Source organism: Acanthopagrus latus, chromosome 11, assembly GCF_904848185.1.
Source record: "Acanthopagrus latus isolate v.2019 chromosome 11, fAcaLat1.1, whole genome shotgun sequence".
Taxonomy (NCBI): domain Eukaryota; kingdom Metazoa; phylum Chordata; class Actinopteri; order Spariformes; family Sparidae; genus Acanthopagrus; species Acanthopagrus latus.
Genome location: NC_051049.1, coordinates 23,309,675 through 23,453,853, shown reverse-complemented (window position 1 = coordinate 23,453,853; position 144,179 = coordinate 23,309,675). Strand labels below are relative to the sequence as shown.

General features: G+C 41.1%; 5 protein-coding genes across 31 annotated transcripts in view; 3 read left to right on the top strand and 2 right to left on the bottom strand.

The window, feature by feature from the left end:
* Positions 1 to 52,146, bottom strand: part of kank4 (KN motif and ankyrin repeat domains 4) — an 81,908-nt gene extending 29,762 nt beyond the window's left edge. For 2 of the 11 annotated variants that reach the window (XM_037115722.1, XM_037115732.1), the window contains exon 1: positions 48,011 to 48,285. The gene's annotated coding sequence lies outside the window, so the exon portion shown is untranslated. Of the gene's footprint in view, positions 1 to 4,605; positions 4,647 to 12,747; positions 12,769 to 16,322; positions 16,447 to 18,165; positions 18,289 to 34,427; positions 34,583 to 35,714; positions 35,912 to 48,010; positions 48,286 to 52,067 lie in introns of those variants that run through there. The other 9 variants (XM_037115728.1, XM_037115726.1, XM_037115725.1 and 6 more) reach the window with 9 other exon arrangements.
* Positions 52,147 to 53,246: 1,100 nt separating this feature from the next.
* usp1 (ubiquitin specific peptidase 1) lies at positions 53,247 to 63,222 on the top strand. The gene is made up of 9 exons (XM_037113513.1): positions 53,247 to 53,512; positions 53,998 to 54,223; positions 54,763 to 54,907; positions 56,081 to 56,182; positions 56,319 to 56,488; positions 57,609 to 58,324; positions 59,345 to 59,509; positions 59,660 to 59,861; positions 60,507 to 63,222. The coding sequence occupies exons 2-9, from the start codon at positions 54,054 to 54,056 to the stop codon at positions 61,297 to 61,299; spliced, it is 2,463 nt and encodes an 820-aa protein (XP_036969408.1). The 5' UTR covers positions 53,247 to 53,512; positions 53,998 to 54,053; the 3' UTR covers positions 61,300 to 63,222.
* dock7 (dedicator of cytokinesis 7) lies at positions 61,643 to 110,645 on the bottom strand. Of its 17 annotated transcripts, XM_037113502.1 has the most exons (52): positions 110,451 to 110,488; positions 107,584 to 107,683; positions 105,944 to 106,119; positions 105,340 to 105,408; positions 105,063 to 105,192; positions 104,660 to 104,872; positions 104,274 to 104,359; positions 104,109 to 104,175; positions 103,468 to 103,617; positions 102,867 to 102,947; positions 102,409 to 102,571; positions 101,687 to 101,829; positions 101,455 to 101,548; positions 101,118 to 101,280; positions 91,037 to 91,154; positions 90,770 to 90,840; positions 88,957 to 89,095; positions 88,537 to 88,638; positions 87,425 to 87,511; positions 86,413 to 86,644; positions 85,438 to 85,602; positions 85,205 to 85,225; positions 84,631 to 84,800; positions 83,301 to 83,393; positions 81,680 to 81,769; positions 80,201 to 80,296; positions 79,942 to 80,082; positions 79,256 to 79,369; positions 78,627 to 78,794; positions 78,298 to 78,437; positions 77,712 to 77,881; positions 75,994 to 76,172; positions 75,646 to 75,828; positions 75,067 to 75,226; positions 74,648 to 74,744; positions 72,793 to 72,889; positions 72,490 to 72,624; positions 72,223 to 72,375; positions 71,433 to 71,591; positions 71,176 to 71,276; positions 70,873 to 71,065; positions 70,621 to 70,764; positions 70,177 to 70,308; positions 69,169 to 69,183; positions 66,604 to 66,729; positions 66,419 to 66,508; positions 66,005 to 66,241; positions 65,769 to 65,912; positions 65,524 to 65,630; positions 65,111 to 65,278; positions 64,951 to 64,970; positions 61,643 to 64,139 (listed from the first exon to the last, which is right to left on the bottom strand). In XM_037113502.1, the coding sequence occupies exons 1-51, from the start codon at positions 110,486 to 110,488 to the stop codon at positions 64,955 to 64,957; spliced, it is 6,426 nt and encodes a 2,141-aa protein (XP_036969397.1). In that variant the 3' UTR covers positions 61,643 to 64,139; positions 64,951 to 64,954. The 17 variants fall into 17 exon arrangements, 15 of the variants coding, with proteins under 15 accessions (XP_036969397.1, XP_036969392.1, XP_036969396.1 ...); XM_037113497.1 differs by lacking the exon at positions 64,951 to 64,970 and having other exon boundaries at positions 110,451 to 110,617; XM_037113501.1 differs by lacking the exon at positions 64,951 to 64,970 and having other exon boundaries at positions 75,067 to 75,202; positions 110,451 to 110,617.
* angptl3 (angiopoietin-like 3) lies at positions 95,979 to 100,519 on the top strand. Its single transcript, XM_037113514.1, has 7 exons — positions 95,979 to 96,798; positions 97,273 to 97,383; positions 97,578 to 97,689; positions 97,822 to 97,935; positions 98,213 to 98,308; positions 98,896 to 99,168; positions 99,269 to 100,519. The coding sequence occupies exons 1-7, from the start codon at positions 96,271 to 96,273 to the stop codon at positions 99,451 to 99,453; spliced, it is 1,419 nt and encodes a 472-aa protein (XP_036969409.1). The 5' UTR covers positions 95,979 to 96,270; the 3' UTR covers positions 99,454 to 100,519.
* A 913-nt stretch (positions 110,646 to 111,558) lies between the features above and the next one.
* atg4c (autophagy related 4C, cysteine peptidase) lies at positions 111,559 to 121,174 on the top strand. The gene is made up of 11 exons (XM_037115780.1): positions 111,559 to 111,821; positions 111,915 to 112,036; positions 112,938 to 113,021; positions 113,455 to 113,685; positions 115,125 to 115,464; positions 115,881 to 115,951; positions 116,931 to 117,115; positions 117,517 to 117,595; positions 118,373 to 118,449; positions 118,941 to 119,060; positions 119,476 to 121,174. The coding sequence occupies exons 2-11, from the start codon at positions 111,961 to 111,963 to the stop codon at positions 119,641 to 119,643; spliced, it is 1,431 nt and encodes a 476-aa protein (XP_036971675.1). The 5' UTR covers positions 111,559 to 111,821; positions 111,915 to 111,960; the 3' UTR covers positions 119,644 to 121,174.
* The last annotated feature ends 23,005 nt before the right edge of the window (positions 121,175 to 144,179 follow it).

Sequence of the window (144,179 nt, the reverse complement as noted above, 5' to 3'; positions counted from 1 at the left end):
CAAACTGAGAAAACCAGAGAAATTCACTGACAAGACCACTGGGAACTGGAAAGTGTCTGATTGTTGAGCCAGATTGAATGAAGGACACTGCTCGCATGCAGATCATGAAGTCAAAACTAGCAGACGTCTATCTGATACCTCAGTGATGCGTCTGTGTGTGCTCTGCAGGAACAGATCAATCCCTCTGCTCTCTAGGAGAGCTATTTGAGCACAGTCTGGTCCATCTCGCTCATTATCTCTGTCTATGCATTGTACATTACAACAGTACTGTGCCACAAATACATCTTCTGGGCCAATTCGCCTTTAATCTTCTTCACTCCAGTTCTGTCAGGTCCATTCTGGTTCATCATCCAGAACTCTTGTTTTCAGTCCTAATCCAGTGTGATCTAGTCTTGTCCAGTCTGATAGCCTGTATTCAGAAGGGGCCAGATTGTTCCGTTTGTGCTACACAACATCTGGCTCTAAACCCCAGAGAGAAAATGACAGAGGGAACTTCTGTCTATGGGCTTCATTAAACAGTGGCAAAATCCCCCCGCAGGGCTGTAGTGAGAAGGCTACAGTTTTATTATAGGTCAATCTTTTCAGACAGCTTTTTCTGTGAGGAACTGCAAATTAATATTGTGAGCTGCAGAATAATAGATAGAATAATAAAGACTCATTAAAAAAATATGTTGTACAAAAGAAAATGGTGAAGCTAAAAAAGCTTTTTACCTCCAGTCATTTGCTAGCTATTAGCTATTTGTAAAGGCCATAAGAGGGAAAAAAACGGGTCAGGGAAAACATCTGTCAGTTTGTTCTGTTTCCGACTGCTAAATGGAAACTATGTTCTATCGAAGCTCAGGGCAAACAATAGAAATCATGCTCATACAAAGAAAATGAAAGGAACAAACTGATGGCTTTAAAGTCTTTACTATCTATTATTCAGTTGTTCCAAGTCTCATTTGCCTTGGTGGAACGAAATTGCTTGTAAGAATATCAAACACTACGGAGCTCAAGGATTCCAATTACATTCAAAACATGACTAATAATGTGCAGGATACATGTGAAGGATGACCTCCAATATGTGTTTCTGTTCAACTTAGAAAGATCGGTTAATGCTGCTGCCAAATACTAGAGGTCTGCTGCTTTGCAGCTTGTAATGGGTACGTTTAAAGAAATGAAAACCTGAAGGACGTTGCCTGATTTCTAAGAAAAAAGGTCAGCAACACCTACTACTGAGTTCACTGAGCACAAGAGCAACAGTCAGAGTTTTAGAGTAGAGAGAAGATCAGCATGGATTCTGCCTGGTTCTTCAGTTTCCCAAAAGCTGTATTATTTTATATTCCACCAACAAGAATGAAGGACGTTATATGCAGATTTTACACAGACAAACACGTCAACACGTCCGTCTACTAACAGAACTGTGTCTGTATCCATTTCAAATCCAATCCAGCCCTTTATTTGGACCAGAAGCAGGAGCTTAAATACTTGGGGCCAGGCTAACAATAGGGCTTCACACGTCAACAGCATATTTACTTTAAACCTTAAGCCATGGTTCTACTATGGGGAGAAACAACCTTTCAACAAGGCTCTGCTGGGCACTGAAAATTGCCCGGATTTACATCACACTGCTGCTCCAAAAGTACAGAGGAGCTTAAAAGGAAGACTCTTCAAAACTTTTCCACTGAATGAGAAGGAATTACAAGTCGCGTTAGCAATCAGAAAATACTACACGGCTTTTGTTTGTTATACTGCAGTAAATGAGTAACATTTCTATTCCAGCATGCAACATTTAAGCGACAATAAAAATCCCTTCATCCTTCTTCTTTGTGGTTTAACTAGGGCAGCGCCAGTTCAAAATCCTCCTCAGAGTGGCCAGTTTGCTGGGGCTCTGGGCTGCTCGTGGCTCACCTCACTGAAAAATAAGACTAATATTGTTTTTCTGCTTCTTTGTGAAATTACACTTAATGAACTGAAGGCACGCTAAAGACACTCTGCACACATGGCGTCAATTAGTTTTTTTAATATTATAAATGTCACAGTACCCAATAAAAATTGTGATTCAGCAATGCAGAAGATGCCAAAAGGAAAGCTGAAGGACATCTAAATATGCATGTTTTTCATCCCGATGTGACAATAAATGAGTGAAATCTTTGCAGCAATATCATCGCTATTGATACACCAGCCTATACTTACAAAGGATAGGCTGGCATTATTTAATGATGGTAGCTAGATGACTTTAACTTAATAGCATTGTCTGTCTGGAACTGTCGTCTGCTTGCAGCTTGAAAACCACTTACCTAAACTACTTCATTGTCAGCACTGCACTTCCTTGGGCTCTTAGCAACGCAACTGCCAAGTGTGCAATCGATCTCGTGAATGGTTGTCGAAAAAACTGAAGGGCAGACATACATACAGACAAAGATTCCTTCCATTGTAGTTAAATGAATGTTAAGTGAATAGATACTCTGCAAAGTCTCAGTCGAGTACAGCTACGTTCTGCGGCCTCTGACCCTCTGTGTGATAATATATCCTGCATTTCAATGTGCTGTAGCTGATGACACTGCAGGTGCTCCTACTGAGACACTGTTTCCATGTCTTCTCCAGCATAAAACACTGATTTAACTGAGGTACATAAGTAGTGCCTGCCGCTCTTGTATGAGACTATTTAAAATGTGAGGAGAGTGTGTTCAAAAAGCTGTTTGTGGTTGTGAAGAGAAAAAAAAAAAGGGGGTTCAACTTTATCTGCGTTAGTGGATATGACCTTAGGGCCACCAACCCTGTCCTGCCTCTGCCTCGTCTGTCAAAGGACAGATAACCCTCACGCCAAGCCCTCCCTGCAACTGTTTCTCTTATCAGTCTATCGCTCGATCTCTTTCATCCCTCCATACACAAAAGCATCTTCCCTCTTCAGTAGGCTCTCCTCATGCCTTCGTGGTATTCCAGCACAAGGAGCTGCTGCCCACTCTCATTAGCGATAACGGAAGTGTCACACCATCTATTATTCATTGGAGCACACAACCAATCCCTTCTAGCTGCACCTCCGTTAGCATCGTGGCTACTTCCACTCATGTGGGTTAATGAGGGTGGTGAAGTAACTGCTACCACTAATTAGCATGTGGGCTAATTGACGCCCGCTACATCAACATTAGCAGATGTTAAAAAGGGCTGAAAAAGGATGGTGACATGAGATAAAAATGAGCAGGGACAGCTGGGCACGGGTGGCCGGGCGGGAGATGGCAGGAGGATCAGCAGAGAAGAAAAGAAAAGAGGGGTATGTTGTTTAAGGAAAGAGGTGTCAAAAAGTGAGAAAATGACAGGAAGTGGCAAAGAGGGAGATCTGCAAGACAGGGATGGCAAGAATGAAGGGGAAAACATAAGGAAGGAGAGATATGACAAAGAGCAGGGGAGCGAGAAGGTGTGCTGTAAGTTGCCGTAGAGGAGTAGATCTCTTACAGCGCTATCATGTCACGGTACATCCTCTTCCACTCACTGTGACAGGTAAATACAACACACACACAAACACTTACACCAAACATACATTAATATTCAAATGTACAATATAAGTAAGTTTAAGCTGATGTGTTAACAAACTCCCAAGGAAACATGGGTTATAAATAAATCTGCCCCCCCACCCGCGCTCATTAATTACTACTTTCCACTGACACAGCCCAAATAGAGGAGACACACACTCACATCCAGTCAGGAAATCCAAGCACGGTTGGGCAAACAAGAAATAAAACATTTCTGTGCTCGCATACTAACACAGACGAGCATGCGGACACACAGTTTATTCCCCCCCCCCCGCACACAGTCACACACCTCCTGGTGATAAAGAGCCTGCCTGACACCAACTGAGTGTGAAGCCAGGCGGGCGAAAGGCAATGGTGGAGCTGCACAGTCTGCAGAGCGGGCAGGACGGCTCTGGGAAGAAAATCAGCACTCATGAATTCACACTCTATTGATTTTAGCGTGATGACAGCCTTCCAGGCTCGGCTTTCACTTGCACACACACACAGTAAAACTGACACACATGTTCCATAGGGGAAATCGGACATGTGACACGCACACTGGAACATGGCGTAGGAAAATAAGAGTTGGCTGATTGCCACATTGAGTGGCTCAATACTCATTTCACTGAGTTGCGTGTGTGTTGCTTGATTGTCGGCGTGCCCACAGCTGCCAAAGCTGTGTGTGAGGAGCGCTAACATTCTGTGAACAGAAATACACCGCACTGTCCCTCTCTCTCGCACACACATGTACACGCACGCACACACACACATACACACACGTTTTTTCCGCTCTTTCACACTCTTTCTCACACATCCCAGGCAAAAAAAACATGTGACCTGTGTTCTACCCTGCAGAAATAGACTCGGAGAGCGGGAGTGAGAAAAGAGAGAGGTGAGGTGTAGCAGATCAAAGAAAAAGAAGATGAGCAATGTGAGGTAAACAAAATGGAATAACAGCAGATGAAAACAGAGAAATGGGGAGAGCAAATTGCTCGTCAGAGAAAAGAGTGGAGGAAAAAAGCAAATAATTAGAGGAGACGAGCAACCGGGACAAAAAAGGGAAGATGAGACAGAAAAATGGGAGTGAATTCTCGTGGGGTTGTTTGCCTCTCACCTGCCATCCGCCTCCTTTCACCTCCTGTCCTTCCTGTTTCTGTTTCTGTGAGTGCAAGTGACCCTGTCTCTCTTATAACCTCGGCAGAGAAAGGAGGGAAAAAAACACAGAAAAAAAAACGGAGGGAGGAAGGGTGGGAGAGGGGTGGAGGTGTTGGCAGAGATGGTGCTGAGGGGTGGAGAAGAGAAGAGAAGAAAAGAAAATAGAAGAGAAGAGAAGAGAAGTCAAGTATGTATGTATCACCAGCCAACCTACTGCAAACAACTGGCCCTATAACGTAATGTGGCTCAATGGAGAACACACACACACACACACACACACACACACACACACTATATACAACAACAACAAAATCATACACAAACACGTTCATCATCCACCACATCCTCTCTGAAAGTGACAATAGTGCAGCAACTTTAAGTTTGTGTAGATAGTGTGTAGATAGTGTGTGTGTGTGTGTGTGTGTGTTTTAAGTGCAAAGAACCACAGCAGAAGCAGAGAGGTCTTGTGTGTGTTTGCGTGTATGTAAACTTTTTTTGTCCCTGTTCATTAATGCATCTGGTTTGAGCACTCGTGTGTTTCCATAATATGTGCACTTGAATGTGAGTGTGTTTACCCCGCAGCACAAGGCCTGCCCCACAGTGAACTCCCACCATGCACCAGCCTAATTATTACTGGAGGACTTAGAGTCAAATGGCGAAAGGGCCACATGAGGCTTTGACCAGGTCATGCTGGATCAAAAGTGCCTTTTAGAAACATCAGCCTGTCCTTGCTGACATATCATCTCAGTGAAATTCATTGAGTAAACCCCCTAGTTAGCTCCGTCCGCCTCAATAACAGAGAGCGGTCTAATGAGTAAACCCTGGCTAGCCCAGCTGGCTCTGTAGTGTAAATTAGGTAAATAATTAACAGCCTTTAAATAGGCTATCTGCCCGGGCTAATGGTTTCTATCTCTTATCTCGCTCCTGCACCGATCCCTCAGACCACCAGTGCTAATTCCCTTCTTTGTGAGTGTGTGGAACACATTTTAAAAGCAAACACTGACCCTAAGACAGCTCAGCAGCAGGCATGCAGCATCTGTAAAATATAGCCTCCACACTTCGGCTTGACACGCCATGCGAGTGCACAGATATATGGAGCACATGAAATATTCATATGGATGTGTGGCATAGCTGCAGCAGTGCCAGCCTCTAAATCTAACCAGTCTGCACCTTTGTTGGCTGATGCCAAAGGGTTCATTTTATTCAAGACTGGAACGGAGAGAAGTTGTCACTCAATCTGCTGATAGTCTAACAGCTAATTTGTGCTTTGACTGTGTCATAAATCACTTTGTTTACTTTGATGATGCTGTTTGTAATGACTAAATAAGTAAGATGACTTAAAGAGGTCTGTGAGTGTTTGGGACAGACAAAGTAATACTGATGAGGTCACTGCAAGAACCCGGACATAGAAAACATACAGTACAGCCAGCTCCTCCTCAGGAAAATGACCATAGGCTTCCTCTAGCTGCTGCATTAGTTATTATGGCTGTAGAGGAGAACGTGAGGGACAGCACAAAGTAGCCACAGGGTCGGGGATGGTGGATGGATTAAACAAGCACCTCGTTGTCCATCAGGACTGCTGTTCAGTGTGAAACCAAAAGTCAACCGTGCCTCACCTTAATTAAGTATTTTTCTGCTAACCAAGTAGTTGTGTTTCCAAAACATAACCAAATGTCATCATCCTGTTGTTTTGGGAACAGTGAAATGTGTCTTTTTGAGAGACACAGACAATCAACCTACTCAGTCATTTAGGTGAGGATGTGTTCGGATAAACAGATCGAGTCCACATTAAACATGCAGTATATGACCTGACTGACACGCGCAGAAATGAAACATTCTGTTGGACCATCAGCACTGGACTGGAAGCGCCGCTCATTACGCCTGCTGCTCATGTTCAGTCTAGCACCAGATATATGTTATACAAGAAGTGCATGCCTTGTATTTCAAAATAACACTAGACAATATAATTTGATTTCTTTAGAAGGATGACTTCTTGGTCAAACATAAACTCAAACAATGTCAGCATCTTCTGTTGCTTAATCCTGTCCTCTCCCTATATGTCCAACACTCTGCGTGAAATCAGCTCGCATCCTTTCATCTAAAGCAGCGGACTGAAAGAGGGTGTAATGCGGCCTAGAGGGTTAAGCTTCCCTCTTGCCGATCACATGAACCGTCTCCTGTCAGGAGGGATCAGATCCCACCTCAGACCCCTAGGACTTGTATAGTCTCACTCCTCTCTTGTCTCTTCTCTGCGCGTTGAGGTTAGACTCTGTCTGTCCGTCTTGCTTGCTCTTGTTTTCAAAGAAATGAAAATACAATGTCAAAATGGTGTGCACTGAAAGAAACAATAGTTGGGAGCGAGTTGCTGCCTCAAGTATCTCGCTGTCTTTTTCGTAAGAGAGGGTCAGAAGGGTATTCCCACGCCCACACGTGACCCTGAGACCCATGGGGATTTAGCTCCTTGAAGGATCTCTTAAGGCAAGGTAAACGAGCCTTAACGCTGGGTGATGCTCAAATCAAGCCAGTTTGTGTGTTGGTTCATGCAACTTCTGATAGAAGTTAACAGTTAACACGGTTTGGTTGAGTTGAGTTTCAGTGGAAAAAAATATTTGGTGAGGTTAAAGGTTTGGGGTGAAAAAAAGACTTAGTTAAAGTGAGGGGACCGTTGCTGTCAATTACAATGATAACTACGTGGTTAATGTAACGGAACTATCGCTGCACTCCCTAAAAAAAAAACAAAAAAAACCACTGACTCTCAGTTTCAAACAACAAATGAACAGCTGTCTTCGTGTTCAAGTCCATTGTTTTCTTGACCATTCCTTCAGCTTCAGTTTCCCCTGTATGTTGACTTTGTTGCTCTGTACTATCGCCTCTGTCTTTATTACTACTGCAGCTAGACATCTTTGTCACTTGAATATTAACATGTTTTTTGGTCACTTTCAAAAGATTGATTCTGTTTTTCTTGAGAGAACAGTCCAACCTGTTTTCATTCCAACGTCCCTGAAGGTCCCTCTTGGACGGAAGAAGCCTCTTGGATGAGAGTTCTTCAAGAAACTGAAACAAGTCCAGTTGCCTACGATGCAGCACTTAGAACTTACTAACATATACTGAATATTGTGAAATGGTCACAGTTTGGTTAGATTTAAGCAGCATCCATCTATCCTAACCTCTACCCTACACTGACTTTTTCTTTCTTTATACTACAATAATATTGCTGTGAGTGAGTTTAGATTGCAGTTAGTTAAAAGCCTGGTGCATCTAATACACTAAAGTTCACCTTGTGCATCCTGGTGGTGCGACAGTCACAAGAACCTTGGAGGACTGATCCCTGGCTTCAGAGATCTTTTCTCTCCGTGTCTGAGACAGACCTTTAATTCTAGACGAGTCCAACATTCCTGCCTGGTACGTAAAGTAAATGTGACAAAGAGTATTGTTGTATATCAGCAGCCTCCCTGCTCCAGCATGGGCAAAAGCACATAGTTAAAATGTTAAAATAACAACAGGCAGCGTTATGCAAAGTCTGGCACCCCAGGATGTATGTGTTTGAATGTGTGTGGCTCTGTGCGAGTGTGAAAACCTAAAAATGTTTTAACTGCTGCACTCTACAGCTCATAAACATATAGTTCAGCCGAACAGCTTGGAGCCAAATGCAGAGTGTTTTTCTAAGTGTGGGCGTTAGAAAGAAATTATTTGTAATATGCAGCATGTAATCATAATAAATTGTTAGAGGCCACCGCCAGGCACGGCTGTCATCACTCAACATCAGCCCACCTTAAGTAAGTTTAGCTCGTATTAATTCATCATCTCACCTGAAATCAGGTTTCACTGTCAAATACTTTGACTGTGCATGCTTATAAATGATCTCAGTTTTGGGAATATCTAATTTTTCACAATACCGTCAGGAATACACCTCTGGTAATCATTTTAAATGTCTGCAATGTCCTGTAACTTCATTTTGTGTATGTTGTTACAGTTTGGGAACACTGGCAGCTTGAGATTCATGCCAAGTCTTGCAACACACAATTATCTGTGCAAGTGCAGTCTGACTCTGCAGTATGTGCGTGCATGTGTCTAAGTGGGTGCAAGTGTGAAAAAATACAAAACTGTTTTTGCTGGCAAAGCTCAAAGTCCTCAAATAACTTCAGATCCAACAGCTTGAAACCTTCTGGAAAAAGTTTTTTTTTTTCTGAAAATGAACTATACCCCTGATTCCAAAAGAAGCTGGAATGCTTTGTAAAACAAAAGTACAGCAGAATGTTGCTAATTGTTTGACATATACCTAATTAAAAACAGTAAAGACAACATGCTTTAGGTGTTTAGGTTTTTTGGACATACATGCTTTTTCTGAATTTGATGCCAGCAACATTTCAGTTGGGACGGGAGCAACAAAAGATTCGCCTGGAACACCTGGAACACTCGACAGGTTAACAGGTTAATTAGTAACACAAGTTGGTATAATAGGGGCATCCTCGAAAGTCACAAGCACGGATGGTGTGAGGTTCAACACATTGTGAAACACATGATTGATTTTACTACATGGGCAGAGAAGTGTTTTTATTCCTTAAACACAGCATCCCAACATTTTGGGAATCGGGGTTATAAATACGCAAGATGGAAAAATGGTAGAAAATGTTATTTACTCACAAATTTGAGAAAAAGGGATGGATGCCTTCTGTTTTGTCTGTGAGACATGAAAAAAGAAAAAGTGTGCCTCCATTTGCCAGATGCAGCTACTTGTGTTTGGAAATTCAGCAGAGTTCAGAGTTGGGTTTGAAACATGAAAGGTGAACTATACAAAACTGAATAAGAGTAATGCTGATTTAATGTTTATCATACCGTGTGTCTCCAGAGATTTCTTTTGAAAAAGTCTACTTTATAAATGAGATCATGTTTTGCTCAGGGGTATGTGATTTAAAAGAAAAAAATAAATCCAATTTGCCAGAATATCAATGCTCAGGCTTGGCATCTTTTCAGCTTCCAGTGTGCCTCATTTATCAAGCAAAGGTACTGTATACATTTTGTAATTCTCTAGATCTACAATATTTTGCAAATATGTTGGCTCACCACATCTTTCAAGCTGATTTTAATTTATACTGCTATCATTTTTTCACTGTTTGAAATGTAAGCTGTGTGAATGTATAATCGAAGCCATTCATCATCGCTTGGATACACACACAGTATCAACTATCTCTTCTTGGAAGTGCAGAATTCCAGCTTAATACCATATATAGACTAACCTTGCACCACCGACCTACAACATCGTTGGTCATCACCCCTGACTAAAAGAATGTGCGCTACATTTTTTCTTTGTTTTCACTGCTGTGTTTTCTCATTCCTTCATGGAAGATGCATACGCAGACATAGAGATGAGGATAACGCACAAGCCTGCACAGTCTCCTCTCATTAATTTTTATCCTGTGCAAGCCCCCCAAAAAAACATCCTCTCATCTCAAATGTTCAGTAATGTGTGCAGGTGAGTCTGTGTGCAGTGAAGTAACATTACCACTAAACACTTTCTGTCTAATCAGAAGTGAAAAGAAGAACAGACTGTCCAGCTATCAGAAATCTACCGAGAATTGAATTCTGGTTGTATGGTTGTACCCCAGCTCTTAAGAAATACTTGAAGCACTGAGTATGTTGAAGTGTAACAACAAATATCCTTTAGGAAGATGATCTCAAGATGGAAAAAAAACAATAAATGATGAGGATTTTCCACTAAGAGAGCGAGAGAGAGAGAGAGAGAGAGAGAGAGAGAGAGAGTGTGTGTGTATGTGTGTGTGTGTGTGTGTGTGTGTGTGTGTGTGTGTGTGTGTGTCTATATGTGGCTGTGCCAGGGCTGGCAGACATCCTGAGGAAGGCCAGTCGCTGATAAGGCCTCCAGGCAAAAGACTGTTTATACATTGAAACAGACGCCCACCGAACTGAACACGGTGCACACCTCATTGCTCAAGTGGAAATGACCTGAACTTTGGTGAGCGCTGTGTGTGCATGAGAAACGAAGAACAAAGGAGAAAAAGAGAGTCTGAGAGACAGTCTCAAAGACAGAAGTCTGTTGATTTAAATCCACAACCTTCAGCCTTTTCTTGCATGTTTTCTGTCTTGTTTCTTTCTCATGTAAGTGGGTGAAATGTATTTGTGTAGCACCTTTTACACAAAGTACTTTACAGGTGCATTATAAAAGATGCAAAAAGAAACAAAAATGACCACCCAAGCCATGTATACAATAAATACCAAAAATTGCAGACCTAGTGTGTACAGGCTATCTAAATAGATATATCTCCAACTGCCTTTTGAATCAATCCACAGAATGAGCAAACCCATGCAGCATGCATTCTGCAAAGTAACTACTGACCAAAGCAAAGTCCTTTCAGGCAAGTCTTGCCACTCGGCAGCCATCTTTACAATACCCTATGTCAGTTATTTCAATTAGCAAGACCAGGTCGTCCTCTAAAAGACACGTAGAGAGTGATTCTTTCACAGTAAATGGTCATGGGGACCTAAAAACTGCATGTACAGAATTGCCAATCCAATTGGATAACAGCAATTAAAACCTCAGGGATTTTGCCCCAAAATAAGGTTTAAAACACCTGTTTCCTACAGGTTATATGTTCTACTACACATGTGCACACTTTGAAATCAGCTTCTTTTACTGCTCATTACAGGGTGCCATGATGTGATGCTGTCAACTCAAGTTTAACGTCTAATGTTTGGATAACCTGACCTTTGTTGGTCATCTATTAGTGTAATATCTTCCACTTCTGTGCCTATAAGATGTCGATTAGCAGCAATCAAATCAGTGGAAACTGTCGTGAATCACTCAACTGTGCACTGGCATCAGCGCAGCAGTCAGCAAATTTGTACAGTGAGTAAAATGTACAATACTGGCCTTCAAAATGGTAGAGAATACTCAAATAGAGTACAAGTATACCTCAAAACTCCACATAGTACTACCTCCAAATAGTACCTCCAAAACCTCAGGAATATTGCCCATCTTACTCCAGTCAGTTCTCAGTCTTCATCTCCTCCTTGACTCTACACGTAGGTGTACTCATTATGTGTAAGCTAACAGAGAGGCAATAAATTGAATGCAGCGAGAAAAGGTCTTCTTGTCAGCGAGGAATAAAAGCAGCTAGGGTGAGCAACAGGGAAACAGAAGACACAATTCTAGTTGTGGACACATTCCTCCTCTGTGTGCCTCTCCTGCTTCTTGTGCATTTTGACTCGCCCAGATGATTTCTTTTGTCATATTTCCCTGGTTTGTCCTGTCAGTTCAAACTTATACCGGAGCCCCAGAAGAGTCACTTCAGCCCACAAATTCTACTCGACATGACAATGTGTCATTCTCGCTGCCGCACAGCAGCTTGTTTTGAGGAGCAGAGGGGAAATGCATCTGTACTATAGTTAGCTGTGCGCATAACAACCGCTTTGGTGCTTTTCCACTGTGTGCAAAAAGTAAACAAGGGCTGAGCTCAAGGAGTCTGCAATACAGCCGCGAACAGCAACCAGCCAGTAAAAGTGATTTGATTTTTGGATAAGATTTGTCACTCTGGAAGCACTGCAGGCCTGTCTTTAAGTGAGCATGATATCTTGTGTGGAATTCCATTCACTTTTGGACTGTTTTATTTGAGTCAATAAGCCATAAAACAACTAAATCCATTTTATTCCTTGTCGCTTCAGTGCGCCGGACAGAGATGACAATGTGCCTCAGCTGTCAGGAATTTAATCTGGGCAATTTCTGAGCTTGCACGTTTCCATCAGGTGTGAAACAGTGCATCCGAAGCGTGACACGCAATATGATCAGCTGTCATTGATTTTGGAGGTAGCACATTACCAACGGCTGATGGCAGGAGTGGAACTTGAGCATTAGCCTCTTATTGACTGTCTCCCTTCTTAAATATGATCTGTTTTTATTCATCACCCAGTGTCAATCAATCTTAGCATGATTTTAATTCTGCCAAGGTGGTGATCTGGGCAACAAACAAAACTGAGAAAAAGAGAACACATGGGCCTCAGAGAAAGAGACAAGAAGAAAGATACAGAAAAGAAGTGGAGTGAGACAGTTTTATCATTTCGTGTGGGTGAAGCATGGCTAAGCAATAACCCGATTGTGGCTTTGGTCTGCTCTCTCCCACAGACAGCTTCTTCCTGTAGGGCTGATCTCTGCTGACCTGTGGGGGCGAGAGACTACACAGACTACAGCCCAGCCTGTAGTCTAATATCACTAATAATCACCGCAGCGAAGAAAACGCAGTTAGAAAGCACTGAGGCAGGGGATGAAGATAGTGCTCATGGGTCTGTTATTGCATCTATGTTTTACTGCCTTTGCACTAAATTCTCATAATTTTCTGCGTTCATTCCTGACCATGAATCAACCCCTAAAGGCGCTGAAGCCCAAACAATGACCAGACCAGGCAGCCAGTGTGTCTCGCCCTGCAGTCTGTATGGACAGTGTTCTGAGACATGCATGTAAACAAATGCAATGATATACAGGCAACAATAGGAAGCCGTGGCCCTGCAGCAGAGTGTACGTTAGCACATGATGATAGTTTTGCTTAAAAATAATAGAAGACCTTGCATTGACTGTGACAAATTAACTGACGCAGGTTTAAAATCTTTCCATGCTGCTTTTCATGACATAATGAGATGCATAGAAAACATCAGCTCTCCGGAAGTTAGGGAATCATATCTATAAATATATGTTCTGGAAAATGATTGGCACTCCAAATAACAGGTTTCCCTCAGTAAACACATTGATTTAAGCAGTGTCTTAATTTGCTTGTTTGTATCCACAGTGACAGGATTTAAGTTGAGTCAATGTTTTTAATAATGCTACAAGAGAAGAGGGACGAGCGACTTTTAAATCTGATAATATATACCATCAAACAATACAAATGCATCAACCATCAGAGCTTTTTCTATCTTCATCCCCATCGGTGTCACAATTTTGGTTATTGATTATTTATTGTCAGTTCTATTTTGTAGTCATATGCTTGTGTGTTGTTGTGTTGTCACTTCCCACTTCCTGCTCACCTCAAGGAACCTGAAAAAGAAGGAAGGGTCATCACAGTGCGTCACCGAATCATGCTCTGGCGCCAGACCATAGTGACAGCTGTACAGTAGTCAATGGGAGATGCGCGGAGAAAGACACTAAAAGCTAACATATCTACCTCATATGACTTCTGGTGAAGAAATGTCTCTGAAGCACATTTACAAATCATTTTTATTCTGGCCCCAAGGCAAGATTCAATGACGTAACGACCCTTCCTTCTTCTTTAGGGTTCCTTCCTGTGATTCCAGTGGTCTGTTTTCTTCCTCTGTTCCTGTGCTCCTCCCCAGTCTGATGTTTCCCCCCACACCTGTCTCTGTTAGTCCTGTTTTCCTTCACACGTCTCATTTTCCTATTCCCCGTGTTCCTGGTTTAACATTAGTTTTTTTATTACTTTGGTATTTTTCATTATCATTTTAACTGGGATAGACCTTGGCCATTACTATACTACTTGAGCAAGGTCTTACATATACAAACACGGCTCAATGTTTTCCTTTTCAGCGAAATGCAAAAAGGATTATGGATATCACATGGTTTGACAGTTTTAGGGAATCCTGAATGAATAAGCTGCTGTATGTGATTATGGACACACCTCCAACATAGCTGCGGGCTATCGTGCAATTATGGGATATATCTAAGCACTGAGTCGCTTTGTCAAAGTTGACAAGTGTCCGCAGGAATTTTCTTTTTTTACTTTGGCACGTACTGATTGATGGCAATACTGGATTTTTTTTATATGATTTTAAGATTTTCAGTTTGCCAATTGATTTTCCAGAAAATATACCACATCACAATTCACTTTGGTTTCAGAATACAAAATTACATAGACAATAATAGGGGTTTTTATCTTTCATAATGTTATCATGGATAATAGTAATGATGGACAAAAACATGAGACTTGCACCCAAGAAATTCATTTTCAGGGCATGAAAAATGGCAACAAACACAAAGATGCTAGATTAAGTACAAATGGGAGGGGGAAGGACTTCAGTAAATCAAATGACATCAGGTTTGCCTCTGATTTCCTTTGCTTTTGTCCAGCTATCTCTGGGCACATGTGAGCTCACTCTGTGCCGCACTGTACAAGTGGGAAACAGTGGTGTTAACCAGGAGGCTGCATCAGCTCTCTCAGCACAGGCACTTTGTTGAGTCTGACGGGAAGCTACAAGGGGTCGCAACCTTGTCTGAACATTTCCCAGGAATCTCTCCTTACATAAGTGAAAATGGGAGGGGGGAGTGGTGCATTGTGGGTCAGAGGTGTGTTAATGCCAAAAGGGTTAAATCCATTTAGTTAGTCTTTTGTGCTGTAAGAGTAATGTATTAAATGTGACAAAATGTGACCGATGCAACCACAACATGTTGTGCTTACCAAGAAAATGCCTCACAGAAATAAGATGTGAGCCTTAATCACGCAGTTAAGATGCTACAGAGCGAGACATCCCTTTATATAATATATATAGTCATCTCACAGCCTGAGATACTCCTACTCCAGACCACTAAGTAGTGCTCACACAAAGCAGAGCCATCTGTATCTGCCCTAAGGGAGTCCTTTGTGTGAGTGTAATGTTTTGCTTTTGAGTTAAAAAGGGAAAATCGCAAGATAGCATGTACGTAAATGTTTATAATTCAAACAAAATGCTTGAATTCTTAAAATCCGAGGCCACATGTTGGGAATGGCTCAAGGGATTTGCATAATTGCTGATAACAACGGAATAATTTCTTTGGGTAAATACACATTTTTTTGTTTTGTTTTTTTTTTGTTTTTTGTGGGAAAGTGTTCCTGGTCTGGATCCAGTTACATGCAAACAAAAAGAATGTGGACTCAGGATTTTTTACTCCTCTGATGTTTTTTAAGAGAGAAAAGAAGACAGGAGAGGAGAGGAGAGGAGAGGAGAGGAGAGGAGAGGAGAGGAGAGGAGAGGAGAGGAGAGAAATACTTAGGAAAGCCAAAGAACATCCAGAGAAAAGAAGGGGGAAGGAGGCAGCTCTCATGAAATCAAGGGTTCAGGTTTGGCTCACAGCCCTTTCCATGTGTCATGCACACCCTGTTATCTTTCCTGACACTCTCCATGGTTGTCTACCTTAAAAAGCCGGAGTGTCAAACTAATCTTGAAGGTGAAGTACAACCAAAGGGGAGAGGTTTATTCATTGGCATTGTAGAGCAACAGCTGCCTGCGGCCATTGAGGGGAGGGTCAGGGCCGAACCCTTTCATTTTAGCAGCCTCCTCTGTCCACCTGTATTTCTTTCTGTGCTTTTCTTTTCTCTTGTTCCATTATCTGTCTCTCCACGCTGGGAAGCACACTAAATTCAGATGAGTGCTGCAGGCAGAGGGACGGCACAAAGAGCAGCAGAGGGTTATTAGACAGGCGAACCAAGCCCGACGGGTTCACCGCGATAGATGTGGTGACGGGGACGCTGATTGGCTGCTCTTTATGTATGCTGATATTCCAGTGGTGCAAACAGAAAAAGAGGTGAGACCGAAAGGGCATCAGACAGAAGAAAGTGTTGGATAAAGAGAGTAAGAGGGCCACGGTGGGAGGGAAGAGCAGCTAGGAATGGGTGAAAAAAGATAAAAGAATTCAGGAAATGTCAAACAGCTGCGAAACAGAGAGAAAAAGGACATATTTACACAGCGGCCATTTTCCTCAGGGTGGGGTGGGGGATAATGTTATTCTGCTGTGCGCCAGGTTGCAAGTCGTACACAGGGAATCTGACAGGCCGTTATCATTAACCACCTCCTGATTGATCCACACCTGAAAAGACAACGAATAGGGAAAATCGGCGGGGACATCAGGCCGCATTTCAAGGTTAAACAGCATATTTGATAAACAGCTACCTTACATTAACATTCAACCGCTTCCCATCAATTCAACTGATATGCTAATATTTCATAATATACTCTTTACCCAATCAAGCACTAATGTCAGGGAAGGTTAGGTTGCTCAAATATGTTGCGTTGTCTTAAAAGATGGCCCAGTGTCCCTCCAGTCTTTCACTGTGCATTGTCTTTTCAGTTGCTGATCCATCGGGAAGCAGTGAAATTTCTATGGTTACGTACATCTGTGACCTGCAACCTGGAACAAGGCAGGACAATTTGAGCTACCCGTCCCTATCAGGACGTCAGTGGAAAAATGTTGTGTGAATCTGGTCGATAAAAGGAGATCTAAGGCGTCAACTGCCAACTTCTGTCTAATCATCTTTTGCCTACACTGCTCCAGAAAATAAGAAGAGTTAAACACACAATCTATTAAATAGAGGTTAGCAACTGGGATAACACGCTTGCTTTGAGTTGGTTTACGATCAACAGACAACGAAGAAAAAGATGGAGAAAAAGACAATGAGAAAGACAACAAATAAGAAGACAAACATCAAGAGGACCAAGGAGATGGGGAAGAATAGAGAGAACTTCACAATAAATCTTTCACAAGAGTTCAGAGAGGAGGGAAAAATGTCTGAAACGCATCAGGGATGTTGCATACCCTCAGGGTCATGTAACTACAGGATATGAACTTCTTAAAACTGGTAAATGTGAAATTATCAGTTATCTCATCGGTTGAAAACATCTGGTGCATCCCTATTAACATAGCAAGTAGTTACTATGTCATCAGGCCTCTTTCAGAGAGACAGGTGGGTGAACTTCACTTTTTCATGCGACGGTACCTTCGTAGTGAGAGAGGGGGATGATGGGAATCATGAGCAAGCAAGCAATTCGGACATTTTTGAGAGAAGAGAATCGAGGGTCACCAGTCAGATAAAAGAAAGAAAGACAACAGGAAACACCAAGAGCTTGAAGAGATGTGAAATGAATCAAATAATGTAATGAACTGGAGTGCCAGCATGGTATATTTAGTGATTTCCAGAGGATTTCAACAGGCTTCTGAACTTCCATTCATGTCTGTGAGGTACGGCGCTACCTCCCTGCACATTTTGTCTTTCAGATCACGTCCATGCAATCCTTTTAATTAACCAAAGTTTTTTTTTTTAAGTGCTTTTGATCTTGCGCTGTAAGCATTTTCGGCGGGTCCCTGCACCACCCTGCCTCAGCCCTGCTGCAAAATGTAGCTACTTGATTTTCATATTGACAGCGCTGTAGTTTGTTTGCCCCAGAGGTGCTGAAGAGATGCTGCGACTGCTGCGCACCCATCTGTCTGTCTGTCTGTCTGTCAGCTGCAGAGTATCAGTGGGTGGATACGGTTTCTCCAAACACAAACAGGGAAACATGCAAATAGCACATGTAACCCACATTCACTGCAGCTTGAGCGCATGCAGTAGGTGCACAAATTAGAGGAACACACACAAACACACACACGCACTAGCAGATGCTGAGGATCTGGGACATGCTTCTTTCGACCTTCCCATCCCCCTTTTCACTGTAGCTGAATCCCAAAATCTCATCGACCCCAAATCCATCAAAACAATACGTCTTATGGGGGGGTAAAGCTTCTGCGTAGCTAAACCCCCATTCGACTCACCTCATTCTGTCTCTCAGTGTCTAATGGAAGCCATCTATCACTGCAGTAACCATGGGGTGAGCTGGGAATAGGTAGGTAACTCGAAATTCCTACTAGAGAACAGACCGAAAGGCTTTATCGCTTCTTAAAGGCACACAGAGTGACTGGACAATGTGAAAGACCCCTGCATGTTCATGTGGAAAGACTCCCAGCATTCCTATCTTTGCTGATGCCAAAGTAAATCACAGGAGAGACAAGCGTCTGAGACAATGGCTTGCTGTATGTGTGGCCATGATCACGTCAGCGTATCTTTGCCAAGCATGCGTGATATGCATATATCCTGTTGGATAAAGACTGGGGGCTTGGGGCATGCTGACCACTGCCAGACGTGTGTTAAAGCCAGTGGAATGCAGTTGATGTGCCTCCTTGATAGAACTCCACTCTTTTATATCATTATACATATATTTATTATAGATGATAATTATTGCTGTGGGGTAATTAGGTCATGGCAGCAGACTGAAAAAGCAAACAAGCGTTAACGAGTTGTGAACTGGGAGGAGCTGCTGGTTGCCAACGATTTTTTTCATCACTGCAAATTCCAGTTTTTACCATATGCTTTTGTTTCTGAGAAGAGTCCTGATCCTCTCAGGATTAGAGTAATTAAAACAGGGCCGGTTATATGCACAAAAATGATGATGGTACTTCCTCGTCACATAGGGGGCAGTATATCATCAAAATAATAATACTTAAGGCTTCACTTTAGCTTAGTGTTGCAAATCTTCTCGATATATTTAGCGAGTTTTCATACCCCCCTAGCGACTCTTTATCAAAAATGCAACTAGCGACAAATCTAGCGAATGTAAAAGCATGTATTGTTCCTGCTCTTCTCAGCGAGCAGCGGGTGTTGCCGTGGCTCCTCTCCCGTCTCAAAGCACTCACAGGTGACCCAGTCCTCACCCAGCAGTCCCTCCCAGCTGTATTCAGAGCTGGAGGAGATGTTCACCTCTCCGCATCCATAATGCAAACTGCGCATCCACGAAGCCACCGCTGGCTCATCTGATGAAAATGCAAAAATGTTTCTGTCTAAAATAAGTTCCTGCACTAATAAGTTTATTTGTAGTTCTAAGCATAATAAGGGTGTTCTTTTCCCTATTTTTCCCCTCCCACAACATTATTCCTCTTTCCTACAGACATTAAATGTACATGGCCAGATAGGCAAATTGGGCGATGACATCATTTAGTGACATCTAGCAACTTTTAGGTCAGCCAATACTGAGGACTTTCCATACTGTGGAGTTGGCAACAATGCTTTAGCTGTCATTAGCTGTAATGACCAGGTGCTGTTAGCTAGTTAGCTCAGTTGGCCGTACATCTACTGGTCCTATTAGCTGACTGTTCTAGCCATCTCCCACCCAGTGAACATGGTCCAATCAGGGTGAACACAGTCTCCAACAGAAGCCAGTTTGACAACAGAGAACACAGTGCTAAAGTAAATTAGCTGCACGGACCAGGACTCTAAATCCGGGGATGAGAAGACACGGCAGGTTGGGACAGGAGAGACGTGAAGTGGGAGAAGAGTGAGAGGAAAGTCAGCCATCACCAGAGCAGAAAAGCAGCCAGAATGTTTTGTCTTCTAACTCTGTGAATTAAGGATTTATTTTGATCAAACTAGATCATGGAATGACAAAGGAACAGGTTTAAAAAGATACAATGTTGTGTTACGAGACAGGACAAGCTGCAGCTAACTGGTTAGCATGCTAACCTCAGTCGAATTGCTTGCCATATCTCACACATAGCAACTTTAAATGAAATAGAAGTGTATCCAGTGCAATAAGCAAAGCAGACATCTGGTGCCCAAAAAAGATTTCATGTCATTAAAAGTAAATTTTCCATCTTTAATGCACTGCTGACACTGCTGCGGTTACCTTAATCTACTGAAGAAGACTTGTAGACTTAAATGTATCTTAAAAGACTGAAAGTTAAGTTTTCAGATTCACACATGAATTACTGGCACAAAACATTTGTATTATAAAAAATAAACTTTACCTCGCCTGTAAAACAGGAGATTATATTCATCACCTGTTAAGCAGCCTTGGAAAAAAACAAGGTTATTTGTGGATTTTGGCATATATCCCTTCCAGCTCCACAGGGACACTCAGCTAATTTGTATTCTCATTCTCGGCCAATTTATTTTTTGTTACTGACTCATTTTCGCAGTCTGTCTCTGACATTTTGTAATGCTGGTTTGTTTTGCTAATTGCTCCTTTTCAACATGTTCTTATACTGACTGGATGGGGACCTTGCAAGGTTCTCATTTTCCTATGAATTGAGCTAATTTAGGAGATTGTTAGTATTATTATTATTATTTGTGTCTCTCCACACAGAGATATTTGATACATTTTTAAGCAAAATGTAAAACAGATTTCAGACCCCTTTTAATTAAGGATCCAGGTAGAAAACTCTGTGTACAGTAAGTATTAATATGTTTTTCTCCTTTTCCCTCTCTCTTTCTCGAGCAAAAAAAAAAGGCTGTATGAGTACAAACTCTTTCCCAGATCTGTCCTGAAGGGCTGTGGCTTTGTAGTGCTACTTTTCCTCACCTTGTTAACCAACTCCCACTATTTTAATCATCAGCCCGTTTCTGCTTTGCCGTGAGCGAAATCGAGAATCTGAAAATAAAACATCTCAGTCTGTGGCATGTAGTGAAAATATGATAATGTACGTAAGAGAAATGTTAGCTCGGGGGGAAAATTGATTTTCCACTCGGTCGCGACTGTGGCATAATCCATCATTCTTACATCTTACAGGACTGAGATGAAGAAAGTGTTGGTCAGAGGGTTGTAGCTGCATTAGCTGCACCTTGTATTTACAATTTTTTCTAATCATATCTCCTTTATATTGGAACCTGTGGCGCATGCTGGGGACACTAACACTTGTTTACTCTGTAATTAATAGAACAGAAAGGAGGTGCATTCATTCATTTGTTAAAGCAATAGCTTCTGTAATATGGGCACATTGGTTTGGGACAAAAGGTGATGATGGATGCAGAGCAGATATGTCACTACACTCCTTCATTACCTGAGGGACAGGTGTGAGCGAGTGCCTGAGAAAACAACCATTAAACACTGTGTCAGCACCTGAGTGATTTACATATTACATATAAGAACAGAGACTGGATTCAACCCATGATGACTGATGACTCAAACTATCAAATAAGGAGTTAAAAAGCTGCCTAAACAATGATACAAAGTTGTTTGTTTTTGTGTTCCTGTGCATCTATGTGAGACAGAGTCAACGCAAGGTTGCTGTCACAAAACACATGAGGTGAGTCTGACATTTCAGTGGTTTCACTGGGATCGGCCTGTGTTTTCATTTTATATTAACTCCTTTATCCCGCAGAACGTCCCACATGAATCTGAGGTCATTTTTTCAACCAGTCAAAAGACAGAAAAAACTGTGTAATGATCCATTTTAATAAGCAGCAGATGGAACCGCAGTAAAATCTGAAATCATTTCACATTTCAGCGTTCCCCTCGCTACCACTAGGCACAGGCACTTTCTGTAAATCACAAATCAGATTAGGTTTGACTTGTGCTTTTGAATTTTTAAACTCCAACTTTAAATGTAAGGATTTCAATGGACAAATTGCATTAAGTATGGAAGCTAAAATACAACATTGGTCAGCCCATCAAAGTTATGGTAGCTTTAAAAATCCATTATCTCTTAAATCTCAATTTACTCCAGAGCTACATAAAACACTCTCTTAAAACTCCTAAATAGTGTCAGTATGACAGTTTGATACTAAACAGTGCAACGCTGCAGGTGTTTTCACTTATGTTGCCTGATTGACTCTCCTGTGTGGACTTCATGGGCGTGTACAAGCTGTGCTAGATTGACATTTTCATCCAACTGTTTGTCTTGCTGCACCTGTCGGGCGGGACAAATTACACCTTTGTCATTTTTTATTGCAGTGTGCTCAGACCAAAATTACCTTGCACAGTGTGGCTAATAGCAGACGGGAGAGCAAACAGCGTGGGTAGGTTTTTTTAAATATGTACTGTGGGAGTGACTAATGTTAGCAGGCTAACAACAGCGTTCTATAATTTATTAATGGTACAGCATCTGTACCTTCATTAATCTATCATTGTCCTTGCACACGTTACAGCCAAGTAGCATCAGTCTGTGATGTAAATAACAATTGCAAACAAAACTGTCAAACTGACTGGACACTGGGGAGCCTCAGATGACCAATTGTAGACAGACGCAAACTCAACCATCCCCAATCCTCTGCATTCACCTGAATGCCTCCTCAAGCCTGAACAACAACCCAGAAGCTCTGCAAAGATTTTGATACGGGACTTTCCAACAAAACATGACAGATGAGAGTCAATGTTTGGTTGATGGATAGAAAAGTTTTGTTAGTTCTCACTGCATATCAGTGTTTTACTAATTTATAGCATGGTATCAGGCTGGAGCTGTTAGCTGCTGTCCATTAAGAGTGACTTAGATTACTTATTTGTTAGCATTAAACCTAATAAAGAGAAAGAGTACATGAACTCACAAAAGTTGGAAGAAGCCCAACAAGGGAAATGGGACCATCAGAGGAGCACCCTGCTGGAAAACAAGAATAGACCAGCACCAAAACACAACATAGCTGGTCTTGCTGGTGACCAGTCACTAGTGCTGGTACTGTGCTGGTCTATGCTGTTTTTTCCAGCAGGGCAAGTGAATGCAGGGTTAAATCCCCTGATTATATATAGATTGTAATAATAATCCTATCCAATCCCGTCTCCGTGAAATAACACATCACAACCATCATTCCCCGGATCCTTGACCTGTATTTCATAATGCTTTTAAACTCCAGTCCACTCTGCGTCACCTACCTCGTGACACCTTCGCTGAGTTATTTTTACTACAGCTAATACTGACCATTTTTAGCCTTGCTGTACAGGTACATTACAAGATTTCTGTATTCTGTAATCATCTCTCCCTTTATTGAGTCCCTGTCTCTGTCTGGATTGCACCTTTACGCCCTCGTTCCTTTTTATTAAACAATTGAGTTTGGTGACCTTACATAACAGCCTTGCACTTCCAAGTCTCAACCTGGGCAGGGGGCCAATGAGCCAGAATAAATGAAAACACCTGAGTGGGTCTGCAGCGGGGCCTTTAAATGGGTCACACTTGGCGGCACGGATGATGCTTGTTGGGCTAATTGCTAACAATGCACAAATCAAGAGAGGAGCAAACAGCAAAATACTTAAAAATTCTTAAAAAGTAAAAAAAAACAAAAACACTTTGCAATCTGTCAACAGACAAATACAAGACAATACATATCTGGTCTGATCCACCACTTGCAGGCTCTGTCAACTCACTTACACTGCAGTCCGATACTATTGTCTTCTCTCTGTCTGACTCCCCTGTGACCCGGCTCTCTCCGCTCTCTCATCTTTTTGTTTTTATCATGACTCCTCATCTCTTCCTTTTTCCTGTTCATGGCCCAGCGCAGAGTAACTTTCTTTCTATACTTCCACAGGCTGCTGCTTAATCTTATAATTATTGTTTGGGTGTTTCTGACTCATTTGATAGTACAGACGCTCGGGGCTTTACTGTACGAGCACACGCTGCAGTTATACCACACAGGGGCCCAATTTATTTGTGTTCAAGCTGGCTTAGCTTGCAGCCAATTTATCTCCTGGTCACAGCTACAAGAAGGGGGAAAGTATTGATCAGGGCCTTCTTAACAGCAACGAATGAGACAGCTGGGGGAAGTTCAGTCGAACGAAACTGGGGTATTAGCATCCAGAAATTTTGGAGAGAGTCTCCTTGAAATAGTTGTACTGTTTATTTCCTGTTAACAAGGAGACTACACAAGTGGAGAGCAGCTATTAAAAGGCTGTACAACACATTAGGGTCTGTACACTCTCATATGTGTCATAATTTAGCGCACTATTCTGAGCTGTATTCTAATTCAAGGTTTTGTAGAGGTCTGCTGTAAGTCCCGTAAAATCCATCCATGACCCCCGAGCAGATCATGTGTGAATTCTATGTTAATGGAGACGAAGACCCGAGTCATTAATTCCAAGGGCAGCTTTAGTCTGCTGTAAACCAAAGAGAAAGACAAACAGATAGCCGGACTGAGAGAGGAGAGAGGGTGTATTCCCTGAGCAGGGGGGAGATATCAAATGAAATCCGTCTCCCACTCCTCCTTACCGCCTCCTTCTCTTTCCTTCAAGGAGAAGTAAGACGGTGGGAAGGAGAGGGCTGCCAAGGTCACTTTGGTCCTCTCTTTCTTTCCCCCTGTCACTCGCTAACAGACACAATCAACTCATTTATGTATGTTCTCAGAGGACGGGGGATAGACATCATTTCTGCTGCTTAATTATTCACTGCAGTGGTCATCTGAGTGTGTGCTCCCTTGATTTATACAGAGCGACATAAAGGATTTTTGACATCAATCATGTCAGTGTCAAATTAAAAGTGACTGAATCATGATTTATCTGAGGTGATGTGGTTGACATCATTAACAATCCAAATGAGGAAAATTGCCTATGGTAGCCTACGTATCGTGACCAAACTGTCCATATGTCCATAGACTGAATCACCATGACGACAACAGTCACTTACAAGTAGATAACTGGTGGTTGATTTGCATTGCAGAGATGTATGAAACTGTCAGTTTCAGGTCTAACTGTATTGTTTAAAGATTTATCAAAGCCCCCCTCCAGTGTACTTTGATATTTTTATGATAAATATGAGCCCTTCCCTGGCAGAGTTGATGGATCACACTGTTCGACAAATCCACTTAATTTTTTTGGCTCAGAGTTATGAAATATAAGATGGATTAGCTGTTTTGTGATCTAGACTTTCACAGTTTCCCTGTAATCAGTTAACCAAGCTAGCCATTATACTAGCTTACTGAAGCTAATGTGTTGCTAATTCAGTTTTCAAAGTAACTGTGCACTGCATGTTTTCACCGTGTCCCCATTAATTATTATGGACACAGTCATATTAATAGTTTGAAAATGGCTTTCACTGCAACCGTGGCGCTGGCGACTTTAATAAATCTCCCAGTGTTCCTCATACCCCAATTCTTTCTCTATCGGAGGGAAAACAAAGAAGCCCACATCCTCCAATTCCTCCTCCCTCACCTCCACTGCACAGATATTCATATCAGCCTGTCTGAACCACAGAGAGAGAGAGAGAGAGAGAGAGCAGACTGCGAGACTGCTCCTCCAGCATCATTTTGTTTCCAAAGCTTCCCAAATTACCAGCTTCTTGAAATAGGTTTGAACAGCTCTCTGCTGAGATGAAACGGGTGTGTTTAGGTTCACTGTGGGACAATGGGTGGGAGATTCAAAAGTGACACAGAAACAGTCATTCTTTGTGTCTCTTGTCTCCGTCACACACAGACACACAAACACGCACTCACATTGTTACACTTGGCAAGACAAAGATGCGCAGGCGACAAGCCTCTGATTTGCTTTGTGAGATTATTATGGACTGCCATCTGAAACAAAATAAGGGGTTTTGTTTTAATTGCAGCTAAAAATAAACAAGTTTGGAGACATTTTTGCTCCTGAGGAGATCTAACGGCAGAGGGAGCACAGTCGACTTGAGACTCCTCATTAAAACTGTGGGTCGATACGAAGATTTAACCCCTTCGTACACGGTTGCGACGCTGCAGCAAACCCAAGAGAGAATGAGACCGCCTCGTACCTGTTTAAGGTCACCTCTGTAAATTGTCATGGATGCGTTGTACACAAACCTGCTATAGCCAACAGTTTGGAAGCCTGGGGTAGACATGCATGCCCAACAGAAAAGCCTACATTTCTGGTCAGGAGGAGAAGCACACCTTCTTTTAAACATTGTGAAAGAGTTAAACAAGTGAAAAAAGGGGAGGCTATAAGAGCACGGTCAAACAAGTTAGACATCATCATGATGGATACCATATCTGGGCAGGGCTACATGTACATGACAATAGCAAAATATCCACTTACATTAAGCATGTACACAGCTGTCTGTTTGAAATAGGGGCATAAACCGTCATGTTTGATGCATGTAGACATAGTCACCAACAGAAACATTGCTGTAGGCCCCCTTAATGTCCCTCGTAAATTCCTAAAGTGTTGTTTGATTTCTTGCCAGACATCATTTTATCAGTTGTTTGGAGTGCAACGGACTAAGGCATCCGTAAATCAGGCGAGTGTACCTCCACTTCTTGTAGACAAATTTATTGCTTTGGTGTTTTTCAAGAGAAGACGGAGGTTTCCCGTTCACTTCAAGTACAGGAAGCCAATGTCTAGAGGCCATTAGGAGAACTGCAGCTCAAGGCACTTCTGCTAAAGCACATCGAGCCAACTTAATATACTTAGTATATAAAAGAGACCGCGAAAATGGGTTTCGTAAGGCCCTGTTGTAGGCCACAGTCAGACCAGGGCACTGGGTCACTCGACTGCACATTCACACACAATGAAGTTATAAAATCCAAACAGAGAGAACACGATATGGTTTGGCCTGAAGGGAGCTGATTTTAAAACAGACTTTGTTCAGAGAGCAGAGAGGCCTGTAAAACAAAAGGCTGGTTGGCTGACTAGAGGCAGATGCACCGCTTTGAGGCTGTTCAGATGCGTATAAAAGATGTAGATAAAAGATGTGGGAAACTGGATGTGAAGAAGAACATTTCATAACGTGATATCATTGAGTTGAAGGAAACGTACAGCTAATAAAAGACGTGTAAAGGTGGATGCACAACACCTTTTGCGAATCCCTGGCGTAATCGCTAATGCCAACATAGAGAGCTTGAGATATTATGTACCTGCTTTAACTTTGCAGGTAACCCGAACTTAAAACATGGCTTTTATGTGGAATTAAACAGTAGTTTTTACATTTAAATTATAGTCCTGGCAGCCGAGGAGGAAACTGATGAAGTCACTTCCAAAAAGAGGCAGTTGCAGAAGGCGCTCGATGGGTAAAGAACAGGCCATGGTCTGTGAGGACTTGGCTGTGTTTTAGGCAACCCTCTGTGCTGGCTCTGAGCGCCCGCTCATGCACGTGCCGCCTGATTTTTAATGTCATTTGCTCTGAGACATTTTGTTTTTCCAAATATCAAGATTATTCAGGCGAACAAAAACCCCTTCATATCTCACTGATGGTCATTTTGATGGCATAAGTTCAATGTAATTTAAAGTTTCAAAGAGAGACAAAATACGGAAGTCGATGTACATTCATAACACAAGAAAGAGTTTTGCTAAATATATATGATTTGTTTCCCACACTGGACAGTACCCCCTGTGCAACCACATCTTCGGTCCCATGGAGCAGCTTTAACGGTGCTGCTGGGATTTAAGTTCCCAGCTCAAGGGCAACGTAGTGGCATTTGTTCAGGGAGGACAGAGCTTTACTTATTTCCTCAAACAGCTCTTCTCTCCTGCTGAGACATAACCACAGAACCGTGCATCCTGAATGGTTTTGTGTTTGTGCGAGCTGTAAGGTCACAATCTTAGGATTCGGGGAGGACAAACAGGAAACAGGATGATTTCTGGGAGCTGGTCACCTCACTGGGATTTCCCTTGTCTTCAAAGGACCACAACTGCATCTCTCTCTTCAGTGGATGGAATAAAGCCATACTTGTTTCCTGCCTCTCTTATTTTAGCTCCTGGACTGGAGTGCACACTTGGCCTTTTCTCGAACCTGTCTCTGCTTCATGCCTCAGCTCTCTTTCCCCTGCTGCTCCTTTTACCACTGTGGCCATAACTCCATGACAGCTTCATGCTGTTGCTCTCTGTTTCCCCTTTGGCACCAGACCACTAACCTGGGAAATACATGGATTGGCTGTCAACCTGCCGGAGTTGTAAAAGTCACTTTCAAATTACTGCTTTGCAACCAAGTGAAAAATAAGGTTGCTTCCTACAGCTGGGAGGGATGGACACTGGGCTGAGGGCCTTTTCTGAACCTTCACACTTGTCTGGATGAAGAGAATAAGTGCTGGGAACAATGAAGACAAGGGATACTGAATCTCAAGACAAGACGGAGAGCAATTTAAAAAAAAAAACATTTCAATACAAGAATAAAGAGTTTAAATATCCTCCTCCTCTTATAGACAAAAATAGCAACTAGTTAATACCATCTCAGAGTGAGACTCCACTAATGCATTTTAATCAAGCTGCACAGCAAGTAATTAATTGATTAATCATTTAGCCTGTGAAAATGTCAAACACTGATACATGCCCATCACAGTTCCTCGTAGCCTGGAGGGACATCTTCCAATAACTGCCCGCAACCATGAAAAAGAACCCGTAGGTATTTAATTCGCAATGATGCGAAATAAACAATTGGAAGCAAGCATACTTTCTTATTAATTATTCAGCATTTCTAATTAAACAGACAACTCTGTCCCAGCCCCCTGGTGTTTCCGAGTGGCATTAGTGTTGGCACCACTGTCATGAAGACAACAGGCTAACTTTTGTTTCCTCAGGGTAACAACTACCAGGACAAACGTAGGCACCAGGCTCTGAAAAGGAGGAAGAATGGAATAAAAAGGTGATATCTCTGGTTCTGCTGTATCAGTTTTGATTATTTGATTAAGTGTTCTGGTTATGCAGTTTCCAAATCCTGCTCCCTAGTACCAACGATGCAACCTCGTGACATCACAGGAGGTAATTTATCAGATTACACGCAGCTTCCTTCTGAGCCACAAATGGATTCAAAGTACTTTTTCACATGCTAATACTTTTACATATAGGCAGTAGCACCACCCCAAAACCTGAAACTGGTGGAGCTGAACGTGACTAACAACATGTCAACTGCCTGTAATGATGCAGAACTGAAAATAGGTTTGCTTGATGGAGAAAATGGGGCAGATGAGAATCCATTCATATCCATCGAAATCTAGCGTTTTAAAAACGGTCTGATCTTGACTAGTGGAGGGCACAGGCACATCCACCGATCCATCCATCCAGCTATCCATCTGCACCCCCCCATGCTGTTTAAAGTCTTGAGGTGATTATAGCACGGAATGCAATGGATTAGCATACCTATAAAAACCCTGCGCTGTATGTTTATTTGAAAATCACCTTGTGGTAAGTGCCCTTCAAATCAGACTATCCTCCACTTTTCATGATGCTGATGTGAGGAAGCCATCTGTTCCTTTATAGCCTCTTACCACTGCGTGCTGTGAGTGGAGCGGGGGGAAAAAACAAAGTCCAAAAGTTTAATCCGCTCACCTCTCCATCGACGACACTGAGTAACGTTTAGACCACTGTCAAGAGGTTGAGCAAGCAGATGGCCAGAGGCGTGCAGTGCAGATGGCTTAAGATGAGCTCTGTCTACAGTACGTGTGAGGCTGGTGTGTCTGACAGAGGGAGAAAGGGAATCTGCCAGAGGACGAGACAAGAGAATAACCTGAAAGACGCTCACGTTAAAAAGTCCTGAACAAATATGATGAAAGGGAATTTCATCAAATTCAAAAAGAAGGAAAAAGAGAGGAGACGGACGGCTAAAGTCTCACAAGCCTTATTCATTTATCTGTATTCAACAAGACAATAACATATGGGTACATAATGTCACCAGAACACATGCTGTCAACCCTCCATATGCCACCATGTGTATTATGGCCCGAATAGGGCTTTTTTCTGCTGGATGAGCAGAGAATAGCGGCACAATCAGGACAAACTACATCCCTGTCGCTTCATCTCGACACTAACCAGCATGCATCAGCTCCTATCTTGGCTCTAATATTCTCGCGAAATTGATTTCCTTTCCTGTCCCCCGCTTTGTCTGCCAGGATAAGATGTCACCACTTGAGTTGCTATCATGAAATCTTTCAGCAAAAAGAATGAGGGGAGAGAAGTATATAGCTGGAGCAGGTGAGATGGAGCTAAATACAGGGAGAAATTATGAAGGTTAACTATGAAATCTCCCAATGTGCACACTTTGTTCTTTGTTATTATCTATTTTATATTCTCTCTCTCTCTTTTTTTTTTTACACAACCCACAGTGGAAATGCCAGAATAAACAGTTCAGAGTATAAATACAAGAGCGGGACATTATGTTAAAGTCTGCTCACTGTGTTCCCATACCCAAAGCTAAACCACAGACTCACCACAAAACTCACCATAATCACATTCTAATCTCTCTCAGAACATGACGAATGCATTACAGCTAAGTTCATCCAGACCATGGAAGTGTTATATGGATCTAAAATAAATAGCCTTCTTCCTCTTTTGGGCTGCAGGCCAGTTCCCATACTCGGGGCTATCACACCAGAGACTCTACGGAGCTTTTTCCCCATCACGATAATGCCTGAACAACTACTGATAGTTGACCTCAGTTTCATACTGTCAGTGCCCCTCATGCCCAGTGTTCCCATGAGTCATCCATCTGGGAAGGAAGCATGGAAAACCGGAGGCAATTCGGTGTGTCCATGGACGTTAATGTGTAACACATTTCAGTGACCAAAATCTGCTTGACAAACACAATAGCATGAACTTGTTTTATCGCCTCGCAGTTGTAATCTTAGACACACCAGTCAAGTTGCTGTTGCTAAGCTTTTCTTTTGCAGGACACAATGGTCACACGATGGTCACAACTTCATCATTTTATCCTATTAGATATTTACGTAAAATACTGTCATAATCATCAAATGAACCGTTGACTACTAACCAAAACTGTTTTTTGTGAGGTCACAGTGACCTTGACCTTTGAGCCCCAATATCTTATCAGTTCATCCTTGAGTCCAACTGGATGTGTGAGCCAAAATTGAAAAAAATTTGATCAAGGCATTCTTGAGAAGAGGCCTTAACTAGATGGATGTCCAACCTGAAAACATAGTGCCTCGTAAGTGTGAGGTCTTCATAAGATGTGTACTACTATATGCAAGTATGTAAATTTGAGTTATGCACAAAATGATGATGATCACGACTGTGAAAAATGAAAAACTCCAGACTTTGCAGTAAACTCTTGCGAGTTCATTACGTGGTGATGAGCGAACAAGGGAGTGATTCTTGGCGTAGCGTCTCCCTGTGTGACTCGCCGACTGTCCTTTCCAATCTTCGCCATCTCTTCTTCATCCCACTTGACCTTTTCCCACGAAGCATAGTCAGAGAAGGACTTAATAAGAAATGGGAAAGTAAGAGTGAGACGGAGAGAGCATGCATTAGGCCGAGCATGGTGTTTGTGTGTTTGTGTGCGTAAGACGGCGATGGGGGTGTGCTGGATAGGGGCGCTGGCCACACATGTCACATCAGGAGGCATGATTATCCACCAGGATTACACTTTAATCAATCTAAAGTACTAGTCCCTGTCTGCCACTGTGTTAATCCCATCAAAGGGGGGCTCTTTCTGCCTGTCAGCTTATCCTCTTCCCATTCACCACCATGTTAAACACCCCCACAAAGCTGTATGTCAAGAGTCAACTGGGCTGCGGCGTGGAGACGTCGGGCCCCCACTCAGCAGCGCCGCACTCGATCCGCCGACAATTCATTCAATTTCAAGACACCGCTGAGAGGATTTTCTCATTGACAAGGCAAATTAATTGCAGCAATGCATTTACATTTACACAGTAGAAAAGTAGCATTACGGTCTTTTTTGTCATTTTTGTCATTGTGTGGTGATTTGCTGATTTGCAATTTATAGTACTTTTAACGCCATTAGTCAACTTATCAATTAGTCTAGTAACAAACATACCAAACTTTCTGTGGTCCCAGGCTGCTACTTTTTCTCTGTTATATATCATCACAGACTGAATATCTTGGGATTTTGGACAGCTGGCTGGACATAACAAACCATGGGCTCTGGGAAATTGAGTGATGAGAGTTTTTCACACATTTTGTGCAGTTTACAGACTTAACAAATTAGCTAAATGAATCAGAAAAATAAAAGGAAGATGTATCAATACTGAAAATATCTGTTAGCAGCCCTGATGCACAGGCCTTAACTAGCAAGCATAGTCTTTGTTCCAATCCCAAAATACCTCTTGCACCTATGATTTACACCTTTGTTTTGTGCATTTATGCCAAGGGGTAGGGTGTCGCAGTTCTTGTTGGTATTGCTCAGGCTACATGGCTCTCACATTTTTATGTATTTCGATGTTTTATTCCACCTCATTTGATGGCATATGACACCCGAAATTTGACAAAAGTCCAGTAGCAAAGATTCTGCACTTGGTACCACTTGTCTCATATCAGTAGAGACTGGTAGGCTAGTAGCAAAGACTGCTTCTGTTAGCCTATAAAGCAGCACTGGTGGCCAGGTTTTTATATCTGATGGCTTGATTGATGGCGTGAAGCTGTGAATGAATTGCGAGCATCCATGTTTATCTTTCTTGATCAGATAAATGGTAAACAGTATGATGATGATACAAGGACCGCAACAGTTACGCAGGATAAATCACCACATCCGAGGACAGCATCGTCTAAATGTCCAGTCGTGTCTGCTTACATAAATGCCACCACTGACAACTGATGACATATGAGGTCTTGAAAGGTTGCCCCTCTTAGATTTTATCCATTACTCCTAGTAACTCCGAGGAGCAAAGAGGCACTAGGAAATGATGGGTACGCTTCAAAATTGGAAATGAGATTGAGCCTTCATGTGTTTTGTGCTTGTCAGAGAAAGAAAGAGGGTGAGTGAGTGAACAAAGACTTGCAAAATGTGTTAAGGCTCTTACATCCAGTAATATTCATGGACAACCTAACCACCCATATACACAGAAGCATGCACACTCACACACACACATACTCTAAAATGCACTGTCATGGTTTCTTAGTAACAGACTTATCCTGGTTATCTTTAAGGCACGCACACTTGTACACACACAAACACAAACACATAATTGGCTCTAAATCTGATGAATGACGCATGTTACACATTTAGAAATTCTTGAACCCAAAGCACGTTAATCCTTTCAATTTCAGAGTTTCATCAGTCGGAACATGCAAAACACCGTCAGAATGCAAGAAAAACCCATAAATTAATTTAGGTGCATTCAGTTATATATACACACACACTACATTAGGAGAATTGTGTGTGTGTGTCTATAATGAAAACCCCATTCTGGCATCTTTCATCTCTTCCCTCCTAGCTTCACTCTCACACAGCCACGATGAATGGATGGCTATAAAGAGGGAGGGAGCACAGAGAGAGAGAGAGGAGAGAAAGAGCTGAAAGGAAGAGAGGTGAAAAGAGAAGTCACTGAGGGACAGAGGTACATACTGTAAAAAGGAAGATACATAGCTTACAAGCATTCAGGATAAAAATAACCTAAGAGCCCGGAAGAGAAAGAAAATCTTTTTTTATTCTGCATCCATCTGTGCATGCACGTGTGTGTGTGCGCACACATGTGTGTGTAGATTTTAAATCTCAGAAGGAGGATGAGGGAGAGAACCGTGTTTTCAGCATCACTAAAGAAGAGAGATGAAACACACACATGCAGTACACGCACGCCTCATTCAGACAACACACAAATCTACTGCAGGATAAAAGACACAGGAGTGCAGGCTGTCTAGAAAGCCTGCATCTTTGCACAATAAACAAACAGATGGCCACCTACGATCAAACGCCAGATAAGTGTGTGCAAAACAGTGAGACAATCTGATAAAGACACAACAGGACTGGACCAAATGGACATACTAAACACCACCCATCTGCTCGATCCTGCGTTGACAAATTGGGTTTGTTAGTCAGGCTATAATTTCCCTCCACATCAAACCACAGTTGGCATGACCATCCTAACTGAAATGGTTTAGGACAAATCTGGGGCTCTGGGTCGTGGCCAAATTGCAGCATTGCATAGAGAGGTCTGAAGCGGCTTAGTCAGCTGCATACAATGCACAGCGGTGGCATCCTGACACAGAAAAACAAAGCGTCAGTGGGTCACCGGTGGTTGGTGTTTGTGCCATGATGTGGCCTGGCAAAGCACGCGTTGGGTTTAGCACTCTACTGGGAGGAGGCATGACCACACAGCAGGAACAAAGCGTGATGTGCTCAGGCCTAACGGTGCAGATATTTGTATTGTTTTATTACAGTTATTCATTTGACAGGTTCAACAAATAGTGCCGGCTGTCTTTCACTCATTTTGGCTCTACTATCAGCTTGTTCAAAAGGAATGATGGCTGATCTCGGTCTTGATGGAGGTTTAAAGAGAAGGCCTCGTAGACATTTTTATCCACACTCCTCCAATTTCTGGACAGTACAGCAACATGCACCCAAACAAGAACGTTAACACAAGAGCAACGGGAACCATACAGTGACTATACAGTACATGACCAGTAAAAATCAATTTTTACTTTCATCCGGCGTCACATGACGTTGTCTTTCAAGGCTCTGTGACTTCAGAGGGAATTTTCCCACTCTTTTTCCGATAATTCCAACAGCACGCGAACACATCTTCAGTCTGGATCATGATGAACAAACCATCCCTGGGGACACGCAACGAGTGTGGCTACAAACATAAAGAAAGAAATGGGGGGGGGGGGGGAGTGGAGAGAGACTGTTTTTGTCTTATGTATCCATACACACTACGAAATTGCAACATGTCAGCAACTGTAATTCTGCAACACTTTTAAAATACTGGTTAAAATAATACACACTGACAGCTGACCAAGCAGGCTAACTTGAACAGGAGAGCTGCCTCTGTCTACTGTGAACATGTTGTACAATCAGAGAACGTAGCGGCGAGGAAAGGTACTTGCTCTGAGGCTCCGATGAGTTTCATGATGACACTGATGTTGTGAAGGAAATATGTCTGCAGTGCATAGAAATATACTCCAAATAGTGAGTGTGTCAGTGCTACCGAAAGCCTCATTTAAGATGCCAAATATATCAGGGGTGCAGATTCTGCTCTCTCACTCGCTCCCTCCTCACCCGTCGCTGCTGCCTCGTCTCATCTTCCTTACCCTCTTGGTTTTTTTCTGCCCTCAAATGTTTCCTTCTCCCTCCCTCCCATCCTCCGCCTCTCTGCATCTGATTTGCCGATGCAAAAAGAGATGCCTCAGTGTTTCAGGAACCCACTGCTGACTGATAGAAATATCTGATTGGGAGGCAGACATGCAGGCGGAAAGAAAGATAGTGGGGGAAACGTGGCCTCTGGAATGCTTCGCTGACATTCTCTCTCCCTGTCCTTCTCACAGTTATTCATTCTTTGATTCCTTCTACGTCTCTCAACCAGGGCTCCCTATGGCTGACATGAGAGAGGTGAGCTGAAAGAGCGTTCGTCTCCGCTCTCATAATCCCTCCCCCCTCCAGTCATACTCAATCCTTGGTTTTAATTTATCTCCAGTCTGCCTGCTTACGTCTATTCCTCTCCCGACCTCACACCTTTCCTCCTCCCTTCATTCATTTCGTCATCCACAAGACCATCCCTCTTTTTTTTTTCTTTCCATGTCCTCTTTCTCATTATGCCCATTCCTGAGATACTGTCTACACTACTACAGTAAACACTTCCCCAGGATCCTGTCTGTCTAGCAAAATGCTTTCTAGCAGCAGGATGAAAAGCATGCAGCATTGACTCGAAATCAGGGGCTATCTGTTATCTGATTGGCTGACATGGGGAGCTGTCTGTGGATTTTAGTTACCGGGGAGAACAGGGAGATAATGGCACCGTGTCAGCAACTTCTGGAGCTGCAGGGGCCAGGCGAAGATAGAAGTAGATAGGATGGCCAGTACTGTAGAAGTCTGGTTTGGCACAGTTTTTTCGTAAATTGTCAGGAAATATTATGAACTGTAGTCCACTGGTCAGAATTTCCAGGCTCTACATGTGAGGCACATCAAGAAAAAGTCATGAAAGAAAGAAGAATGAACATGTTTACAATTCCCTCCAACATGCAACAAAGGGAAACTCTAAGAAAAGACTTTTTTTATAATCTGATGAAATCAAGTTTTTCTCACGATTCACCAAAACAGTTTACCATCTCCTCCAGCCGTCAATCAGTATGTGTCATACTGCCACTGACCAACTCTCACTTGAAAAATCCAAGAAAAAGCTCCAAAAATGGATTTTAAAATCTGTGCTAAATGTACTGTGGCAGCTTCAACCCAAGAGATTGAGGACAAAGCTATAATGATATGGTGCCAGTGTTGGTTAGGATAAAAAAAAAACATAACTTGTACAGTACCAAGTTACAAAAGGAAGCATTGCAATAAGATAATCACTAGTGGCACAGCCAGCTTTGGGGCCAGGAGAACCAGGTATTTCAGCGAAAACATGATCTTTTCCTGATTTTAGGCAAGTATTTGTGTGCCTAATCCTAACCCGACTTTAAAAATGTTAAAAATATAAGCAAGGCACCGCCCCAGTAGCTCAGTTGGTGGAGCGCCAGCACATGAACAGAGGCCCTGTCCTCACTGCAGAGCCCCGGGGCTCGAGTCCAACCTGCGGCCTCTCTTCGTATTTCCTGTCATCTCTCCAAGCTGTCCTATGAATAAAAAAAATGTAATCACGAAATAAAAATTAAATGTAAAGAACCCTTAAGTTTCCACCTTCTTGTGGTTTGCAGCACAGGACAGAAATGAATATAAATGAGAGTGAATCATCTCAAAGTAAATTAAATAATATGGACCAAGTCACACACAGTAACACTGATATGTCTCAATATCCAGCATGAACTATTTCTGTTACATAACTGCATGTCTTAAAATAGTGCTTCACACTCACTAATCCATAATCTCATTCACCATCATCTCTAAATATACAATTCATCCCTCTTGTTATTGATTTGTTGTACTGTAGAAGGGAACAAAAAAATCTAAAGAGAGTTTTGTGACATGAATATGTCAGCTGAGGCGCTGGATTACAAGAAGAAGAATTGATTCGAACAGTGGGCCTTGATTGACGGTCGGAAGAGACCTCCCTGATGATAGGATCCTGCTGATTGGAGTCATTCATGGTGGGTGTGCCAGTTCAAGTGCTGCAATCTAGTGTGATTGTGTCGCGGTGACACCTGCGCCTCCTCTCTCTCCCTCCTCTTATATCTCTGACTCTCTTTTCAGAGTCTCTGTAGCTGAGCACCAAGTAGTGATAGTGAGGGGGTCGCCTCCTTCAAAGGACTCACAGTGGATTCGGGGATACTGAAGTCTACAAGGAATGCATCAGAGGCCACTCAAATTGGCATGGTAGCACACAGCCTTGTAAATCTGATCTAACGTATCAATTCTTGAAATGCACACTTCAACGGAAGCAGCTCTTGAATTAGGGCACAGTTACTTTATGGTTTTTGCTTGTCAGGTATTGCCAGTCTAATTTGCCTAATGTGATTTCGAGCGATTTCTGTTTCTTTGCCAGCCTTTTACCTACCTGATACCTGCCAGCTGTGTCTGTTCTGCCTGCCAACTCTGCTGTGGTTGTTTGCCTGATCCTGCCCGCCTGTCACCAAATAAAAGTGTTACCCTTCATAAAACTGCCTTTTTACTTACATTTGGATCCTATTAGCAGTTCCCAGCAAAACCCAGTTTTGAGCTAATGTCACACTGCCTTTATGTCTGAAAACACACAAAATGAATCAGTCATTAATTGTGTCCACAGAGAGACATTTATGCCTCAAAGTTTATTCAACACACCTTTATATTGATGCACCTGGAATATGGAAATTTTCTAATGGTCTTACTTTTTTTTGCCAGTTTTTGCTTGTTAAAGTTCACCCAAAGATAATTAGTCATTATTTCCTCATCCTTATGATGATGGAAAGTCAGGTGGAGTTCACGGGTTTGACTTAAAATACCTGTTTTGGTAACCACACTTCCAGATGCAGGTGGTCCAACTTCCCACACAGCATGCATAACATCAGACACATCATCAGTATCAGCCGATAAAGGCATTAAAATGAAATATCACATTGGCCTGAAGTGAACAGACTGATGGGGTGAGGGTGAAATTACGTGTGTTCACCTGAACTGCTGACTTAGTAGTGGTCTGATTTTCACCAGTGAAAGTGTACACTGAAATGCATTGTGTGTATGCATCTGCCAGTGGGCCATCACCATAAAAGAAGGCATAATGATTTGTTAACTCCATCAGAAGAGAAAGTTGATGTTCTCTGCAATCACGTGAAAAACATATGTGCATGTATCACAATCAGCATCTGGAACCACACAAAAAGTTTGAGTAAGAAGCATCGAAGTATCAGATGTCAGCTAAATCCAGTATTACACAATCCTACTTCTTAGGCATATTTTTGTTGCTACATAATATTACCAAAACTCAACCAAGTACGGTAGTCTTGCATTTGTTGGCTCCCACATTCGCTCACTAAACAGTCAGCACCAGGAAGAGTCCTGACCACGACTGTGTATGTCCATAGCAATAGAAAACACTGGCAAACACTCTGAAACACAGAAGCGTTCGCCTGGTCCCTGTTGAGAAACGAGTGTTTTAGCAGCTCCAGCAAGAAGCTGCGAGAAACTGAAATGCGCAAACACACACTCGCAGGTGAAGGAGCAGACAGGGTTCAGGCCTCATTAAATCCCAGTCAGCCAGCAGCTCCACTGAGGCCAAACACTTTCCAGCTAACACGAGAAACACACACCTTGGTGCACCTTGGACCGCTCATAACCTGCTAGGTTACAAGCAAGTGTGCCGCGCCTAAGACTGCATACTCCTGCAGTGTGGTTACTCACGCTCGCACCACAAGCACACGGGCAGTCATATGCAGCAGCGAGGCATTCATCTGTTGATCTACATTCCTGAGCTTCATGCAACCCATTAGTGCAAGCAATCTCACCACAGTTAGTTTGAAAGATGGGAAGAACATCAAACGGGCGCCGTGCACACACACACACACTTGCACGCAGAAATGCACTTTCCTATGGTGAAAAAATCTCCTCGCTCTTCCCCCTTTTTTATCCTTGTTTCATCTCTCCTTCTCTTGTGCGCAACTTTACCTCCATCACCTCAAGCGCGTGTACTTTAACCTCTGGGAGAGCAACGACTGCCTTACAAACAACAGAGTTATGTGTGTGAGTGTTTGTGAGAAAGAGAGAGGATGGAGAAGAGAGAGCACGCCGTGAAGCAGGTTTTCTCTTTGGCTTACAGATGGGAGACATAAAACTTTCATTAGAAAGAATGCGTTGACGGAGAGAGAAAGCATGTGTTCAGGTTGTCCTGGGAATGAGGTTGTGGGCTTTTGGAGTAAGAGAGAAAAACCATGGCTCAGCACTCACAGGTGTGCAGAGGCCCACAAACAAGCACACCAGAATGGAGCAACACTTAAATATAATTTGGATTCATAAACTGTTTAAAATCAGTACACACTGGAGGAATGCACATAGACTCTACAACACCAGCAGCTCACACTGTCACACTATTGCAAATTACTTTGAGATAATAGCATGAGAGCCTAAATATATTCTGAGAGGATGAAACATATTTTTTTAGAAGAGAAGCAGCTCACAAGTCATTATAAGTTCCGGGGTATAACATTTTAAATATGAAACTCACACGCACACATACTGCACACACACACACACACACACACACACACACACACACACACACACACACACACACACACACACACTATGCAAAAAGACACACATGCGCCGATATGTCTACATCTGCAGTTCTACACTTTTTCTGCTGCTTCTCTTCTTGCCGATAGGAAACACAAGTCTGCTGGCACTGCAGCTCTGCCACCGGATGATTTTGGTTGCAGGTTTGGAGTGCTGACAGAGACGATTCTGTTACTCTGTTCAGTGTGTGTGTGTGTGTGTGTGTGTGTGTGTGTGTGTGTGTGTGTGTGTGTGTGTGTGTGTGTGTGTGTGTGTGTGTGTGTGTGTGTGTGTGTGTGTGTGTGTGTGTGTGTGTTGTGTTGTGTTCACAGCTGGCTGCCAATGTTGTTAAAGGTTGACATTTGGTTGACTGTAGTCAGAATTCAAGTTTGTACAACGTCTGATGCCAGCCTCATCACCCTAAGTGCCCAGAGTTTAGTGTCTAAAGGTTTTTGTCCATCCAACAATCCAAAACCCAAAGATATACACGATACACCGAATTAAAAAGAGAAAAAGCAGCAAATCTTTGAGGTCTTTGAGATACTTTCACTATCAAACTGGCATTTTGCTTGAAAAATAACTTAAATGATGAATTATCAAAATAGTTCCTTGATTGATCATGATTAATTTTGTCTTGATCAACTAATCTATTGAAAGACTAATCTGTTCAAACTTAATATCTCCTCCTGTTCTTTTACTTTTGGTCAGTCTCAACCTCTGAAGTTTTAGAAATACAGCTCTAACATTGTAAGTAGTCTAAAGGAAAGACAGCATTCTATATGTGAGGAGCCACAAAGAAACCTGTGATCTACTTTCAACACCAAACCACTGCCTTGGTTTGATATAACCGTTAGAGCCCTAAGATGTCAGACTGTTGGCCAGCAGCCACTATGACAATACTCAGTAATCTCACATAGTTGTGGTTTACCCACAATCTCTACTTGTCACTCACACTGTAGCATAGGCAGTAGGAGGCAATGTAAATAGTAGACCACTGTCACAGAATATGTGTGTAGGTGTGTATGAGTTTTTGTCAAATCTAGTCAGCAAGTTCACATGGAACAGGCTTCTAATTGATTGGGTTGATAACAGACGTCTTGGCTCCGGTCCTGTCAGCCCTTGTAAGAATACAGTGCAACAGGTTGGAAAACATGAGTGTTGATAATAAACTTCTTGGGAAAACTTGAAATCAGTGCCTGCAGGTGGATGCTGAGGTCACAGTAAGACTGGTAATGCTGACCGGCAGATGAAGTGCCAGCAGTGTTTGCAGACGACTGGTGAAAGGACCGATCTCTGACACTGAAAAGTTAATGGTTATTTACGTCCTTTTTCCAAGTCAGAAACTCAGGCGGGATCCATCGAGCGAATGTTTTCCAACATAACCACACCTGACATCATAGTACTCATGGTTGCAAACCTCCCCCCAGTACTTCCAATACAGCCTACAAGACAAGGCACAGCTCTAAATAGAGTGGTAGGGTTCTCTTCTCATTAACTAGTGTTTTAGTTGACTGCTAAGAAGCACCCATACAAGTGGAGTTCACAGACTTGCAATCGGTTCACTTTGGGTGTGTTGTACATTGGAACTCATTCAGATTGTAAGTTGGCAATATCAGTTCTGAACTATTGACTTCTGACATGCAATGGATTGGAGCATAAGCGGACCGGAAGGGATAACATCACAGCTGAGAGAGTGAGCATTAATAGACTTCCTTATTTGCAGACTGTGTGATGAAGTGAAAGTGAATCAGATATACAATATGTTTAAGGCTGTAAAGTATGTTGTATCTGAGTTTAGAAGTGCAACCCAAGTAGTCTGCATAGAAGCCAACACTCCCACAACCTTCAGAAGAAGAACATACCACTGTGTGCACGTTCAATATATTTTCACACCCACATACATCTTTAATATTCAAATAGAAACTCAGAAAGCCAAAGGTTGTTTCAGGCTCAGAACACATACTTTTCTTACAAATGTTCACACATGCATGCACACACTCAGCAAGTCTTCGACTTGTCGCAGGGAGTGGTTCCACTTCCAACAACACTGAGGCAGGAAGTTCCTGCCTCCTGCAGCCAGCCAATTACAGCACAGAAGCTGACGATGAAGGTTCCATTAAGGAAGTCACATGTTGGCCTCTACGCTCTTGACTCCTCTCACGACAGTCTCTGTTTTTTCCTGCCTGTCAATGCCAGGAACCCATTAAAGGAGCAGTGGTGGGGATATAACGGAGGGAAACAATGCAAGGATGGACCCAGCCATTGTTCTTTAGCGTTGCTCCTCAAGAAATGTCCGGTTGTAGAACTGTATTCCTGAGCTGCAGTGCAACATCTCGTTTTAAATGTTACCTGTAAACCTGGCTGCATAAATGATTGTCACCTGGAAATGGCATCCTGTCCCTTATCCTTTAAGGGTTCTGCCAGGGTTCAACATGTGTTAGCTCACTGACTATAAACCAATATGGTCTTACGTCATTAGAGGTCATTAGAAATAAAAAGAGCATTACGTAGAGAATCTCTTCACGTGAATAGTTGGTCACGCTACCATGGTGAGGCATTTTTGGAAATGTTTTGAAATGTTCTTTTTTTAGCTCGTTTCGAAAAACTTTCTGAAGTCTCAGAGTTTGCTGTCAACAGTAAGTGCTTTAATGATTTCAATATTCATTTTTCCTTTCTGTTAACCTTTTCACAAGGACATGTTCACAACAGTTGCTAGTGGTAACAGCATTATGATGCAATTACAAGGCAATGATCAAGATGAATAATTGCTCCATTAAAACACTTGCTTTGGAAAATGCTCGGCAGTACTGTGAAATATACACAGTTAATAGTTAATGGCGTAAACATGCAAAAGCACTGGTTAAGTCTTTAATAAATGTAAGGGTTTGCTAGAAAGCAAACACCAGGCTGGTGTACCCGGCCTCACCAGAAGCCAGAGAACAAGGGAAAGTCTTACAGCTTGTATTGTTCCTCTGATCTCCGCAGTTCCCCTCAGCTATGGCCTGCAGCCCACCTCAGTGACCCTTGTTCAACCAGACCCACCCACTCAAGCATCCACCATGGAAATTCCACAGAAACACTCACACATTATTGTTGGGCTCAATAACAATGTAAAACTATGCACATCCTAACCAACTGTTTTCAAAGACCAAAGGTACAGAATATCTCGCAAGGAAGTGTTCCATGCTGTTAATCTTCCAGGTGGTCAGTGTACGACGTCGCTCGTCAAATTGAATTAAAAAGTTGGAAACACTGTCTGATCTCACTGGGACACAAGAGCATGCTCTTCCAACTAAAACACAGAGACCGGTATTACCCACATCATGTCCTCCATCACTACAGGAAAACAGAACAAATGTTTTGAAGAATCCGTAGCTGATGGACTTTTCTGGATGGTTTTGATTAGGAAAATCTCTCTGTTTCTTCCTCATTAATGTTGAATAAATCAAATTGGGCACAATGAAATCACATTTTGTGTGTCATTAGTTGCAATAACAATAATTAATATGGGGTCTCATTCACTGATAGCCTCTGCCTGCAGAAAGTCCTAACTAGCACAAATTAACTCACTTGCAGAGCTCCACTGTGGCTTTTCAAGAGATACAACACACTCCGTTTGGTTTAGAGGTGGGCGCTCTTGCATCATATCATATCACAACATATCTAATCACAATCTCAAGCCACAATATAAATTGCCAGGTCAAGAAATTCATCTAATTGGCCACATAAGTCTATTGGTTTGTTCACATAGTGCAGATCTGATAGTCAATAAAGTACAAAGGGAATTACATATTGCGACCGATATGATTTGCATGAAAATTAGATTGTAGACACCTTCAAAATGCCATCATCACTAGTCAGCTGCTTTTGTTAAGCTCTTCTGTTAGCAATAGGAATGTACAGTATACAGGAATGAACCCACAAATGAGCAGTTTATCTGTCTAGAATGACAAAAAGTCAATCCTAACCTGTACACTAATAGTTAGTAGACAGATAAGGTGGGTCCTTCAGCTGTGGCGAGAAGGCAGCCAAGCTAGCGACCAAAGTTCTGTTTCATCTACCACCAGATATCATTATGGAGGCCTCGGGACAACTTCCAGACACGTTTGTGGAGACCAAAACAGGTATTTTAAGACAAAGAGAGACCAGAGAATTGAACCTAAAGAAATGCAAAGTTTCCACATCTCTGTGGTTTGCACAAATGTACATTGCCAACATTCATTCTGGTGACTGGGTTCTTGAATAACACAAATAACCAAACTGATAAAGTTCATATTTGCTCAGTCTGTTCTAAGACTATTCCGTATGCTGACATTCCTTTTAACTGAAAAAAAAAGTGCTTTCAGGGCAGAGAAAGAAATCCGCCTGCTTTGGCAGTGACTTCAATGCAGTCTGGCTGCTGTCCGAAAGAAAAATGGGCTGGTTCTACCTCAGCCACAACAAGCTCATGAGCTGTCGGCAGCCAAAATGATGATGTCTACAAACTTTCCATTTTGTCAGAGGTAAATAACAGCTATCACCATTTCTATAAATTGTAGCAGGATTTAAATGAATGAGTTAGAATACTATTAGATAATCCAATGAATTGAGTTACTTTACGTAACCATCTGAGGACCTCGGAGCCACTTTATCTGAACTTCTGCAAAGTCCCGCTGTTTTTGGACGAATGTGTTGAGTCGTGCAGTCTGTGGGAAATGTGGTTTGCAGAACAGATGTGCTGTGGGCACCGGGTACACACAAACACACCTCTGGCCGGCTGTGAACTCACCCCTCTGCTGACACTGATAGGGAGGAATACACCTCTTGCTTTAGGATACCAACATGGTGAGTGAGAGATAGAGAGAGAGAGAGAGAGAGAGAGCGAGAGAGAGAGAGAACTGTGAAAGCATGGCACATTTGAGGAATAGTGTGTCAACAGAGAATGAGATTAGTAGTGCCATCCCTAGGCGTTGCTCAGCTGGTGTGTGTGAGTGTGAGCATGCTGACTCCCGGCTCTCATGTATCCGTGTGTGTTCTCAGCGAGGGGTTTTTGGCTTTTTTGACTGACACAGAGAGCGGGTTTAGGGAGTCCCTCTTCCTCCCACAGCACAGCTTAGAAGCCCTAAAGCTCCTTAGCACAGGCTCCTTCACTTGTTCGATGAAAGAACATCTATCCGTGCAGATAAAACAATAAAAAAAAAAAAAATCCTGCATCGGCCCGCATGGAACATGGAAGAGAATTTGAAAGCTCTCACACGTTCTATCTTTTTCTAGCTTTGTTTTGTCTTTGAAGTGGATTTATTTGGTTTGGTAAGAAACTGAACACCTGTATCTCTTTAAGAGATCAACTTAGCACACACATTTGTGCATAAACACACTCACACTGTGTGGGCCAACAAAGGCATTTACAGGTTCAGAGGAGCCTCGGGAGGAGTCAGTGGATGTGAAAGTCTGAGGAATATGAACCACATGAGCACCGGGCGTTCGGCCAGTCAAGATAGAGCACAGACTGGCATCGACTGGCACTGGCCAATTTCACACAAACACACACACACACACACAGCCCATCTCAACTCTCAGTGAGAAAACACACTGCTCCAGACACGCCAGACTCACACGACTACAATGTTTGTGTGAAGTGCCATGTGGTTGGTGCCGAGTTGTTTCTTTGCTTACAGCTATTTTTAGAATAACAGATTAGAATAATTTCAATCGTGACCGCCGTCACACAAACTCTGAAAACATGACAGGAGCAGTGTGCTTATTCAGTGTGTAGCATGCATTGCATGTTTAGCTGTTCAGTGTGAAGTTTGTGCTCAGCTCTGTGTAAGAGCAGCCATCCCACAAGATGCTCACTGGAGTGGCTACAGATTCTGGGTGGGCCGAGTGCATGCATGTGTGTGTGTGTGTGTGTGTGTGTGTGTGTGTATGTTTCTGTGCTTCAATACACTTTCCATCAGATTAAGCTGCTAAGGCTTTCCCTTACAGCTCTACCTAAGGCTTGGTCCTTAATGGGCTGCTTCACTATTCATTACATTTAGTTTAAGCCTACTTTGCAAGAATTTTGCTTTTTTTAAAGATTTTTTTCAGGCAGAGACACCTTTAATTGATAGTGAATAGAGAGGAATTGGGAGAGAGAGGGGGATGTGACATGCAGCAAAGGTCCTCCTGCCAGGATTCAAACCGGGGTCCACTGCATATGTGGCATGCACTCTTAACCACTCAACTACCTGCGAGCCGGAGTTTTCATTTAACATGAAATGAACGTGCACTACATTCATGCCATTACCAAACAAGTTCACACAATAAGCTTATCACGGCCAGATATGTCTCTCTGTATTTCCAGTGTTTTAAATCTGGAGTGAGTGGCGACTTCCCTGTGCTGGCACACTTGAGTTTTAAGTTGAGTGTGGCAGAGCCTGTGGACCCAGACACACCAAACCGACATTGAACAGCAGAAGCTAAGAAGGCTGACTGTGGGACTGCCTGTTTCTCAGCCAAAATGCTGCACTTGAACACACCACAAAGACTACAGCCATCAACCAACTAGCTAAAGATACAAAATACCAAAGATGTGGATAAATACAAATATACAAATTTTCGAGGAAAATTCATCCTGAGAGGACATGAATATATCCACCACATTTAATGGCAATCCATCCAATAGTAACATGTCACATACAACCACAAAAGTCAACCTGGGCAAAAGGTAAAAGGATCACCAAAGCCAGCATGATTCATCCTATGGGGACCATGAATATCTGTTCAAAATGTTATGACAATCCATCCAGTAGCTGTTGCAATCTGTCAGTCCGGACCAAAGCGGTGGGTGGACTTACTCAACAACATTCATCATCAGTGGATCCTCTTTTCACTTCAAAACGCATTAATCATTTCAATCTTGTCAATGCAAAATGCAAAACCTTGTAACTCTGCTCTGGCTTATTTCAATATTTTACCACAAATGAATGGGTTACAAGCTCTTATTTGGGATCTGGGCTTACAAGACGTTCTCAGATCTCACTGGATAACCTTAGAAATTAATGGGTGATGACCTAAAATAAAAGGTGCTTTTTCTTGTTTTCATTTCCTGAAAAGTTGACATTTCAGAGACAAACAGCTCCATCAGGCAGTTTCTATTTGCAAAACCACACATCATGGCATCGTTACAGTGAACGCCTCCAACAGCCGCCAGCATGCGAGCCGGTATGACTCACCTCTCTCTGCACCTCCAAGGAAATCACACACACACACGTACAAAACATTACATACACACACACAGAGCAAGGGACACTAATGCGGGTCAGATGAATTTGTGAGGATGGAGCATGTTTGTGTGTGTGCGAATAACAATGTGGCCTTTAACCTGAGCGTGGACGGAGGGTTCTTAACGTCGGTGAATTCAGCGCAACACGGACACATGCACACTGTGACACCCTGTAAACACGGCCCATGTAACACAAACGCTTTGCTTTCTTAATGTTGTGCTGCTGCGGTTAGCCAACCAACCATAGCCAATGCTCTGTGGCAGGAGAGCCGAGCGGCGACCAGGACTAACTGTGAATACATGCAGACCGTAGAAGAGCGAAGAAAGAGAGAGACGGGGAGGTTTGACATTAGAGAGGGGCAAGGATGCGGAGGGAATGGACGCAGATCGCAAAAGAAGCGGCCATGCAAAAGTTGCACGTATGCGCGCTCTAAACAACAGCCATTGCTCGGTTAAGAGCATTTCCAACAGTTTGTGTGTGTGTTGTTATCATACCCATATGTGCACATGACAGACTCCAGCTGAAAGACATTAGTCAGGCCAGAAGGGAATTTTACTGAGTCTGGCCCGGCCAATGAAACGCTCAGGAGAAAGGATCAACTGGTATACAGAGATGTAAAAGACAAACAGACAGGCAGGGGAGAGGAAATGTTAAGATAAGAATAAAAAAGAGAGATTCCCCATTCCAGTGTGTTTGCACAAAGGTGCTCAAATATGTACGTACACGCCTCGCCTTCAGCATCTGATTACCACAGAGATTCAGATGATCCCACAGCTCAGGAGCAACAGAAGATAAACATCAGCATAAAGAAAGAGGAAGATGATAATAACTAGAGCCATCACAGCATGGCTGGAATGTATATACATGTGTCTGAATGCAGTTCTAAAAATGCCATTTAAATGAACAGAGAGAGAGGGAAATGGAAATATGCATCAGCAGACAGGAGTGGATTAATAGTTAAAAGGATAAGCGTGATGAACGAGACAGCAAAAGGAATGAACGAATATGATAACTGACAGAGGATACTTGAAGAAAGCAGAGTAGGAGAGGAGAGGATGAAAAAGATAAAAAGATGAGAAAGAACGATTGAGAGAAAAACAGTAAAATAAAAAAATCTCAGATCACATCTCTCCTCCTCTTACCTCTGCAGCTGTGTGTGAGTGTGTTATCCTTCGGGACAAAATACGTAGTAAAGTGAGAACTTCAGCTTCAACAGCACTGCCACAGATCCCCACTCTCAAGCTCTTTCCAAATAACGCACATCTATCTTCATTTATCGGCCAACACACTTCAGTCCAGCGGACAGTCTTCGGTCTACCTGCGTGGGTTTGTGCAAATGTATCCTGGATGGTGATGAATAGCGGTGAGAGAGAGGAGAGTACTATGACGGAGGGCAGACGGTGTGAGTGAAACGGGAGAGCACAGCAGACTGAGTAGGATGGAGGAGTTACAGCTTCCTAACATCAGAGCGGCTGGGCTGGATACACCCACCTCCTCAGCACACATCAGCCGGGACTCACTCAGATGCTCTGAAGTATGCAGAGAGGGAGGGAGAGAGAGAGAGAGAGAGAGAGAGAGAGGGTGCCGCCTGAGATGTGATCTGATATATGCACATATGCATGCGAGGCTGCGAACACATGCATACCCTCATAAAGGATCTCATTAACCCCCTTCTACACACACACACACACACACACACACACATACACAGCTTCTGTGTGAGATGTCTGCCAGGGCTTTCAGCAAAAATAAATAAAGCAGCTGATGGCAGAGCAAAGCAATGACAGAGTTCATGGCGAAAACAGCTCGTAAAGAGATGAATTTAATGCTCAGTGAGCTTTTTTAAAGTTGAAGAGCTGGGGAAATTAGCTGATGAATCCAGTGGTTCCCCACCTGTGGGTTTGGACCCCCAAAGGATCTCAGGGTAAATCTAGAGGGGATCATACAATGGTGAAGAAGAAGAAGAAGAAGAAGAAGAAGAAGAAGAAGAAGAAGAAGAAGAAGAAGAAGAAGAAGAAAAAGAAGAAGAAGAAGAAGTTTAGTTTGTGCCACTTATTAAGTGGTGAAAGTGCAACTCTGCTTTTAACCCAGGAGCAGCAGAGGGCCGATGCACAGCGCTCTAGGAACCAACTCCAGATCGAAGCCAGGACCTTGGTCAAGGCCTCTGACTGGAGATTTAACCTAATGTACGTGTTTTCATGGTGGAGGAAACAAGAGAAAAGCCATGCAGACCTGCCCCAGCTGGGATACATACGTATATCTACACATATTAATTATTAAAAGAGAGCGAGAGAGCAGAGAAAACATTACCGTTCCATTTTTACTTATTCCTATCTTGCCTTTAAAATCCTTCAGATGGAACAATCAGAGAAGGAGGAATCCCTCCCATGTTCACTCAGGGTGTAACCTGGGACGACAGCTCACATTTAGACATCATCTGATTTTAACTAATGAGGGATTCACAAAAAATGTCTCAACAATTTTAATAATCATTTGATCACTGCAGTTTTTTTTAATAAGAAAAAAATTCTCAAAAAACTGTCTAATGCTTAAGACTCACTGGAATGAAATACCATTCTGCTTTGGGCTGTGGAAGGTAAAATGATTAAAGAAAAAATATTTTCTGAGAGTGGGATGAGGAGTCTGATCCCACTCTCATATCTGTGTGTGGAGCTACCACTGCCATCAGCCAGCTAACTTAGCTTAGCACAAGGAATGGAAACAGGGGGAAACTGCTAGCTAAAGTTCATTAACTAACACAGCATGCCTCCTTGTTTAATCTGGACAAAAAAATGGAGAATAAAAACAGCAGTTTGTTATTTTTTACAGGACTTGATGGTACATCACATAATGTCATGGTCCAAAACAGTTGTCGGAGAAACCAGTGAAGATTCTGGGAAGTTACTGGTCCAAACCAAAAAGTAGTCCAGCACGTTCTGTTAAAATGATGAAAATCTTTCCATCTAACAACTTCAATCAAGAAATCACAACATATTAACTGATAACGCAAACAATTGCAGAAGTTGCAGCCTTGGTGGACCACTGCACATGGGAGTGACTGATTGGAGGAATTAGAGTGATTAAATGGTAAATAGTGTTGTCCTGAAGATATAGGTAAAAAAAAAAAAAAAAAAAAGAATGGAAAAAACGTTGCTTGCATGTGTGTACAGAGGAGCTTGTTGTTGGGGGGTAAACTGAAGTAGACCTCAGGACATGCTTCTCATTCTTGGAGTGCACCGTTGCCTGTCGCTCAACATGCTTTCATTTTCCCTCCAGTGTTCCCCTCCTGGTGAGGTGGGTGGAGGCCAAAGGTGGGGGTTTTTTCATGTCATGGGCCAGGGATCTGAGCTGCCACACCACCAAACTCTGCTGCCCCGGCCATGAGAGCTCCCTGCCTCCTGGGACAAAGCCTGCCTTGATAAAGGCCAATTCCACTGCTCAGTGCGTGGAGAATGGTCCTCATTACTACCACGGGCTGGAGGTTAAATTCTTGTGGGGTCGCCCAGTAGATGGCAATATCACTGTATTGGCAGTTGTTTTTTCTTTTAAAGGACAAATTCACACAAAAATGAAAAATCTGTCATTATCTTGTAAATGTCAATGCCAGCTGTGAGTCAGATGAAGTTTTGTAGTCTGCAGAACAGCTTTACAGCATTCTCCTGAACGACTGAAGCGGATGGGGACAAAAACAACCAAAAAAAAAATAAATAAAATGGCTCCATACAGCTCGTCCAGTGTAATCCAATTCTCCGGAAGCCCTGAGCCCAGTGATTTGGAAAGGCGCTATTCAAACCCTCGACAGGCGGTAAAGATTATTAGATATGCTAACCATTGTAGCTTAACGGCTACAGTGAGTATTTGGCTTAAAAGAAGCATGTAAACAATTCCAATTTTGGATCTTATGTATGGAAACACTTCATACTTTTTTTCTGTCCACATCAGTTGTTGAGGAGCATGCTGCAATGCTGTTTTGCTGGGAAGCTCCAGAAATGTTTTGCAGACTACGAAACAGACTTACAGTCAGCACTGAGGGTGAGAACACAATGACTGAATTTTCATTTTGGGTGGACTTGTCCTTTAATCAGTGCTTTCACATCTTCTGAAAGTGAAGACATCCATAAGCAAAAGAACATATTTCCAGGGGGAATAAATGTCCACCGTCATTGAATTGCACCAGTGACCTTCTTCAGTGTCTGTGTGACAATCCTGTTGCATCCCGTGTGTTAACAAGGCCCTGTGTTGATTTCACTGTGTAGTATATAGCTTAGGACATGGGTTTCAGGATCTGATGGCAATAATTCTCCCCTTGAGAGAGCGATATTATCAGAAGGTGACGAGGGAAGAGAGACACAATAATCCCTCTTCATAATGCATCTCCTGGTTAGGCTTTAGCAGGCATGTGAGGGAACATAGCATCTCCCCACCAGCCCTCCTCATTAAATCTGGATAAATCACCTGCTGGTTATTACATCTATAATGAAATCTACTTCATCAGGCACTGATTAAACATCATATGTGGGGTTTAAAGATAACATCAGCCCAATCTAAATGAGCTATGGCATTCTGGTAAATTCATTTGTTGAAGAAATGTAGCCTATTGGTGGGGAAAATCCAGAACGGGAGATTGCAAAGATAACATATTCTGAGGACGGTGGTGGTGCATGCTGCAGCTCCATCACTACCACAGCTGGGAGGGCTACAGCCCCACAGGAAGTACAGTGCCTCCAAACTACTCCCATCTACTACTGTATCAGCATCCTTACTGCAACAACACCTGGTCACCAAGCCAGAAAATAAATAGAGTGGATTCTGGAAGCTGGGTCTCAGTAGCTGATGTCCATCGATATATCTTTGCTGCTGACCAAGCAGCTACTCTGCAGCAGCAGCAGCAGCAGCAGCAGCAGCAGCAGCAGCGGTTCGTCCCGCATACGTACCATTGCACTGAATGCTTGTACTTGTTTACTATGTGCAACGAGACGACACACCTGTCATTTCCTATTTTTGCGCTGGATTCAGATGCTGCGATCCTCTCCTCGATCGGTTAAAAACGTACGCCAGCAACAACACTATGCAGCCCTGTTATCAACACACTACAACTGATACAAATGTGCCGAAACACAGGCTAAATAGGCTGCTCACGCGCAGAATTCGCTTTATCTATTCCGGCAGAAACGTGACAAATCGTAAACAGTATCTTACCGTGAAACTGGTGGAAGGATAGCCTCTGCTGACAGTCAGATGAGGAGATGCTCCAGTGGAAGTGAGAATGATGCTGGACACCTCTGCCTCTATTTACATGAACAATGTCTTCCCCTACCGGCTGCAGGTAGACACTGCAGGTAACTTCCACTCGAACGGCAAACGATGAAGAGCCGTTTTGTATGTAGTATTTATGTTTATGAACTGTCTTTTTAAAGTTTACTGACCATCAAACTCTCGAACACGAATCTCCTTAACGTAATATTTTCACATTATATTCATGCACACACATAAATATATATATATGTATGCATATATACCAACTTTCAAAATAAAAGCTGAGAAGCCCAGTGGAGGAACGAATATGGTATGGTTTAATTTATAGCCAACAGGCAAGACATAAATAGACGCATAAAAGACATATAGGTCTATTTCCATAGCAAATGTATAAGAAATAAAAAAAAGTAAAAAAAAATAAAAGTACAATTCAAACCTTCATTCAAAAAATCAATACCAGCTGTATCTAACTCTTTATATATTAGATGTGAGAAGCTGCTACAGGAAATATGCCATATGCCTTTTTTTTTTAAAGAAGGGGGCAGAGCCAACATGCCACAGAGGGGAGAGGTAATGGGTCAGGTGATGCTATAAAGGGGTAAGAAGTTCAAAGATATATGCAGGGATAAAACCATGTAGAGATTTGTGAATTATTACCAGTGATCAAGGAGCCATTAGCTGTAGGGATGTGAGTGACTTGTTTGTTATTTGTGAATAACATCCCAAATAGAAAACACACACCACTCTTAATGAAGGTTATAATTGCCCAAATGACTGGTTCCCAGATGTCTTATATTGACAGTGAAATCATTTTACATGTAAAAATGAATGAAAATCTTGTCTGCTGTGAAAGTGACTGCCCTGCTGGAAAAACCAGCATAGACCAGCACCAAAACTAGCACCAAAACACAACATATGCTGGACCAAAAAGTTCTGAGCAAAACGTCAGTTTGCAGTTTCTACAAAGGTTTCCACTTTTATTTTGAAAGAAGAATCCAAACATCCACTGTCGGTGTCGGAGACTACAGAAATGGCTTCTGAAACTGAGAAGAGGGGCCTAAACTAAATAGGTGACTTAACATAAGCCTGATGTCTGGAATGTAAGTCGTTTTGGAAATATGATTTTACAAAAATCTACACGCGGTCACGCTTTATGTATGCGTCTGAAACACGTTTAATATCAAGGGGGCGGTTATTCGGAGATTCTGGCCGGAAGTTTAGACGTCGTGCCGATGTTTTTCCGGCGGTGGAGCAGCCAGTGGGTCTTCGAGCAGGAAAAAGCGCCAACTTCTGCCGCACCGTCTGAATCGTCATATACTCTGTAAATGGCTCTCAGAGTGGATATTCTGTGAAATAAATTAAACTTCGACTTGGAATGACTCTCTCAGGTAAGGGCAACAACAGTATTGTGGATTAGTTTATTGCGTTTTCTGTGAGTGAACTGTTAGAAACGGCGTGCTGCCTGTTATCTCCTCCCACTTCTTCACCGCACCGTTTTGACCCAGTTTTGCCGTTGTGTTGTCTGCAAAGTGCTCAATAGTTTGCTGACCCGCAGCTGCATGCCAACGCTAAAACAAGTTAACCGTCGCTAACGTAAACGGTGCTTCTTCAGAAGTCGAGGGGAGGAATGAAAACAAGAGAAGCACCACTGGCTTGAATTAGCTATAGCCAGCTAACGTGTTACATAATACGTCGTTCAGTCGGTTACTGGGCTGGATTGAGTAAACCAGAGCCGTCTACATTAACTTAATCTAGCTACTTTTGCTACCCTTCCATAGCAACGCTGTGTTGACTTGGTGCGTAGTTTCTTTCGGTCACGTTAAACTCTTGATGGCGCCCGCTGAAATTTAATTCCATTTCCATGTCTTTCCAGCGAGGTGCGCTGTTGCATCTCAGTAGAAAAAGTCGCCCTCCGGGTAACAGAAAAAGATGCCAGGCCTGCAGGGTGAAAATGTTGTGGCGGCGCTTGGTAGCCCCATCAAGAAGAGTAAACTCTCTCTGAAGTTCCTCCAGAAGAAGGAGACAAAAAGGGCTTTGGATTTCTCTGAACCACAGGCGGATGAACCCAAAACTGTTGAACCAGTGGAGCCTGAGGCAAGGTGGGTCGGTGCTGTCAGTGTGTGATTCATTTGAGGTCATACAAAGTTCAAAACACTGCTCTAACTTACCTTGTCAAGTAATGTGGTGCCTGGCTGGCATGTTTTAGGGAGTTCTCGTCCATTAACAACATTTTATTCATACAATGAATACAATTTTTTTTATTTGTGTGAGGTCAGAGTAATTTGTGTAGGTGGAAATGCCTTATATTGAGGTATTTTGTTTGAAAATGATCAGTATTTTGCTTGGATAATTGTCTAAGCTACCGAAAGCAGAATATCAAAGAATCTTCTAATTAATATGGACATTTTTGACAACTCTCAAGTCACTGGGAAAAGCTCAGGTTTATTCAGCATTCAAAGTTTATGATTCTGACCACTCTGTAAACACAAACTAGACAAACAGTCATGTTTGGTTTTCTACATGTTTTTTTTTTTTTTTCAGGATTTCCCAGCATGACTTAAACTGCAAGAATCAAACCTGACTGATGTTGAGATTTTTATTTTTATTTGAAACTCTGCTTTCCTCCTTCACTGTTCAGCGGCTGTGATCAGGAGGTCCCTGGTCCTTCTCCATGTCCAGCCTCACCTGGCCTCCTCCTGTCATGTGAGAAGAGAGAGAGCTTGGTGCCATTTGTGGGCCTCAACAACTTGGGCAACACCTGCTACTTGAACAGTGTCTTACAGGTTGGTCATTATCATAGACAGAATGGGTGCACATCTTTAACAACTGTTTGTTAATTAAAAGAAAATAAACAAATGTGTTTATTTCTTCATCCATCTCTGCTGATCTTTTTTCATAACATAAATATTATTATAGATTTTTTACACTGATAAATTATGACCCACAGACCTTCTTAACAGATGTAACTTTATTTTCCAGTGTGTCATATATTATATAACAAGTCATTACATACAAAGCCATGATACAGGCCTTTTCTTGCATGAAAAATTATAAAGAAACCTGAGGGAAATCATTCTGTTGGAAACAAAATAACTCTCCCTTTCACTAAGAATAGTGTTGAATACTCACTCTAGACAAAAACACTGTTTGGCCCAATTTACAGAACAGTGTCTTCTGTGGCTGATGTTGAACAGATAAAATCTGTAACTAAGAGGCTTCTCCACAGCATTCTGTGTCCTCTGGACAGTTCAGATCAAATCATTTCACTGGTTTAGCTGTATTGACTGTGTTTTGATATAAAGAGAAAGAGACAGACTGGCACTTGTTGTTTATTGGCCTCAAGGCACTTGAATGATTGTCTCTGTAACAGCTATTCAAATAGTCAGTAGCCATGGGGTCATATTTTATTTAGTTTGTAATAAGGACATAAAATATGTTTTGGGAAATCCTGAGCACTACTATATCAGATCATTGACCTTACGTAACATTTATATTTGGATTAGTTGGATATAGGTATTTTTAAGTCCATCCATTTTTGACTGCCTATGCAGATGCTGTACCATCATGTTTAATGATAAATGAATGACATTACCTATGATTTATTGTTATATATTACTGGGAAGTATGGACAAAAATGTGATGTAAATATCAGTATAATTACTCAAGGCCTTAATACCCCGACTGGCTTCCTTTTTATATCTTACATACTGTAAAACAGATATTTTTAATTGTATTTTGTGTATCAAAATGTTTTTAAAAGTATCGCTCGCCATCAACATTTTTTAAAGTGGCTGTTTGGTTCTTTGTAAGTGGGTCACTTGTGTGTTTTTTTGAGACCAAAAGAAATGACATCCTGCCATAAAGCTTTCATTTGAAATTCTTGAGTTTTCTGTGCAGACAGATTCCTTCTGAAAAAGTCAGTGATAACTAATGTTGATACCTGTCTGCTACATCAGGTGCTGTACTACTGCCCAGGACTCAGAGAAGGCATAAAGAAACTGTACAACTTCTCTAAAAGAAAAGACAAACCAAAGGATGAAGCTGATAAAAGCGAAGAGGTTGGTGCAAATTTTCTTTCAATTTACATTTTATTTTTAGGGCTACTGTACAGTATAGTGTATGGCAACTGTGTTCTTGTTATTTGACCTTATTTCTTACTTATACTTTATTTTATTTCTGCTTCCACATTCTCAGCAGTCAGAAGTTGTATCTGAGGATGCACCGCCTCAAATCGAGCTCCTTGGGAGCTTCAACAGTTTGATAACATCAGTGGAGCAGCTGCAGTCTGACTTCCTGCTGAGCCCCGACAGCTTCAGTGAAGGAGAACTCGCCACACCGCCTCGTAAATTACTCCACACACTCAGGTAATGATGTGCTTACTTTGAAATGTCTGTGACCAAATTAATGAGGGATGTAGGAAAAAGTATTATGTTTTCTGTTAAAGAGGTCATATTATGCACATTTTTAGGTTCATACTTTTATTTTGGGTTCCTCATAGAATATGGTTGCATACTTAAATTTCAAATAAATAAATAACTCTGATATAGTGCATTGCTGCAGTACCCCTCTTAACACTGTGTCTTGAATGCTCCATTTTAGCTCAGAGTGAGACATTTCACCTGTGTTCAATCTTTGATGAGAGTTCCACATGCGCATTTCTAAACAGGCAGGATGTAGCTAATCAGAGGCAGAGTAGGGCAGGTCACGCCGAGCAAGGTAGTGTGAGTGACACACGTAAGTTGCAGAAGTAAGTCTTGGCTCTAAACCAGGCGTTTCAGGCAGCAGTGTTTCCTGTGGGAGAGTGAAATACTGTTTGGTGTGGGCTTGGGGCTTGAATGCTACATTCTAAAAAAAGAATACATAACATGACCTCTTCAAAGAAAAGTGAAAATCTGTTTGTGTTAGTGCATGAAGCATAATGCCACGAGTAGACATTTTCTGGAACCACCTTGTGTTTTTTTTAAATAATTGGATTTGATTAACTTAATTAAATGTTGTCTATAGAAAAACTATTTTAAGATCCATCATCTGTACATATTCTATGTACGCCGCTTAATCCTCTGCAGGGTCGCGGGGGGGCTGGAGCCTATCCCAGCTGACTTAGGGCGAAGGCAGGGGACACCCTGGACAGGTCGCCAGTCCATCGCAGGGCCACACATAGAGACGAACACTCTCATTCACACCTACGGACAATTTTTAGTTTTTGGACTGTGGGAGGAAGCCGGAGTACCCGGTGAAAACCCACGCTTGCACAGGGAGAACATACAAACTCCACACAGAAAGATCCCAGGCGTCCCAACCGGGACGCGAACCGGCGATCTTCTAGCTGTGAGGCAGCAGTGCTAGCCACTGGGCCACTGTGCAGCCCCTATTTTAAGATGTAAAACCCAAATGGTTGAAAACTGAAAACTGAAATTTTCCAAAAATTTCAAGCTGATGCATCACCATCTTTAAATATTTTGGTTACTTCTTTGTGTGTTGCAGGCAGCTGAACCCCATGTATGAAGGTTATCTTCAGCATGATGCGCAGGAGGTGCTGCAGTGCATCCTGGGATATATCCAAGAGGCTTGTGACACCATCAAGAAGGAGCAGAAGTTGAAGAGTGAGGACAACCATGTCATGGAAGTTAAAATGGAAAATGGAGTCCATGTGGGTTCCAGCAGCTCTATAGCAGAATCCAAAACTCCCAACGAGGAGGACGGCCAAGTGGGTGGCAAGAGGAAGAGCGACACTGAAGTGGGAAATGCCAAAAAGAAGCCAAAATCTGTGAAGTCCAAGAAATCTAATGCAGAGGAAGAAACGAGAAATAAACCCCTGACTCGCTCCAAACGGAGGTCCTCCAGTGAAATCACAGTAGATGACACCCAAAATAAAGAGGAGGAGGCAGAGGATGAAGGGATGATGAAACAACACAAGGAGGATGATGGAGAGAGTGACTGTGAGGGGAAAGGTGAGAAGGCATCTAAAGCAGATGGGAAAAGAAAGAAGAAGGCTAAACTGAGCTGGCTGAGGCCTTCTGGGAAACAACCAAGCATTTTCTCCAAGTTCCGCAGCGTGGGGAAGATCAGCTGTATGACTGTGAAGAACCAAAACAAACCGGAGCAGGAGAACGAGCTGACTGATGGTCAGAATGAGAAGACCAATGAGGAGAGAGCACCACAAAACACGACTGACAACAAGAAGGCAATGAAACCTCAAGGTAGGAGAATCTTACAGGGTTCATACAAAAGTTTTATAAATGCTTAATTTCTGTTTATCGGGGTTAAGAAGATACTTGAATTTTTAAAAAAAATGTGATTTGAAACATTATCTGGTGTTTCATCTCAATAATCACTTAAACCACAAATCATATTTTATTGTATTTTATCAAATTTATAATGACACAATCCAGTCATCATAAGTGTTTGTTGTACCCTAGTGTTTAAATTTGCAACAATTAAATGATCTTCAAAACGCAGATTCAAAGTTGATATTAACAGTCAATAATGAACAAGGGACTACATACATTGCTTGCTGCTGCTATAAAGTAATTCCATTAAACTTTATTATTTTGTAATTGTATTTGTCATTAACATTTAGATGTGATCGTACAGGCTGTGGAAAAAATGTTTGGTTTACATTCCTTGAAAGTGTTGGAAAAGTGCTTGAATTTTACACTCCAAAAGCTGCACAGGGGGCGCCGCATGGCTCGGTTGGTGGCGCGCGCGGCCCGTGGGCCGGGGCTCTGCAGCGGACCCGGGTTCAACTCCCGGCCCGGGTCCCTTTGCTGCGTGTCACTCCCCGTCTCTTGCCCTGTTTCCTGTCAAACTCTTCATCTGCACTATCAATAGAGCCAGAAAAAGGCCAAAAAAATACTTTAAAAAAAAAAAAAGCTGCACAGATCCTAGTATAACACAGAGGAAAGTAACGAGGGATGTGCATCAAAGCAAAATAACCTCTGTTACGACTTGTGAACTGAGTTGAGAAACTGAACTTTCATTATCTATGGGTCCTCCTTGTCTTTCAAATGTGTCTGTTAATGGGTTATTTTATTTTAAAGGCAGCTTTCAAACTTTGTATATAATAAAAACAGTAGGACATAAAGTCTGGAAAGATGACAGATTCCCGGTTGCTGAGTTTAACCTTTGCCAGGGGAAATCTGATGGCATCGGTACTTTATACTTGACTGCTGACATAAACTGACAGATCACTCAGCCCTGTCTCTCTGTGTTTCTGTTAGATTCACTGGGCCTAGACCTGATGGAGCGCTTGTTCCAGGGCCAACTGGTTCTGAGGACTCGCTGCCTGGAGTGTGAGAGCTTCACAGAGAGGAGAGAAGACTTCCAGGACATCAGTGTCCCGGTGCTCGATGACCAACCCAGCAGCCCAGACGACCTCTCTGAGGGTGAGGATTTTTACTACTCTTTGTATCCAGTTCACAAAGAAGTCGTCATGTTGTGAATATGTACACCTTTACTCTTTCTTCCGGACCACAATGCAGATTAAAAAAAAACCAACTTATTCATTTCATAACTTGTATCTTCTGTCTTTCCAGTCTCTCCGGATCCTAAACCAGAGCTGAAGACGCTGACATGGGCCATCGGCCAGTTTGCTTCAGTGGAGCGCATCGTCGGGGAGGACAAATATTTCTGTGAGACCTGTCATCATTACACAGAGGCTGAGAGAAGCCTGCTGTTTGACAAAACTCCTGAAGTGATCACCATCCACCTGAAGCGCTTCTCTGCCAACAGTTTAGAGTGAGTCGATGAATTTGCTACACATTTACTGCTGAGCTGTTCAGTCCATTTCAGTCAGTTTTCTGTTCTGTCTGTCAAATACTGTAGATTCAGTTCTGTCCTGCAGTACTTATGTAGATGACAAAGTATGGAAGTATTTGTCAGTTTATTTGAATGTAAAATCAGCTCAATGATTCTGTAGTTTATCTGCGTTCCCTTATTTCTTGAAAGGATACAGCAGATGCATCATTTTTTTGACCAGTTTACACAGAAATAGGGATTTTATTATTTAAGATACAGATATAAAGTTGATTCCCAAGTCTGTACCCAACAAGTGTTTTCTTACATCTGGAGATTTGTAAGCCAGGCTTCTCTACAGCACTACAGTTCTTAACTATAATGTTGTTTTGTCTGATATATTTTACCTTTATTAAAGTAATTGCAGCTTCTACGATTTTAAGTTGCAGTTTGAAGTTGTCATCTCTAAGGTCTTTATGTGTTGCTGTAAGAAACGAGGTTAATTTTGTTAACAAGAAAATAATTGTCATACTGTAAACTGTAATGAAGTCTGGTATTACACAGGAACTAATTTCTGAATTGTCCTCCTAAATGCAGGACATGCTTGTGAGGCACACTGCTAGTAACTCTGTTTGTGTTCCCTCTTAGATTGGACCCATATGCAGGCCTGTCTAAAGTGAACACCCCTCTGCAGACACCTTTGACCTTGTCTCTGGAGGAGTGGTGCACCCAGCCCTCGTCTGTGAAGGGTCAACACTATCAGCTGTTCGCCGTGGTCATGCACAGCGGCGTCACCATCAGCAGTGGCCACTACACCGCCTACGTCCGCATGTCAGATCTGAAAGAAACAAAGCTCTGGCTGCGGGACAGAAAAGAAACAGAGGAGGAGGAGCAGCAAGAGGAGAAGGAAAGTAAAGAGGGCACACGGGTGAAAGACGAAGCACTGGACTATGATGACGGAGAGGTATCGTTCAGCTTGAATGCAAGGAGAGGTGCAAGTTTGATTAGTAGCAAAACAGGAGGTAAGAAGCTGTCAGAGGGTGGGGTCGGACTCTTGGGGGGCCAGAGGAGTTTGTCTAGTTATGACCTTGGCAACAGCAGCGGCACACATGCAGAGAAAACAGCCAACAATGGATCAACAGAGGGATCCAAACGGAGAAAGACCGTCAGCAGCCTGGGCCACAATAATGAAGCGGGACTTAAAAAGGAGCCTGGAGTAGGAGAGGAGGCGTTGATGACTCCCTGTGGGGAGGTGGAGGCCACAGAGCAGCAGGCTTTGAACAGCCTCCTTGAATATGAGGGCAAATGGCTGTTGTTTGATGACTCAGAGGTGCGTTTGTTTGAGGAAGAGGATTTCCTGCGAGCCTGCTCTCCTGAGACGTGCTCCTCATCGACACCTTACCTGCTGTTCTACAGGAGGATGCCTGAACCTGGACACTAACATGAACACGAGGGCCGCTGTTGACTCAGGGTTGTGCTGGTTAGGCGTTTGGCAGCTGAGTGCTCAGAGAGGGGAAAGTTTTGTTTTGCAAGATGGCAAGCAGTGCCAAAAATACTGTGGCTGCCATGAGTTGAACTGAGGATCGTTTTTAGTCCAGAAACTTGTACTACAACAGTCTCGTCACACTGAGGGACCAAAACTGTTTGAACCGTCTCATGGACTCCTATGCCGGGGCAGACAGTAGATAATAGGGATTTGTCTACGTGGCAGGGATGACATAAGCCTTTATGTGGTTTATTTTAATGTGACTGTCACCTCTGTAAACTGTGTACAGTGGCCTGTCTTTTTTTTTTTTTTTTGACGCTGGCTTTGATACTTTTTCTGTCATTGTCTGTAACATGTCCTGTTTTTGATGTTTTCTGTTTTGATTTTTTTTTTTTGTTCCTTTTTATAAATTGGAAAAGCACTTTTGAACTAAAATGAGAGAAAATGCAAAATGTCTTTCCTACTAGCTGATTATTTTTCTATAATCCAATGTCCATTTAAAGGATAGTGTTGGTGCTCTGTGTATTTGGATTAGATTCATCATCCAAAAGCCAACATTAGAGCCAAATAAAGAAGAAAAAAAACAAATCCTTCCCTGCAGTATGTAGAATATGCTTATGAGGTTAGAGAATATGCTGCATTTTTCTTTCTGCCGTATTCTCTGTAGTTTTGAAGAAAAGCATCTGCCCACCTCCCATATCTTCTCCGATCTTTGCACTGGTTCCCTCTTCTCATACATACAAATATTTTCTGTGGTTTTGTGATTCTGAAGTCTGAAATTGATGCAGTTGATGCTGGAAACCCATCCACCATCCCACTGGACTGTTTTTTGTTGTTGTTTTTGTTTTGTTTTTTTTTAAACATAAAACAGACTAAAATGTTCAGCATCTACATGTATACATATAAGCTGGTCCATATTTTTGGTTTTGTTAAGACTAGGTGTTAGACCAGATATCAGAAACATTTACAATTTATATTTCTTCAGTAAAGTATCAGGTTTTTATAAGATGTTGCACTGTTCATAATATGTTTTAAAGATTTTAATGTAAAAATCTAAATCTGTTTTTAAAGGGTTCGTTCCTTCATTCAGTGAGGAGGATTCAGGAGGATTTATAACAGAGCAAATCCCTTCTCAGTGAAACCTACCTCTGCATTTTCTGAAGAATTGGTTCGAAAGTTTAATAGTCACAAGTGCAGCCAATCTCAGCCTTATGAGCTGACTGCTTGTTCTTCATAGCTACATAATTCAAGGGTTGGCAGTTTGTAATTATGTGTGATCTGTAGCACAGAGCATCGCAAAACGAAATGCTTTGACTTCAATTGTATCAACATCCTACTGTGCTTACTTTTTACAAATGTCAGTCCAGGTAGGGTCATTTTTCTGGACAACTGAAATAAATTTGATCCCATCAACTATATTTCAAGGTTAACACAAAATCAAGGACCTGTTCTGTGCTTGTCAGTATGTTCCCGTCATCCCTCAGATAATTTCCTTCTGATGAAAGTGCATGTTCAGAGGTTTTTTTTATCTTCACCTTTGCAGGTGAAAAATATGTTCATCAGGTATCAAGTGTTTGTAGTTGAAATAATTCATTAAGAGTGACACTGTTCATCTCAGCGTGCTTACGGTCCAATCATGGATTCAGGGCTTCGATTCAGTTATTCAGCAGTGCTTCTGAGTTATCCAGAATGGGTCATCTTCAGTTATTTCACTATAAATCGTATACACCAGGGCAAGGTTTCCAAAGTGCTCACAGATCTGGTTTAATCTAAGAACAGCCCAAATAAGTGTGTTGTCTTCTTTAAACTGTACCTCATTCCAGTTGAAAATATATTAATGTTGAGTTCATACTTTAAGCAATAAAGTTTGTACCTTTACATTCTCACCGCTGATCCTTTTCATACTCTCTTACTCACATCTTACTAATCTGTTGTCGCTTACATAACATTTATCCTAAATAAAAACAAAAGATTACCTGCACACTCAGTGAACATTAAAATATTTATTTAGTAAAATATTTAAAATAAACAAAACAAAACTACATAAAATTATACAAGGATGTTCAAAGTACCTTAACTTAAACATTCTTCCAACTAAAAATGATAATAAAGCATCATGATAAATAATGGTACCATTTTTTGCATGTTTTCATTGTTCCCCCCCGGTTTGAATTACATAAACTTTCAAGTTGTAAAATGCATTGCTACACTGTAATAAAAAAGTGCACACATGAAATTGAATACAGATTTTTGACACAGTACATAATTAAATAGACACCTTGACTTTTAAAATTGTACCTTTTCTGCTGGAAAACTTTTGGCACTATGAGTAGCTGATAAAGGGATCTCAGAGCATTCTTCATTTTCAGTGGCTTTTTTCTTTTCTTTTTTACATCCAGCAGATTCTGTGAAGACTAACATTATTAGCTTTTTAAATGGTTGCATAAGAAAGAAGACTTGTTCCCTTGTGTAACATATGGCCAGCAAAGAAAAATCCTAAATGCCAAGGTATCTTTTAATATTTAAGATCCACTTGTTCGTCTCTCTGATTGTGTAACAGTTTGTCTGTAAACAACTTAAGACACTGGAATGACGTACCAAGCTGCAACATGTTTAGCCTTTCTTTTAGCACACCTTCCCAAACACTGACCAACTTTGAAGACACTCCTATTTACACTCAATAAATTAATATTGCAATATATGTTATGTGTGTGCGGGTGTGTGTGTGTGTGTGCCTGTGTTCTCTTCATCTTCAAATGTCAAGCTTGCGAAGACTCATCCTGCTGAAGGAATCTCTGGAAAACAGAAAGACAAAAACATACATGAATTGATTTCCACAGACTGAAAGATCATGTGATCTGTGGCTATTATTCTCTTCACTTTTTAAAAAAAGAAATCTTGCTTGTGGGAATAGCCAGACTGTTACGATGAAGTGTCCAATAACTATGTGTATTTCTTTAATCTAGATCTGTAGAAGATTAAATTCCCCTGAGGCTTGATGACTGATGTAAACGGCAATTGTTAGTGTTCCCATTGTGATCCTGATAAAAACTGTCACATGACATGCTATGAAAGGTTGTACACACATCGGCTAAATAGTATTCATTCTTGATATTCTCAGGTTGTTTTTTAAGCGTATGAACAATATGAGACTTGTCATCGATTCATAAATGGACTGTACATGCAATAAAATCTCAGAATAATTCTATAATCAAGTTGCCAAAAGTAGCGATACTTAGATGTATTTTCTAAGTTGGATCTAAATTACCAGGATAACTTATATTGCCTGTATAATAAGTTCCTTAATATTTTTTCTTAATATAATTTTCTGAACGTTTGTTTTTGTAATGCTAATTTTGACAACACTTGGTTTCCACACATACAAAACAAAACAATAACATGTCATAAAGATTGTGTTGAATGTTTTGCCGAAATCTGAAATTCTGTTAGTGGCGAATGTTCCCTGAATAGTTTTTCCAGCTTTTCTGGAATGCAACTCTAAAACCTTCCTCGTACTGCAAAAATTGAGTGACCAGTGGAAACCGGCCATGATACAAACAGAAGACACAGAGACTCACAAAATGTAGTCTGAAAGTCCCAAACTACCTTGTCAAGCTGTCCGTTTGCTGCATGATTTTTACAGAAGCAAAAAAAAAAAAGAATTTAACATTCATAACACATCATCTACTCTCACACTTGCTCTCCCCCACCACACACACACACACACACACACACTCTCTGATAAAGTGGACCTGTTCGGTCCTACCTGTGTGAGTTGACCTGCAGTACAGGTTTATAAAGCTGAGGGATCTTTCTGTTGATGAGGGGCTGCAGCGCCTCCTTCAGCCGGTGATAATTCCTCTCCAGCTCCCTCTGGTACTCCTTCTGGTCCGGTCCGATGAGGCTCTTGTTCTTACGTAGGGCATCTTCACACCTTTGGCAGAGAAGTCCATCAAATACTGGCATGAAGATTCTGTAGTGCACTTTTTGACTTATCACATAACTTTGATAAACACAATGTTGGAATTATCCTCCTGAAATTACAACATCATTTTCTCCTTATTTCAAGATGCAGATCATGCCATATAGTGTCTCATAATCATAAAATCCATGTTAAATCTTGTGTCCAACAGCCTTCCAGCATGTTGTACCATGACATGCAACGCCCACAGTCCATACCTCTTTGTGAAGTCTTTAAAGCAGAGCCGTAGCTTATTGTGGTGTCTGTACAGCTTTGGGTCGCTGGGGATCTCTGACAGAAACACCTGAGCCACCTCCAAGGGACCCTGAGGAGTGCAGATAATAGGATCATCTATCTACAGATTCTCATAATGATGCTTTTATTCCCTAAATGTACTCTAGTGCACATGAAGAGCCCTGTTGTATTTTTTTAATCAAATATATCTGACATTTTAAAAGTTTACCTGGTTGACAGTTGTGCCTACTGATCCCTGCAGGACCATCTGCAGCATCTTTGCATCAGCAGGGTCCTGGTGGGTGGCGAAGGCAAGCTCCTGAGTCTTCTTCTGCATGTCCTCTATTGCCACCTCGATGGGTGTGGATATGATCTGAGAGGTGACAAAAAGACAAGCAGTTTTATTTATCTGGACACACAGCACAAGTCAGAGCAAAGACCACTTCATCTGAACTCTAGACTCACCTCCTCTTTGTGGATGATGTTGATGCGTGTCTTGATGTAAGGGAAAGCATGGGAGGTGGTGAGGATGGTTTTGCGTTTGAACTGTTCGTGCAGGTCCCCGTGGGCTCGCCCATCCAGAGTGAACGGGGTGCAGTAGACGAACCGTCTCAAGTTGTAGTTCTTGTCAAAGTACGTGATGCGGTCCTTCATCTCGTATGTGTCAAAGTATGGCTCCACGTACGTGATCTGGATGAAGGCCTGCAGAAATAAATCAGATCTTATGTGTGATTGGTTAGCTTTTGAGATTGTTCTCCTTCTGTTCAGAATGGATGCTAAAGATGGACTTAAAGCTTAAATGAAATCTTTCCACAAACTGCTCCACTTCCTTTTACTTATCCAAAAGATGTAAGGATACACATTTTGTACAACACTGACCTTATTGGGGTCCAACTTGCACTTGTCCACTGGGTTGGAGTCTTTAATGACTTCTACCTGGTCCTCTCCAAATCGCTCGCCATAGAAACCCTGGGAGGAAAGAAATGAGAGAGCCTCGTTAGTTTAAATCCATTTAGCGATCAGGTTATTATAACAAAATCTAGAGCCTACATGGCAGTATTTACCTCTAGCCTGTGAGAGATTTCTGCCAGCTTCGTGATGGCTGGCTCTTTGTACACAAACTCCTGCTCGTCCAAGTCGCCAAATTTTGAACCGTAAAATCCGACTCTGAAGTACGTACCAAACATCCGCTTTCCATCCTGCCAGCAGAGGAATATAAATGTTAGTGCTGAGGAAGAAAAGGAGCTCAATATATTAAAGGCATAGATTTTTAACTATAACCAGATGCATATTCACTAGAAACCCTAAAAGATCACAGTAATGGCTCTTTTTCTTTTCTGCTTTATACATAAATGGGAAATCCATCCAACAGACTTCAGCTCCAGTTGTGACTGTGCAGTTCATGGGGGGGGGGGGGGGGTTGTAGGTCATTCAGAGAGATGACCACTAAAAAGCCAACAGCGAATTTCATTATCTGACAGCACTCAGTGATATAGCGAATATACACACACAGAACATATTTTAAGTAATATCAGTTTAAATAGCCTGTAAAATGTGTGCCTAATGTCCATTGTTCTTCCAGTCTATACAAGTGTACAAGGAATGTCTGTTGATGCCAGTGTGGGACAGAAAGCAGCCAAGAGATCAACATCAGGATTAACATCCACACATATTTAGTCAAAGGTAACCACAGTCCCAAATATCTGCATCAATGGTACAACTTCCAGTTTTTATGTACTTGTTGTACAGCTTGAATACAATACACAGAGGACAGACAGGTGAAGTGTTTCCTCTCCCATTGACAGGCCAAAGAGGACAAAAGATCAACAAGAAAACTTTTAAAACGCTCAGCCAGCAGAATATTCACACATCATTAACAAGTATCACAGATGCTCTTAAATTAGTGTAATGTAACTTTAACTCCGGCCTTCTCGTTATGCATATCCTTTATGCATATACTTTCTATTTGTGTGTTTTGAAGAAACCAGTCTAAGCTCAGAGATCAAAGAAGCAGAGAGACAAAACATTAAACCCAGAGAAAAGAGTCTCCGTTGTGCAGTAGTAGTGATTATTTTTGTTCTGCAAAGTGAATATGAACCCAACCATCCTGTAATATCTTAGGAAGTATTTACATTCAGTAAATGGAGAAAGGCCATTAAATTTTATTCTGTACAGACCAACCAGAAAGCCACTTCAAACTAAAGTACTTAAAGTGAGACTTAAAGTGAGTCTGATACAAGTGTAAGTGAGCGAACACATGTATATGTGTGTGTATAACAAGAGAGGGAGAAGCTGTGCATTAGTTTCAAGGTTGGCATATGGCCACGAACAAAAGATTTTTACATCAACCCTGTTAGTATATGCAAGTTTACAGCAAATCTTAAAAAAAAACACACAACCATCTCGTATCCCTGCTGCAACTGCTCATTCAAAAAGAAATGTAAACAGAATATCAAGAGGCCCTGAAAACTGAGGAACTTACCACAAGACACAATTAAGTAAAGTGGGAATGAAGGGTCGGCAACCAGGGAAATCAAAAAAGGAGAAAACAGAACAAATTTTAATGAGGATTGGGTTCCTCCAGAGAATTTAAAAAACAACACAAACTAACACACAACAGCAAAAATACCTCCAATGATTTTGTCAAAGATTATAAACTTATTGTGGAGGATCGAGACCATGCAAAGGCAGACAGTTAACAAAGAAAAATGGAAGACTAGTGAGGAAAAACAAAGATCCACCACCTCCAGAAGCACAACATGCACTCTCAGTGCATTTCCAGAAGGAACACATAACGCTCCGTCATGCAACAAATCATGAGAACTCAGAGGTTAATACTGTTAACAGAATGGATGAAAAAAAAATATCAGGGGTCGATTTAGTTTTAACTATTAAAAGAAAGGGTAAGAATGTGAACCGATGGAAATCAAAAGGGGTAAATCAAGTAATCCTGAGATTACTTTGAGTTGAACCCTCTTGGAAAAAAAACCTGACTGCCTCAGGAATTTGGTTCTAGCTTCGCCCCAATGCAAGTCTACAAAACCTTGTGTTTTAAAAGGCTCATTTGATGGTGTGTGGAAAGAAATGACCAATGGCTAGAGCAGGGAGGCTAACAGATACCCATCGAGTGAAAACTGTGTACTGAAATCGAGCCCTGTGGTTGAAGATGAGATGAAGATGAAGATGAAAATGAAGTGGGACAGCAGATGGTCAACGAGTGTGTTCTGACTGACACACTAGCAGACAGACAGAAGATGAGAACAGGGAGAGAGCGGATTGTGCAGGTGATGCATTCACTGAGACTTTTGTCATTAGTGTCACACACTCTGGCTCCCATGCACAGCCTGCCAACACTGTCACATTATAAAAACAGGTTCCTCTTGCACATTAAGAGGAGGGAGGAGAGAAGAATATGGTGAAGGTGTTGCTGCATATACAGCAAGTGTCCCCAGCGGGGGCAGACAGTGGACATTGTCTGCAGATGTTAATGGATTGGATGTGTAAAACAAAGCAAAGAGAGCACCTGAATGCCCATGGCTAGCAAATAAAAAGATGAGAGTAAATAAAAATGACACAAAAAGTTAAAAAAAACATGAGCAGGGCCAAGCAGGAACCGTTTAACCACCTACCTCCCAGCCAGTACTCTGTGTGACAAAGAGAATACAGGACAAGTGAACGACAACACACACACGCCCCACATACAGTGTGGCATATGCACACACTGTGATGTCACAGTAAGGAAAATGGACTCCTGGAAACTAACCCAGGTTACTACCTGTCGACCTGGAGATCAGAGAAACTGACCTCTGACATAAGAACAAAAATTTCTGTGAATGAATCAAACACAAAAAGTTTTGGCTCTGTCAGAGCAGCTGCTTGCACACCAGACGACCGTAACCTTGCCCAGACTGTAACTTGACGTCATCATTATGAGTCACACAACTGGCAAAAAAAAACTGGACAACTGGAGTCTCTTCCTACACTTCATGCATTCTCTGATTCATACATCACATATATAATAAAGCATGCAAGGTATCTGACAAAGTATTAAAAAATTGACTGGAATTAAAATGCCAAATTATAAAACCATGCAAAGCTGTCTGTGTGAAGGCCAGGCAACATGACTACATTTCTGTTGTTACTGTTACTTGTGTCAAGACTGAAGAGTGCTAATTTTTCTGCGGCACTGGAAGTGAAAAACTTTGATCCTTGTTGTGCGACCTTGGTTTTGTCCCATTTTTCTTTAATACAATCCTGCTGGAAGAAAACCACTAAGCTGTCCAATAAATGTGCAGACATTATATATGTGACAAAAGTGCACCCGTGCAAAACATTCATGTGACTGTCAGTGAGGTTCTGAGGTGTTTATATTGACTGTTAGTGAACAGATGAACATGCCTTCTCCATACATATAACTGAATGTATAGAGGAACCAAGGAAAATAAATCATATGTAACCTGGTGTAACCCAGAGGTGATCATTTCATAACAAGAGAACTGGAAAATCAAATCTGGGTTACACTGAAGGAAGAAAGAATACCATTCTCTTTTGGTTCATATATAAATCTAGTGTCAGTTTCACACATGAAGCGACTGGAGCCTTGTGTGGAAGAGGAGATCTACACCGTGTGTGTTTACCTGATGCACAATTTTGCCAAAGGCTTCCTGTAGTTTACCATGTATGGTGGCTAGCTTCTTTGCATCCCTGTTGGCTTCATGAATAGGGATCAATACCTTGTACACTTCATTTACTGCCTCATACATGCCCGCCTAGAAGGGAGATGGAGACAAATGTGAATATGGTGAAATCAGTCATCCAAAAATACAGACACAGTAGTTCAAATCAGGATCACTGGAAAAAGTTACACAGACATCTGACTATAAGATTTGGGATGACTACAATAATGTGTTTATAAAATCAGATCTCTACTGAACATAATTCTTATACTCTAAGGTACTCCTATTCCTAAAATTATGTCTTTAAATTATATTAAAAACAGATAGTAAAATGCCTTCATTTGTTTGGTAACAGAAAGAGGAAGCCATTTGCTCCAGAATCCTTAACTTTCCTCCACCTCTTACCATGGAGAAAGAGGCAGCAGCCTGCTCCAGGAGTCCCACAAGTCCGATCTCTGTGAAGTATTTCCCTGAGCAAATGCCTTCCTCATCTGGTGACACGACATCATCAGAGACTGCAGATTCCTCCAGCACATTGGAGGAAATATTCTGTGTACAAATAGAAATATAAGAAAAAACAATACATGAGTCCACATCAGCAGACATTTCTTTTGCCAAAAAGACAAATGCATTACAATTATCCAGTGCCGTCCTTACCTGAAAGGTGACGCAGCCTACAGGCAGATACTTGCGGTCCTCCAGCATGCTCAGATACTCTGCGACCAGAGCAGCGCTGTGCACTAGACACTGAGCAGCCTCGGCGTGGTTGTTCCTCTCTGAGTGTTTTCCAGCCATGTTCTGAAGCCACGTCAGCCGCAGGTCTGGTGATGTCTGGTAACCCTTTGCAATCCTGGTGATGGCAGAGGCACATCACACACGGGAGAGCACACAAACAACAAGTTAATAATGATCACAGTGCAGAAACAAATACGTAGGCAATGGAAGAGGTGTATTCTGTACCTGTACATGAGATCTATCAGCATCTCAGGGTCTTCTTGGTGCTCCTTCATCTTGACTGTGTCAGACAGGATCATGTGGAGGTTAAACACAAGGTCCTGGACCTGGAAAATAAAGAATGGGGACCTTGAGTTGGTGCTTCCTCAATCCTTACAGACTTACAGTCAATTAAGTATATACAATCCATCATAAATAATAAGTTGTCAGTCAGTCACACACTGTGATGATGAAACTAAACAATTTCATGGATAAATCAGTGCCTGGTCAGGAAACGTGGTCTCCCTCAGCTCCAGGTCTTCCTCTGCATAGGTGAGGATGGTCTTTAGAGAGCGACGCAGAAACTCCTCATTAAAATTCTGAGACGTTCCCACCAGCGAAGACAGAGACATGGTCACTTGCATTTTCACTCTTGCAAAGTTCTGAAAGTGCGACAGCAAAGAGAAGAAAGTTTGAGCAAACATTATTTGTCAAGGCTACTAGCTTCTACTTAACAGACATGAACAGCAGAGGAAGCACTTGAAGAGCAGACATCCCTTCTAGCATGCAAGTCATTTTCAAAAAGGTCTTTGTGTGAGTCTGCCTGTATGGTAACAAAGGAAATTATACACTTAGTGGTTTTTGGGCCTAAATTGAATGGATGATTGAAGTGTTTGGTTTTGTACTAAATTGGGTGATGTCAAAAGAAAGACAAACAGGAATAGATAAATTAAACAATACAGCCGAGTTGGCTATTCAGCAGTGATTTAGTTCCTCATAATAACAGATTCAATTTTTTAATGTAATTTTAAAGTACTACATTTTTAACTATCCGTTCTCTTGATAAGACAGACTTTCAAAGCACATGGCTTTACAAGGTTTCTTAATATATGTGGTTCTATCAGTTCTGGAGGCATGTGTGCTAAGGCAGCAACTGAACTATCACCACTGATACATAGCAGAGAACATTCATAGCCCATCATCTCAGGTTCATGAACAAATGATGCCGTACAAACTAATCACAGAACAATTTTGGGTTATAAAACTTTATTTTTTTCTTCTGATTGTACTCACATTGCCGATCTCAAAGTTTTGTCTCATGAGGAGGTAGAGGGAGGCGCTGGCGTGGGCCCTGATGGTGCTTATGCTGCTGCTGCAGCTCCTCAACAATCGCAAACACAGGTCAGCACACTGCTCTGTTTCCTCCTCGAAGAGCAGTTCAGGAAACTACACAGGCAGAGAGAAATATACTCAAATTAACACAAGACAAGTATGAAGTACTGGAAGAAATAGAAAGCATGGCCTGAAATGAAGTCCCTTATTAAATGCCAGAAGTCTAACCTTAGACACCAGCGCCCTCTGTGTGGCAAAACAATGCTGGAGGTAGAGGGCGCTCTGGTTACAGGCCATGCTGTGGAGCAACACCTTCAGCACCCCTCCGAGGATACTCTCCTTCGACTCTGTCACTGATACCGTCTAAAAAAGTAGGGAAACATTTGTAGTTGTTATAGAAGTATGTCTGGTTTCTGTGTGGTTGAGTGATAGACTAAATAACTTAAATGATTTCAGTATTTTTGACACCTATGCATGTTTGCATTTTGTATGCGTAAATGTTGAAAGTGCTGTTGCTGTTAACTTGCATACCTGTACAATGATCTCCAGAGTATCAAGAATAATTATGTTGGCCTCCGTCGCAAGGTTACCATCAATAAGTGCTTCATGTTCCAGCTCTGCTCTGGTCCTACAATTAAGAAATCAGAGAACAATGTCACAAGATCATTATCTTTCACAAATTGCATTGTTTACGATGTACCCTTGAACGGTACATGAGCTTCCAGTCACAACATCTAAGCATCTGTCCATAATCGTGAACAAATACACACAAGAAAAATGTATGTGCTGAGTAAAACCTCAGCCAACTGCCTTGTTTTCATACTTTGAAGAAATACGAGATCTTCATACAACTGCAGCACAGATTTTAGAAAAATGTTCATCTATACACAATTGAATTATGTTTATTTTGTGCTACAAGATGTCTTTTAACCTGAATGGCAGACCTCAAACTATTCAAATAATCTCCAGAATCAATGCTGATCCACATGTAGTCCCAAGTTATAACTTCTTAAGGTTTGAAGGCATCAAGGAGGCTATTCGTTATTTTTAAATATAAATCTAACTTATCCTTTCACGACCTACAGGTGGAACACTGGGGCTAAAAGTTTCATATCTACATGTCTTAAAATAGCTAAGTGTGAACACATGAAACTATCACAGGACTGGTTTTCAGTCTTAATGCATCTACCTTCCCATATTTTTCAAAAGAACAAACAAATTATCCATGACAAACAACAGCTATTAACTACATCGCTTTTTCCTGCAGCAGCAACCAGGAAGACACACGAGTCAAAACCCCAAAACAAGAAGCACACTGGTTAAGAAGCAAAACAGGCCCACTGCAACCACTACCAACCCTGAGACAGACATCGTTACCAGGACAGAGGGACTGATGGGATGGGGAATTCAAGGGTCAGTACCAGGATCGGGGAATCTCTGTTGGTGCATTCATGAGCATGTATGAGCTTAGGAAGTCAAAATGGAGACAAAATTTATCATAAAATTGGGCTGTCTGAGGCTTGAATAATGAACTCAAAACAAAGGTAATTAGCATATCATGACTTGTTCAAAGCCAAATTAATTAGAAGGAAAACTAATATAAACAAATGCATTCATTTTTGTGTCCATTTCAGCTGTCTAACTGCTCAAATACATGTGAATGCACCATAAATGAGGATCTAAAGCAGCAGGGAATTCAAAAGAGCACACAGCAAATGTGGACCATACAATACCTGACAGATCTGTGACTCCTACATACACACACAGCAACGTGAGAAAACAAATGAATTTACAAAAGAACAGAGAGAAAAAATTCATTTCAAACTGTCAAAAAAAACAGCACTGTATCTTGACACCATATGACAAAGTACAGCTCAAGTGGCACAAGATACAAACTTTAACTACAGGTATCTGTGTTGCATTCAGAAAGCTAAACATGTGCATTTCAACACTTGGCAATCATGTGTCAAATAATTCTGTTCCTGTAAATCCAGCAAAACTTAACATTATTAGTTAGAACACTGAATGGGCTTTGGCAAAGTTTGTAATGGTTTGCATTTATTACTTGGTGGACTTCAGCAGTTATATCCTGGCAAAATCATTATGGACGATAAGTGTATTACTTAAACACAGTACATAATATATTGCTTTATTGTTCTAAATCAAATTAGAAAAATGGAAGACGCACACACGGAGCTGATGATTTAAAATGGGGAATGACATTTTCATAGAAATAAAATACATGGACTTTCAATGATCTGTGCGTGTGCTCCTTTCAACAAAATCCACAGAACTCAGTGAATAATCTGGTTGGTGTATCTTCTTGGGACCATCTTTGTAATTTTTTTCTGTGACATAAAGTATGTAAATGTTAGAAAGAGCGTACTTGTCCATCTTTTCACTATTTTGTCTCCAGTGGGTCATGTCCTTCCTCCATCGAAGGTTCTCCTGACTGCCAAATGCACTGCCAGATGGACTCCGCTCTAGATGGTGGGGAAAGGATTATTTACTTTTTTATTGGTGGTGAAAGAGGGGTTGTGTACACAGTAAAACGTGACTGAAGTATGCTGAACAGCTGTAATTTTATCTACCATGCTAAAAAAGATACAGTGGTATACATGTGTTGTCTATAAAGCAGGATATACTCATTTGGTGTGGCCTGTATTTTGCAGTTAATCTAAGTCAAATCATTTTCTACTTGGTTTGGAACTTCCTGTTACAGCTTTATGGGGTTCTTCTTGCATCTCTGTTTGCTCCAAAGATATGTCATTAAGTGTGAGCACGTGCCAAAACTTGTGCCCTGACCTAGCTGTCCTCGGCTGCGTCGCACCATCTCCTGCCTGGCCCCGATGCTGCCCAGTATGGCCTCCTCCAGCTTGGCCTTCATGTCTTTGGATTTCTTAAAGGTCAGGCTGTTCATTCGCTCAAACGCCTTCTTTCCCTGCATGGTGAACACAACATGGGCCTTGTATCCATGAGGCAGAGGATGAGTAGACGGACAGAGAACACATCGAGGAAAGTTATTTGCAGCACAGCACTCAGCAAGCAAAGCAGGTTAGTGGGATAAAAGCAAATTTGCATGCACAAAATATCAAAGAGTAAAGAGATAGCATTGCAGAAACAGCTTAAAAAAAAGCAGAGGAATTGGTGATTACACCATAGAAAGCAGAAACTTGTCTTTATTTTATCACCACATTCAGGAGCCAAAGAATAGGTCTGTACATAAGCTTATGTTATGTATGGTAGAGGATAGTGCAGAACTTATCATGCACAGAAGATTTAGAAAACTAAAAACAAAATGTGAACATATTAGTAAAAAAGAAAATGGCGATGAATCATCAGTCTGACTGGTCAGTTAGTGAGAGTATTCACGGTTGATGTTACCTTGTACTCAAAGCAGGAGACACAGAGGTAGAGGAGATCCAGCAGGCGATTGAGCTGCGACACTGACAGGTCTGTGAACCACTTCTGTAACACCATCTCGTCGGCATTTTTCAGCACCCACAGCAGACAAATGAGCAGACTGCGGCTCGATTCGGCTGAGAAGCTACCATGCTGGCGACTCGCCTGGACAGATTTACCGGGAGGAATCAGCAGAGTGGAAACACACAGGGACAAAAGGAATACAAAAGAGGAATGATGAGAAATTAAGGGCTCATGTTTAAGATTCTGTGCCACTGAGAGACGGACTGTTCCATTTGGTACAGATTTTTGTCAGAAACAGGGAGTTACCTGCGAGTTCAGCAAGAAGCTACTTGGTCGTGACATTGGGGAGGCAGTGGACGTGCCTGCTATTGCCATGGCAACAGTCTGGCTAATCAGGCTGTTACCTTCTCCCTCTGCCTCTTCTCCACTGCTGCCAATTGCTGCCCCCTGGGGACCACCAGGCCGACCCCACTGGTTATGGGACTCTAGTGAGAAAAAAGGAAGATATTTGAAAAGACTTCTAGGATACATGAACACGCATCAATTTTAAGTCACAACAAAAACCTGGTTATGGGGATGTGCCCAAGACAAATAGAGCTGGGGTCAGAACAACATGACAGTTACTGCTGTTTGTGTACCGTCTCTGTAAGAAATTTGCAGTTATAGTGAAAATCTAATGTTGTGTATGGGAATTGGTTCAGTTTTAGAAAAACAGTGTTTCCCCTATATGCATCTAGCAGTGGCGGACTGCCACAGCTGAAATATGACTGAAACTCTGAGCTTACTTGATAATGTCAGCACAACAATTTTAACAAGCACCGGGTAGATGTCAACCATGAAGCAAGCAACACTGATCACGGATTCAGGATTATCATTCACCGAAGGGAAAACAGTCCAGCAACTTCACGCAAGTATCGCAGAGTAACGTTACAGCAAACGCAATCACGTATGCCTATAGACTTAAGTGTGAAATAAACAACACTTGGAAGATCCATCTTGATACAAAGATTATAGGTCTTCCACATGCACCATTTGTTTACTTTTCCTGGAGCAGGCCTTATGCTGTGTTCCACACAAAATCAGACATCGGAACTTCCCAGTTGAAATTTTCGATTTCTGACCTGTCGATCTCAAGTTACTGACAGATTACTTCACAGAGGCACAGACCTTTTGGACTGTTCTAGTATTTGTGTTATGTGATTTTACTGTATATGGTTGGTTGTTAAAATATTTTGTGTCAAGTGTATTTTCCTAAAGCTTGAGACGCCTCATATGTAAGCTAGACAGTCATTTCCCCTGCTCTTTACTGTGCACAAATGTACAGTTATGTACTTAAGGCTAAAGAGCCCCTCTGGTGCTGGCAGACACATAGAAACCTCCCAGCAGGGTGCACTTTGCGCTTTGCTTTTGCACGCAGGCCAACACTCACCTCCACTGCTACAACTCCATCCTAGGGGAAACACTCAATAACTACCATTTTACAAAAGAAAAACCAGAACCAGTCTAAGTAAGTAGTTGCTATACATATAACTTTACAACAAGATCATAACAGAGCTTATCTTGTTGTTTAAACATTCATGAATGTTAATTCAAACAGAAGCTCATGGTCTAGTAAGGCAGGGTCACAACAGGGTAGGGGGTTAAAGGAGACATAATGTGAGACTGATGAAATGAGGCTATGAGCTGGTACATTATGTTAGGGTGCAATATCCTTTGCAGGTCAAATGATAACCTATTGAGTTTCAGAGGATATGTCACTGAAGGTCTCAATGTAACTTCAGGTTATTTGGGATTGCATTAACCAGCCTCACGATGCAGGACAGAAACTCAAATCTACCCATCTGCTGATCTGTGCAATAATGATAGTTATCTCAACTGTTTCAATGAAGTTATATCTGATAAGAGTGCTGTTGATTGGAGAGTGGGAAGAAAACAGCTGGATAAGACCACAAACACGTTAGACAGTTTGTCCAGACTACTGATCTTAAAATTGCTGTATGTCTTGAGCAGGTTAAAATCTTTACCTGTAAAGTCATGGAGCTGTGGTAGTGTTTCCATAACGATGCCAATGAGCGGCAGGTAGAGCATGGCGACACGGGCCTTGACCTCTGGATCAGCATAGCGTGGGTCAGAGTCATGGCTTGACAGGAGGTTATGAACAACACTCACCACTTTCTTATGTAGGCCAAACATCCTGCAGGGAAACAGTAGAGAAGACAAGGGTAAAAAACACAAAAAAGAGAACAAAGAGACAGGATTTTGTTTCAAGTGCGATTAGAATGATGGATGAGAGAACCTATTCACACTAAGATATCCTGCATAACCATCACTCACTCCAGTGCTTGTACAAGCTTATCTCTTGCCAACAGACACAGAGACTCTAGCCTGAAAATATCACTTTCCTTTCTCTTCAGTACTTGAACTTAATTGGCTAGGCAACACAAACACAACACAACACAGGCAACAACAGCCATCCATAAAAAAATAACAAGTAGGGACCCCACTATCAGTCCTTGATCCCAGGAAATTTTCGGTCTCACTTAGAATTAAATACTTCCTTTATAAAACAATCTGTGTAACAAGTGTAGGAAGTGTCCAGTGCATACTAACCCCTCATTTTCTGGGTCCAATATTACAGACAATTCTGATAGTACCAGTCCGGCCAGAAAGTGTTGCTCTCTGAAGGGGACAGACAACTCAAACATGTTGGCTATCTTTTGGTCCTGGACATGTGTGGAGAAGCCAGAGCTCTGTAGGAGAGGAAAACAACATTCAAACAGGTAGGACCATAAATATTTGACCAGATTGTTTGGCTGTAAATCAAGCAAATACAAAATCTTTTGCCAGTCTTGGTAAGTTTTCTTATGGAACCATATCACAGGATGAATTGCTTTTTGTATGCAGGCATTTAAATTTCTCTACACAACTTTTTTTCTGACCTGTGAAGTTGCTGAAGACACAGAAGGGGAGGGGGAGGCAGGTGGGGTGAGAAGACTGCAAGGCAGATTTAGCGTGACATAGTGCTCGTGGCTGCAAACGATTCTCAAGAAATCCAGCCTCAAAGACTCAAGGGTCGGGTTTTGCAGAGCATAAAGCTTTGTGGACACCTGGAGGAAACAAAACAGTACACGTTAATGCATATTTCATGAAGACAATGTGTCATGCAAATAGGGTATGTCTTGTCACAACAGCAGAAATCATCATAAATGAGTTCTTAATATATTCTTAGTGCTGTGATGAAACCTGCTATGCTATATTTATAAATCGTAAACTGATCACAAGACGCAGCATGAAAGGTATGCTTCAAAGCACCAAAATATAGACAACAAGGATGATATCTGGCAGTGGCTTGACTTAAATACCCTATGTCTTAATTTGTTGACAAGTCATATTCAAATCAAATTAACTGAATACTTCTAATGGTTGAGTGTGGCTGAAAATTACTCAGCAACCAAGTTCTCTCTCTCACTAATCCTGATAGGATTTGATTATTCTTTGTCATGAGAAAACACAGTAATACAAGAACACGGATAACATAACATAACATTAATCTCACAGAGGTATTTACCTGTTTCCAGTATGCTCTGATCAGGGTGAAGACAAAGCCTCGGTCCATGACAGAGAGCAAATCATTCAGGAAGAAGGCCAGACTAGTGTTTAGTCTCTCTACCAACTCGAGGTCCTGATGGGATGAGATACACACTTCTTAAAAAGGTTTCCAGAATTGTCAGTTAGGACATGATTCACACTGTGTGAAGTGAACACGACAGCACGACAGGGATACTGATAACACCTAACATAACAACCAAAGTGTGTATTTGAGTTTGAATGAAGTGTGTCTTACAGTGATAAAATTACTGTTTCTACATAATGGAGTCTGGTTAAACAAATATAATCTTAATCTTAAACATCAGGTCTATCTCTGTAGGGATCCTTTCAATCGTGGTTACTTAGAATTACAATCTTAGCTATTTTAGTTGATCTTTTTTCACGGGGTGTCCACAGGGATTATATTGCAGCCAATTTTACAGCTGCGGCCTGCAGTGATCTTAGTCATTACTGGACCAATAAAAAATGTCATCCTCATTTGTCATTTAGTCGCAAAAAACATGGGAAAACAGGGTCCAGACTGAAAAATACACCCTTTGCTATAACTTTTAAAGAACTAATTGGCAAAATGTATATATTCCCTGACCTCAATTGTATGTACTTTGTCAGCAATACTGAGGCACACTTCTTCAAACTGTTATATACCTTCTGGAAGCGAGACACAATGTCGCCAGCAATGGTGCTGACCAGGGCTGTGATGTCATCCATGAAGCGTTCTGGAAAACGGTTCTTTCTGGGTGACTCTAAGCGGTCGGTAAAGTACAGATGGTGGATTATGCTCTTCACCTGTGGTAAAGGGCAGAGATATCGTCATGGAAAAACTATGGCACTGTGATCACTGATAAGAACTACAGGATACCCTTACATTTAATTCAAAGCAGTTTTTAAGTTTAAAATTGTTTACCATGAGTTCAAAGAAAAACCAGGCTTGTTGAAGTGCACCCTCCCTGACACTTCCACTGCTCACCACCCACTGGAGGGCCAACTCCTCATGGAAGAGCTGAGTAGAATAGGGAGTAGAAAACGGAGACACAGATGTAGAGAGGGAGGGAAAGAGGGAGAGGCAATAAAGCCAGATGGAGAGAAAGTGAGGCACCAGGTGCAGCATCACTGTCCATCTCAAATAAAAAATACCACGCCTACATGGTGTGAAAAGATTCTTCTGTGATAATACTGATAACTGGATTCCACAGTATCTTTACTTACTGGGGGATATGACATGACATACAAGTTAAGTGATTTCAGTTAAAAAGGATTACTAAAATTCTCTATTTGAAAAACTAGCACAGTCCAGTACTGCTCCTTTGCCCCAAGCACTGCAATTTAACTTGATTAAAGACACTGTGAGGTTTAACCAAAAAGTGTTACATATACATATTACAGTAAGGGTCATCCAACACTCTAAACAAATGTGATAAAATTAAATAAAAATTAAACAACACAGGAATCACTGAATACAAATTTTGATGAAAAATGCACTCTTATCACCATGCAGTTTGTAGTATGTCATAATAGTATAAACATCCAAAAATACTTTCCTCTGTGAACAGGAAAAATCATTTATTCTACTTAATTTCTTTCAAGTGCTATGCATCAAAACCTTGCATTGATTTACATGTTTTTTGTTTTTGTTTTTTAACAAAACCAACATCCAACACAATCTGGCTAACATTCTGATACTTTGTCCGAGGTCTGGCAAGTCTTCCTTAATCTTGTTAATTTTTTAAATATTTTCACAATTATCGATTAGTTGTTTGGTCTATAAAACGCTGAGAATAGTGGAAAACATCATTCAGTAATTCCTAAGCCTGTCATGACATTTTCCTAAATTGCTCAGACTGATTCAACGATTTTCAAGATAGTTGACATTCAATTCAATAGTTTGGACCTAATCAATGAATAACTGCAGGTCTAGCCGTATTTGGGATAAATATAATTTCTACCTCTTTTGCAAGTAGCAAATTTTAAGTCCTGTAAGTAAATAAGTAAGTAAGTAACAAAGTAAGTAAGTAATAACATAACTGCCAACTTTATAGTTGATTGTATCCTGATGGCTCCAGAACTAATCAGGTTTTTGTTTTTCTGGTATATATAAAAATTTGCACCAACTTGTATGTATAGTACACACTAAGAGGAGACTTCCCAGACTAAGTTAACCAGACAGCATTAGCCAGAAAACTACCAACATTCATTACACATCAAAAACTCCTCGACACATTCAGGCCAAGAGGCAGGTCGATGACATTCAGCATTCAACAAGACTCCACAACCACCAAACACGACATCAACCAATCCAGAGGCACACATCCACAGACAAGACAGGTGAGGAGGCGGGTACAGAGGTGGGCGGGGTTGGCTCCTCCCCCAGTGCAAGTGGCTCTACCTTTTTTGTGGGCAACCGTCCTGTTAAAGTTTGCAAGAAACTGGCGCTCTCAGTGTGCGAAGACATGCGATTGCCACAGCGCTCCATGGCCTATGGGTGGGATGAATGGAACGGTGACAACAAGGTTAGTGGAGGAGCAACGGGAGCGGAGGGTTGCACCTTTTCCCTCAGCACAAAGGGAAAATGTGTCTGCTGGGTCACCCACACACACTTTTGTGATCTCTTACACACACGTCACACATGAAGACACAAAACAATTAGAGACAGGACAAGGCCACAACTCAAGTGTTGTACCCATAATCTAAAACAGTCAGATACATTGATAGTCTTAGACAAGGGATGCAAAATGGCTGCAAAGGGGGCTGTGAAATCAAGTCAAGACATTGTACTGTTTTTCTTCATTCTTCCTTGATGTCACAGCCGGTGTTTAACGACGTGCCATTCTGTATAAACACAATACTTTAGAGACGTAAAATGGCATATGAAACTATTACAGGTATTATTTTTGGTAAGTAGAGTAACATAACGTTTCATCCCAGATTAAATGCTGATTAAATGCCTGCTCTGTCAATGTCAATGTATTGTAAATTAGTGACAAACATAGGCTTATGTGACAACTTAAAATGACATGAGATGACATCATACAACAATGGTAAAGACATCACACGTGTAGACAGACACACACTCACACTCACAGATACACCATGCTCCAGTGACAAAGTTAATGTTATGGAGGGTTAGTAGAAAGTCATGCAGGAACTAGCTAAGAGTTAATATTGTAAGGTAATGGAAGGAGTTAATAACTGCGTTAAAGGCAGAAAGGGGAAAAGGAAATAACAGATGAAATAAAATGAAAGCAAATAAATCTAATATGCTGAAAATAAAGATGAAGATGATATCTAACACTACTCTTTTTCTCGACTACACCAAGAATCCTTTTGGGAGATACACACACACAAAAAGATCAGCTGGTGTGTGTCTTGGTTTTGGGTTTAGTGATAAGTGACCACTGTAAACCCAAAAAGCAGACAAGCCTAGCAGAAAGAAAGGGAGGCTGACAACGTTGAATAATGTGTGAATAACTACTAAACTAGCACAGTAATATTTGGATTTAGTGTCTCTCTGTGCAAGTATTGAGAAAAAGGGAGGTGTTAAATGTGATTGGTGAAGAGGGATGACACCTGAGACTCTAACATGAGAGATAGAGGGTCATGGAGGCGGCTGTGACTCCCATGTATGGGATCATGGGAGGGTTGTGAATTAGAGTTTTAACAGAATGCTGTAACATTCTGAAGTTTTGGTCTTTTGTGGCTTGTGGTTTAGAGATCTCTCTAGTTAGGAGAAATAAGTTATGAGACTTAAAAACTCTGGAAGCAGCTTCACAATAGGCTGAATCTATAACTGAAGATGTGATCATGACAAAAGTACATGAAGTTTAAAGCTTAAAATACTCGTCAGGGAGGATATGAATTGCTCAGAATATCACTTTATTCTTTTAGTAACACTTACAAATGACACAAATAAACCAAAACTCCAAATATCCCAGTATCCCTTCAAGGTGAATAGGGTGAGTTATTTTTGCAGTGAGGCAAAGTGGAGGACGGGGTATTCATAAAACCACCTGCATGGTTTCTGGAGCGGACCCAGGGCTGGATCCCCAGGGGGCACTCTTACAGCCCATGGTGTGCACCCACGAGTTGGAGCGGTCTAAGCCCTAGGTGTGCCAAGGTCAAATGACACAAGGCAGACGGGAAGCAAGGGAATTGAGCGAGCAGCACGGGGGAAGGAGGAGGGAAGGAATAATGACAGGTTAAAGAGGCTCAAAGATCAGGACTGCTGGAAGATGCCAAAGGACCAAAAAAGGTTAGCTGTCAGTAAATTAAAAATTCAGGTCATCACCACAGAGGAGCAAAGCACTTAGGTTCTGTCTCTCCCTTTCTCTCTTTGTGTAAGAAATAACTTCCCCTCCCTCAGAGAGAAAAGAAGAAAGGTTTAGTTACGTATTAGCAGCAAAGGGAACATTCATCAAACAAGGGGCTGCATTCACTCACTGCTTGGGTATGTTTTAAAATAAAAAAACGTTTGAAGTGGGAAATCACAAATTATACAAGACAAAATACATACAACATATAAATAACATGTAATAAAAAAAACAATAAAACCAGCAGAGACTGAATAGACTAAGCAATTCTTAATAATTTATAACTATTGAGACAATGTGCTATTGAATCTTCTTGATAGCATCTCCTTTCTGACGTAACTGTAAACTAAACATCTTTTATGTCTTTGACAACCTGCACACACTGTGAATTGTGTGTGCATGGGTTTATGTGTGTGCCAGGTTGCTGTTACAGCGGTTAGAGAGATAAGATGTCCAATCTTGTGTTTACGCAAAGACTATACAGTTAACATGTTGATGAAATAGTCCCCTGGGTCACTGTACACATGGAAGGACTCTGCCTTGATGGGGTTTAAGAACTATAGATTCAGTACAATCACCTTGCATGAGCCTGTCTAAAAATATAACACTAATGGACTATAGCAATGTTAAATATTTAACTCTGATATGTGACATCCACGTGCAGTATGGCAAAGCCAAATACTGCAATAGGGCTATGAGCACAAAAAACATGAACATCTATCCCTGCTGGTTCTGTCTACATTGGGACCACATATAATGTTTTGAGTTTTAAGCAACAAAATGTAAATTCCTAGAGGAAGATTGTTGAGTCATATCACTAGATGGTCAAATACTGATGCTTTGGGTTGGCAGCTCAGACAACCCAAAGTGTCAGTATTCAACGATGTCTGGATTGTTTCTCAACGATCAACTATCTCTCTCCTCAAGTTACAATTTGTTGCCCTAACAGAAAATCAACTTCACTATAAGATATCAACATAAAACAATTTACAGCTCAAGTATAAGTGAAAACACTGTTTGGTGACCTTACCTTGCTGCCAATGATGGCGCGGACCTCATCATCTGGAGAGGTGGGTGTACCGGAGATGTCAGGGTTACTGTTGCTAAGGCTACGGGAGCGGTTCAGGTTGAGGCTGGCTGGTCGAACAGCTGAGCGAGCCATGGTGGCATAGTGAACCGAACCTCCCAACCCGCCCGGACCTGGTACAACACACAGAAGAAGCAAAGTGGGACAACTGGGATGTGATGGGAAAAAACTATTGTTGCCAAACCATTTTAGGACCACTGACCACTGTTATTTGCATGTTAACTCTGCTCCCAATACCCACATTAAAATTTGTAAACAGCCAGTCTCTTATCAAAAAGCCAATGTACCAAACATTTTATCTTGCTTGTAGTGAACACACAGGAATACATTTATTCAGAAATAATAAGCAACCAATGTGTCTTGGTAGTGGATGGTTTATTAGCTTACGTGGGCAAGTACTACACATCAAATGCACAACTTAATTTAAATACTACACAAAGAACTAAATATATTCTAAATGTTAGAGGAAAGAACAATTGCACAAAGATTAAGATGTTCAACAGTGGGCAATATCTACCTGTTAAGGATGAGTTGGGGTCTGTGTTGGGCAGGCAGAAGACAAAATAGATGTGGAAGGGGAAAAAAGAAAAAGATAAAAAAAGAAAAAGATGAAGAAAAATTGGCAGGTAGGTTTGATAATAAGATACCCAGTGAAAGGCAAGCTTGGGGTAGATGAGGTCAACTTAAAAGGAGAAAACAGAAAAACAGACATAGAATAAAGAAAATGTGAAACGACTATTTTGAAAATACCTGGAGAGGGAGAGTTGGGGTCAGCGCTGGGCAAACGGAAGACGTAGTGGATGTAAGAGGACAGCAGGCCATTGCGGCCATGCATATCCTGGCTGGTGTCCAGGTATTTATGAAGCCGGTTCACTATGGATGCCATGACCTCAAAGGATGCCTGGCCCAGATTCACTGAATACACACATGCAGAGGTACAGACAGCAGCAAAGTGATACATGTGCAAAAATGCAGACATGGGTTAAGAACAGTGTGGATATACACAAAGTTAACTAACAGTAAATAGATCATCCATTGTCGTAAGGTCACACAACAAGACAATGCTTAGTATGATAACTGCCATTGACCATTTCAGTGTCTTCAAAACACTGTTTTGTACAAATACAGTTGAAGACGACAATTCAGATGGCTCAACTTTATAAAACTTCAAGTTTTTCTCAGAGAATTCTGTGCCCATTTCACTATGCAGAATACAGTGGGCTCTATAAAAAAACAGGTAAAGGAACTACACTACAGATTTCGCAATCACCATCTATTGTCTCATGTCCACATCTTTCCAGCTGAATCTTAATCATGGTTACTTATTTTGTCCAAACCATTTGTTCATAATAAATTCAATGTAAAATTTCAAACATCAAAAATAATAATCATATGGAGTACTGTTAATCAGAATATATGATAAGCACTCAACTGCATCACCAATTATCAAAATGTACAAAACAAATTATAGCTTTGAGTGGATGGGGCTGCAGATTAAGAAAATTAATGCGGCAAAATTAAGATTAACAGTTAAGCAAAGTTTGTAGCAAATACTAAAATCTAATTCTGGAAAACATGCAAGCTTCCCTGTAAATGATTGACTTGATGAGCACAACTGATACCCAATTCTACTTGGCAAACTTAGTCAGCTGAGTCACCCCAGACTGTTGTAAAATTAATGCGTGATGTTTGTTTTTTTTAGTGAAGTGTAATACAGTAACTTACCTATCTGGCCGGCAATGACTGGTGGCCGTACTACAAGCAACACCAACTTGTCTAGTAGAAGGTGAAGGAACCGAACCACTGGCTCTAGCTGGGAAGAGTTGAGCGCCGCAATGCTGGACTTGAGCTCTGCCTCCAGGTTGTTCTCCATAATACGCATGTCTCCTATCCTGACTGGGAACATGTGCTCGTCCAGGGCATGTACCAAGGCAAAGAACTTATCCAGATACTGGTCCTGAGTAGGGAGTGGGGTAGGGGTAGGGGTGTGAAACATGAGCAGAGAGCAAAGAATTGTGTTGGCAAAACAAATGCAAGAGAATACATGGATGGGTATTCAAAAACAAGGATAGTGAAAGAACAAAAGAGCGAGATGATAAAATAGATGAGGATAAAAGAAACAAAAACACAAAAGCATAATGGTGTGAAAGGTAGGGAAAGGCGAATGTGTAAAACGGGAAGGAAGGGAGTAGAGAAAGAAAAGTAAGCTTGGATCTACTCGTCAGTAAGTTGGTTCACAGAGTTGAAACCCCAAAACGAACTTCACAAGAAGAACACAGTAGAATCCAGCAATCTAATCTGCGCCAGGAGCAGTGATTTATGAGCACATTAGGCCCAGTTAGGCTCCAAGGGACCACAGTCAAGACCTCCATACCCCAGCCGACACAGAGATGGAGTAGACCCGAGTAAATTACTGGCGAGGCGAGCTTTACCCACTAATGAACTGGTGCACGGAAGGAATTACTGTCTAAATGTGAAAACACTGTTTGTTTCTCAGTGCTGTAACCTAAACTTCAGATAATAACCTGTGTGGAAAGCTTTTGAAAATAATAATGGCAAATTATATAACAATAAAACTTATTCATTCCTGAAAATCAGGTAATTTAGGTGATGTAAAGTTATTTTTTTCTGCAGCATGTTCCCTCTGCTCAAATATATACCAATGAACAAGTAAGGAAGTGTGATGAAGGTTAAATGGAAACACTTTTAGTAAAACTACTGTATAAAGTATTGTTACCTGTGTGTGGATGGTTGAAACAGTCACAACTTCCACATTAAATACTCCTCGATGGTTGTCCACCCACTTCATCCCAGGGAGAGGAACCTGAAGTACAGTAATACCCTAGTAAATCTCAGCTGCAAATGTAGATTTTACAAGCAGTGAAAAATGAGCAATTGGTTACTGTGCATGGAAGGTTGAGCTTTATCTTTAATAAAAAAATGTTTAAAAACTCAACAAGAAAACACATTTTACACATATATTACAAAAGGATACTCAGACATCATGGTGCAGTATAATACAATCCTCAAAAACACAGTCATATGACTCTGCTCAACACTTAACCTTATTTATTAACCATTCATAAATCATTACTGAGGATTAGGGTTGGGCCGATGAACGATACAATCATCTATCGCTGATGGCTGACAGTCATGGATTACTAATCCCTGACCATAGTAACATCCCAATTTAAAAGGCTCCCTGCCAGAGAGCACAATTAAGTGGCTTGTCCTCTAAGAGTTGCCCTTGGGCAAGAGTTGCTGTTGTTTGTGAAATGTGGGGAGAAGAAATGAAATACATTTGTTGCTGCTCAGTGCACTAATCTTATGTCTCCATGAGCCTTTTTATAATTTTCTTATTAAACCAGCTTAGTTAGAGGAACCTGAGACACTTTTTTAAATTTGTGGCAGCAGTCTTTCTTGTTCTTACGGGCCACTGCTTCTCCAAGTCTCTCAGGCTGAACCAAGCTATGTTACGGACTTGTGGTGCGGAGACGAGGACACCTTTTAAACCTTGCACAGGGACATATATTAGTGGTAATGGGAGTTGGAGATTCATGTCAGAGAAACGGTGGTACACTGCGGCAGCTACAGTGTTATAAGCAACTGCTGCCTTACGACAACACTGAGGGGACACGCTGCCTTAAATTCATAAACAACAACGTCATCATCCATCATGGTGTTTCACCATTTCATCATATGTCAATTCAGCAGACATCGACCAACCCTACTGAGGATCTGGTAAACAAACTTGGACAATAATATCATGGCTACCCCTATAAAATACACCTTTGTGATTTTATTTTTTTGAAGTAGACAAATGTTGTTGTATGAATTCAATAGTCTTACATCTGGTGAAAGAACGGAGTAGGATTGTGGTGGTTTTTCCAGAGATACTGGGAGACAGAAGTGTCCTGTCCGCAGACGGCCATTCTGCAGCATGGGGATCCACTACAGAGAGAGGGAGAAAAAATATCAAAAGACAACACAGAAGATTATATTTTTTTATTTAGTATATATTATTAAAAAAAACATTGCATTCTCTTTACTGTCCACTTGCACTTGTGTCTCAAATTTGATGTTTGTTGTTTAAAGAACAAAGGTGGAAAAGGGTGGAAAAAGGGTGTCTGTGTGGAACAGATAATGACCCTAACTGAGTGTAATGCATGTCTGAATGAGGATGTCTAGGTTTACACCTATCCCTGCAAGAACACTGCAATAACGAGACAGCCAGTAACAGCCTATGTGGGTATTGTAGCTGTGACGTACTGTGTATCCCACAGGGGTCTCCAGTGGTGTGTTCTGCTTCTGCTGGCAGCTGACGTGGTAAAAGGTGAAGAGAATGTGGTGATGGTCCGACAAGGAGGCAGGGAGCTTGATCTTGACCTCATCATGAAAGTCAGGGGATCTGTTCACAGTAAGAATAATATAAAGCCATTTAACAACAGCGATACAAGCTGCTTTATATTCAATTCAGTAATCAATTCATATAGACAGTCAGCTGAAACAGATTAGTTTCCAAACTACATAGACAGGTTAAGTCATGTGGTTCAGACTGTCAACTCAAGGGCATTCTAATTATAGTTCTAATTATATCCACATTGACTATGGTTCTCCCATTGCCTGAACACACTGTATAACCAAAACAATGTCTCTCCTTGGACAAAGCTTTTGCCAACAGTTCAAATTTGATGATAACTTTTTTTTACATAAATGCTACCACGGAGCAAGCGCTTTTCTCTACTAACTCTACCTGCTCTATGGTCATTCCAAAGAACATGCTCTTGGATAGGTAACAATAAATTTCTATAGAATATAGCTTTACCATATGACTTCTATAAAAACTAATTCTGGAAATAATGGAGAATTGCTTTAAGATTGCTTTAAGATTCTAGGTTATATAACAGGCTTAGATACTAGCATGGACTTGCATATTAGTACAATTTTATGCATGTACAATCTTTGTTTAAAGATAGAGCAGTGGCTTATAGTGGATATCAAGTGATCTACAAAGAAGAAATTACACAATACATCATAATACACTTGAGCTGAATTCTTCATAGTCCCCAAGGAGGAGACAACCCATAAATACAGCAGGCCAATCAACAAATCCACTAGGATTGCTTTAATACTGGAAATAACCAAAACTGCTTGAAAAGGTCAAAAAAAGGGCCATTATTTCTCATGGGAACAAACAAAGAAGAAAATCCTCCCAGGAGAACAGAACAAGGAGAAACTTTTACTGCAGCAGAAAGAAGAATGAGTTATTGGCTGAGCACATTACAAAAAGCCGAGAGTAGATTCAAACTCAAAGGGGACAATTTTTTAGATTACAAACAGTTTCTTATAAAATAGTCATTTTCTTTCCTTATCACTTGATTTTCTTTGTATGCTCCTATACAAGTTTTTACAACAGAAATATTGTGCCAATTTTGAGTGAGATGCAGACTGTAATTGGCCATTACCCATAAGTACTCAGGGCTGGATTACGTCCTGGTGCACGATTGTCCTAGTCACAGTGGTACATTATTCACAAGTTGATTAATTTCAGCCTTGAAGGTGTGACCCCTGGGTGACAAATGATAAACCTCTGGTGTCGTAAAAAACACCTAATAGAGGTGATAAAATATTAGAGACCCCTAAGCTCTTTCGTATGAATGACAGAAACTTGTGCCAAGGGCACAACTGGACAATGTTCAGAAGATTGACTTAACCTATTCCTTAATGAATGCCATCAAAGGTAGGGTAATGGAGGTATAACAGAAGATACTGATGTTAAATTAAAGAGGAATATTTGTGAATTTAATTTTCAATCAACCAAACTCATGACAAGCATGGTGACCATATGAGTATAAGTATATTGATACAGTTCTGACCGCATAGTCGTCATGAAATTTTTACAAGAGGTCATTGCGTACATAATACTGAAATGATGATAACTACCAGACCGGAAGAAACTATGTTACTGGTATGGAGTTTTGGGCCAAAAATGTTCAGATATTTAGTGTAGTTTTACATCAAAATTGCACAATCCCTGAAGCAGTCTATAGAGACTATTTCAACTAAAAGATAAAGAACTTACCTGTTATGGTACACCACCGCAGTGTAGGCTTCTTTAGCAAAATCTGAACAGCTGGACTTCCCAAATATCACCTGGGGGATACAAAAAAAAAGATTTCAGATGGTCATGAAGTCATGTTGGAGAGAATTCTGTCTACTTGTATTTAATCAGATTTGGTAACATTACTGTAGCTGTAATATAATGCAGCACTGCCATACAAAATAACTAAGATACATTTAAGAACAAGAATTGTTTTCTTTTATCTAATAACATTTCATCATGGCGTACCGGCATTGCATTGTTTGGGTCTTCTCCATTCATGAATTGCACTTTGACTGTGATGTTGCGAGCAGAGCCTTGGCGGTTGGCAAAGTTAAGACTCTGAGGGTTCACATACAGCAGATTCCTAAAAGTTGAGAACATACACAGACACAAACATAGACAAAACAAGAAGAAATTATGTTAATTAATTACATTATCTATAAAACTCTTGAATTATTAAGAAACATATATCAAGGAAAAATTCATCTGAAGTAAGGCATTATATGTCTAAAATATGATACAAATGTTTTGGTCTATAAACTATGTGAGGGGCAGTTTTGGTTAGTTCTGCAGAAACACAAAAATAATGTTGTAAACAATGAGAAAGATATTTAGATGCATGTTTTTATTTTCTTTTAGGTGAAATCATAAAAGATGAAGTGAAAAGTAAAGGCAACATGGATTCTTTATTGCTTTGACATGAAGGGAGTCATGAGTCAATTCCAACTCTGCATACATGAACACAATAATACATAAGGAGTTAAATGGCTTCCATTAACTATATGGGAAATAACTGAGTGAGTTTAACTTTCGTACTTGATAATTATCAGATACTGTACACAAGAAAGTACAAGACAAACTTAATAACAATGTCCACTGACCTTTTCTGTGTGGAATTTAACCCATGACTGACCTCTTACTAATAACTAACCCAAGCCTATCTGAAAGTGCTTAACATAGTAACTGAGCATAGTTTCATAAAAATCCACAAACTGATACATTTAAGAGGGCAAGGACACCATGGTGAGTAAAACATAATCTCATTGGTAATTCTGGGAGGCTTGGCCTGTCAATAAACATAGGAGGCGGGACCTTAAAAACACAAACATTTTTTCAGAAAGTTGGGAGAACAGGGGGAGGAGGAGAGTTTGACTCACTGTAGACGGTTACTATCTATCTAAAAAGACAGCTAATAGCTGGAGAAGTACACTGAAAGTTTGCTATCTATCATACAGGACATTTTAATCCTCCTTGATTATAGAGCACAATGCCTATAACATTAAAACAATTTTGCATGATCACACCAATCATCTCTTGAAACTTGAAAGGGAAAACTATTTGGCGTTGTGTAGCATGAACTGACAGCACCAGAAATTAAGTGATGGTCATCAACCAGTAAGCATTATGTGAATGATTCGGATTACACTACATAACTGCAACCCTTCTCCTGGTTCACAACTTCACAGCTAAAACATAATTTGTGCAAATACACACTGCCTGGCAAAAAAAAGTCACCACCTGGATTTAACTAGGCAAATACCCAAGAGCCCTCTACTGGATAATTACTGCAGTAATTAATGTTTTAGCTGGCAAATTGTTATTTAACCCTAACTAATGCAGTAAGTAGTTTCTTTGCTGGGATTGCTGAAACTACTAAATTGGGTTAAGAACTTTCCAATGCATTATACAAATTATACAATCCTGGAAGGATAGAAAAAAATGTGAAAATAAGAGCACTTCAACACGCACAATGTGAAAAGAACTCAAGGGATGGGGACTAAACAGCTGGGTAGCCTTAAGAAAACCAATCATCAGTGAGGCTTCATTTTGCTCTGGAGCAACGTAAAAAGGTCATGTGGTTTAATGAGTCCAGATTTACACTGTTCCAGCGTGATGGATGAATCAGGGTAAAAAGAGAGGGTGATGAGTGCAAGTACAAGCCTGTGGGGGCAATGTTATGATTTGGGGTTGCTTCAATTAGTAAAGTCGACGTTTAAATAAGTAAATAAGTATATAGTAAATAAGTGTTGTGACATTGCTTAAGCTTATCAAAGCGATGATTTTTTCTTTTTGGCTGGGCAGTGCGCAATACTGATACCGAAAATGGTCAAAGAAATGTAAAAATCCTGACCACTATTGTCAGCAAAAGGAATCGCACATTGCTGTCATAAACATTGTTTACTAAACTGTTGAGAAGTGGGAGGATGCCTTACAATGGGCAGTGCAAACTAACCCTGGTTCAGCTGACAAACCGCAATGACGTTGTTAAGTCTGTGGGGGATTGCCCCATGGAGACCACAGCTGGAACCACAACTGACAAGGAAGCGTGGGAATCTCTTTGGTTGATGAGGAGATTTGACTAATTCCCTACTTCTGTTACCTCCCCACTGGAAAGTCCTAACAGTATAATGGAAGCTTTAAAGTGGGTTGTTGGATTTAAACAGAAAACGACCCTGAGATAACTTTACTGTGGCAGATCTGAAATACCAACATAAGCACAAATAGCAGTATCACTGATTGGTGAGTTCATCTCATCAGATTTAACTCAAGTTAATCAGTACACATGAATACTGTGAAAATGAACTATGTATTGCAAACTCTAAAGGTCTCATATTATACTCCCATCTTCCAGATGACAGTTGCCCACTTTTCAAAATTTAAGCCCAGAGGCTAAGGGGGCAAAGTCATTGTTTACCAATTCTAAACATAGATCAGCATGTGATTTTCACCAACAAGCCAGGTGACACAGTTGTTCTTTAGCACTTCAGAGCCTGGACTGATACAGAAAAGGAAAGTCTGCCTTTTAAAATAGGCCAATGTGATGTGGGAGAATTTAAAAGGTTGAAAGGTGCTAAGATGAGCGTGTCAGCTCATTACAAAGTAAATAAATAAATATAGCAAGTCTTACAAAGATTTCAATTTAGCCTACATTTTATGGACAATTAAATTTACATTATTCATCCTGAACAAATGAATGAATGTTCCTGTTAGATCTATGATAGGAGAGGCTGTGTTTTTAGCTTTACAGTCACAAGTACCACTTCAAGGTACTCATAGTGAACTAACAGTACTGTATCACATCAAACAAGTGGCTGGAAAGTTTTTAGAGGCAACCCTGTTCACAGGTCACACAGATTTGCATGGACTCTTCTAAGAGTAAAAAACCCAACATGGAATAAACTACATTTTTGACAAACTGAATTCAAAGTTTAAATATGAGTTCAATCAAAACTGAAACGCAGTTAGAATCCAACAAATCTAAAACTCCCCCTAACTTCAGATTAATATGACCCTACTTGGTCAACCTAATCCTATTGTGTTTAAGTGCAGTTAAATATGAGTTATATGATAAGTTCATCCACTTGAAGAAGGGACCTCATCCCACCAAACAATGACAGAATCAGCCAATTAGGTGCTGTTTGTGAACATTACTTTTTTTTTTACCTTGTGAAAAAAACAGTGGATGGGCCAGTGGTGGAAGGGAAGGTATCCAGAACATCCAACCACGGAACAAAGGACTCACATGCATCACGTCATCAGTGCAGCCCTCTCAGCCAGGGGTCAACATATGGGGTGATCAATGCATTGAATTACAATTGCAAACAGCAACACAAGAATTTTTCAGTAATAACTGATGGTATGCAAGATAACAACCAGTATAGCTACAGATGTGACAGTATAGACAATTAAAGTCTTGAATGAAATTGGAATGCAAAAAGCTAGCACTTGCTCTACACAAACAGCACTGGAAGGTAAAACCTCTCATTATTTCAAACTACTGCTGAGGTTGTTCAGTGACATGTTTGTATCTGTGAGGTGGAAATTCCTATGCAAATTTTAACATGTGCACAAACAGGGCAGCTTCACAAAGAAAGGCCCCAGCAAACCGTGTTAGATTGAAACCCCTAACCCTCTTGCTGTTAAGCCAGAGTGCTAACCACCATATTGGCATGACAGACACTGAATATCATTACCAGCTTTATGATGATCAAGCAAATTCCTGGCACATTCACTCAGTCAGTGGCCAAATATTTCTTTTCCATAGGACCCTTTCTTTTTGCTCCGTTTCTGGGCTGAGGTAATATATCCCTACAACCACAAATTACTGGAGAAGGCTCATTAAAATGACTGTGGTATTTTAAGGTGTACTGTTTAACAGCTTGAGTGCTAAAAGGTTTCCATCTAGAGCCAAAGCTAACCATAGGCCATGTGTGTAGATTTTTTATAATAATGTCATGATCTTTTCCTTTTGCCATACATGGTGAATGATCAGATGACCAATGAATACATATGAATCTGGTATCAATAAGAGCTAATTGCATGCTTTGATTAGACAAAAAAATACAAAAAGCAAAATACAAAAAAATTCTGGAAGGCCCTCTTCACACCACACAACAGGTGCAGCTTACTTTAGAGGTGGAGAACCACACAGCAAGGAGTGCAAATAGTGAAAATATTTATGTTCAAATTAACAACACCAAGCCATTTCACTGATTGGTTCTCCTCCCTCTCTAGCTTAAGGTGGACATATTTCACAAACACTGCAAGTCAAACAACTTATTTAGAAATTCCCATAAAGACTGTTTTTTACGACAGGACTCAGTGTACAGGAATGATCCTTTAAAAGTTGCAAGCTGATCAGTGAACTATGTATTCCCTGTTTCATGTCTGGTGGTGTTGAAAAATATCACACAGGGCATGACAAACTTGAAAAAAAAAAAATGACAAGGCTGGGCGATAAAACCGAGATGATGAGTACACACTGTCCAAACTCTCCAACATCATTCATGCCCAGAAGCTCAACCCTGGCACAGATGACAGTCTCACTCCCCTCCCCACGCAAGGCGAGAAGAAGGACGGAGGGAGAGAGCAAGAGAGTCTGATGCTGGGCTGATTCAGCAGGATGCTAAATCAAACCCAAGAGCATTAATTACAACCAGCATTATCAATCAGAGCAAAGTGTGCGCAGGGTTATAAAGTTTAAGATTGATCAGACTGATGATCCATCAAAAACCTGTGATGGCCATTGTTGGCTTTCTGCTGATCAGCTAAAGCGCTGCACCACAGATGGAGAACAAGGCAGGGTGTGGTATGGAGAGGGGACTGGGGTTAAATGGGTTGTGTGTTTGTGTGTGTGTGTGTGTGTGTGTGTGTGTGTGTGTGTGTGTGTGTGTGTTGTCATTTGCTCACTGCTGTGATTTGTTTGTTCAGGAGAGGGAGGGCTTGAGGGGGATTTGGGAGGAGGTAGGGTACAGAGCTAAAACATAGTAGGGTTTAATGATCAGCTAATCCCCCCCTCCGCTACTGAGAGGGCAGTATATAACACAGGGCAGTGTGCTGCTCTCACATCATTTAGACAGCAGGGAAGTCTAGGTTATAGGCAGGGCAGAGCAAAGGCTGTTGAGAAAAGAACAAAGTAGGGAAAAGCAAGAGCAGTAGGGCATATTAGATAATATTCCACAATCTACAAGAAAGTCGTGATGAAGCTGTTTTGCCTGTTGCTGCTGCTCGCTAGTTCCACTGCTGCTGTCCCTCTGGAGTCTTCAAGTGGAGAAAAGTACCCCACCCTGCCCTCCCAGGTCTTTGCCACAGCACCAAGCCCAACCGAGGCAAAGTCTCGCTTTGCCATGCTCGATGATGTTCGTCTACTTGCAAACGGCCTCCTTCAGCTGGGCCAGAGTTTACGAGAATTTGTCCACAAGACCAAAGCCCAGATCAACGACATCTTCCAAAAGTTGAACATTTTCGACCGCTCCTTTTATCAGCTTTCAGTGGTCACATCTGAGATCAAGGAGGAAGAGGAGGAGCTGAAGAAGACCACCAATTTCTTGAAGGCCAATAATGAGGAGATAAAGAATTTGTCACTGGAAATCAACTCTAAGATCAACACCATCCTGCAGGAGCGCACACAACTGCAGAGCAAGGTGGGGAGCCTCGAGGACAGGCTGAAGGGACTGTCGCAGAGCATGGTTCCTGTTGACCAGCTTAGCGAAATTACAGCACTCAAGGTAAGCTGAAATAAATATTATATATATATGTGTGTGTGTGTGTGTGTGTGTGTGTGTGTGTGTGTGTGTGTGTGTGTGTGTGTGTGTGTGTGTGTGTGTGTTTATATATATATATATATATATATATATATATATATATACACACACACACACACACACACACACACACACACACACACACACACACACATATATATATGCCGAAGCAATTCCTTACAGTTCCTTTGAGTTGGTTACATCAACCTATATGATCCTTGAATTATTGCTGGACAATAAACAGAAGGAACAATGATACCCAGAGTAGTAGTATGTGGTAACATATATATCTATTGCTGGAGTACTATAATGATTGTTGATTTAAAACGTTTTCTATCACATATTTCTGTTTCTTTGAGTCAACAGCTGCCATTTAAAGTGTCAAATACAGCACATGCACAAAATAGAAAAATAATGATTTTATTATGGCATTTTCAGGAGGTGATTGAAACTCAAGAGAAAACAATAACCAATCTGCTGAAAGCTGTAGGGGAGCAGCATGATCAGCTTGATAACCAAAAAATGAAGATTAAAAACCTGGAAGAAAAGGTAGACAACTGTTCAACAAGACTTCACTATGTTTTTTTCTTTAAAGCCCAAACATTTCCCACCATTAAGAGTTTGGTTTGCTATCTATGCAATTTCTCCTTTCTACGGAAATGGAATATGTAAATGGGGAAGGAAACTCTTTGTTGGCTGACAACATTATTTAATATTACAGATTAATTTGCACTCTTTTGCAGATAAGCTATGACAGTTTTCAAGACACTGTCGATAAGCCAATGGATTCGGACCCTGAAGTTCCTGACATGTTTGAATATCTGACAGTCAACTCAAGTGGCCCGAACACAAATGGTAAAATTAGTAATCAGTAACTATAATCAGTTATTCAAGTGTCAGAGAATGAAATGTCTGAAACTAAAAGGGAATGCCAAGATTTTGGGAAATTTGGATGCATTCATTTTGCTTTTCTTGATTGTGTTTCAGACCTCCCTGTGGACTGTAGTGAGCTGTTTGACAAAGGAGAGGCAAACAGTGGAATCTATGCCATCAAGCCAAACCAATCTGAGCCATTCAATGTTTACTGCGAAATGGGTTCAGGTGGGTGAGACTAAAGAAATCCCAGTTCTAATTCAGAGTGTCAAAACTGTTTCTGTATTCAAAAGGCACTGACATGAGTACTTAGGGAAGGATCCGAAACCAAAACGTTATCAAGCAAGATAGTCAAAGAAGCAGGTTTCCCAAAAACAATGGAAATGGGGTGGACATCCCATTCACATAATCTATGACAAGGAAGCTTCTTGATCCTTGTGTGAACTTTTGTGTGATTTGAAAAACAGAAATTTGATGCGATATGTGTTTCTAATCAATTGTATAGATGGGGGATCAACTGTCATCCAACGCAGGGTCGATGGCTCCGTGGATTTTGACCAGACATGGACCGAGTATGAGACAGGCTTTGGAGATCTGGAAAGTGAGTACTTTCTTCCAGTACTACTAGCAGTTGTGGTAATTGTCCTTCAGGGGTCTGAGTCTCATTTGCTGGTAAACTTAAGCAGTTCATTATTATCTATAGTTATTTTCATCACAAAATAATAAAATAAAAAAACACCTGATGTTAGAACTGGACTAATAGACCATTTTACGTGAATACCACTTTAATTTCACACTTTTCAGCCAGGAACTGACAATGTTACTTCATGTATTGTCTGATAACACAAGTTTTGGCAGCTCTCCTTGCAGACGTCACTGACATAGACAGCTGCTCATAGACGTGCAGCAATGTCTTACTCTAAAATAGTGGCTCCAGCAGGCATGAATTTTAGTTGAAATGTTCTTGTGCAATTACCTACCTAATGAATATATCAGTGTCTTTCAGCAATCCCCCACAGGCCAAAGGAAACAAGTACATAGTCATTTATGGCTGTTCTGATTGAAGAGCAGAACGGGATACATTTCTGGCTGAAGTTGTGGTGGATAAATTATCATAGTAGAAAAAAAAATGTTTTTTCCCATAAGAGATGTCCTAACAAGACAAAATACCATTGGTGTGTTATGCAGAGGACTTCTGGTTGGGCTTGAAGAAGATCCACAGCGTGACACAGCAGGGAGTTTACATCCTGCGTATTGATTTAGAGGACTGGAAGGAGGAGAAGCTTTGGGCAGAATATCACTTTTCACCAGAGGGTCCCTCCAAGGACTACGCCCTTCATGTCAGCCATTTCTCTGGTAACCTGCCTGATGCCATGACCAACAGCACCGGCATGAGATTCTCCACAATGGACAGACATAATGCTAACCACCGAAACCCCAACTGTGCCCGCAATTACACAGGTAAACAGTTTGAAAAACATTTAGAAAGGCATTTTGTTAAGGACAACCTGTCAAGACCAAGGTTTGTTAATACAACTCTCTTATCTTGACTATTTCACAGGTGGTTGGTGGTTCAATGCCTGTGGAGAGACAAACCCTAATGGAAGGTATTTGTGGTTGAGGGCAAAAGGACGCTCAATGAGAAGGAGGGGCATTCACTGGAAGCCTGGCACAGGGCCCTCATATTACCTTAAAATGACCAAGATCACTGTACGACCAGCCCGTCTGACTGACAGCTTCAACTGAACACAAAAAGTCATACCTTCTCTTACAAAAACTATACTGACTTCTAATGCTTAGCCAAAAAAGTGGAAGGAGAAAGTGAAGTAACACCGACAGTTAAAATGTCTACTACAGCAAACTCTTCATTCATCTGCAACATTAAGCTGAATGCTTCCAAACAACTTTTTTAGGCTGGTGCTTACCAACAGACCAAAAGTGTCACAAGGCAGAATATGCTGACCAGTAGCAATGATGCAATCATGCCATGTAGGTCATTAACCTACTGAGTCTGATCCAGCAGGGACAGTAGAATTGCCATTATGCAACATCTGCAATCACTTGCAAAATAGACATATTGATCCATGTCAGTAACCTTATTCAGTGCTTGCTTCATAATGTCACAGTGCTGCAGCAGAAAGACAGAAAACTATATGAAGAAAAAACAAAGCAATGTGATAACTGCAACTGTTTGGTTATCTTTCCAGTAAACTTAAATGTATTTTCTATGTTAGCTATTTAAACTTTATAAAATATATTTTATCTTTGTGATGTTAATACTGTTGCATGTTTCTAGGAGGTTATTACATAATGCATGCAAGTTATATAAGTCAGGGTTTCAATAGAAACACTGATTCTCCAACATCTCACAAAGTGTCCATAATGGAGAGGATTTTCTTTTCTAATGTATGTCGTGCAATTTTTGTCCTGATATTTTACCCTTACTTCAGCCTTAGTTTCCTAGAATAGAATCTACAAAGTTGGGTCAACGTCAGCAGTAAAATATAGTACAAACTATTGAAGATTCAACGCTTTGGCAGCATACTGTTGAGGTTGTTCCCTTTGTTTGTTCTATCATTTTTTTACTCTGTAAAGTATTTAAACTATGTTCATACCATTATCTGATTTATGCTGGTATTGTTAGAAAAACAACATTTCCTCATACTTCTTATGTTATTGAGTCATATTGACTCATTGTACATTATCAGAACATAACTAACTGTACTGTAAATGAGCCTCATACTAACACGTCAAGTAGCTATGTGCTCCAACAAATCATATTTATGAAAACAAAATAAAAATCATAACCAAATGACTATCGAACATGACTACATTTTTGACAGTGTGTTGATCTATACCTTTGTACAGAACCGAATAAAGCTTAGAGAAAAAACAAAACAAAGCCATGATATCCACATGATACAACCTTATTTATCACATGTATGCATATATACAGTAACATCTGTGATAGTTCAAAATATAAAACATGTTACTTTTGCAACATCATAATTTCCTTTCACCCACTTGTGCTGGCACTCTGAAGTGAATCAATTGGGTCTGGCATTAGTTAATCTACAATAAGAAGGTTAAGACTGGTTATCCGTGGACAAACATTGTCTGTGGTAGCAAGCATAGCAAAAACACCTTTCCAAGTGACCTTGACCTTATTTTCTAGCAAGTAATCAATTTCTCTCAAATAATAAAACAACAGCCGCTAGTGGTAGTATCTCTCCATAGACCTTGAAAAACTACATACTGCACAATATTTGGGCAGATGTTCATCCACATGTATGCTAGTGAAGCAATGCCAAGGTAATTTGGAGAGAAAGCTTCCATATGACAAATCTCTCCAGACAAACATTACTACACTAAAACTGAGCTTTTAACATTCAAATTGTGTTTCTCTGTACCTGTATGTGGTGTTTGGCACATAGACATCCCTGGCAGGGAACTCCAGGATCTCCCTGGTGGGGCGCACCCGGCTGTCTGGGTAAGGTTTAACCTGCATGAGGTCAGGGGTCAAGCAATAGTGAGGGTTCTCTGGAGCTGGAGAAATATCCAACTTCAGCTGGGCTGTGGTGATGGTAACATGCGGAAAGGGATGGAGAGTTTATAGGGAGGTAGAGAAAGAGAAGAAGAGATATACACATTTCTTCAAATATCCAAGTAATTCAAGGGAATCATGGTTAAAAACAAAAGATGAGCATCACATTAACAACTACCAAGAAATCAAAGGCATGCTCATACCTGTGATGGGTCTGAGTCTCCTCAGGACTGAAGAAGGTCTTCTCATATCTGCTAGGAACTTGTACAAGTCTTCATCACTCAGTCTGTCCCCCTCCTTAAACACACACATGTTCAGCATATAACAATTGAATTAAAAAAGGCAAACAGAAAGCAGAACACTATATGGTAACTTTGAGCATAATTACGCATCAATTACATTGATTCAGTTTTGTTTGTGTGTAGTATATGTGACCTGTTTGAAAAAGTTGGTGATGGTGAGTGTTGCAGGTCTAAAGCCTGTCAAACTGCATGATTCATCTCCACTGGTAGTCCTCTCCAGCGAACGCCTTCCCATGATGCTCGAGTTCCTCCGCTCTGACCATGAGCCTTTTCTCTCTGCAAACAGCCAAAACAACACTGGCATTTTAACATCTTCAATTCTGTTTATTGATATCTTTAGGGGAATGATACAACAGACTAAAACTCAATCCCATGGTTCTTTCCCATGTTAATATAAGCATTTCTCTGATATGCCTTATCAACAAAAGTTAGCCACCACAGTCAGCATCAAAGATACCTATTGAGGTTAAAGGTTAGACAAACACCAAAGGTCTAACTCAAAATATCACCAGGGTCAATATTGCTGGATACTTTGGGTTTTTTCCTCTTTGTTTACATTTGCCTTTCTTACTTTTCTTATTTGCAGTTGGAAAGTTGTTTTTAGATAAAGACTTAAAGTGTGGCAATGTATTGACGTGTCCATGAGCCTAATGCGTGACTGGAAGGTTTCTGTTACAGTCTCTGTCCTGTGATAACTATACGTGACATTGAGCCACTCGATGGGTAATAGTGTCAAAATTTTAACCAAGGTTTTCTGTGCCTCTACATTGGGACAGCAAGCAACATGACAATGGCAAATATACTGAATGTTTACATTCACAATCTAAAGGGTTTTGTTAAAAGAAAATTTCAGACCTGAGAGGCTCATCTCCAACTCCGTATCTCTCTCAAGGCTGCCAGCACTGTTCACAATGTTCATCAGGTGGATGGCAGTCCAGGCAAAGGGCATGCGGTAGCGGCCAAGGCGTTGGCAGAACTGCTCTGACTGGCCACGAAGCTTCTCAAGCTTTTCTTTATTCTATAATAAAAAACATAATTACTTAAGTTAGATTTATAATTCATAAAATAAGATATAAAGTGTATCAAAGTTTACGTCTTTCAATGAAATGGGATTATACACCGTGCAACATTTAAGTAATAAAATGGGTAGCACTGCCAGAAAAAGGACTGCAGATTTAAAACAGATAATTTGGCATACTCTATAAAACAGAAAAATACTTAATATATAATAATGTATGATCATTATGAAAACACACCAAAGACCAGCCTCAATGTATTTTATGTGCCATTCAACAATTAATTTCTGATCATACCTTGGCAGCATCTGACTCTTTGAAGACCATGTAGGGCTCAGCACACTCGCCAATATCACCTTGCTGTAGTACCTTTTCCAGCTGGTGACAAAATTCACAATGACAATTACAGAACTGGTCCGCACTTAAGATGACACCATCTTCTGCAAATAGCATTCAAAACCATGGAGGTTGTGTTACAGAGTTACTCTTGACATCAAATTTGCTTTTTGGGTGAAGAGGAAGAAGAAGAGGAACAAGAGGAAGAAGATGAATAACAATAATAACAGTAGGAAGAAGAGGAAGAAGAAGAAGAGGAGGAAGAAGAGGAAGAAAATGAAGAGGAGGGAGAAGAAGAAGAAGAAAAAAGAAGAAAGAAGAAATAATGAAAAAACGTGTAAAAAACATCTCCTGATGTCTATACTGCAGAGAAAGACCAGAGCCAAGTCATCTGTTACTGTAATAAACAGACAGGCAACAAGGAGTCTCTTCTCCTTGTAGCATGAATCTTGTGGGTACGTTTCAACAACACTTGTCTGAAAGTGTTTTAAATACAATATGGTCTTTTATTTGCAAAACAAGACTAGACATGACAAAGGAAAACACATTGTATCTGTCTGACCTTAATGACAAGGAAGACATCCTGGGAGGGGTAAGTGATGGAGAATATAGCAGAGCGTGCCAGTGTGGAGATGGCCGCTGTCTGAATGTGTGGACGCAGCATCCCCTTCGTCTGCTCAGAGTTTAGGTCAAAGAAAAAGTTCTCTGATATCTGAGGGACAGAAAAAAAACAGTCACACAGGTAATTGCATGACATAAATATAGTACCATGGCCACAGCATCTATTAGTATTTAAACATAATTCCTGACTGAATGGCTGTGTTACTGCAGCCAGATTTCTCTCTCATTGTTGCTGACAAACATGGTAACATTTCATTGAAAAATTACCCACTTGTGAAATAATGGAGCTCCTCTGCAGAGCAATATATTTGAGACATCTACTTATCAAGGCAACTGCTACCCTCTAGTGTTCGTCAGCTAAAGGGGAGTGAAAAGAGCCAGCAGTGGATGGTCTTCTTCAGATAGATACATAGTTCCAGTGTATGATTTAACTGCATTCCTACAAGCATAACAGGGCCCCAACATAAAATTTTATAGTCCACTCATCACATTCGCTTTGGCCGCCCAACAATTTTAATGGTTTGCAGAAGTGACCCAACAACTCAGGGCTGAGGAGGCAATGTGGAAAGCATAACAGCTTACCTTTTTCTTTTCCTTGACATCATATAAGGCCAAACTAGCAAATATGGGTTCAATTTCGATTTCGAACCTTCAAGGAGAGAGAAAAAGAAGTGGGTCAGCAGAAAGGCGCAGTTAAATAAAAGAGCTAAAAGGTTTTTTTTCTGAAAAAGGCTGTCCACCACTTACTTCAAGGACAAGCACTTGACGAGTAGCCTCTGGCCAAAGTGTTCTTTAGGTACTTCAGGCACACAGTGGCGCTCAATGGGCTCCTCCTACACATTCAGACAGAAGATCGCATACAAAAATTTGTAAAAATGATCAAAATGACTACATTTCTTTATGTCCATGCCGTGATGAAAAACACTCAACTAACTCATGCAAATGTATTCATTACCAAAAAAAATTGCTGACATCCTTGAACTTGATTTAAATGTAAAGATCAACCAATGAATACAAAGAACAGTTCATTGGCTTATTTGTACCAAGTAACTCTCAAGGTTTTTACAAAGAATTACAGCTTTTTCATTGCATATGGAATGATGACAAGCATTAAAATGTTCCAGCCTTGGTACCTCATCAAGGGCTGGGTGCAGAGCAAAAACTTCTCGGTGGCGGTTGGCCTTGCGTTGCTCTTCGTTGTGCCTGTCGATCTCCTCATTGGGGGCACGATCGAGAAGGTGAGGGAGCAGGGCATCCGGGAGGGAGTTCTTCAAGTCAAAGATGCTGCAGGCCCAGCTGCCACGTGGGGTGTCATCTATGGACATTGAACGCCGCTTCAAATCATCCTACGGGACAAACAAAAGAAAGAAATAAGCGCCACAGGAAGACTAACTCACATGCACAGCAATTAGGGAAAACTCTTGAATAAAAATATAACATTTTATTCAAATAGATTTATTTGCATTGATCTAAAATTCTCAAGAGGAGAGCAACGATGAAGAGAAATCAATGTTTCCTGACTGAATGATTTGGTACCTGGTCATCCTGGTAGCTACTATTGTCTGGCATCTCATCAGCCTCAAACACTTGCTTGGGCAGGCCTTTCTGACGCTCCTTCTGCTTGTCAAGAGTGTTGGGGTTAAAGCCTGTACCAAGCTTGTGGTATCTGAGGGAGCAAGCAGTCATTTAAGACACATTGCCTTATTCTTATTGCAAAATATAGTAATCTTTTTTTTTACAGCTGTAATGCCACAATAACCAGTAAACTCAGGTGCTGAAAAACATTTTAAAAATCCACAAAGTGGCGCCTTACTTTCTGTTGACAATGGCCCAGTCTTCTGTGTAGGATCTGACACAGTCTCTGACATGAGCATCAGTGTCCCTGCAGTCAGACAGACTCAATCAATCAATCAAACAAGCTTTATTTTAATAGCAGGAGTCAGACTTTAAATCAGTGTTACCCAATAAAACGCAGCAAGGAAAGCTAAAGAGTTAAAACTGCTTAATGGTCATTTGGCGTACAATTATAATTTCACGTGGCAAGTATTGCAATCAAGTGAATGAAAATAGAGTTGGACAGCGGAAATTAAATAAGGAACTAAGTGGTAAATCAAAATGCAAAAATGGTCACCCTATAAATTCTGTATTTAAGAAAAAACAGCACTCAATACTAATTTACTACTATTTCCAATTTAGAAAATTGCTGACATTTTCAATTATTAATTCACCTTTTGATTCAGGCAGTTGTCTTAATAGTTTATAATTCATGCATGTACTGAATGTTTACTTCATCTATACTTTCAAGTATACTCGAACACTATATAAAAAAACCATCACAGGAGATATGGTGCGAGACTATACTTTACTCCACACATGCTGCTACTACCTACAGTTTTTCAACCACACGGCAGACTTACCCTTCCTCTGGGACAGCTTGCGCCACTGTGCGACATTCCCTGGGTGTGTAGATGACCTCAATATCATCTGGGGGAAACTCAATCAGATCTCTCAGGGGACCTGACTCAACGATGGGAGGGTGAGTGATGAGGTATTCCTCAAAATCCACCGGCTCAACTGCCTCTGTGAGGGGAACCTGGTGGGCGATGAGGAGAAGGGAGAGATCAGAGAGATGGAAAAAGTTAATTAGCTGTGAAGACACAGTCAGCTGTTCAGTTCTCCTGGCTGATCTACTTGTTTTTATTGTACATAAATGTCTTGGTAAAGTCTTAAAGTCACTAGTTTTTAGTGAAGGCTTCAGCGGATTGATCCCCCACACAACTTCTGAGGAAAGCAGCAGACAATGGGTTATTAGTCTATAAATCTGTACCAAGTACAGCACCAACAGGTCAAATATATGAGTTAATTTCTGTTATTTCTGTTGAGACAGCAGTTCCAACTTATGGATCATCTTTTCATTCCAAACAGGGAAATCAAGTAACCAGATTAGTGTGCTACTTCAAGCTTAGACTAATGGTTTCATGATTCTTTTCATTTCAGCAGGTTCAGTTTAATTTTGTGTGTGTGTGTGTGTGTGTGTGTGTGTGTGTGTGTGTGTGTGTGTGTGTGTGTGTGTGTGTGTGTGTTTATTTGTTTCTCTCTCTCTCCTCCCTCTTGAGGAATCTGAACACAAATACCTTTCACAGTTTAATTAAGAGTCAACTGTAGCCTAATTAAAGAGGAGGTGGGGAGTATGTGCTGGTGTTCTGGCTCAGGGCTGCTGATGGTCAATTGGCACTTGGCCTTTAATAAACATACTGTGTGGCCTCATACATACTTGTTAACATTACAAACATTGCAGCAGTGGCTGGACATGATGAGCTGACCATTCAAATAACCACAAACTCAAAAGAGAGAAAAGATGTCTCAGGTTGCAATAATGTGGTACATTCAAACTGATGTCAGCAGGTATCACTATTGTTAAAAAATTATACTTGCATGGTAGTACATTGTCTAACATTTCAACTACATCTTTAGCCTTGTCAATCTGCAAAATAAACTTTAAAAGAAAACCTCTACAGTTACATATTAAGCTTCAGCAGTTAAGAGGTAATAAAAAAGGGTGTTATAAGTTATTTAGGAGAAGTTGGTCGTTGAGTCTCATTCCGAAGTCATGAAATACCAACATTTGGCTTTGGAGGGTTGGGCCTGCCACCAACTGAAACCATCTGTACTTTACGACCTGGGGATTAAGACTCAATAATCAACTATCTACCATTATGCAACAATAAGGATCACAAGACCTAGAAAATATATAACACAGAGTATAACAAGTTGTTTTTCAACAACCCGGCATGTGATTTCCTTATACGAAATACACTACAGTGTGCAGAAAGTTTATCAGCAATATATTACATGGCTATGCACCAAACTGTATTCATCCAAATGTGAAAGATAAACACTGTCTCAAATGTTGAGGGCACAGACACCGACACTCTAATTTAGTCTGGATGCCTGCTGTTTTCAAACATTGCACCAGCAGCAGCTGTCACACCAAAATAATGATCCAAGACAGGATGTCAATGATATTTCAAACTCAACAGTCTTTAGGACTACTCACTGTGTTGGTGGTTGTGGTCCCAACGTTGAGGTTTTTGAAGAGCTGTGGGGAGCCCCCATACTGGCCAGCTATCTGTTTCCTGACCTCTGCTGCCACAGTCCTGCAGGTGGAGGAGACACAGGTGGAGAAAAGAGAGTGAGTAAATACATGTATGTGTAATGACCCACATACTAGACATAACTGGCTTAGTTTTATTTACAGCTGAGAATCACAGGGTGTAGTATCACAGTACAATGCTTTAACATAATAAGTGTTTTGGATGTTGTTTTTCAATCATCTTGTCTTACTTTGAAAAGCTTTGTCTAGCTTTTTTTGCTATCCAAATACGGTAATAATTATAGTCCAATATCATATGAAACTGTCTTTTTGTTTTATTCAAAACCTTAATTTATCCTTAGGGGAGCATGTATCCAACTCTTCCACAATCCTTAGGCCTGAACTAGTGGCACATCATAAAATCAAAACTACACTGTATCAACAGCATTGTAGGACAAGACAAAAATTCTAATAAACAGACAAAGCCCTTTATACTGCTGTCAAAGATGAGGCTAATCAACTTTAGATATTACACTTCTTATCTTTTTAATGACCTTCTCTTTGCGTCTCTGGCCATAGTCTCATTGTGTCACCTCAGAGAGGATCATATATTACACACAGACGGAGAGGAAAGAAATAAAAACCTCTGGACCCCAGCGGTCAGCACAAGGCTCTTGGTGTTCAATTGATACACAGGTCCTTTAAATCACAGTAACCATCAAAACCACTCAGAGACCTTCGCCTTGAACAAAACAACAACGCAGCAAGTAGTCCAAAGTGACACAAACAAATAACAAATTAGAACCAAGGCTAGAGGCTAGACACCGAAGACTCAAGGTTAAGTTACACAAGTAAAACACCAGCTATAATGACCCAACAATTATGATTAACTATGCTGTTGCATTACCCTCTTCTTAAAAGCAACAACATGTCCCTTTTCCCCGTCTATCTGTGTTCTCAGTTCTGACAGCAAAACCACAATAACTAGTTTCAAAGTTAATCTTGGTCATGATTACAGTAATGATGACCACAGATTAGCTGTGATTCAGTCAACAACTTTGCAAAACCACAAACATCTACAGCAAGTCAGGTTTCCTAACAGCCACTGACTGTCATGCTGAGGTCATTACTGTTTCATCATAAAAAAAAAAACTGTATACAAACAGAAATGATCCAGAAAAAAAGCCTGAGGCAAAGTAGCAAAACAGAGGTTTAAGCTTATCATTTTAACCAACATTTTGGTCCAACTTGCCAGCTTAAGATAACATGATAATGTACAATGGAAGAGCTCCAGTGGCCTCTGCAGTGCAGTGTTGTCACCACTGGAGAAAGGCACAAGCACTGAACCGACAAACACATTCCACAGTCGTCCCCAATGCCTCTTACCAGACCTTTACTTAGCACTGGTCACTGCACAGAGGAAGAACTTGATTAAACAAACAGCCTTTGTGGCTTTCTCTTCGAGATCGCAACAACAGCGATTCCAAGGAACAAAATATACACTGGTGGCAAATGAAGATCTAACTAAGCAAGCCATTCACTTGAGGCATGTGATGTAGTCTACAGGGCAAAGCCACTGGCAATTTTAATGACTACGTCTGCATCAACTAAGCTAAAAGTCAGCATGCTTTATCAGGTACAAAAGATGTGATTTTCCACTGCTAAATGAATAACATGAGCAAGGTCAAAAGTGTCTACCATCTGAGAAACAGTCAACAATTATTTTACCTTTTTCAAGGAGGTTTCACTGCAGGATTACAGCACTAAAAAACTTTGGAACCTATAGTTTTGAGGAATCATTTACTGAGCTGAGCGCAACTAGATTAACAACAACACAATTGAAGAGAAAAAGCATTTAAGGACCTGTGCATGGCTTTCTATGTAGTTTTAGACATTTAAGAAAATGAAAGCCAAAGTGACAGCAGACACTCCCCCTGTTCCCAAAAAAAAAAAAAAAAATCTCGTAACATCTTGATAATCTCTCCAGAGGGGTGTAAAATTTTCTTTCATCTGGCAAATAAGTCTGACAGTGGTTTAGACAAAAACTGAACCAACAAGCAAGTTATTTTTTATTGTTTCGGGTTAAATTATTAAAATAACTTTGCTGTGAATAATTCTCTGCAACAATGGCTGTAATCAAAAAATGTCTGTGTTGATAACAGCTCATCTATCTATCTATGGATCTATGTATCACCTGGGATGATGGTGTTTGACAGCTAGCACAAAGCCCTTTGTTAAAGAGATTACTTTGATCCGTCTGAGGGGCGGAGAAGAGATTATAATATCAGTATTTGAAAGCTGTTGAGGGAGACTGTTGTTCCCAGTCTTCCTGAATTACAAATATGTTCTCTTTCCTGTCAATGGGCTCTTGCTTAAAAAAATAACTCTACAAAGTTCAGTCACATCTCCTGCCAGTACTGCCTAGCAGCTCATCGTTAGCTAGCTACTGTAAGCAATATGGCTAGCTAACTGTCCAAAATTAACGGTTTCCACTGAACGCTTCGTCCCTTTCGGTGCGGATAATAACTGAGCGCCTGACTCTTGTTTTGCCAGAAAACATTAATAACGACCATAACATATCTCGCTCTTTTGTTTGCATTCACGGGTGAAAAAGACAGCAGTAGCTCGCTGTGTCGCTTTCTGTCTGGGTGGGTCTGAGCATCTCTGCCGATATGGCTAACAAGCGGCTAGCTCGGAGCAGCCAGGCTGTTCGGTTGCCTGGGCCTCCTTCACAGGGTTCCCTCAGCAGTGGTCTGAGGGAGACCTATATACAAGCGACGGGGTGCTCGGTGTGTCTTTTACAAGCTCGTGTCGGGGTCTAAAGTCTTTACCTGCTGATTTTCTGGGCGAAGGCGCGGCGTTCAGCCATGGCAGTGGCCGCTGATGTGCTTTAACGAAATTCCCAGGCAGGCAGGCTGCAGGCAGACTCCGCTTTCCACTCACTCACTACGGCCACAGGGAAAACGGGAGAATGGGATCATTACCGTAATGATAGTATTGGTGTGCAACGGAACACACCCTATAGAAAGCCCCTGCGCAAATGTACTCTGTGGAATAAAGCCAGGACACACCAACAGCTGGACAGTTATATTTACCCAATATTAACCCCATTAAATTAAATCAAATGTATCCAAATGTGCAAATATAGAGCAGGAGGAATATGTTTTTCTTTCTTATTGACCATTATTTTCCCTTAAAATCTGCCCCACCTCTTTTTTTAACCTTAACATTTGCCTTACACTTTATGTTCCTGCACTAAAAGTCATCTTGGAAAGACAGCCCTCAGATCTTTTGCCTCATTTATCTGGCATAATTTACAGAGTTGACGGAAACATGACACATCAGTATGAATGGGGCAATTCAAACATTTGGTTGGCGATTTAATTGATTTTAGGTGTGACTGTTTTAAATAACCCTGTTATTTTATTATTTTTTGCATAATTACACCAAGGGCATTAACATGTAGTTATTGAATTTCGAATTGAATTTGAATCTTATTTGAATAATGTTTGTTTGTTTGATTTGATCCTGACTCTCAGTTCTTACAATGTGTTGATTTTAAATGCTTGTGATAGACACAATGATTGATTGTTATTTTATGGGTACAGAAATTCTCGTCTTTTGGCAGTTTCAGACACTTTAATTGATACTTGATTTATGGTGTGTGACGTAGCCTTAAAATGATGTGCACGTCTAAGATAGATATGCAAACGTATTTTTAGATAACCATAAGCATACCACTGTAATGGAAGCAATGCGGTGGGAGAAATAATTAGAAGTTATGTGATGAATGGCATAGCTGTGGCATTTTTCGTCGCCCTGCCTTTAGTCAACAAACAGCGCTCGTTTTGACGCAAGGAAGAACTCAAACAAGCGGAGTTTTTATTCAAAACAGAGTGAGTGGTAGGGAAACGGCTTTAACGCCGCCCGCTCCGATTACTTTGATAACTAAATCGAGCACCGGGAGGCGTGCCCCCCTCCTCGCGTTAGTACCGGCGGAAACAACGCGAGATCACGTGACTCGACTCTCCTACTTCCTCCATGTAAACATTGGCGATCGCAAGGCAGCGTTAACAGAGAGCCATGGGTGAAAATACTTTGCGTTGAATTATCTGCCTAACACAGTGTGACGTTTAACGTATTTTTAACGGAGCTGCAAAAGGACCGTGACATGAAAAACACCTGAGTCGAAGACCTGTGAGGTAACGACATACTTAGTTCAGTCAGTTATTCCATGTAATTCTGCATGCTGCACTGATTCTGCTTACTGTGCGTGTGTTTACTCCGTGCACCAGAGTTTACAGGCTGTATGGGAATGGGTCCCATCCCTTCCTGGTCCAAATGGAGAATAAAGGGAGCGACGAGGTGGAAAAATTGAAGACAAAGTTCTTGTCAGCGTGGCACAACGTGAAGTACAGTAAGTCATTTGCTTGAGGCCAGTACGCGCGCGCGCGCGCACACACACACACACACACACACACACACACACATAAATACACAGCAGCCACCCAAGCTCAGTCCTCTCTGTCCTCTATGTTTATAATGCCTTCACGCATCACCACAGTCCTGATTCGACCCGTCGATGCACTCCATGATTCTGTTATCTTGACTATATATGAATAGTACAATTTGTCCAAGTGGACTGTAGAGAGATCAACATGTATTGCTGACAGTAGAGGCTGCACTAATAAAAACAAGCATCAGAATTCAGTGAGACAAGGACCTACTGCTGTTGAGTCAGCCCTTAAAATAGTTGTTTGTCATACTGTCCACACTGGCTTGTGTGCAACATTGTACTCTTTCAGTTCAAGAAGACTAAAGTTTCTGCTGTGTCTGTGTACTTCCAAAGACAGTGGATATCCCCTGCCTTTTATGTCACAGGACATAAACAGAAACATAATACTACAGTAGAGCTGCAATGATTAGTTGATGAATCCATTGGTCAACAGAAAAAAAACTTTTACTTTTGATATCTGATTAATCGTTTCAGTCATTTTTCAAGCAGAAGTGTGAAACATTTGCTGGTTCCACTTCTCATTTATTTAAAAAATTAAGAGTCTTCTGTCTTTTGACTGTTGCTTGGATTAATCCAATGAATTTGTGAAAATAATCTGCATCATTAATCGATCATGAAAATAATCTTTGCTCACAGCTTTATATTATAGGAGGCAGGAATCTTGGCAGCGACCCAGAATTTGACTGATGGGTGTTGTCGAGTAGGTGCCAGTCAACTGAGTAAATAGAACGTCTCAAGAGTTTGCTTGTTTTTTCTCCATCATCAACCAAACCATGACAGTCTTTATTACTGTATTTCTTAGGCTGGGCTCTGAAATCAAAGACCTCCTTCAGTAGAAATTCCCCAGTGCTTCTCCTCGGAAAATGTTACCATTTTAAAGCCGAAGGTATGGTATACACACAAATGCATAAAATCATACATTTGCAATTCAAGTAGACACAGACTGTGCTTCCTGTAATGACATTCACATGCATACAAAAGATGATGACAAAGCAGGGTTCGCCCCAGTACCATTAACCAGGAGCTCATTGTCTCAGTAGTTATGGTCAGATAAGCATTTTGCATGCTCTGAGCACATATTTAGATGCTAAAATAGTTTGAAAATATTTGTGTCATCATATTTGAAAACATTCCCAGAAATTAAAATTGTTGTTTACAGACTTATTTGATTCGTCATGAGACATACCCTTGTAGGGTCAAAACAGGAATCTATATCTTAACAATACAATTGAGCGAGTAGGTTTATCATCACCACAGGACACAAGATGAAAAGCTAAAACTAAATCCTGAGTGGATCACACATCTTTTGTTTGCCTCAGATGACGACAGTCCGACAGAGGCCTGCTACGAGCCTTTTGATGAGGACTTCGTCATGGGGAATGTGGAGGCTTTCCGCAAGGACTTTGCATCCCGAGTGTGGCTCACCTACAGGGAGGAGTTCCCTCCCCTGCCCGGCTCCACCCTAACCTCCGACTGCGGATGGGGCTGCATGCTGAGAGCCGGGCAGATGATGCTTGCACAGGCGCTTACTCTGCACTTTTTGGGTAGAGGTGAGTGGAATGATGCTAATAGTAGTGGTTCCCCGATATTTGGATGGGGATCCCCCACAACAAAAATCTGTGGGACGATGACATGATCAAGGTGATAGGAAAGAGTACATTTCTTTTTAGTAACATTTTTATTCTTTCCTCATAATCCACTACACCCTGCAGCTTCCAGGTGTTAGTCTTTTGGATCTTCTGTGTATGACTTTAGCATTGATTTAAATAAAGTGATCGTAATGAGACAATTTCAGTACCCCCTACACTCAAGTAGCTGAAGATGTGGGAAACAGGAAGCATGTGATATGTCCTAGCTATAAAGAAATTGCGACTGTAACTTATACTGCAGATCATTTTTGATGAGGTCAGATACTGTAGGTAATTTTGGAGTGCACTGCAACTGTATATTGTGTTACGGGCTTCTTTATTTCCTTTCACTGTAGGATCTTTTTTTCCTAAGCAGAAAGGCAGACTTGTAGCCAGTTTTGAGAGTTTCCTCATTGTCGACCTAAAAGTGAAAGTTTAATTGAGTTGATGCAAGGCATTTAAAATGAGCGAATTCCTCATGTCTTTGTCCGATCTATTGTCTCTGAAGTGTCCTAGACTTTATGGCTCCACATAATGAGATGACTGCCGGTTTAATGCAGTCATTTAGAAAACAATATTTAAAACTTGTTCTTCTGTCAAATCTAAAATATGTCACTAATGAAATATTTCTCTATAAAGTGACTAATGGCCACTTACATATATTTTATTGATCAATTTCTCTTTGATTCACTTTTGGACCAAGGTCATTTTGTTAATGTCTTAGACTCTACTCTGGCCCATTTTATAGCCTGGGCCACTCCCTTTCTCTCCGCCTTCAGCTCCCACCCTGTTTGTAAGGCTAAGGCACCGTTAAAGTGAAATACTGGGACACTCAAACTTATAATTGAACAGAATGACACCTATTCTGTTACTGAAGCGGACAGTGTTCTGTCTGTTTAAGGCAAAACCTTTAATTTCGCAAGTTCTGAAAGACTTCTGGTTCTCAGTGGTGATGCTCTAAAAGGAACTTCAGTGTGTTGAAAGAGATAGGTTCAGATACCCATCATAGATACCCAGTCAAATTTGGGCCTTTTATTATTTTCCAAAACTGATATTAGGTTTTGATTTGTTTGGCTCTTTGGTAAAAAGTGTTTTTGAGAAATTGGCAGCCACTTTTAATAACCTCTGAAATGGTGATTCATGTTATGTATTCATCTCAAACTTGTATGAACTCAAGAAACATATCAAATAATCACATCAACATTTGTATTTACTGAAATATAGGTGTTGACCTTGCTTACAAAATGAACTTGTTGAAGATAAAAACAATTTTCTCCATTTGCGACTTTAAAACTTCACTTTATTTTAATCCCTAACGTCGATAGTAGGTGATGTTTTATACACGATTTGTTCCTCCACAGACTGGACCTGGCCGGAGGCGCTGGCGCTCCAGCCTTTAGACACACACACCTGGACTACCACTGCAGCCAAGCGTCTGGTGGCCTCTCTAGAGGCATCTCTGCAAAGCTCCCCCGGGACCTCTGATCACAGTTTACTACCCATGCACCAAGCCCAGGCCCCGGGATCTGCAGAGGAGGCAGATGCACATTTGAAAGAGATGTACCATCGCACTCTGGTGTCCTGGTTTGGGGACAGCCCTTCAGCTCAGTTAGGCCTCCACAGGCTGGTCCGCTTGGGCCTGACGATGGGGAAGCAGGCAGGGGACTGGTATGGGCCTGCTGTGGTGGCACATATCCTCAAGTAAGTCTGATTGTAGTTACTCTTAAATCAAACTTGTCAGATGAATCCCACTTTAAGCTTTGAACAGATAATGATTTTTTGCACTTAAGGATAAAACAATATTTATTTAGAACTGCTTCAAATCTAATCCACAGATGAGGTTAATTAAAAAGATTTATTTAATTTTACATGAAGTGAAATGAATTAAGCAAGCATTTACATTCATATTATACAGTACAGAGCCCATTTGTTTACTTGGCATTAGTTCTTCATGTAAACTTCCAAAACCTCTCTCTCTCTCTCTCTCTCTCTCTGTCTCTCTCTCTGTCTCTCTCTCTCTCTCTCTCTCTCTCTCTCTCTCTCTCTCTCTCTCTGTCTCTCTCTCTTTGTCTCTTTTTTCCCCCTCTCTCCCCCTCTCTCCCCCCTCCGTCTTGTAGAAAAGCTGTCGAGGAAGCGATGGACCCTGGCCTGGCGGGTATAACTGCTTACGTCTCCCAGGATTGCACAGGTATGAAAGATGATCCTGCTGTTGAGAAAACAGGATACTGGGCACGACGCCCATACTGACCCTTCTTTTTCCACCATCTCTCTGCTGCTTGGAGACTATGGAGGTGCTTAGAAGGGTGACAGGAGTCTCGCTGTATCTATTCCACAACAAATACATCCACTACAAAATCTATAACGTCCCACTCCAACCTCTTCTTAACCCCAATATGTTGGGTTGTGATTCATGTGTGTCCTCCCAATAGCCAGAGCAGAAGATCGGTGGAGTGAGAGCGAGTGTATTGGTGTATACGAAGTTTGGAAATGGTAGTGAATTTAACGTAAAAGCAAAAGAATTAATCATCAACAGTTTTGGTAACCAGTAAGTTTTGATGTGCAAAATTCCTATTATTCTCTTTTTCTGACACACCAGACTCACAGTAACAGACAAATTAACCTATATGTAGGATAAGTTTAAGTTGCAGCCCAAACAGAAAAAAACATCTTTGGCATGGTAATTAAATTGTATTAAGACAGAGGAAAAACAGAAGGAAATAAACTAGTTTGAACAGTTTCTGAGGGATAGATTAGATCAAAAACCCCCAAAGGTCAAACAAAATAAAGAAGCATATTTGCCAAAAATAACATTTGAGGATGCTCGTGATTGGAGAGAAGAAAGAAAGAGGTGTTTTCTGTTCATTTTAAAAGACTGACTGTATAATAATTCACAAGTGACATCTATGACACTTGTAACAAATTCTTTTTTGGCTCTTTCTAAAAAAAAAACAAGCATATATTCGGACAGTTTTGCAGACAGTGATGAGAAAGAAAAACTTTGTATGTCAGTGTTAAAAACAAAATCACAAAGACATGAAAAAACAGGATACTCTCCGAAATCAAAGGACTGAGAGCCTTTATGGATACCTGGCATACAGATGGACAAGAGCGACATGGAGACAGACAAAAGACCTCCATCTGACCCTTCTGTTATTGATCCTCCATAGTGTACAGTGCTGATGTCATCGATAGCCACAGGGCACCAACAGCAGGGCAGGCCTCTCCTGAGAGCTCAGACGCCCCTCCCTCCCCGCAGGATGACCAACCAGCATCCAGTCGAGCCGTCATCATCCTCATCCCTGTGAGGCTGGGAGGAGAGAAGACAAACCCGGACTATTTTAACTTTGCAAAGGTCAGAGATGTATGAAGGTCAGAACTTTCTAGTAGTCAGTAATTCTTGTCTAGCGGTAGTTGAGAGTAACATGGAAGGGATGACACTTCGCCTCTCTATTCTGTAAACTTTATTATTATTTTTTTTTAATGTGATGTTAAAGGTATTGAAAGTCTGAAAATGTTTGGTTAAGTTACCTTGGAAGTGCTTCAGATGTGTTTGAATTTAACTAAAAAGCTGTATGAACCCTGATGTACACTCAGTGGTGACAAAAGTAAAAAATGATTATTTTGTAAATGGTGGTGGTCACTTTGGGGAATATTGGGTTAAAAATGTCTGTTTTTATTGACAATGAAATACAGATAAACAAAGTATTTGGTGTCCTAGTGATAGTATGTCTCTGTCCCTCTCTTTGTATTTAGAGCATACTGAGTCTGGAGTACTGCATAGGCATCATCGGAGGGAAGCCCAAACAGGCCTGCTACTTTGTAGGATTTCAAGGTTAGTGTTGGCGTAATGCAAAACAGAGAAAGACACACAGAGAGAGGCTGGTGTGAATAGATGATTATTTTGCATAATATACCCTTCTTATGTGAAGAGACAAAGTAAGTTAATGTATTCCTGTTTGCGTGAGGGAAAACGGAGAGGAGTGGAGATGGAGGCAAGTGAAGCAGGGCTTACTTTATTCTCTCTGACCCATCAAAGCCTCACCCATTTATCACAAGTAAACCTCCCAAGTTGTGAGCAGTAATTGATTTCCATAGGAGGCATGCATTAAATTTCATCCGGACCCCAAAGTGAGCCACTCTTCATCACCTTCAGGAGCCAGGAGGAACCTTCAGTTGTACATCTTGGCAGTCAATATTTACGCATTTACATTTTACCAATTTGAAATACAGTAGTGGATGATGTCTAAATGACAAGCAATACATTCTCCCTGCCAAGGCGCAGCTCAGCGCAGCATTTATCATATGCAAATGGTCCAATATAATTGCGTGTTTGTAAAAGTAATTTCCCCGCACAAAAATTAAATGACAACCTCTTTTTTGTGGGTGTAAAGAATGTGCTTGTACAAACGCATCTGATTATGCAGAATTTAATCCACCCTGGTGGATATTAAAAAGCAACAACCTTCTGAGAGGCATATTTGACGCGCACAAGCCTAACAGTAGGCCGAACGGGTGACTTTGAGCTACTCTGCATAGAAATTGGAGAGAAGCGCGTTTTTGTAATAATCCGATGTTTTTGAATAACTTGTCTTTTGTTTTGTCCTTGCAGATGACAGCTTGATTTACATGGACCCTCATTACTGTCAGTCTTTTGTGGATGTCAGCACCAGCGATTTCCCTCTCCAGGTAATGTGAAATTACACAGGCGAGCTGACTGGGGCCCCAGTAATGTGAATTTAATAGTTTCTGTTAGTACTTAAGGGTATGAATCTTAAAGCAGCCCTCGGCCCAATTACAGAGTCCCTATCTGCTGATTTATTTGCTGCTCAGATGTGTGAAGCTGCCACTTAAGAGAAATACGGCAAATACGGGATCAGGTACCGTGAGCCTGAATATTTCAGGACCCATATATAAAAATCAGCACACAGCAGTGTATAGCAACTTTGTTTTATGCTTTTGCATGCTGTGGTATACAATGTGACAACACACCAGAGTTGTAAATTTATGGATGCTGTGACAGCAGATAAATAGGATTTCATTCATCAAATGGTGCAGAATACATCTTATTTGCTGGTGACGCTGCCATGAGGTGTATGTATGCTCCACAGTGGTTGTACATTATCTGGTCCTTCAGCTTGATGAATATTTTCTGATGTATTTTGTTTCTTTTTGTCTAGTCATATCATTGCCCCTCACCAAAGAAGATGCCTTTCAGCAAGATGGACCCAAGCTGCACAATAGGCTTCTACTCTAGAGGTGTTCAAGACTATGAGAGAATCACACAAGAGCTGTCTAAGGTAGGGGAACAATATGACGACAGTAAAATTTTTTATATTTCTATTATCATGATTCCATATTAATTCTGTTGTGTCCTGTAAAATACGTTGACCAAATGGACCACTAGGTGGCACCATTTAGCCACAAATCAGACGGAGCTCTTACTTTCTCCAGCCAGTCAACATGTTGGGTGGATGTTGTAAACCATTCTTCCCTCCTCAAACCTCTAATGCTTCTTCTTAGAAGACTCGGTAGAAATTATATTAAAATTAATTAACTGTAATTTCTCTGGTGGCAACATAAGAGAGAACGAACAAAGCACAAGATGATTCTCCTTGTTAGGCTGAGTGATGAAATTCAAAGCAAACTGTTATGAAATATACAGTACGGCGTAACATGAGAAACCTCTCAAACACTGGTCTGTTGTTGTTCCAGGTGCTGCAGCCGTCAGCGAAGGAGAAATACCCCGCGTTCACTTTTGTGCAAGGTCACGGCAGAGATTACGACCTGTCGGCCAGCCTGACCCCGGAGAAGAGAGAGTGGCCTTTCATCCGTGACCCGCGGAGGACGGTCACCACTGCCGGGGACTTTGTGCTGCTTTGACGGCGCTCTTTAAAAGACTACTGACAGGGAACTTCTTCTTTTAATGAATCAAACTGCTTCATATCCAACGCCTCATGTCAGAGCCTGTTGTGACACTGAAGGTTATGGAACTTTTTTTCTAAACTGCAGTAATTGATTTATACACCCTGGAAACTTTGTGCAGTGCAATTTTTTTCCCCAAACTGATAATTACTGGTTGGCCTTGTGTTGGTCACCTGTGTGAGCTTGATGGACAATCTGTCAGGAAGCATTGGGTTTTTGGTGCTCTGCTTAATTTAATGACGTATTTTTTTTAATGAATATATACTTATCTCGAGAAGAGGAACATCTTGGGGTACTAAGGAATCTTGGGAATTATTTTTGCAGCATTATTAAGACAGCTATTGATAGCAACACACCAGATTTTGGGTGATTTGGTGTACGATTGTATTGCACCTTACCTCACATCTGGGGATTTGCTTATAATGCTCATTCGGTCTAACTCGGCGCCCCCAACACTCCTGACATGCTTTCAAGGCCAGCAGTGTCATAGAGCAGTAGTAACTCAGACTACAATGTTTTTATAGTACAGTTTACAGTCTTTTCGCTGGGCTACACCTGAAGTATATTGACCGTTTTTCATTTTGTGGTTTACATTGAATTAAGGGAAGTATTTGAAAAGCCTTAATTAATATGGGCTATGAAGATTGAGCCAGGTAACTTTCTCAAACTTCTCTGCCAAAAACGACTGACAACTGAAACACCTCAACAACAGGAGCCTACGGGACCCATGCTTTGAAGGACAACTGCCAGTGTTTCACTTTATTTATTCACACTAGAGCACAGTTATTTTTCTCTGAGCAATAATATAAGATGGTTTTTGTGTGGTTATGTGATTGTTTGCCTGCCTTAGCTTGTTTTCTGAGTGGTATTCATCTTGAAAATGCATCACAGTGAAAGTGACCATTTGTGGCAGAAGTTTTGGTCAAAGGGATCATGTGTTGAATCTCATCTGTTTTAAATGACCCTTTACAATATAACATGTACATGTAATGGGATTTGCTATGTATTTTTTAACACACTTGTAAAGCAACAGCTAAGTTCAAAACGTGAAAAACACACAAGCTATATTGTGTAGCAATCCACACAACATGAAGAGTGCAGAGACTTACTGTATTAACCCTCCGATCCAATAGTATTTGTATATGCTGTGTGCAATTTTGTAACCTTTTATAACATTTCATGTTGTTTCTTAATATATTTCCTTCTTTTGTGTTTTTTTCCCCTAATTCTAGTCTCCAGCACAGTGTGACTAGATAAAACACATTAACAAACCAGATGTGAAGGAGTACTCTAGAACGTGTCAGGCTAAAAAAAATCTGATCATGCACTTCAAAAACACTGAAGTATTCTAAATCTTCATTTGCTATCCCGCATTACAACACTGGCCTGTTTGCACAGACTAACTTACAAAATGTGTATATCAAATTTTAAATGTTTAACACTGCCGGCCAAAAAAGTTGAATAAAGTCAACATATTTTACTTTCTTAATCGGTTTGTGTTTTTAGGGTCCGCTTGAAGAATCTGAAGAGACTCCAGTTGAAAGAAAAAAACTTGTTTGCTTCATTTTCAGAGCTAGATACAAACCTCAGTGGTGTGTTGAAATGTATTCAATCCTTTTCTCTCCCAGTCAAATGTAGCAGATTAAAACTAATCGTACGTGCTAACCATCTCTACAGCCCATTAACCAGGGACCGGAAAAAATGTGACCCAGTGACACTGCCGGCAATTGTGTTCCTCTGTGGAGGAAAAGAAAATATCCTTGTGTGCAAAGCTCTGTTACCATGGATAATCTGTGTGTTGCCCCCTTAGTTTGAGCTATGCCAGACTGTTTTCATGTACAATACAAATTCTTGTATTATGATGAGCCCTGCTTTTTAAAGGCGGGAACTGTCCCTTCTGTGAGGGAGCCAGGGCAAGGGTGAGAATGGATGGACAGAAAGGAAAGAAGAATCCCTCGTCTGTTCTCTTCTCCACCATGGAGAAGCAATCTCAAAACACATAAAGGCATCATTTAGATCCCCCCGTCTGATCTGTGTGTTCGTCCGTGTCTTTTTTCTTTTTTTTGTGGACGGCCGACCGGCTATGTGGACAGAACGGGAACATCAAGTATGCAGCAGCAAAGGACCAGCGACATTCTCCAAGTTTGGGAGATGGAAAGGAAGATGAAGGGATGAATGGGCAGGAGGGGGGCGCAGGGAGGGGATGGGACATTTGGGGATTTTTGTCAGAAAACATGAAAGAGCATTTGTGCTGGGGGGCAGACAGCGCTCTGAGGGTTGACTGTGTTCTCCATGTATTTACAGGGCATGTATGAATATTTGATTAATGAGTCACAGGCTCAAGGGAAATGCAATAAGCGAGTTGTGGCTTTACAAAGCAAGCCGATCAGACACACGCACGCACACAGGGTTGCCATGCCCTCCCGTTTAACACAGCTGCCTAAAGTGTCATTGACAATGCAGATTCCTGAAAATCTAATCTGCAGCCGAGCAAATTCCTCACAAAGAGGGAGCCCATGAGAGTCGTCCCTGTCTTCCACAGATGGATGGATGGGTAGTGTGTGTGTGTGGGTGTTGGGTTGGGTTGGGGTGGGGGGGCACATGTAAAAATTCAGAGAAGTCCAATAAAGATTTTATTTTGGTGTCAGCCAAGGGAGGAAATGGTTTGTGGCATGCAGCCCTCAGAGGGATCAGCTGTGAAGGGGATCAAGTAAGACCTTCTAATATCTTATGATCATAACTGTGTTTGGAACGAGTCCCTGATTAGGTTAAGTCCTACAGCTTTCACTGGGACAATGGCTCCTTTGGGACTTTCTCCAAAAGCCAAAGATGTGATCTCAGAGAAGCTGAGTGAATCTTGATACTAAGATACCAACAACATGACTTTTGGAAGTAACACAAAAAAACAAAACAAGAACAACACAGATGTCCTAATCTGAGTCCATAGCCTCTTTTCTGCAACCTTGGTGCTTTCCAGCGAACCAGCCAATGGTTCCACCAGTTCTGAGCGGAACATTTGCAATCAAGGATTTGTCATCAGTGGAAGGTGTTGCACAATGTAGAGCAACCCATAAAATAGGACAAAACCACTTCGGTTCCCACTTTAGGTCAAGAAACTTGAAGTCGAAATGTTTTTTTTTTTTGGTTTTAGTACGCAAACAATTCTTCACATTCTGAATCAATTTATATTTTTTAAAAGAAAAGAGGAACATGTTATACAAAATTAATTATATAATTCCTATATGAGGTTAATGGTTTGGACATATATAATGCAAGAAGGTGCTTCTTAATACACTGCCACCCCTCCAGGCCTATGAAAGCTACACATATTCTCAGTACCGAGTGGGGTGTCATAACACTTCTGAGTCTCACACACACAAGTCAACATAAACAATTCTGTTTTCCATGAACATATAATCAAATTTGTGTCGCTTAAGTGTACTAAATAACAGGACTGTGATACGCCACAAAGTGTCGTTTCTATTCCCACTAACCCCGTGGTTCTCAGGATCTCCTCCAGCCAACATCAGACCATGATGGATGACACTGAGAACATCCAGGAGAATTAGATTTAACAAAAAGGGAAAGACACCGGGGGAAAATGTAATATTCACCGTCTGTGTATGTGTGTGTGGATATTAAAGAGCTAAAAAAGTGAAGTGTCCGGTCTCTTCGATTCCTAGGTAGTGTGTAAATTTATATGGTTGAGTGTGTAGTTTACAAATGTAGGGCTTGTGTGTAAGTCATTCTAAATCTTAGGTGTCACACTCTCTCCCTGTCTTCACACCAGGTGCAAGGGTGCTAGATTTATACCCAGTAGCCTTTGCCCACCCTTGTGGAATGCCATGCATCTTCAAACAGGTACTTCACTTTGAAATCTCATCTTGGCGTGATATCTCTAGGTGGCTAAATATATCCGGCTCCCGGATCCTGCAGCCGTCGGAGCGTAAATACCGCCTGCGCTGCATCAGACTGCATTCAGAGTCTCAAGTCTGTCCACGCAACTGTCCACTTGTCTCCACCCATCTCCTTCTACCAACTCCCCCCCCCTCCTCCATCTATCCTGTTCACAGGAGCTCCTGGAGAAGTGCTGAGGCACTGCATGCCTCACACATCTCTTCTGGGTTGAAGCCAGACAGATGTCATGATGCTGTGATTAATCAGCGCCACACAGGACAGGAGCTTTAAGGGTGCTCAACCATGTGAACATGACCTACAGCATACAGTAGGTCAAAGGTTCTTCAACTTTTTTCACATCAGGATTTAAACAAGAGAAGCATATTTTCAATACTACTCGTCTTGTAATATATCCTTTAAAGAATCACCAGCACATTTTATAAATGTTGAAACATTTATACTCAATCCCAAATAAATACAGCAGCAAGACTAAGGTGATATTTGGTCAGTCACAGACTCATTAGAGGACTTCAGTATTATTAACAATTAACACCATCTCATTTAATGCTAAGAAACACTAAAACTACTTAAAACTACTACTAAAAATACTTAAGGTTTTAAAGGCATATGAAAATCATTCTAAATGTTACTGTGTAGGGACAGACCAATAATCTGGATGAATAATCGGATCTGATATTCAGAAATTTTTAGATTATTGGTAAGTTATTTTGAAATGCACTGCTGATGCAGTCATCTACTTCTGTCTGTACTCACCTCACCCCAGTCTCAGCAACATTATGTAACTTTTTTACCGTAATGTAACAGCTTCAAAATCCTGTTGATGGTACAGTGTTGTGATAATGTTATGTACATATGTTAACTTTGAGATACAGGTTTTCAAGAAATAACATTCTTATGACGTATTGAGTTTTGTTTGTAGTTAGCATCTACATTACACCTGACAAATGGTTAAAGACCTGGGATTTGTATTAACAACAGTGGTATTGCACTCAGAGACTGTTGGGGGGCGCCAAATAACACAAAAAGCCAATATCTACATAATGCTGCTTTAATGCCCTGTCCATGACACTGATTGGTTGCATGTCACAAGTGATAGCCAATTAAAGCTGAATAATCTGACACTGCAAGGTAACGTTAAATAAATTTAGTGGAGTACAAGTTTCACAAATTGTACTTACGTAGAGTACTTTGGTAAATTACTCACATTTCATCACTAGTTATTCTACATTTTGACACTGAGATTTCCATTCTTACTGAAAATGTAAATCTCTTCCAAAAATCAGTCATTTGAATCCTTGAGTGTGGGTAATCAGCACTGGCCCTGACAAAACTACATTTGTAGTTAGTAATTTCAATCATTCTGCAGAGACTTAACTCATCATGTATTTACTGGAGTGTCGGCCACTTGGAGCTCACAGGGATTCTGAATGGGATAAGTGATTTAGAAAAGAGAAGATGGAATTTTGTACCTATGCACAGAAAGAAAGGCCAACAGATGATGCACTGAGTTTCACTGGTTTTAATCATTATGGTTCAATTTTAAACATTTGCTACTTGATACTTAAGGTCTGATAACAGCATCTCCTGAGTTAAAGCAATCACTTACTTAGTACTTAACTAGTTTTAACATCATGAACTTGCCTTTAGGACCACAGGCAGTGGGGACTTTTGAAAGAAAAGGTCATTGCCCCGTCATAATTTCATGATTTTTTTCATTTAGAAATAGTTTGGAGAGGCACCAGAGTCTTCCTCTCCTCCTACTCTAAGGGGTGTACCATGGCAGAGGCCCAAAGCAAAGCACCTCTCCTTGTGTTGGCTAACCTCGTCCGGCTGTGACAACAAGAAGGGCACTGGAGTTAACATTTAGATAACGGATGTGTGTGCCGCTTTCAATTTCCATTCCTGGTGACAGGGAATCTTAGGAGCACATCACGGTTTGTGTTAGTGTGTGTGTGTGTGTGTGTGTGTGTGTGTGTGTGTGTGTGTGTGTGTGTGTGTGTGTGTGTGTGTGTGTGATGGGGGTGGGAGCACTCCTGTGTTTCCTGCATCTCAGAGGTGATGTGGAGGAACGCCGAAATTCCTCATTCTGCTGTCCTCTGAGGCATGGCCGGCCCTCTGTCAGCTTTTACTAACCGGATGCATCCGAAACACGCACCGAGGCTGAAGGCAGGGGATATTGCCTGCTGTGTAGCTGTCGACTTGTTTCTTATCGCATGCCTGTGTATGTGTGTCTGTGTGTGCGTGAATGGGAGGGTGGAGGTTAGCATGGTGTCAGCCTGTCTGTGTGTGTCAGTGTGTGTGGCAGGACACGCTGTGAATTTAGGATTGGGTATCATCCACCACACATGCAAGTTTTACCTCCACCTGACTCTTGGATTCAAACTAGCATCAGTCTCTGCACCGCTGTGGCCTGTAAGTTTTGTCTAGTTGGTATTCCCCTCTGTCTAATGACACCGAGTGTGTATGTGTGTGATTGTGAATGAGTGTGTGTGACAGAGAGAGACAAATCGAGAGAGAAAAACAGACGAAGCAATGGGAGTTTTTCTTTTTTCTTTCTGGCTTCTTTCTTTTTGTGTGTGCATATGTCAGTGTGCGTGAGTGTGTGTGTCTGAGTGCGCGGCTGAAAGATCTCCTCCATCCTGTAGATTTGTGTCTGTGTGCGATACTTTGCAATCTCATCTCCATCTAAAACTCCTGCAGGCCCTGTGCACCATTATCACGCAGTTGCAATAAAACCCACAGTAATTAAAGGGGATCTGGCTGTAATTGCCTCAGTGAATCAACTTAATCAGCACCTGTGCTCACAGTCGACCTAATGGCGCAATCTAACCTTTTAATACCCCAGAAATTAGAATTGTAAAAAATTATACACCTGATAATCATTCTGTATTTTGAAACTCTTGAGTGGACAATGAGTGGACCATTGTCCAAGGCAAATATTAAAGCGGCAGTCTGCTGAGTGTGCATATGAAGGAGTGTGTGTGTGTGTGTGTGTGTGTGTGTGTGTGTGTGTGTGTGTGTGTGTGTGTGTGTGTGTGTGTGTGTGTGCGTGTGTGTGTGTGTGTGTGACTAAAAGAGAAAGTGCTGGGCAGAAATGGCAGGATAATGACAGCCCATTGCTACTGTAAGTATTCATATTAGAAGTGAAACGATTAACTGATTAGTTGATTAACAGAATTTTTGAAAATAAATTGCTTGTCAGCATAAAATCAAAGGCTCTAGTTTTGCAAATATAAACATTTGTAGGCCTGCTTGGTCTTATATTATATCAAACTTACATATTTTTAATTTCTGATTTTTTGCAATTAATCAAGAAAATAATATGTGGTAAAAGCTTGGTCAATCATTGGACACCTCTTGTATATAGTCTTGGCTCCAGTTGGGTCCCTCTATACAGTTTGCGCCTTTTCAAAAAACCTGTAGAACAGCAACATTGCAGACTGCTCTTAGAACTACGATCGGTGGATTTGCTTGAGAAGATGAAGTAAATTCAAGCTGTGCTTACAAGTAGCGCTCAATCTTCAGTAACTGTAACTGTATTATTAAATGTGCCACTGCATTCATTTATATGTAACCCTCCTCTGAGTACAAACTGCTCCACCAATCAGAGACAGCCTGGTTTGTGCACTGTTGTGAAACACAGTTATATAGTATACAATCTATTATCTGTTAACCTGTCCAAATAAGAGCTTAACAGTAACTACATAGTTACTAAATTGTTAGTACAAACTATTTTGCGCAATTGAGAATGGATTTCACTTTGACCATTTGTTGGTCTGACATAACAGGAACCTTTTCACAGCAGAAATCACGACTTTTCTTTTGGCAGGAAAGGCACAAGTGGGGCCAATAATATTGAAAATGTCTCTGTTTGTTTTAGTTGTTTTAGTCAGCATGCATAATAGCAAGGCCCAGGAACTGCAAAGTCACCTGTTTGACTTTAGCCATGGACCTTTCCTGCATGTAGTACCCCTCTCTAGCCACAAAGTAAGAAAAAGTTCCCACACTGGACTGCAGGGATTCAGTAGATATAAGCACCTGGTTTGAAATAGATTTATAAACTGTAGTCTATGTGGCACAGCCTACAGCCTTAAATATACTGTAGTCCCAATAAGGTGCACGCAGCCTGACTAACTGTAAATGTCTAACTGTATCTTAAAGGAGCGCACAGGCAGATTATTTACTCCTCGTTGTTGTTTTAACTCAGTAAGGGATAAACATGTGTGAGAGTGGTGTTCCACAACAACAGATGTAGACAATGCAATAACAACCACAAGAAAAAACACAGATAACGACACAGCTAAAATCATGAATAAATTAGCACGCCCATTACTCTCGCACTGCCGGGTCCAAGGCCTCATTGAAATATAGGTCTTTTCAACACATATACCTAATATACTAAAAAAGAACATTTAAAATGATTCAGTGGCTTGTGTGAACACATTAATTTTCAGTACTAAAAATATATTTTTAAGCAGGTCTTGGGCCCTACTTCTTTCTTGTGTGGAATGCATAATGGATTCCTATGTAATCCATTATGGCTGCGGAGGGAGCGAGAGATAAAGAGTCTTCAGCAGCAGCCACCCGGGGTTGTTCTTCTTTAAATGAAGTTTTAATAAAGAACGACTGAGAGGCTGTACAAGGTCAATTATCAGACTTTGCCCACCCTCTGATACTGTTCTCAGATCCCTGTGCTTGGTTAACCATAATAGCTGTCAGTCATAGCCTGCTGATCTACACGTAAAAACGTCAGACGCCCAGACGAAGGCTGAACCTATCTATCCAACACCCCTGTCGCTGTACGTTTACTGTTGACTATTTTTCGTCCTGACTGGCACATAAGGTCGGCACTGTCACAGACAGGCAAATCAGGGGAGCTGACTGTGGTCGACGTTCATTTGTCAGTGCCCTCGTTGAGGAGGATATCTCTTTATGCATCAAGAATACGTTAAAAATCACTGGGGGGAGAGGTGGAGATATTAATTTCATCCATCCGAGTGCTCGCTCAGCGTTGAAAGTTGAGAGGCCCCCCCACCCCCAACCCCTCTCAAACAGTGAGGTGGATTTAATGTACGGGGTGCTTATGAATACACTTATGTATTCATTTGAGCAATAAACGCCGGGCTGGGTCCCACACAGAAAAACAAACTGCCTAGCTTCCGGCAGCCATTTTAATTAAATGCCATGGATTGTCAAATTTATCGATCCCCCCTCCCCTGACATGGGCCTGAAGGATGTCCTGTGCCATTTCCATATCTTTAGCGGCTTCTCCTGCTAATGTGAGGTGAGGGATGGAAGGAGATGGAGGTCTGCTTGGCTAAATTGGGCTTGGCTCTCATAGCGTGCAGCTGAGGGAGGGAGCGGGGTGTAAATGGATGTCGATAGGCTAAAGGGAGGGGTGTGTGGGGGGGTTGCACATGTCCTGAAGCGATAGCCTCGGTGCTTTAGTGAGGCCTCACTCTCGCTCTCCCCCTCTCAGAGCAGATCTGTGTACAGATGGGTATCTGACAGCCCTACAGCTGTTCTCCTAATTGTTCATTAAGTGTTCTATTGATTCCCTTATTTCGAGTACATGTGTCTTTCAGCCGCTGCTCTCCATGTGAAGTGGCCGACACACATGCCACACACACACTCACACATACTCACACCTACACACGCGTCCGGGCTGGGCCGAGATGACAGGGCCGGCTGATGCTGAAAATGCAAGCTGCCACTTCTAATCGAGGGCTTGTTTCTCCGTAGGTTCCAGCAGGGCCTGGAAAACAGCGCCGCGCTTGACGCACTAGGCTTTTATTTTCCAAACTTTTAGCATCAATCAATTAAAGTGCTGGCAGCAGCACGGAAAAATGTTTAATTCCTTGTTAAGCGGGAGCAGCCTCAGATTGCACCTGGCTGATAAGGGAGCTTGTGTGAGTCTATTAGATCCTGATACTCTTGCCTGATTACTCGGGGAGAGTGCAAGCTTTATTTAGGCAGAAAATGATCAAGAAAGATAGTCTGGAGGAGAGGAGAGGAGAGGAGAGGAGAGGAGAGGAGAGGATGAGAGGATGAGAGAAGAGGAGAGGACATTGCTGAGGAAAGGGTTTGAGACTCAACAACACCATCAACTTGAAGCAGTTTTTCATCAGTCGCAATCATCTTCTAGTGTGCATTACGACATGGAGCTGGAGCAGCTCTCACCCTCAGAGTTGATAAAAACATGCCAAGGCTCGTGCTCTGGCATAAATCCTCAGTGAAAAAAATTGCCTTAAAATGAGAATTATTTTAATTTTCCATATGAGTAGTAGGCCACCTTGTTCTCTGTTGCCTACATTTGACCTATCACCTGAGGCAATAAAAGAGCCAAATATGAGGTGGAACAATGAGACGAAACCTGAGGTTACAGCAGAAGACTTTCTGTGTGGGCTTTAAGGTGGGAGCATGCAGAACACGTACAGAAGAAGGCAATTTGTTTTAGCGCTTTTATGAATTTATAGAAAATGCAGCAAATAGAAAGGGTAGTGTTATATGGACTGGTCAGCGCTAAAGGGAGAAAAATCACCAGACAAACTGTAACCATTTCTCTTTTTCCCCCTTTGTTCTAAGCCTCACAATTTGGCTTTCAAATTGGACTTAGCGCTTCAGTGAGTCAAGTCATATACTCCCGGCCCGGGTGGTCGTCTCCATTTCTTGGGCGAGGAAATTCTGTCGGCCCTCCTGCGTTGAGTGGAGTGATAATGTTCTCTGTAAAACACAATCAGTCACCTCCCTCCTTGCCTTTGTATAAGCCTCCAGGACCCCCAATCAATACTGGCTGGCTGGGTGACTTATCATCGCGGGCTGGCCACGGAGCTCAACTGAGCTGAGCTGAGCTGAGCTGAGCTGAGCTGAGCGGGGCAGCAGACAGTGGGCTGCATCCTGATGCAGACGTGAGGTGAGGCCTGTTGGTGACCTGCCCGCCAGGCAGTGACCAATTTGTTATGAGTCAACATGTGGAAAGATGGAGTGGGGAGGGGGGGCTCTTCAAGAGGGAACTCTTCAAGTGGCTACTTACACTGTTTCAGCTGTTCTCCTGAACATACAGTCAATGTAATGAAAATTCTGAGTGCATACATAAAAATTATTTCTCTGCGTGTGTCAGGACACTGCAAACAAATCTTTGAGATGATTTACAGGAGAATGTTCACACAAATGGTTCAGAGGAAAGAACTATAACTTAGACAAATTGTATCGAACAAATAAAAAAAAAAAAACCTCTTAACCAGATATCAAATTAGACTGCATTATAGTCCACAAATACCAGTGTGACTGTGACAACTCTAGGGAACTTATTTATGGATTATAATTAAATAGATATTTATCAGGGACTCTAAATTTAACATTATTTAATAATCAAGCAGTATTATCAAGTTATTTCAGAGAAGAAAACCAGGAACTTGGCAACAACTGAGGAAACAATAATATGATTATAGCAGGACGGAACAAATATCACATGTAAAAACTGTGGAACAAGCTTATTAAATTGCCTTCTTGTAAGTGTGATGACTCAAAAGCTTGACTTCTCCACATTGGCCATATGTTATGTGCACTTCTCTTTTTGTACAAGTGCATGAATCGCCCTTTGCATAATGCTGATAAACTCACATACACCTCTCAAGCTTTTCATGAGCATGAGAACTTGAACGTGTCCGGCACACAGCTAACTGTTCTTGAAGGCCATATCGGATGATGTGTGGTCCTGAACACTTGATTCTTGGCCTTGCTTGCCTCTGCAGTTTTGTGACAATACTTTCAAGGCCTTTATTTAACACTAGCACTATTGTCTTTCAGTTTTTATATGGTGGCCAAGGGCTAAATGCTCAAGATACAGTGAAAGTATAAGCACACAGCTCAGATGTACAGTATGTGGAAATACATCCTCTGTTGTGTCATCTTAAACCAGTTTCTTTCATCCCGTGCGTTATTACATGACTGCATCTGGATGCCGTTTTGCGGTGCAGTATAATAACTTTATGCTGTTTATCTTAACTGTGTTCATAATCTTATCACTAATTTGCGAGCATATGCAAGATTACCAGCTGTTCAAAGACTTGTGCAATTGAGTAAATCGGTTGAACCAGTTAATTGAGAAAAAAGTTAATAGGCCAACCCTAAATATTCACTTGAGTTAATTAAATTTTGCCAAGCATGCAAGAAACATGTGGGAATCAGTGATCTGCAAATACCTGCAGAGCTATTTGTCTTTATCACTCTGTGCGTTAAAATATTATTTTACCTAGATATACTCTCTCTATATATAATTTTTGAAGTGGTGTTTTGCCTTTCTGTGAGAAAACGTAACTATTTTAGCTTCATCCCCAAAAAGTTGTAACTAGGTTGGACAATATACCGTCTTTTTTACCATTATCGTATCTGATTTTTGAATATTGCTGTAATGTGATGTTGCAAGTGTTGTCTTCTCCAATTTTTAAAGGCTGTATTACATTAAAGTGATGTCATTTTCTTATTCAACCAGACTGAGTTACTTTTTCTAATACAGTTACCCACATAGTCATGATCTATACATTATTGAATGTGTTAATAATGTGTTAATCCATTTGTTACAATGTCAATATCAAGGAATTAGGTCAAAAATATTGTGAAATATGAATCTGTCTTTAGCACCCAATCCAATAATAGTGTCCAACCCTATAATGGCCTTCTGGTATTCATAAGAAAAAGAAAGCACTTTGTAATAGTGCAAGTAAAAACATGTGCACATGTGCACTATGATTTATCAAAAATATATAGTGTATCTTAAAGCAAGATATTAGAAAACATTTAAATAATGTAATGTTGTCAGTTACATTGAGCATTTATGAAGTCATTTGGAGAGCTTAAAACATTTCAATATATATATATCCTGTGTTGCGATATTGGCTGAAAACACTGCTATGTTATTTATAGGCCACACTGGCAGCCCGCGTTGGAAGCCAGATGTTGAGATCCATCGTCACAGGACAGCACTACCAGGAGGACTCAGGTAGATTAAGTTAATACAGCTGCAGCCATTTAGTTCTAAGGCTGAATACACTGGCAGACTGAAGATGAAGCAGCTGAAGTCTAAGCTGGCCGACTGTTTACTAACATTTCAGTTTCTATGGCCCATCTATTACAACAGTGAAAAAGGGGGTTGGAGGGATGCTGTTTGGAATTGTCTTTAACTTTGATGATGTTTGCAGCCAAGCAGGCCTGTTAATGGCCTCTAATTGGCTCAGTGAAGAGAACATGTTGACATTTGCTATGTGTTCACAGTCCAGGGCCTTGCTTTAGCCATTATGCTAATTCAACCATTATATATCTGGAGGTATTAATGGGACTGACACAAGTGATGTTACAGGTAAAGGGCTGTGAAATGGTCTGTAAACAGCGGGAATTGATTCCAAGGCTGAGGCAATTGTCACCAGCCGGCACCGAGCTGAACAGCTACTTTCCTCCCCCTTCCTTTGCCTCCCTCCATTCCTTCTCCTCCCTGTCTCCCCCTCCTCCCACCCTTGTCCAGCCTGTCAAATAGTCTCCGACAGCGTTCAGCAGGGCCTGTCAGGGGCCATCAAAAAGGGACCCAAACACAGAGGGAAATGCCGTCTGCTTACAAAAATGAGACTGGATCAGGATCAATACAGTTTACCCCTCTTGCCCAACACCAGAGCACATCCATCCACCAACACCATCAGAGACAAGCTTCAGAATCAGCTGCACGACAAGGCCTGACTCTTTGGCTAGCCAGCTTGCTGTCATACAGAGGCTGGGCTTATCTTACAAAAGCATTGCTTTTGAAAGACCGGGGTGCAAAGTCAGAGCTGATTCAAAGATTTATGGTGAGTTTGACTGTACTACAGACAGCACATGTTTCTGAGGATGGACAAGATAACTGACTGCAAATTCTTATTTTGTTTGAATTGAGTGGACAGTTTTCTGCCATAAAAAGGCCGAAACAGGAAGACATGTTTAGACACTACCATTCCTAGGTGCATTCATAGTGATGCATTATGGCATTTTAGTAGTGACTGATCTCATTATGGCCATCAGGTGAGAAAATTATGTTTTATTGCCCTTTATTATTGTGATAATATGAAGCAGTAGAATATGATCATAAACAATAAGCAGATGAAGTACCACTACATAAAGGCAGTACTTAACCAGTTCCAGTACAAACACAAACATATTTCAATACGTTGTCATATACTGTGATGTTACTTAGGCTGGAGCTAAAGATTATTATCATTAATTTGCATGTAATTTTAGTAAGTAAATCATTAAAGTCTATAAACTGAAGTCCAAGGTGAGATCTTCAATTGCTTGTTTTGCCCAATCAGTGGTCCAAAATCCAAAGAAATGTTTTTTGTTTTTGTTTTTTTCAATTTACAGTCACGTTAAATAAACACGAGCAGCAGTCTCTCACAACTGGGAAGATGGAACAAGGGAATATTTGGCATTATATCCTGAAAAACAACTCAAATGATTCATCAGTTATCAAAATAGTCACTAGTTATATTCGACTAACCAAATCATGAATGTGTTGATAGATTTTCTTTTCTTTAAATATTTACATGCTTATATGATTTTGACAAAAAAAAACCCCAACTAATTTTAAGGTGTCAAACATAACAAGCGAATATTGGTGTTGAAGTTTTCATAAACTGCTCATACATTGTTAAAAAATTTAAATCCTTTGACCAAATTAAAATATTGTTTTATGCCTCATAAACATTCTGGGAACGCAGGGTCTGGTTCATATCATTACTGAGGCAGCCTAACAGCTATCTTGTAACAACAGGGGGAGATGACCATTGCCTATCATGTTCATTTAACTGTGGATGTGTTCACAGAGCAGAGAGCTGGCTATAAAACTGGGCCTGCACTGCCACACAGTAATTGAATTACTCTACCGTCCAGCCTTGTATTCATTTACTGTTCTGAAATCTGCGAGTACAAGTAAAACGGAATGTTTTTTGATCCCATCTTTTCAGTCAGCACACTAAAAAATGTCCTTCAGAGTATTATCTGTTTTAAAATAATGGTTTGTAAAGCAGTGTGGCTGTGTGTACTTATATCTGTCAATCTAGGTGCCTCTGTTAACATGGATATCAAATAACAGCCTGCTAACCAGATCTGTCAAAAACATGAGGCTAATAATTACATGCCTCTATATGGGGGTCGTGGAGGAGGCGCTGCATAATAAATCTGCTGTATTCATCCAGAGAAAATTCAGCTTCTTCACTTTTTTTTCTTGATAGGGTTTGAATACGAGGCCCAGGCTAATAAAAGATTGGCCTGTCATAATGAATCAAGAGGGCCAGTGTCAGGTAGGTAGTGTGAGTCTATCCTCTCACATATCCATCTCTGGAACAAGCCCCGGTGTGTCTACATGGCTGAAGAAAAGAGACCGGTCGACACCCTATTTGGCTCTCTCCACTGAAATTAACTTTAGGCCCAGGAGAGAAAGAGAGACAGTGTTTGGAGCAGCATGGCTTCATTTTCTCCCGCAGTGAGCACCGGGGCCCCAGAGGGACACCAAGACGGATTTGCATGCCACTCGCTATTCCCTGTTACCTGCTGCAAATTTATTATTGTGGCAAGTCAGCTTCCCCAACAGCAACTTGGAGGACTTTTCAAACCTAAATGGTATCTGCGGGCGGTCAGGAGACACATAGAAATCACACACACACACACACACACACACACACACACACACACACACACACACACACACACACACACACACACACACACACACACACACAGACTCCGTTTCTCTCTCTCTCATTGACACACACGCACAAAGAGGAGGGGAAAAGCTGCATCAAAAAGTAATCATGGAGATCAGAATACAGCTGTCAACAGTGCCAAACAAAAAGTGATGCCTCTGATGAAGTGTTAGGCTGTTTCAGAAACAAAGAAGCAGGTATCAACTTTTCACCCAAAGTTTGTTGGCCCTGATAACACTTCGAGGTGCGGTCTTCACTGAGGCTCAGCAGGCTAAAACATGTTACATACAATATTTGTAATATTATGTTTCAACTCAACCCGTGTCACAGCTCATCCCCTTCTATCCACCACTTTTTCCTGTCTCTTTATATCCCTCAGATGAGCCAGTCGAATCAATATGAATTCTTTGGCAGTGGGCTGTCAGTAGATCAGTATTTCACAACACAATTAGAACCCATTTAAGAGCTGCAACAGTAATTTTTTATTAACCACGATTAATCACATTTTATTTTTGGTTCTGATTTATATGGAGGTGTCTGCACAACCAATTCGTTTACCTGAGGTTCAAGTGGTCAATAACAATGATGTAACATAAGAAAGAGAAGAGTAAACCTCCTCAGTGTCTTCCATCGTTTTCTTTTTTTTTTTAAGTGATTTTCCAGTTAAATTATAAATTATAGCCTATTTATGTAGGTTAATATTCAAGAAAATCCAAGTTATTTTCAAAGTCAATGGGTAATCATGTTAAATAATGTTTAATAATAATATAATCATGATTATGATCTATAAAAATACCCATTACAGATTTCTAAAGCTGTCTGTGACATCTTCAAATGTCTTGTTTCAGTGACAAACAGTCCTAAAGCTATCATGTAAAAAAGACAAGGGCAGCAAATCTTCACAGTGAAGAACTGCAATAAGATAATATTGTACGTTTGCTTTAAAAAAAGAAAAAGACTTTATTGAGTTCCAGATTTTTTAAAGAATGGATTATTTGGCTAATCCTTGCTGAAATAAAGCTTTGTGAATCACATTAGGAAAGCACAGACAGACTACAGTTACAATGTTGAAATAACAGGAATACTACACTGAATCAAGGATGCTCTGAGACAGTGAAGTCTTGCACAAAAGTTTTACAGGTTGAAGCAGTCTAGTAGAGGCCCCGTTTAAAGGGCATGAGCTACGACCTGAAACTAAATTCCCTGGTTGGACATAATATCTGACACGTGGCTGTCAATCACTGAAGACTTGCACTGAAATGTGCTCAAGGTCATTTACCTATGAGAAGGTCATGACAGGGTGGGATGAAGAGATAGGGTAGAGTCGAGGTCACTGATGCCCATTACCTTTCCTTTGCCCCCTACAAATGAGTATCATTCACCTGATTATCTATTATCATGTTATTGGACGTAAATTTAACAAGCTGTTGAGAGCTCTGGAAAATCAATACCTTTTAAATGCTGTTTATGTGTGATTAACGGTTAATATCCTCACAAATTATTTAATATAATAAGGTCATTTGTCTTTCACATGAGCCCGGTACCCTGCAAAGAATAATAGAATAATAAATGAGGACACTAGTGAAGAGGAGATTTCTGATGCTTTCCCCGGCTCCGTTTTATTACCCATATCCTCTTTACAGCTACAAAGCTGCACTATGGTTATTTTATGCAAGTCATAAAATTAGGCTGAGATGGAATTAGCAGACTCGGGGCTCTTTATAGGTCAAGCCGGTAGTTTATGAGCCCACGACTCCCTGGCACTATTGTCAGGAGGCTAGTTAGAGGGGTCTTTAAGCATGATTTAATATGTCCATGCCTTGGAAAATAGTTAAATAGCTAATTAAATGGAGGAGTTAATTTACATATTAATTGACCTTCCAGTAATATTTATATTGATACCTACATGAGGAGCCCTTGTCTTCATTGCCTTTCATCATAGTTAGTCTGAGCAAATATGGTGTAACTTTTTTTGTTTAAACTCAAGTTTCTTTTTATTGTCGCTGGAGAGGGGCTGTGTATTCCCCAGCATGTCAGGCACACAGCTGGCCGGGGTTTTGTGTGCTGAGGACTCCTTTTGTTGTCGGATAATGGAGGAAGCACCATAAACAGCGATGGGAAGTGGCCTGGGGGGCTTTGCGGGTTGGGTGGCTGGGGCAGTCGGAGTGTGTGTGTATGTGTGTGTGCAGGGGGGGTTGACAAAGGAGCTCGAGGAGGTGGAGGACAGTGCCTGTGTCAAAGCTGCTCTTAATTATATCTCTAATCACCAATCAGCTTGCCAACAGAACAGGACCCGGGGGCTCGACATTAGCCCAACCTGTACAGAATTAGCACAACATTTCACCTGCAAAGCTTTCCAACTGACACGCTCATGCAAATACACACACATGTGCACACACAGTCCGCCTAGCCAAGATGCCCCCTCAGAGAGAGCACGACATAAATCTGTTTGTTTGCTACTCTCCACACCGGCTATAATGCTCCAGAAGAGATTTGTGCCACATTCTCTATGATAATAATCTATCGCGCTAATGTGGCCCCTGCATGTTGCATTGTCATGCTGATGTCCGCATGGCCATCGAGGGGTAATGATGACACGGATCAACGATGATAGATTGGAAGCACATTGTTTGTTTGCGACGGGGGGGCGCGTACGTTCTGCACGCCATGTTGTTAGCATGGTAAGTGTGTCTTACAGCCTATTATCAGGTTGATCATTTGTCACTAGCCTGTCTTCACTTTGTCTCCCACATTCTTTTTGGATAATGGCCCTTCAAATTGATCTGCATATGAGGCCTGCATACAACAATAGCTGTCCTCAATGGGCCTTTTCAGGCCGTGTAAACTAGAAATGTGGCAACAAATAACCAAAAGGACGGTTTCCTGGATGGGCGATTGCAGATAGAGGGACCTAGCATTAAAATGAGTCTCCTGAACGAGGTTTTAAGTTGCTGAAAGCTGCATTTTCTCTTAAAATCTTTACACCCTAATATTTATCACCTTTTTTTTTTTTTTAAACAAAGAAGATCAAACCCAAGATCACCAGCATCTAATCTCATCATTTCAGGTGTGAGATACAGATCCTGGTCACAGTATCTATCTACCATTATTCATCTCCCCATGGCCTCTTCTCCTGCTGGTTTTTACAATATGGCTGCCAGCCTGAGCCCCCTGATCCAGCCACAGACCAGCAGCTGCCCAGCAGACCCGTGTAGCCATCAGCAACACCTCAGGGCCATCAGCACTCATCGCTCACAGGGGCTAAGTAGCCTGTCAGAGGGTGCTGTGGCTGCAAATTGAATATTGTTATCATCCCTAGATTTTTCTCATCATTGCACTGTCGATGTGAAACAGAGCAGCTTGTGAGGGGAAACTTCTGTAAGCGTCAACCAATGGAGTTTTTCTTATCTTCATCTGTGTAAGAAAAGTGTTTTAACTACTTTTTTAACAACTTTAATATTAAAACATGAATTAAAATTAATAAATCAGTACTTGATTTCATATATATGTGTGTGTGTGTATATATATATATATATATATATATATATATATATATATATATATATATATATATATATATATATATATATATGGGGGCAGCCATATGTATATATGTATACTAATATACATATATATTTAGTGAAGATGCTTGTGTGAAACTATCACCTTGGACTTAAATGGGCATATTTCTCTCTTGATTTTTTTAGAAAAAATATGAATTGATCAATTTGGAAAATAATGGTAAAAGGAACTGATGATGAAAAAAACTGTTAGTTGAAGCCCTAGTTGTATGAAAAATTAAATTCATAATTCTAATATTATTGGCTGGCAGAAGCAGAAGAGTAAACAGACCAACAGCTGGTCACCTATAATTTCTCTTCTGCTCTGTCGTTTGTGTGCCGATTAGTGGCTAAGTGGCCCTGTCCTCAGGACGCTGTCCAAGCTCTGCAGCAGTAGCCTTGATATCACCTCAGACGCTGGCTGTTAGATATTCAGTGGCTAAAAGTTAGATACAGTCTCAGGGCCAGACAGGAGTACAGAGAGGAGCCTGGGAGATGTCAGCTGTGCAGTAACAATAATCTAGCCAGGCCTCTCCGCCCCATCCTGAGCCTCAGCCAGTGTCCAACAATTCGAACTGAATAAGTCTATAAAATGGACACCTGCCACGAGACCCCACATGCATCACTAGTGCCAGAGTGGCGAGCACAATCGCCCAGCAGTCACGGGCAGTTGCCCGCTGATATATCAGATGCGATCCCCGGGAAGGGGTTCAGTGCCCCAGCCAAATGTTAAAGTTATTTGTTCTTGTCATTAAACTAAACTTTATTGTGACCCTCTCTCGCTGTTATTGCACTAGTAGCGATTCTCCCGGATTGGACTTTATCATTGAGACTGTCTATGAATCTCTGGGGCTTTGCCACTGCACTTCACTGAGCTATAATTCCTTGTTGCCCTTACAGACTGGAGGGCCAGAGAGAAGGGAGGAAGAAGAGACACAGTGGAGGGAGGCCCAAAGGAAGGATATAACGAGAGCAAGCATTTTACACAACTATCCTGTTTTGCAACTTAAAGGGGCAATGTCACAATTTATTGAATTTACATGTATTAATCACTTTTTTATATTAGCTGTATGTGGACAGATTGTAACCTGACGTCAGAAATGAGACCTCCTGTTTTTCTCAGTTGCCTATATAAACGTGCGGATGATTTGTTGTTGTTTAATGTAGTTTAATGCTTTTGGACCCGTGGATTACCTTGTGAAGGACTCGAAGCAGATTGGTTGGATTTTCTGCAACAGTTCAAAGGATGTGACTTTCTGCACACTCTTGAGTGCCTGGCTGTGCTCCGCTAACAGAGAGCAAAAGTAGCTAATGTTGGCTCAGAAATGGAGTTCAACATTTAACACCCAGCTTCCAGCACAACTCAGAAGATCCACAGAGCCCCTTCAATAAACACCGCTTCAACATGCACACGCATGGATCTAGGCCTGCACACTGAGTAAAATATGCAGCGCACAATTATATTGTTTAATTTAGTGATGAAGATATGATTTGTTATAAATAAACAAACACTGAAAAGCCTGTTTTAGTTCTTCTCTAAAAACTCGGCCAAATTGTGTAAATGGATGGCCAATCTATCCAGGGTTCCATCTGATCAAATGTTCCCATGCTGAGTGTGACTGTGTGTAAGAATGATTGCTCTCAGTCTTTTGCTACGTCTTTAATGTACATTTATACATGATAATGGTCTGTGCATGTCACGTTTTTTTTTTTTTGTTTTTTTTTACATATCTTATTGGCTAGGAGTTGAAAGTTTGGAGATTGGACATATAAAAGCTACTACTTATTTATCTTTTTTACTCTAGTATCATCTGTAGAGGGAACTTGAGCTTGACTTTGTCTGTGGTGATCACTTTTTGTGAATTAAAGTCCACTTAATAAGATCTTGTACATAACTCGTTGTCAACACTTTTGCTTCTATTTTGTATTTTCATTGCAGATGGATTTAATAACTGTTAATGTATTTTCAATGGATATTATTTATTGCAGTGTGTTGTCTGCATTGTATTCATTGTTGTATCAATGCTCTTATTTTTCAATTTGTTTTTTGGATGTGCTGTCAGAGGTCAAGGTGCAGGTACCATATATTTGGTTTAAAAGATAAGACGTCTATTTTTCAGTTCAAACCTTGCTAGAAAAGAATATATTCTCTTCTCTGTCTGTACAGAGCAAGGATCCAACCCATTAATCAGTAAGCACACAGAGAGCCATTATTATTCTTTTTATTATGGAACTTTACATCAAAGTTTTGGTTTTACCGTTTTAAGCTGATGGTGAGAAATGGAAAGTATGGATCCTCTTACTGTTGTAATGAAAAGGGTTGTGATCCATGGGTGTTTGCCTTGCCTCAGTGTACTTTATCGTTGACGATAAGGGCATCCCTCACTAGCTTTATGCCGTTTTCAGAATGTTTCATTACTCTCCACCTTCCACCTTCACTGACCCCACATCTGCTGCTTAGCAAAGACATTCAAACTGATATTAGAAAGAAATATCTTGCAAAAAGTGTTTGTGGATCATTAAGAGGCTGCAACTGTTACAAAAACATTAGCATTTGTGAGGTACACTGCAGACAAAAGGTGGCTGTTTTAACAGCCTGTGTATTTTCCAAAGGTTCTTGAAAGAGACAATGCGGTCATAGAAAATATAAACTGCAGATAAACGACGTGACATAAAACTGCAGCCCATGTCCTGTCAAGCTCGGGTGGCTTCCGAGCTCAAACTGCCTTAATTTTCACCTCCTGTGAATTGCACTAACATCCTCTTTCTCCTCTGGCATGAAAAAAGGGATATTTTGCTGTGCTTTAATGAGATGGTGTTATGCCTCGGTTATGCCATTTTACATCTTCGTACATAAATGTGTTGCGTGTATGACACTGTCTGTGTCTGTGGAACAAGTCGTCTCTATTCAGGTCCAATGTTGTCTTTCACTAACATTTGTTAAAAAAATGACCTGAAATGGCCTAATGGCACACAAAGTACACTTGAAGAGCATTTTAGCCCACTGCTGCTAAGGGCACATCTGGCATGGTAACCTTGAAAACTACCAACTCGTCTCCGAAATTCAGTTTTTCCCAATGAGGTAAAAAGGGCAAGTTTTCGCTCTTTAAGATGGCGGTACATAACCCGTCCATGGAACATAAACGTGTCTGCCGGTTGGGGAAGATGGATGGAGGCCCACATGCCCGCCTTAATAAAAAGGTCTTTAAACCCCCGTCCAGATCTTCTTCCCAAGGAAGCATGATATTAAAGACAGGCAGGGAACTGGGCTTGGTAAACGTAATGGATCGGCAGGAAAGTTTAAAAGCACCAAGGGGGTAGGCCATTATGCAAAACAGGACTCGCACAAGTAATCTGCGCCCTGTCTCTCAGCTGCCAAAGACAAAGAACACATGCAGAGGCCCTGATTGCTTCTTAAGAAGCTCTCCGCGCCGCCATGATGGATTCTGGTATTTTGACTGTTAATATGTTTGAATGAAAATTATTTATACATTTCGGTGAGGTTGAGCGCCTCTCCCTGTGATTACTGCCTCTGAAAATGAGAGCGGAGGAGCAGGAAATTTCCATGTCACAGAGGCCTGATGTATACTCAGATTATGGGCTGATTGCAGCTCAGATGAGCACCGCGTAGAATCGTTTGCCCGCGCCTGTGACAACTCCCCGTCCCTGACAAGGCCTCTTAGTTTTTCCGGTTATTGATGCATTCTGCATAAATGCAATCCATTGATGGTGTCTGCCGCCTGTATATAGGTATGGGGGGGGAGGCGGCTGCTTGTGTGTGTATGTGTATGTGTGTGCGGAATGGAAGCAGGGTATTTAATACACTCAGAGGCAGGGAAGCGAGCAGCAGGGAGAGCAACCTGAATGTTTTTTATCTGCCGCCGTTCAGAGGAGCTGATCAAAAGTGAATCGTGTTCGAGGAGAATCTGCATGTGTGATGATGATACCTGGGCAGACATTTATCAGACCCTCTGTGCTAGTTCAGCAGGGACAAGAAGGATGTAAGGACGAGGAGGAGCCAAAACGACGGGAGAGACGGGTGATGAGAGGACATGTAGGAGGTTGTTGAAGGTGGAAGGAGTGTGAAAGAGAGCAACATGGAGTTTGCACACATACATACAAAGATGCAAAGTTGCACTACTGGCTTATATTTACTTCTGGAATGACACACATTTTCATTTATCTTGTGTATGTCTCATGTATGTGTTACTGATAGAAATTGAAAATAAATATACGGTGCATATATGAAACTAACACATGTTATTGCTTGAACTAAGTGTGAATAAAATAGTAAGTTCTGTTCACCTGGACCAACTCCACATTAAAGCATCATCATTAATAACATAACATTGTATATTACTGTTACTACTATGTAATGTATGTCACTCATATTATAGTATTATTTACATGTGTAGTAAATTATTCTGATAATACTTACATATTTAGGTTTAATTTTCATTTAAATCATATTATTGCTGTTTTTTCCTAAGTTAAAGATTCTTAATAGTTCCTCCATTGCTGCTTACTGAACGTAACAAAGTTATAATACTTTTTCTTTCTTTCTTTCTTTCTTTCTTTCTTTCTTTCTTTCTTTCTTTCTTTCTTTCTTTCTTTCTTTCTTTCTTTCTTTCTTTCTTTCTTTCTTTCTTGCCTTTATTGGACTGAGACTGTGAAGAAGCAGACCTGAAATGGGGTATAGAGGATGTGACATGCAACAAAGATTGCCGACTGGAATTAACCCAGCGAGGGTTGTAGAGATTCAGCTAAACAGCACAAAGGTGCTCCACCTTAACCCTAAAACAAAACCTTGACCATAAATCTTAAAATGCATGACTGAACTTATCAAGAATGCAAGCTGAAACCACTTGTGTAACAATGTGAACAGACTTTAATCTGAACATCATGATAAAGTCATACAGTATATCTGTCAAACACACACACACACACACACACACACACACACACACACACACACACACACACACACACAAGGACACACTCACACACATGTTCATTGAGGATGCAGAGACAACAAACTGGAAACATCACTAATGCTGCAGCTCCACTGATATGCTGATGCAGAGACATGACTAGCTCTAATATAATAATAATAAACTATTCACTGTTTGCACAAAATGTTTTGTTTTTGTCAACTAAAAGTTTCACATTTTTCAAAACTCTCAAAAACACAGGTGTTAATCCAAAAATATTTTGAGCCAATTATTCATATTTCTTAAATCCTGAAAGGTTGCCTTTTTGAAGATGAGAGATAATCATCCAACAGTAGCAG

Excerpts from the sequence above, each read along its gene's own strand:
- usp1 (XM_037113513.1), top strand. The coding sequence starts at position 54,054 with ATGCCAGGCCTGCAGGGTGAAAATGTTGTGGCGGCGCTTGGTAGCCCC. Across the intron at positions 56,183-56,318 it reads AAGCTGATAAAAGCGAAGAG|CAGTCAGAAGTTGTATCTGA; the intron begins GTTGGTGCAAAT and ends CCACATTCTCAG. Across the intron at positions 58,325-59,344 it reads GAAGGCAATGAAACCTCAAG|ATTCACTGGGCCTAGACCTG; the intron begins GTAGGAGAATCT and ends TGTTTCTGTTAG.
- atg4c (XM_037115780.1), top strand. The coding sequence starts at position 111,961 with ATGGAGAATAAAGGGAGCGACGAGGTGGAAAAATTGAAGACAAAGTTC. Across the intron at positions 117,116-117,516 it reads ACTATTTTAACTTTGCAAAG|AGCATACTGAGTCTGGAGTA; the intron begins GTCAGAGATGTA and ends CTTTGTATTTAG. Across the intron at positions 119,061-119,475 it reads TCACACAAGAGCTGTCTAAG|GTGCTGCAGCCGTCAGCGAA; the intron begins GTAGGGGAACAA and ends TTGTTGTTCCAG.
- angptl3 (XM_037113514.1), top strand. The coding sequence starts at position 96,271 with ATGAAGCTGTTTTGCCTGTTGCTGCTGCTCGCTAGTTCCACTGCTGCT. Across the intron at positions 97,690-97,821 it reads AAGTGGCCCGAACACAAATG|ACCTCCCTGTGGACTGTAGT; the intron begins GTAAAATTAGTA and ends ATTGTGTTTCAG. Across the intron at positions 97,936-98,212 it reads TTACTGCGAAATGGGTTCAG|ATGGGGGATCAACTGTCATC; the intron begins GTGGGTGAGACT and ends TCAATTGTATAG.
- dock7 (XM_037113497.1), bottom strand. The coding sequence starts at position 110,488 with ATGGCTGAACGCCGCGCCTTCGCCCAGAAAATCAGCAG. Across the intron at positions 83,394-84,630 it reads GCGCCATCATTGGCAGCAAG|GGCTTAGACCGCTCCAACTC; the intron begins GTAAGGTCACCA and ends TGGCACACCTAG. Across the intron at positions 80,297-81,679 it reads GACGGTTGCCCACAAAAAAG|CTCTTCCATGAGGAGTTGGC; the intron begins GTAGAGCCACTT and ends TATTCTACTCAG.